This window comes from Clinocottus analis, unplaced genomic scaffold (genome assembly GCF_023055335.1).
Source record: "Clinocottus analis isolate CAN_PGR_092001 unplaced genomic scaffold, fCliAna1.0.p SCAF_3, whole genome shotgun sequence".
NCBI lineage: Eukaryota > Metazoa > Chordata > Actinopteri > Perciformes > Cottidae > Clinocottus > Clinocottus analis.
This window is the reverse complement of record NW_027176042.1, coordinates 5704107-5825339: the sequence shown is the minus strand read 5'-3', so window position 1 is coordinate 5825339 and position 121233 is coordinate 5704107. Positions and strand designations below refer to the sequence as shown.

Sequence of the window (121233 nt, the reverse complement as noted above, 5' to 3'; positions counted from 1 at the left end):
AAAGAAAACCTTTTTGTGATCCTCACCTCCACCCGTCCTTCTGATTTGCGTTAGGATCATATCATACCCAGTCTCAGCAATAATCTTGGAAGGTCCTTTTTGTTCATTTCTAGTCACAATAAGTGGTTGTGGAGTTTCAACAAAAGAAAGATTTTGCAGGTTTTTAAATGGTCATTTCTCCCTTTACAAGTGTTCACTGCACACACACACTTGTTGTCCTTTGTGCTACGTACACTCTCTGCTGTACCTCTCTGCAACTCAGTCGCTGCTACGCCGGTAGACAGACTTCTAGCCAGATACATTCATTCATTTACACTTGCTTTTTTGATAAAGAATGAAGTGTGTTTTGCTATGAAGATCATTGGTGTCGAGACAAGGGTTAGCCAGGTTGTATTCTCTCACACAAAACAGCAGGTATTGATAACAAGCAGGAGGTTAAAGAATATGATGAGATATTGAGTTATAGTTCTTCTGTAAATATTTAATAAATTGAAATCTGTGTTAAGGCTTTCAAATGCTGTATTTATAGGAAAACATCTAATGTTATGAGGATCATGTCTGTATTTGATAGTGATACACTACATAACATCATCTCAATGACTTCCTATGACAAATGAGGAAAAAGACCAGGACGATGGTTAAATATGTTCATATTACAAGCTGCAGACATGAAGAGACATTAAAAGGAAATGAAACCTACCATTATTGTTCCTCCAGTCTGTGTCCGCAAAGGCCTCAATACTTTCCGCTGCACCAGGAAATTAGGCAGACACATCAGAGGTGGGATTTCTGTGATCGTTGCCACCACCAGAGACCACTGGAAAAGAAAAAGAATTTGACACAGGATATACATAGACATTTTTTATCTGTGCTAGGACTCGATTGTCAGGAAAACAAAGCCACACATGGACCTCGGTTGACTGAAAAGCCCAGACAGCCCAAGAGAGGGTTTCAATGTGTGCCCGCCAGGGTTTGGATATAAAAGGTGTACCCGAGCTGACTAAAGAAAGACTCAACAATGCTGCCGGTGGGCTTAGTCTTGAGCCTCGACTTGCACATGGAAACAGGCCAGCACAGAAGAATGCTAATTCACCCCACAGTACAGAACAGGTACCTCTCTGAGCCCACCAAGATATATTCACGCCTCCTGCAGCAGACACTCCTTTATGAGATATTTACAACCACATCACAGCATTTCTTTATCACTGACTGTGTGGCCAATGGCGTCCCAAACCCACTGAAAAATGAAGCATCCTGATCCAGAAATTAAAAATCTGCAGTGTGTAAGAACTGGCAGTGAGGTTGCAGAACTGAAACTTCTACTGTGTGCCAAGCAGGCACTACAGTGACTGATCCAAACAGTGACGACAGTGACTGATCCAAAAAAACAGGCTCGAATTTAGAGCCAGTGTTTGGTTTGTCCATTCTGGGCTACTGTAGAAACACTTTTATTTTCCGTTGATTACACAGTTAAGAAAACACACTCGTTAGTATGTATGCTGTTCCTTTAAAAGTGCAAAAGTTCTTGTTGACCCAGAGAGTTACCCGTCTGAATATGCTTGACATGATTGATTTGAATGGAGGGCTAACTCCCTTTTGAGATAATCCGTTGCATTTTTGATGAGAACTCTCTGCTCTGTTATGCATTGCAACATAAAAAGGGGGAAAAAAAGTCAAATAGAGGAAACATTCAGCGGAGAAAATCCCAGACAACAAACTCTTTAAATCACGTCGATGCCATAACATACAGTAACATTTTATTTTAACAACAAATCAATTTGAAAATCGAGATGGATTTAAACCTTTAATCTGTTGAGGTAGCGTTTGGTATGCACCACCAGCAGATCTTCTTCAGTCGCCTCACGGGCTTCCACGATGTTCCCGTCAGTGACGAACTGCTCCTCTGAGACAAAGGCATTGTTTGATCAGGAGTCAAGTAGGTAGAGTCTGAGCTGTTACAACTTTTGCGCAAAACAATTTTCAAAACTTAATGTTGCAAATTGAGAGAGGAAGACTGTGGGAGGAAGCCAGGAGACCCGGAAGAAACCCAAACACGGGAAGAACATGCAAACATAAATCAGAAATAGCCCTCTGAACAGCCATATTGGATTTAATGCGACTCTAGCTCAATTTTCTTCACAATTCTATGCTGTGAAGCCATTCCCATCACGCGGCTCTTACACGCCACAAAAAGCTCTCCTTAGAAATGTCCCTCTCTTGTTGTCCTCCGCTCACACATTTAAATTTATAAATGAATGAACGTGACTAGTTTGCACTAGGATCTGGTGTTTACGACATTTATAAAATGTGTCTAGACAAATTCAAAAATCTGATTTCATCTGATTCAGATGTATTAAATTAATACCTGCAGTGTGAATAGAGATACATCTTTTTGTACTTTATTATTATTATATTATTATTATGCATTATTACTTTTATTTATTGAAGCAGTTTAGTTAGCATACTCACTGACATTATAATAAATGTACCTATTTATCTGTATGATGTATTTTTTCCCTCTTCTTCCTCCTCTTACAATATGCTCACAGTTTTTCATCTATGAATGTAGGACACACTTACATGTACAATACTCCCACTAACAGAAATCAGATCCACAATAAAACCATAACATCGGTTTTACATGGCTTGTGTTGATGTGTGTATATATTTGGTCTGTAAGTTTTTTCATTCTAATCTGTAACTCACAATAACTATTGGATTTCCATTACACCAGAGGGCACTGAAATGTATATTGTGAACTGTAACTGCAGTATCCTGCAAATAGCCACATTTAAGGAATCCTTATCAAAAAGCATTACAAAAAATGTTTTTTAAAAACACGAATAGGTCAATAAAGCCAAACACATCAGATGTTTTAATCATTGAGCAACAACCATATATGAAAGCAGAACAAGCACTGATTAAACATTAGTTCTATAATTATGGCTGGATGGTCAATATAATTACATATCTACTATTGGCTTAATAACAGAATTCACAGATTGACATTGTGTGATTCAAGTCTTTACGTCTAAATGAATGATAACAATAATAACACTAAACTGTCACACAATCTCACCGCAAACAGAACTTGAGAGCAGTTCATTTTAGTCTTCTGTCATTAACTGTCAATAAATCTACAGAACAAACCATTTGGATCAATGTATACATGAATGACAAGTTTGTATAATGGTGTTTAATGTAAGTCAGTAAAACCGCCTCTCTCTCTGGTTACCTTTCAAGAAGCGAATGACTTTCCCCCACTTCCCCGCATCAAATGGATGGAGCTTTTCAAGACCCATGAAGGTGATGTTGTAGTCTGGGTGGTACACAATGGGCAGGCGTGTCCGAGGGATGCTGGCGTGCAGTTCAGTGCGGTGGGCACTGCAAATATAACATCAGAAAAGAAATACATGATGAAAAAAACCTGCTGCCTGACTCACATGAAGTGATTTCCCCTGTGGCTTAATAAGCATTCGTGAAACTGTCACACTGTTTGTTTGTGGTGCTCACCTCCCTTTCCCATCATCTTCTTTGTGGGCCATGTTTTTCAGGCATTGCAACTGTCATCTGGAGAGGAAGTAAAAAAAATATAAAAATCATGCACATGCAACTACTGTAAATATTCACCGCAATTCTCAGGACACTCCTACATGTTTAGAAATAAGATTTTTTTTTTAATGATTTAATCAAGCAACTTTTTGCATTCCAGCAACATCACTGCACAAGCAAGAATTGGAGACAGTAAACTATCATGAATCAAGAGTCCAATATCTCGCGCATGCGCAGCTGGCTTGTGTACGTTTTCACAGACGCAATCTCACAAGGAAGCGTGTGAACTGACACACACGCGCGCGCGCGAACACACACACACACACACACACACACACACACACACACACACACACACACACACACACACACACACACAAACAACCTCCGAACGTGTGTTATGATTTGGCCATCGGGACATTTCAGCGTCAAAGACAGAATCGTCACCACGGCTAACGTTTGAGACGGTCTGCAACTGCTTTAGAGGACAGAAACGAGCCACTAGCGATGTGTCTCACCTGTCAGCGAGAGCGGAATATTGCTGGTCACCGAGCAGCTGCAAGAGATTAATATAGTGAGCAGAGACGGTCAGTTATTGTCCTACCCGACTGGCTAAATGACGGGTGGTTTGTCGCTAGCAGGCTAACGGAAAGAACACGTTTTTTTTCTTTTTTTGTTGGTGTTTCTCTCACAGTATCCGCGAGCGTTCCGCGCTGCTCCGCTGCTGCGTAGGAGACGTACGTAGAATGCGCGCGAGCTTCGTCCCCCTTTACGCCGCTACCGCACGCGCACATTTAAAGCAGAAGGAACATGGACTCCGGTATGATAAAAGGTTACCTCCTACCCGTCCACTCCGAACCACTTTTCCTCGAATGTAAAACCATGAATGTCAAGGAAACATGTGAAGGAGAATTCATGATTAGTTAGAAAAAGACAACTGGCGCTTTTAATCCAACTACACTTTAACTGAACTACGTAAGTGACTGACGTAGGTATGCCATAGCGAAACTACAACGAAAGACTACAAAAAGCGCAACTGAAACATGACCTCATGAAGTGTATTAGTCTGTTGCATGCAGGCTGTATAAAGAGCTTTTTCTGTGAGAGGTTGCTTCACTCATTTACTCATGCAATATCTATGAAACCGTTCAATATTAATAGTTCCTTTGTGCATTAATGTAGATTGAACTGTTTAGTTATATTTAGCTTGTGAAAAGTTGTTTTACAGATGTTTATTGTTATTGAGATGTTATGTTGTTTGTTCATTTACATTGATTTTAGTTGTTTTCATATTTGAAGTAAATAAAAACATATATAATGAAACAATATTAAAACTGTTCAGGAGAACGATATTGTTTTTTTCATGGACGGCCAAATGGTGCATCACTTTAAATGTTGCCGCCACGAGGAATTGTGTAAAGGATGGTCTGGTGTTTCCTATGCTGAAGGAGCTAAGAAAGGAAGCACGGAAGCCCCTTTCTGTGGCATTTAGATAATTCAAACAGCTCTTATCATAATGGCTGCCATTTAGATGATGTACTTCCGGTTCATTTCACCCTGTTAGGAACCTTCCGAAGCCACAGCATATATCCTTCAGGGTGAAAACACACACCATAATTTGAATAAAACCAAGAACAACAAACCGTGAAAGAATACATAAATGGACATAACATTTAGTACAGGGCTATATATCTTTGGTGAAAAAAAATATCAACCACCAGTTGCTTTCTGGACTTTTGTGAAGAAAAGCCATTGATCAGGTCGTCAAATTCCGACTCCCGGACAAGATCCAAATCAATAACCATGAGTGGCAGCATGTTGACGCGTCTCTGTGACATCCTTAAAGTTCAATTTGGACCTAATCTGCTAATATATAAAACATACAACATTTCAGAATAACCTTAAATAATAATACTTTACTACAAATGTATAGTACACACTTTATGAATAACTTTAGATTCCATTTCAAATCACAAAGACTTGCTAATTATGAAAACCTTACTTAAATTAGATCCAGTGATGAAAGCATCCAGCGCCTAATAAGTAAAAGTAATGATAATAAGTATATTTTAATTAGTAAGTACAGAAGATTTAACAGCTAAATGTACTCTGATAATCAAGGTATACTTCATGAACATAGCAGGCATCACTGTAGCATAGTTCAGCTCCTGATTAAAACAAAAGCAAAAAAAAACTGTCACAACAAGCAGCTGTGCGGATAAATAATGGAGGCCACTGCAGCTCTCACTTTTCAGTCAGTGTCACTAGTTGATTATGCAGGTGGGCTAAAATGGAATTACATTAGCTCAACAGAAAAAAATAATAGTCTTCAACACATGCCTAAAACAAGTCAGTTTAGCCGCCAACGCTCTCCCATAAACATCAAGATAAATGATTCAAAACTAATTATACCAATGAGCACATCAGTAATACTGTGTATTAATTAGTGCATATTTAAGAAACGTCATACTGGTCTTCACACATAACACAATGGTGGCATTATTATGAACTTTGGAGGTTAGTCCGGGGCGAATGTGTAACATCATGGGATTGTTATTCTATTCCTAGAATGTGTTCATCCACAGACTGACAGAACCCATCATGACAACATCACATCATACAGACTTGCAGTAAGCTTCATAAGAACTGCAAATTAATTGAATGAATACAAAACATATAGGTTGTACACTGCAATACTCATCTGATGGAGATAACCAAATTCAGCTGTAGTTTAAAACAATAGACAACTGATGCAGCTGTGCCACTCGTCATATCCAATTGCCTTCATTTCACGACGTCTGATAGCATCTATTGTAGGCAGGGTTAGGGTTAGGGTTAAGCACCCACAAATCATCAAGAGAGAAGGAGACAGGGCATCACTGGGAAACAGGAGACACAAGGAGCCTTTCCTCTTTGCGCATTATTGATTCCTTTCCTTTGTCTCCTCTTATCCTGTCTTAGCCCCTCTTACCTGAGATGCAGGTGGAGGAGGAGACAACAGGCATTTAATGAAATGAGACATCATTGCCTCGGAGCCGTCATTTTACATCTACCTCTGTTAAATATGACGTGCGGCACAGCTGCACCAGCTGTTATGCTGCTGTATTTGATCATATCTGTCAGATGAGCTTGACAGTAAATACTTTCAATAAATACACAAAGTGGCATGATGTGTACAAGAATGTTCAGATGTCATATTTATTTGTGTGGAGCTTTACATATATTAAAAACTATGAATAACTATTAAAATAAAGAGTGACACATATTGTATATTTAATTGATTTGATATATATCAAATCAATATTGTCCCTCTTTATGACAACATTAAAAACATCAAATTAGTGAGGAATGCTGTTATAAAAGAGCCAATGCTAACACCGAAAGTCGGGAAGTTTAATCATCTTAAATATCTGCAGCTAGTGAATACAAAAGGAACTGGTACATTTTAAAGTCCTGCCAGGGTTTAAGATTATGAGTATTCCATTTATATAAATATAACTGTCCTTGGAAAAATCAATGGACAAAAAGGCTTCAGGATTTAATGGAATCTTCCAGCTCAAAGATCCTAGCGACATCAGTAAAACGACCATTACCAAGAAACATGTGACACTGTGGGCTCAGAGTAAATGGTCCAAACCTGTCGAAGGGAAGGCGATCTTATCTGGATGAAAATTTGATCAGACCGATGCATTTGAATTTGCATCAGGTGTTGAAACAAACTTATCAATTACAGACACACTTAGCATAAACCGAGGTCTGGATTTGTTTCCGATCCAAGGCTGTATGGATAATGTATTCGCTGGCAGAATATTTCAAAGCGTGTCTGTTTATGCCATTTGTCATCAGGAAATTCACAATACAAGGGTCAGATCTTGTTACTGTTTTCCAAAAGCACATGAGCTAACCTTGCCAGTCGCAAGGAAATCTGATCTGTAATAAAAACACACTAATGGTATTGACTCCACCTAATTGGTGAAGTGCGGGTCACTCAGGCATATAACAAAGTGTTCCTCTACAAAGATACTTTCAGCCGTATCAAGCCAGAAATCAAAGGGTTTTTAGAATGAATTCTATATGGGAAGTGCCTCTTTTTTTCTGGTTATCAGCCAGACTTTGACTAAACGTTGGTAGACCGTAGAGCTTTTGGTCTTTGGTCAAGCTGGACGTAAGAGAGACGTTGGAGGAGATTCAAAGTGACTCATGCTCATTCAGTCACTTAAAGCTAGAATTAAAGCAGTCTCTCTCTCATTCGTTCCCCCTGCAATGGTGTTGTGTGGGGAATAACTAAACTGCAAGCAGAGCTGATTTTGTACTGTTTTGACAGTTGGAACCAGTGTCTCAGGAGACAGAGACTATAGCACACAGTTGTACTGACAACTAATGCAAACTGTAGTCATGGGTGACCGTCACTCAGTGGTGAGCAGGGTTGTCCTTCAATCAGATGACCAGAGACTCCATCCCCGGCTCTGCTAGCCCAAGTCAATTTATCAATGGGAAAGACCCTTAGCCCCAAATTGCTCCTGTAGCTGTGCCAACGGTGTATAAATATGTGTGTGAATGTTAGATATTCCTCAAGGGCAGATTGAACCTTAACCCCACCCATCAGTGTATGAATGGGTGTGGATGGGTGAATGATAACAGTAGTGTGAAAGTGCTTTGAGTGGTCGTAAGACTAGAAAAGCACTCTTCAAGTAGAGGTCCAAATATGGATTTTGGAACCTGACAGTTTTGCCCAAATGTGTGTGCATTATCCATACTCTTTTAAAATATTCACCCTTAATGTTCTAGAGCTTCTTGTTTAGATGCACTCTTTTTAGATATTCACCCTTAATGTTCTAGAGCTGGTGGAGCTGAGTGGAGACAATTGTTTTTACTGTAGATTCATATTGTCACTGGAGCCATTTTTAGCTCACCTAAAACCAATTGGTTTCCAGTGCTAGACGTCCACCATGTCTAACAAAACGTGAAGTCTGGGGGTTGTGAAAGGTTTTTCATTCAAGACTGGTTACAGACCTGTGATTTGCTGCCCAAAGTCTTCGTTCGTCAAAAGAGTTTCACATTCACAGCCGTCTGTGCTCCGTAGAGCTAAGCTGCAGATTCTGGAGATGATTCTGTGTGGGTTTGTCACTACAAGTAACTAATTTTACATTACACATGGTCGACAATGTTAATGTAAGTATTAGACTGCATCTCAGTATACAAACTTGATTTGGACCCTGAATGGATGGATTTTGGGTATTGAGTGGAAAATATGATGGATGGATGGATGGATGGATGGATGGATGGATGGATGGATATGTACTTTATTAATCCCCAAGGGAATTTTTTTTGTCAGAGTAGCGTCCCACACTTACAGACATCAACATCATTACATATGATGTTGATGTCTTACTTACAACACATATTACATATGTGTTATAAGTTTGACATTGCTGTCAGTAGCAGCTGTGACAGTGGCAGCTGTGAGTAGTTTTATGTTTTCACAGCTCTGCAAAAGGAAGTCTGACAGCAAAATATAGACAAATCTAGTTTTCCATAACAACCCCCTGTCCTCCATGCTAATAAGCGTTGTGATTCTGATAACTATGAACGTCGAGCCCAGTGACAGCGAGATATTCATATGCTTGCAGACAGAACTCCTGGGGTGACCAATGGGGATTTATTTCTTTATTGTTTTCCTTCAATTCAGCGAATGTCTCACAGTGAAATTGTTTACAACCTAATGTATGATAGATTATGCAATTTCTTCCCAGCAATGCAGCTAGAATATTAAGTTGTTTTACTCACCTTGTTAGATTCATGTTGCAAGAAGGCTGCCTACACACGGTTGGGGATCAGTTTATTTGTTTCTCCCAGTGGGTTTGAATACAATCAGAGGGACTTAGCAGCATCCTTAAAAGACATTAGGTGGATCATTTATTTCTATTAAAGCACAGGGAGTCCATCTGTCTTTCAGCGGGTAGTTTAGTATGCTTCATGGAACCAAACTCACCTCCAGGAGAGTCCTACAGCCCGCGTGAGAAATCTCTGATCTAGGTGGATTGAATGCACGGATGCATAATGACACTAATGGCATCATCGGTACTCCGTCCTTATGATGGGTCTAATTTTTTGGTTCACATCCGCTTACAATATAGACGCCACACAGGAGTAGGAGTGCACTTACTATAATGGCTGAAACAGTAAATTCAGCATATTGTCAATGCACGACTGATTCAATGAGTACAAGAGAGTCACGATGCACTCACCACTGTCATATTCCTAGTTTCTTCTTTTTAATAGAAATTCTGTTTTCGTTCGCTCTTTCCATTGTCTTTTCCACCAAAGTTACTGTTGGCAAAGTACTGTCAGGGAACCCTGACTCTTCTTGTACATTGTTCTACATTGATAGTGTAGTGGCCATTTGTCCTGTGAATAAAAGAAAATAAACATATAATCAAAGAAAATACATCAAAATCAAAAAGCCACTGATGCACCGTAGGTTTGGAAATGACGCAGCTAAAAGAATGCAGGGTCCAGGCGGGTGTCCAATTTTACTGATATTTATTGAAACTTAACAAAAACAAGTAAATCAACAAAAGAACAAAGAGCTGAGTTTGGCTTAATGAGACAATGACATGTTGGTCTTATGCGTTAAACACCTGTAGTAATCTCTATCGTTCCCATCAGTACATTATAATAATTTAAACTCAAACAAACATGTATTACACATACTTGTAGACTGAATGTGCTCAAAGTTGCTAGTGACAAGAAGTAACAGTTAATTCTTAAAAACAACCTCATGGTCTGAAAAGTGAAGCCATTGCAAAGTTCTCTAAGTTGCGTTTCTTCTAATAGCCATCAGGGTCGACTTCTTACGAGAATGTCCGTCTTCCGGAACGTCCGGGTTCTGTTTCGAATTGTTTGTGTTCTGGAATTTGACATTTGACATTCCAGAACCCAGAAAACCCTTTTCAATAGCCACAGGCTAGATACTTTTAAAACCTGAAAACAGAGCCATGAGGAGGTGCAAAATTACAATATGCTGACAGGATATTATGAAATGTTTGCCCAATGACGCCAAAAAAAAAACCTGCCCACCAGCTTTAAGGGATCATTTAAGATGAATTACAATTCATCACAAGAGAATGAATGGAAATACCAGATTTTATTGTAATCCTTGAAATAGTTGCCATCTGCAGACACATGCCAACACAACAATCTAGTTGTCAGGCTTTACTCGTTGTAAAGTCCTTGGTTTGGTAATAGTATCATCCAAACAGCCGACTGAAAGATTGAAAAGAGAAAGCCCCTCGTGGAATTATGTTCCAGTTCAGAGGATCATAAGTTTTCCTTAGGGCTTATATGATCGTACTGTAAAAGTCAAGAGTTATATCCCAACATTCCTTGATCCCCTTTTGTGATTATTGGCGCTGGTGCAAAGTAAATGGCTTGCTTTCCAAGGCTACAAATTAAGGAGAGACAACACATAGCAAAAAGATTCCTTTAAGTGTCTGGAATTTAACCCATTTCCAAAATACCCATGTAAATGATTACTGTTTCCTAGTCCCACCCTTTATTTTTTTCAAACTGTAATTTGGACTTCAGGAAGACATTCAGTATATAGGCTACTTCGAGGAGGAGGCTTCCACAGCAGAGGCCTCTGGAGGTGCCGGACCACACAGAGCTCCAGACTGAGCTTTCATCCTTCAATCCACCAACAGCCGCAGAGACGTGGCTCTCTGCCTGGGTGCAAACCAAACGATAATCAATCAAGCTGTTGACTTAACGTTCCAAAACACAATGCAGTCCTCTGCTGTCTCGAGAAATGAATAATTCTGGGTCTTTGCTGCGCCAATGTTATCAGTGAATCTGTTTTGTCTGAGAGTTTGTCAAGGTGTTCCTCCAAAACAGTGGTGAGAAGTCTTCTAACCATCAGTATACTACCAGAATTCATGTAATGTGAGGATTTATTTAAATGTGTTAAAAGCCATGAAAGACTGTTGAGTCCAGTTTTCTTTGGCCGGAGCACTTAGAGTTTTTCGGGAAATGTTACTCTTAGAAATGCGCCAACCTTTTTCGGAAATTTGGAGAGTTACTGTCTTACGGAGATGTCAAAGAGAAGCTCATTGTCAACTCCATGTATGTGAGTTAAATAAATAACCTCCTTTATTTGTTTGGCCCATTAGCGTTTTCGCAGCACAATGACTAGCAGGGGGAGCCAGCTAGCTTGTATCAGGTCAAAACAAAAAAACTGCTTTCAAAAACTGTCAGAGGCAGTTTAGGGTTTGTGTAAGAGCACAAATAATCAGAACATATGTTAACCAAGTCCTGCTTCAGCATCCATACTGTAGTCAGAAAGCACAGGGGAAACTCCACGGCCAAAACTGAGGGTCAGTTCAGGGCTAACCCCCTTCACTTAACCTAGCGGTTGAGGAACAGGACACAGGAACTTTAATAGTTTCTTAAGAAGCTGTTTATGCATGGACTAACTGAAACATCCACTGCACTTTTACTACTACTTAACAACTTTACTGTCAATTTCTTCTCTTCTCCAGTCACCAACATCTGCCAGCCCCGAGCGCATCCATTGCCACTGTCTATTTTCTTTCTCTGCTAGTTGTTGCAGTTCAGACAATATGTGGTCAGAAAACCTTCATCTACCAATCTTGTTGGTTGAGCCGCTGTCATCAAAACATAATCTCACTGGACAGATCATACATTTATCAAGTTATTCATCTAAAATAGCCTGCAAAAGACAACTACTAACGAGTAAAGAGGGGGTTTAAAAAGTCCATGGCATTTTCCTGTATGGTTTTCTGTTGCTGCACTATGGCGCTGTGCATCCTATTAGTTTTAGGACCATTTGGAATTGAGCGTTCAATGTTGACAATGTTTAACCATTTGAGATAAATTATTAATCCTAACCATTCAAGGTCAATGCCTAACCTTCACCATCTTGTGAAATTTTCACAATTGTGAGGTAACACAAAAAGAAAAATGAAGACTTTGTTTTCTGTAACTTTTCTTGTCGCTAAGTCCTGTTGAGTCTTGTTTTTTTTTGTGTATATATATATATATATTAAATTTGATGAAAAGAAGAAAGAATGTAGCAAAGGGATGAATGGAATTGTTTATGTTCAGGAGACAAGTCTTCTCTGGGGAATCGGTTGCTCCTGCTGCGCAGACGCCAAAGGAGTCATGTTCTAGTCCTCGTTTGATCAGCCTCGGAGGGGAGTCAGCCGTTTTCAAATCAGCTTCAGACAAATCTGTCAGGGAAACCACCACAAGCGAGCGGAGAAACCGCTGTCCAGTTCCAAACTGCCACAGTCAATAAGGAACAAATTAAAAAAAACAATAGTTCTTTCAAAAGAAGGCAAAAAGTCTTCTGAATGGCCTCCAAATATGTTACTGTTGGACTGCATACATCATCAGCTTGGATGACAGTGCTGTGTTGTCACAATGTCCTTTAGCTAAAGGTACTTTGTATGTAAAGATGTAGCTGATAAATGGCAACTATCACTTTTGCCCATTGAAATAGAAATTATTGTTTCAATGAATCACTTTATAGTGTGCAGCGAAAGGGAGTTTATTTCATATTCGTTCACTGTAATCTTCCAGAGTGGATTTTCATTGTGATGTATGGACATGCTTGACACACTTAATGGTATATCTGCAACTGCCCTTGATTGATAAATAATCCAAAGCTACTTTTACTACAAGGCAGACGCTGTGTGTCCCACTTGCATCATTGTCTGCATTCAGAATAACTGTGCATCTGCTCTCACACTTCTAGGACTTTAGTTTGATTGAGTCATATATTGGCATGAAAGAAAAAGAATGTGATGTTACGACACTCATCTCACAACACAAATCTCAGGAGTTTGGGCAAAAAAGAAACACCTTAGTGATAAAAACCCTGTGATGAATTCAAGCAACACAACGTCAAGATTTTTACATGTTGTTTCAGGATTTAATGTAGTTATATGTTCACAGTTACAATACATATAAATACATATATTGATTATTTTAATCCGTCAAGAATTCAAATCAAACCTCATGCATTAAACCAACTCAAAATGTTACTGTGCTTATTAGAGTGGTTGGCTTGTATTCCAAGTCGGATCGTCTAAAAGTCCATCTGGAGTCATTGAGAAGAGCTCACACAGGATGTTTAATTGAGCAATGCAGGGATGAAGTATTTTTTTTTAAAGGCCATTCCTGGAAGTTAGCAGTGCCCTTGTACCCTTGTCAAAAAGGCAATGAGAATTTAGATTATCGCAGCAAATATCAATTTAAATCTTCACATATTTACACAGAATTAAAAAATTAAAGTTAGGCTTTGTTAACAGTGCAGTAATGCCGACCCATTTCTCTTTTTTCCGTCTCACCCCTTGCAACACTTTTTTGAAACAAAAAGTACAATATTTGTAACTGATGTCCAGACTAACATATTTCAAAATGTTCTGATCCGCTACAATCGAGGTAACATCATTTCTTTAGACACAAAAACAACTCGGGTTGTGGAGAGATTTAAAAGAACTGCTTGGCTAAGGTCCGGGAACGATTGTGTTCACGGTTAAAATAAATCAACATCAGGACAACCTGGTGCCCCGGCAGGTTTAGGCTGACCATGCACCACGACATCCCCGGGTCCAGTTGGCATGTTATACCCATTTGTTTTTAACCTAATTTTCACTCATGGCTCCATTGTCTACTGTCAAATAAATTTGGAATGCTCCAAGAAAGCTCAGAGTACGACCTATTTCCTTCTTTTCCCCCAAAGTAAAAGAGTATTTATTCACAGTGTTTAGAGGTCTTACACTTGGGCCTTAGCTGAAAGCAACTGACTCTTTTTGTCTTTGTGTGTAGATGAATGCCAGTCTGACCAATTACCTTTATGAGTACTCATGAGTAAAATGCAACGTTAAGGTCTGTTTATGTGTGTCACAAAGATATACGGGAAGATTCATTAAAATGATCTTATCAGTGCACCAAGAAAGTAACCAAACCATTGCCTGTCCACAAGTGAATTAAATAGGACAATGTCATTTAAGATCATTAATCCACAACAGAAAAATAGCATGATCATGTTGTTGAAATTAATAAATTAAAGTAATCAATTATTTGAATCATATGTTGCTGAACCATTTCATATGTTATTATACTACACTACATGAAAACAATATAACTGGGAACATTGGTGAAAATTGCAGAAGAATATCTGATACTCAGGAATTCAATTGACTCGTGGTGCAGCCATACACTCGGTTTTCACATGGTCTTGTTCGTTCCTACTGGAATGTGTCAGTGTTGCTTACTTCCGTTATTAATGATGAACGAATACTGAGTGTGTCATTTTGATGTGAAGGAAATGAGTTCCATGTCGTTCCTGTCGTTTTGGGAATACACACATCTTCCTTTATCTACCTTCAATATGATATCGAGGACAGGATTAAACAACAGAAGCGATGTTCTCCTGACTCAGCTGCCACACTGTTCTTCCCGAGAAAACCATAAAGCAGCACATGTACCCTGCTGTGCCTGCCATCTTTGAAAAATCCCTTATATTGGCTGGAATAAAAGGGCAGCAGGGACTTTAACAAGGGTTACCAAAGTCAGTGCTGATGCCGTAATACATAAGAGGAAGAGATCAAGAAAATGAATGCTTCAAGCACTTTTGTCCCTCTTTGAGTGTTTGAACTTCCCTTTGTGCGTCACTTCTTCACTGACGCATTGCAGTTTTTTTTTCTCGAAAGAGGAGAGGTTAAAAATCTATAAAGTTTTAGTTGAATAAAGGGTTGCAGATGGCCTGTGTATTGTTGTAGAAGAAGCAGATGTCATCTAGGAGAAGAAAAGACATTTCTGTCAGGATGATAGGACGGGGAGAAGAGAAAAGACTTCCTGCATATCTCTGCTTTCAACTAAAAACTGTGGATGGTGGTTGATAGAGAGTACAGGACGTTGTGCGACGCTGATTAGCTGCTGTGACAGATGGAGTTAGCTTGTGTTTCCAGTAAAATAATGCAGCCTGCCCACAACTACAGCTTTCAGGGGCCCTGTATTACATACGATGCATCCTGAGAACAAGCAATAAGGTTCCCTTATGTCCACAACTGGTCCTGGGACAACTTCAGGGTTCATACGAACATCTCTCCTATTCCAGATTTTGGAAGTTCAGAAAATGTATTTCAGTCATCCAAAATAATTTATTCACAGCTTCTCGTTTTCGTAGTCCTGGATCAAATTAAATCCAGCCCATACAGTACCGCCTCGTACTGGATTCCTTCTACATGTGTCTTGACATTGTTAACCAGTGCAAGAAACGTTATCAATTGTGGAATCAGCCCTTCAGAGGAGGATATTTGCTGGCAGCCGAGCTGTTGCAGAGTGCTTGCTTAAGCTCTGCGCCATGCATCAATTAGGACTGCCTCAGTAAGAAACAGCCTTGTGGAATCACAAGGTACCTGCATCATAATCCTCAAGAGGATGAGATTCACCCTGATGGGATTACATATTCAAACTGGTCAGGGAGAAGAGCATCTGAGCTGCACTGCATCGCCTGCTTCCACTGTAACCCGAGACGTGCAGTAAGCATAGAAGATGGATGGATGGAATTGATCTGTAAGACATTGTTTGATTGTTGGAGTCTTAAAATGTGTGGCAACAGTTTTGAAATCACATTTACTATAAACAGTCCTTGAAGGCACTTGTTATAGGATGGCCTCAGGGATCGGTCAGGCAGAACTGTAGACTGTTTGTAAGCAGTGGACGCAGTCATCTTGACGTCACCCTTCGGTTTGTGGATTGCGGTTTTGAAGCCTTGTGTTCGGCATTTTGGCCGTACTCATCTTGTTTTGTGTGCTACCAGTGAACGGAAGTGATGTAGAGATGCTGCATATGGCTCTGATAGGCACATCCTAAAGCATACCCTGCTTTATGGTCTATTTGACTCCAAATGTTCCATAATTAACTGAACATTATTAAATAAGACTTGAAACTAGAGATTGAGGCCATAAACTCATCTTCACAATGTTTACAAGAGAGAAGTAGAGTCATTTTCTCATAGACTTCTATACAACCAGACTGCTTTTGGCAACTTGAGTATGTGCCCACTGATGGCGAGTTGAATGCAGGTTCAATTGACTTCCTCACTGGCTTGTCTTTTTTTAGGCAGAACCGATCTGGGTCCATTGGATTTCCTCTTAAGACTCCATTCGTCATCCATTCGAAAATGGATAGAAAGAACGGCATGATTATATTTCTTTTGGGGCTTGATGTAGTGCTGCCTGGAAAAAAGTGGTGTGATATGATCGCCACATGCCGACGTTAACAGCAGCAGCTTTAAGGAGATACAGTATGTTATAGGTTCTGCCTGTAAATCCTGCTGGATGCGGTCTGGCGGACAGAAATATACGCTTGGGGCCGGCTTATGTGAATCTGCTGCCCATATGGGAAGAGGTCCTTTGTCCCATTTCAAACAAAATCACTGCTGTTTTTCAGCTGGCCTTCAGGGCTGCATAAAACAATGGCGCCTTGTCGACATACAGCACGACTGCTGATTGGGTTGACATTTGCAGAGTTCAAAGGCTATTCTTTTGAATAACTGTTATATAGAAATAATTTGAGAGAAAAACACAGGCAATAGCAAACTGTTTTTTTTCCATAAATGAGCCCAAATGGCAGTTTTTTTCCCAGTACAAGGTAACGTGAGGGCTTTATTAGCTTTTTAAAAATAAATAAATATCACAACGCAATGCTTTGATGTGTATTCTGTGTATCATCTATAAAGCATAGATTTAAAGAACACATGTTTTGCTCATTTGCAGGTTCTTACTTATATTTATATTTTACTAGAATATGTTTACATGCTTTACCAAAACAAACTAAAATGATTATTTTTTCTCATAATGTTTTTCTGAATATGCCTGAAATGCTCTGTTTTACCACTGTTCTCTTCAAGACCCCCGTAGTCTTATGAAACTGCATAAGATATAGGTAGGACAGACAGATCTAAATGGCTTGGTCTTTCTGTTAATTAAAGTCAATAGAGTATTCTGACATGTCGAGCTGTTGCACGCATTGCAGAAGGTACCGCAGACAATACTGAAAAGCTGGCTTTGTGATGGCTTCCATCAGCACAAAGGGTGATGACAATAAGGCCGAGGCTGTTCACTTTACTGAAGGTCCATTCGTCAGCTCGCAGCGGGAATGCGTCTTCCTGTCACCAAAGGGGTTGGAATCGGCGCAGCTGCAGTCGCAGGGTTCAAAGGACGAGATAGCATTTGAGTTGGTGCGTGGGTCTTGATTTAAGAGTTTCACAGTCTGAAACTTTTGAGCTATAATGCCACAACAGAGTTTTTTGCTGCAGCATCGAGGGCTGTAGACGCAGGGAGCCAATTTGGAGCAATGCATAATTTGGATGCCTCCTCCGTATCGAGTAACCAAAAGCACCCTGCCGAGCGCCTGCTGGTACCCCATGCATATTTCATGAAATCAGAAGCTGATTAGCTGAATGGGTGCGAATAGTTGCATTCAACCAAACAATCACCATTATAAAGAAAAATCTTTTTTTGATTTAAAATCCACCAATGCATTCCAGACACAACATGCCTTGTTTTAGAACATAATGCACAGATAAATGTTGATAAAGATATGGAAGCTTCAAGAATTCAAACTAAATGTATTAGTTACCATTTTGCAATCAGTGATTTTATCATGCAGAAATGATATCTTAAATATCTTAAAGAGATGTATCTTAAATTTAGGATCATGTCAAATCTGCCCACCAAGTCTTGCCATCAGATAGAGATGAAACATGTGAAGCAAATACAGATGCAACACAGCATGGGTTTGGTCCATGTAGGGGCCAATTGAGTCTTGTAAAGTCTGGATTTCACCACATATTATTCTTATAAAAGAGTCCGCTGAGTGAGAATCAGTGGTGCAGGGCAGGGCTGCTCTGTCCCCTACAGCGCCTCGCTAATGGAGATTCCAGAGTATGACACCACCCACTTCCCCTCGCTCTCCGGATTTCACGTTTGTCCTGCAACTCACTGCTCTGCATCCTTTCCGATATCCCGTCAGACTGAGGCCCAATTGAAGGTCGCTCCTTTTCTGGTAGTGCAGTTGAAAAAAAAAAAAAGATTACTAATGCTGCATTGGTCCTTTGACCAGGTATTTGTATCTCCTGAAAATCATTACCAATAGACCAGTTGAGTTAGTGCTAAAGGTTTATTGCAACATGCTGCATGTATCATCGTCGATTATTGAGAGACCGGTATTTCTTAACCTTTTAGTCTTCCAGTCAGCGTTGGGGAAAAAAACAAAACCCAAGTATTCTTTTTATACTTTGAAAACAAATTGCCGTCTGAATATAGTTAACCTGGAAGTAATTTCATGCATTTATTCTACAAAATGTTTCAGCCAGCAACACACACTGACTGAATCAAGAACATTCCAGAAATTAAATATCTCCCCTGTGTTTCCCTGTAGTTTATCCCCCCCACACACACAATTAAATAGTGCTGTTCAAGGACAGACCACAGGTTGACACATCAGTGGAGTTGTGATACATATGTTAAAGTCAGGATGTGCAGATGTACCACTTTGTATGATAATCGTTTGCAGTTGCAGCCAAACAAGCTATTGGTGACCTGTGTCTGAACTGCTCAGCAGATGGAAGTGGTGCTGTATGTTGAATGTCAGGCGGTTCTCATCTGTTCACAGCTATACCTAAAACCAGTAAAGCACTATAATTCATATATAACCTATGTTTAAATTTGTATTCAAGCACTAACATCTGCATGGGGGGAGAGGTTAGGGGGGATGGGTGTTTCTAAAAACACAGGACTTTCACCCTGGAGACCGCTGTTCGATTTTCTGTGTGAAACCAAGAAGACTTCCACAGTTAAGTAACACTGTATTTGTTCTAACCCCAATGTATGCAGACTTATTTGTCACATATCTTCCATGTTTAAGTAACGTAATATCCGTTGTTATTTGAACCCCAACATTGACTTATCTGTTTTGTAACTTCCAGACTAAATGCAACTTTAGTAGTTATTTTACCCCCAGATGTCCTTATTTGTAACATGTCTGTCCCTTCCGTAGCTATTTTAAACCAAACGATGACTTATTTGTTAAGTAATTTCCCTACATTGTTGACACCATTTGTTTGTTAAATTAACGTTGACTTATGTGAACTTCCATACTTAATTTTACCACTTCAGTAGTTATTTGAATCTAAACCAGGATCTTTTTCCAAACCTAGCCAAGTAATTTGGTAACACAACAAGTATGTACGTACTTGTCCTGTCCTGAGTTTTGTGTGTTGTTTTGTTGGAAAAGTTATGCATTTGCAGTTGGAAAGAATTTTCATGGAAGGCCCACAAACTGGCCAAATAGATCCGATACCACAAGTTTTGTAGATTGTATCAGAAGCATTTCAGATACTGTTATTAGAACAAATCTATATGCAACATGTCCACATCTCTGGCACATAACCTCGAAAAGCTCTTCGCCCAAAGCTGTGTAACAGCTTGTGTACTTCCAGAACGTTCTACTTGGGAGATAACATTCAGCTGCTCAAATTACATTAGGTAATAATCTTCAAGTACATCTAGCACATACTGTATATAGCATGGTCTCACTTTCCTCAAACTTTAGCTGTGTTGGAGAAAACAACGATAGCAATCTAAATACCCAGCCAAACTGGAAACAATACTTATCTTAATATCATTACATTTTTGGGGGACTTAGATTTTCCTAATAATGTATCGGAGCCACCAACTCTCACGATTTCGCCGTGTGACACACACGCTTTTTCATATTTTCACACGCTCACACGCCACAAACCAATTTCTCACAGCGAAAAAAGTCAGAGGCGCGTTGGTTCCTTTTCAAACTCCCCGACGATAGATGGCGCTAAGGAGCGCATCTGTAAACCTATTCGCTGCATAGACATCCTGTTTACTCCAAACAGACACAGTTGCGGGACAGACTCGCTCGACTGTGGGACCGCCGGCAGAGAGGAGCAGAGAGACGGAGGTATCGGGGATCTCAAGTCTCACGCATTAAACGTGACTTTCACTCATTACGGTCCTCAGTCACGCCCTCCCGGCACATTCAGCGGCGCGTATTTCTCGTCGGCCCCCCTCTCTCTTCCCGTCGACAAAATCTCACGGTAAGGTTTTTTGAAAAGTTGGCAGCTCTGATGTATGTATTTCGATACCCCAAACTGAAACATAGCTTGCAGCCAATATCGAAGTGGAACCCATTTGTTTGAGGCCCCTGCCAACCCTCTCTTCAATAGACCATAGGAGGGACACCAGTGAGTCTTGAACCAGATGCTCCCAGGTGACCCCACACATGAAGCCGGACTCCCCAAGGCCTATTTCAAAGCCTCCTCTGCGTCTGGCAGCTCTCTCCGGAGATCACACTGGGATTCTACAATCCTCACCCATGCGTCGCCAAGTCCCACTCTGTGTTTTACAACCGGGCTGAGCCTGATCTTGTTATGTGGACGCAAAAAAACCCAAGTTTGTTCACTCCACCATGGCAACCCCTCTGTGATCTTGTTATCCGACACGGTGTCATCAGTGCGACTTCAGACACACACAAAAAACGCAGTTAACTCCAGGGAGCCGTCCTGTCACAGCCTAGTCTATTCTTGTTCTTGTATAGGGAAAAATAAGGCAGTTGGCCCCATAGTTGAATATAAAATGTCAGTCTAAAAGCAAGTTTGGACATGTCCTTCCACTGCTCCAGTGAATGTGAGTCCTCTCTATTGTTTTACCTCATCTCTCATCTCTAGTTGAAAGCCGGCCCACTCCCCTTGATAGTGGTCTTATCCGCGATCAGAGCCGATCTGTTTATCACAGCAGCGACCACCACTTCACCCGAGGCCCTGACAGCTCCTCATTAAGACCCTCATCCGAGCTGCTGGGCGGGGTCCAGACTGCAGATGGGGTCGACACGACAAGCGTCTAGCATGCGATATTTTATCGCAAAACAACCACTCTCACTAACACTCTTTAAACTCAGGCATCCTCCGGGGGTGCCAGATTAACAACGAGGGAGAGTCGGGAAGGTGAGTCGTAAAGATACTTACCCTCCTGACATTTGCTGTTGCGGGGTCATGCCCCCTCCAATATATTGTATACGATGGGATAGGATGAATTATTTCTTTACAGGGTGCGAATTCAGGAACGTGTTTCTTTACCCCCTCCAGGGATCCGGGCTCAACAGGTAATTAAAAACAGGCCTGTTTTTGAGGGAGATTTGTTCTTTTGTGGGTAGTTGAAAGCCTATGGCCCTGCATCATCCATGAGCTGCAACTGGCAGGAAACCGACAGCAGCATGAGTAATGGTGGGAGTGTGCGGGTCAAGGTTACGGCCTTCCTTTTAAGAGGTACATGCAAGTTCCTTGAAAATGCAGTGGTGAACAGCACCTGAAGTTTACTCTGGGGACCAACAACAAGACTCGAAAGGAAATACAAGAGAGTGCAGCAGCACTAACTCTGGCTGTGCAGTGTGACTGCTATAAGCTAAGCATGACAGGACAAATAGAGGAAAGTAATAACTTCAACCAGCTCATTTCTGGGCCGACAATTGATGTCTACTCGGCACTTTGGCCAAGTAGTTGGACAGTATGTAGAATTTAGTAAGGAAAACAAATCCAAAGATAGATCATTGATTGTCCAACACTCAGACATTATGCGAGCCTATTTCTTAAAGGAATGGTTCGATATTTTAGGGAAATAAGCTTATTTTCATTCCTGCCCTGAAGGTAGATGTTTATTGTTGTGTGCGAGCTAGATCCGGCAACCAGCTTAGCATAAAGACTGAGAGTTGGGAAAAACTTTTGTTAAAAGTAAACAAAATATGTGAACCAGAAACTCATAAGTTTACTGGACTGGAGGGTGGCCGCTATGCTTAGGTGACAACTCTGTGGCCGTGGCGTTGTCAGCTGTACGAGACCAGAACAGCACAACAAAGAAGGAAAACCAAACCATGACAAAAAGAAAAATTAAATTACAAACTAAACTGGGGCTTGTCGAACTGTTGTGCAATTAACTAAACATAAATAAGCTTACTTGACCATTAACTATTTCATGTGTACAATCTGTTATGTTATATAGGAATATCATTTCACACCTACATACAAATTGAGCTGCAAAGTCTGCTTCATAGACAATTCATTACTATCCTTGAGTTATCTTATGAACATTTTGCAGCCTTTGCTGGACTGTATTGCATTGTTTTGGCTATATTTCTTATTTTATTTTACTCTAACAGCTTTTTCCAGCCCATACATTTGACATTTCATAAGCCTACATGTCATTTGTAATAACTTGCCTCTCCACGGCCAAGTCTATACGATAGAAGCTGCAGTGCATGTGTGGGCCGGCCCAGCCAGCGGACAGCCTGCTCTTCATTACGGAGTCGTGATGGGATCTCCTCCGGACTCTCCAGAGGTGCGCGCGCGCCCGTGTGTGTGTGTGTGTGTGCGCGGTGGGAGGAGGAGAGGGGGGAGGGGGACCTCCCCCTCCGCCTGCCCCGGTCCCAGCGCTGCAGCGCTGCGATGGTCAAAAGATTCCCACTCGCGGTGCTCAGGAGGACCGGCAGCCGGCGGCTCTCTCCAGCGGTCCGCGCGCGACAAGGTAACGCAAACCGCTGTTTTACTCGTTGGAACGTTCGAGAATGCGTCGCCGAACTTCGTGCCGGGGCTCCTGCTCGCCCCGTAACGGGTTGACCCGCTGCACGAACTTTATGAGTCGCTCAGCACGCTACTTTCTTAAGTGTGATTAGGGAAGTGTACTTATTGTTGACTGCAACCCTGTACAAGTGTTTCAGTTGGGGGGTGTTTCTCTTATCAGGTGGGAAAATATGACAGGTTGACAAAAACACAGTATCTCTATTTAGTGTTTATGGTGGAAATATTAGTTATTAATTGCACGTGATACAACTTGATATACTTCTTTAAAGTGTTTCCGTTGTTACTGATTGCCTGTCACACTTTTAAAGTGAGTATCACTTAGTTAATTGTGTCTTTAATATATATCAATGTATACATGAATCTCCCAGTGTGTATTCCACAATGAGACATATAGCATTACATATAGCATTACAAAGGTGCACCAGCATCTGTCTGAGAACCATAGCAGTTGTTTTTCAGAAGTGAAGCTGTGAAAGGATCTTTCTTTCTGACCATGTTGGCAAAGCTGCATGACATCAGGAATTGTTCAGGGATATGTCTGTGTGTATGGGATTGAGGAGTCCCCCATCCTGCACTACTCTGGGAAACACCAGGTCTGCCTCGGCTACTTGGTTTGCTTTTACTCTTGCAGCCTTGCCAACTCCTGTTATGCCCGGGACAGTAACTGGCGCTTTTAGTGACGGGACGGCAGTGATTCTCACTTCCCAGCTTCAGTTTGCTGACAGAAGGCCCCAGTGGACGGGCTCGTGGGCTAGTCAGGAAGGCTGTGGCAGAAGCTTCCACTCCAAAAGTTTAGAACAAGAAATGGAAATTATTCAACTCTTCTCCTTTAGCTCTGCTTTGTATAAAGCTTTTTGTGGTTCAACATGGTTGGCTTTGACACTGCAAAACACAGAAACAGCCTTTTTTATAGCATGGAGGTCTTTCATTGTTGGTTGTGGCAACACTTAAAAGAAATACTTCACCCAAAACATGTTGATTCATATATAAATTACTCACCTTGTGTTTGAATTCTTGAAGAAAACTTAGTTTTTCTCATTTGTTTTTCATTCCTCTGGGGTGGATGGGGAATCAAAAAACGCCTTGATGAATTACAGTAAATCTGGGCTGTGTTATACAACAGCAAAACTATATTAAAACATCTGTTTGCTCATTTATCCAGTGGTATGTCCACTACTTTGCAAACACATGCATCCTTCCGATAACTGGATATTTCAATATAGTTTTTCTGTTGTTGCAGATTTAAACAACTTTTCTTTATCTTTGTTCTCTGCAGAGGCATGCAAGAAAAATTAAGTTTTCTTCAAGAATTCAATCTCACATGAGGAGAGTAACTAAAGTGAGGTGACGGTTTCCTTTAATGGCTGAACTTCATTGTTTTACAGTCCAGTTCGCTGCTTTACAGAACCTACTACACAAAATGACTGACAGCAAACAAAGCCATGCCTTAAAATACAAGTAAAAACTCCATAAATAGAACAATTTAGCTATACTTCCCGTGTCACAAGGTTCTCTGGTGTTGAGTTGTCCATGTGATTAATTCCCTCTGTGTTAAATAAACCTTGTCCAAATTAACTAAAGCCCTTTTGAATACTTCTGAGTGAAACGTGTGAACTGTTCTCAAGCTGTTAAGTTCATCCTGCGGTTCCTTCTTCACGTGCCCATGACTCGGATCACAGACGACAATGTGCTTGTTTAGAGCAGATTAACTGCCTTCTGACGGGCACTATTTGTGACAAATTAGTGTTGAATTCAGCACGACATAGATACTTCATGAATATGAGTGCTGGAGTAGAGCAGTTTGAGTTTGTCGTGGGGGTGTGTGTTTACTTGTGGAGATGGCCCACGGGCTGGCCAGCATCAATTGCCATGGTAAAGTATGCAGTGTGTCTTTGATGATGTATTTGATCTGCCTTCAAAAAACATTTGGCAAAAATAATAATGGGTGGTTTTTGTGTCATTAGAGGGGCTTTTAATTCCTTTGTTGATTTCAATTCACAAGATCAGGAATTCTTATATTAAGGATTAGGTTTGATTTCTGCATTTTACAGAAATGCACTAATGAACTGACTCTAGAATGGTCAAAGCTGTGTGGAACCCATCACTTTGAGTTTGCAGCTGCAACTCTCATTTAACACATCATTTGGAACAATATTCATTAGTCAAAGGAGACTATGCCCTTTGGTCTTTACTTTGCTCATTACTTTTAGGGAATGTCCTTTCTATAAAGTGTACATTCCAACAAACTCAACTGCTAGACCATAATGAAGTGTTCAGGAGTTACACTGTAGGGTTGATTGCAACCTTGATTGTTGTGGCAATCGTCCCTTTGAAGATAATCACGGACGCGGTACAATAACTTGGGCAGTTTCCAAGTTGATGGCCTGAATAATGATTTAGAACGCTGTACTGCAGCTGGTGTTAATGAGGAGTGCGTAGTCTTTATGTTAAGACAACTAGTAGGCCGTAATAATGGGACTCTCGTGAGCTGAACTACCAAGCCAGATGTTGATCTGCTTTCATTTTGTGAAATAAGTCTCTGTCTGTCTCTTCTTCTGCTGTTTCCCGCAGAGTAAAGATGGTTCACAGGGGTGGAATGCGCCAGAATCCTTGAAGATAATCTAAAGGCCTTGGGCGATACCTGATCTCTTTGGATTTTTGTGCGTACACCTGGTGCCATGTCTGGTTTAAAAGCTGAAGTAACACTGCTGAGGTGTGCATTCCTCTTTCTCTATGTCTGTGTCTGCCTGTGCCAGCGCGACTGCACCGGCGCGGACTGTCCCCAGCTGGACAACTGCATCGAAGAAGTGTTGGAGAGTGGCGGCTGTTGCACCTCGTGCCTGCAAAAGGGCTGCACGTGCGAGGGTTACCAGTACTACGATTGCATCAATGCAGGATTCAAGAACGGCAAGGTGGCCGAGGGGGAGTCGTATTTTGTTGACTACGGCAGCACCGAGTGCTCCTGCCCCTTAGGAGGGGGCCGAATCATCTGCCACTTCATCAGCTGCCCCGATATGCCGACGAACTGCATCGAGATTTCTGAGCCGGTGGACGGTTGCATGCAGTGCGAGCGTGTCGGGTGCGTCCATGACGAGCAAAAGTACGACTCCGGGCACTCCTTTAACATTGACCCCTGCCAGGTCTGCCACTGCCCTGACAAGGGAGGAAAGCTAATGTGCTACCCGGTGCCAGACTGTGACCCGCACCAGGCCCATAAACCAATGTTAGCTGCACCAACAGGGCAGGACACAGCCAGCAGGCGCAACAGTTACCCCTCCAGGTTTGAACAATTGGATCAATTCACCCCACCACATCACTTTCCTCCCAGTGGGAATCTTCCTCTCTTTAAACTGTCGCCTTTGGATAAGGATAAGTCAGAAGATTATGATTACGGTCAGACAGACTTCCCAGAGACCTACCCTCAATCTCTAGGTTTCCCTACCCAATCGTCCCCCACCATTAAGGCAATCTCTTTGTCCCGAGGCTCTGACAGACCTAACCGAACCTCCGCCATCCAGAACTTCAACAGACGAAGCAAGCTGGAGCTAAGAGAACGACACGGCGTTCATGTCCATCCTGCAGATGGAGAGGAAGTGACCGAAAGCCCCCTAAAAGAAGAGCAGAGTACCATCAGGCCACATATGTACAAGGACACCACAACATCTTGGCAGCCCTTGCAGGGTCCAACAAGTGTGCATAGTTCCTCGTTCAGGGATCTGACAACACATAAAGATTTGGAGAATCCATTGCACGCACTCAAGAGTCTAGATAGTGCCATATTTCCACTGAATCGAGGATCTGGGAGTGAAAAACACCCAGAGTATTCGCATATGAGTCCAGAGAGCGCAGTTCCTCATCAAGGAAGCTATGAGATGAAGATACACGACCAAAATGCATCAGATAGTGTGACATTCAGTGGTGAGAGTCAGATCAATGTTATTCATCCAGTTAGAGGTACAGACAGTCAAACCAATCATCAGAGACAATCAGATACAGTGAATTTTCCGCTGTACTTGCCAAAAATCCCAGAGAGCCCAATCCATCCCGAGGCAAGTTCAAACGATCAAAGAGATTTACAGGGGATGGTCACAGCGGACAATGAGAAAGGGATGGAGGAAGAAGTGATTGAAGAGGAGGAAGGTATTGTAACATTTCATGGAGTCACTGAGCTCGAAGGGAAGGATGTTTTCTACAAGACAAAGTCGGCACAACAGGAGAGCCGCCATGCGGAGTCAGAGAGCAGCAGTCCAACTAGCAGCGACCAAAAGACCACACCCGAGCCCAGCACCAGTTCCCCTAGGAGGCCTGAGTACCCGACAAACCCCACAGTCTATTACATTACCACTTCCCAGCCCCAAGCGAGTGTCAAGCTGAATGAGAGTGAGCCCAGCAGAAAGCCAGTTCAGAGACTGTTTAACCTCCACAGTGAAGACCAGGTGGAGGTGACGGAGACAAAGGAGAGGAATGACCGACCTGTTTTGCTTGTCAAACCTGATGAAGGTAAGTTTTTTTAAGACTTTTTTTTTATATCCGAATGTAGTCTGTATCAGTTACCTACATCACCTGACTACAGATTTAATTATTCATTGTCAATTTATGATTGGCATATCACAAGTCATTTTCTAAATATACCTCTACATTACAGTCACTGCTTCTGTACAAAAAAATAGGAATAACAATATTATTCATAAAAATTTGGAGCAGGGGTGTCGTGAGTGCTTAACCCCAACATTTGTTTTTATATGACTGTTATGTTGATTTAAATTGCAGTATTGAAATGCCAAATTAGGTCTGAGGTCATTTTGAAAAAGTGTACCTATTTCACTCGGTCTGAAAAGTTGAATCTTTACACTGTAGAATTTTCCACTCGTTACATATCTTTGTCACAATAAAAATGGGTTAGTATGATTATGATTGGTAGTGAGGATATGTTTTGCTTGGGATACCTCATTATGTCCTCTTGGCAGAGAGGAGCTGGGCTCTGTTAAGATGTAGGAAGATAGGTAGGGTAGTTTTGCTGTAAATGACATTAACAAATATTTGGTGTGCTCATCGCTATGGATGGGTTCTTATAGATACAAAGACATGTCAGCAGTAACTTAGAGATATTGTATTACTGGTTTGTTAATTATTCTGTGCGAATTTGGATGTTGGCTCCGTTTAGTTCTCCCTATACTTACTAGGACAGGTGGTAGGTTCCAGTTAGGTAAGGCTGAGGTTAAAAACTTTTTTTTAAATTCTATAATTGACAGCATACACAAAACATGTCGTTACTTTTCTTTAATGGATAATTCAAGTTCAAATGTTTTACTCTCCCAGAAAAAAATAGGTGCAACATATCGTTTTTACCAACTCACCTAATATCATTTACATTTTAACATCCACACTGATTTTGTAAGATCCCCATCCATCCAACTCCTTGTAACAGTCAATCTGAACCACCCAACCTCCAAAAGTATACATTAATCAACCACCAAACTCGAACCACATACAAAACTTTTGTGGATTATAGCAGCACGGTCATGGCCGATTGTTGCATCTCTATTTGTTTTTTCTTTTTGCATTTCAATTGCAACATAAGTAACGGTTAATGCTATAATATTGGGGTTAAATATAAATAAAATGATTAAAACAGCACTTGTCGAATGCTGTAGCACTTCATAAATCCTAATTGTATCGCTAAGACTCTGAGAATTTATTTCTGCACCCTTTTTTGAATCCTACATAAATCACTTAAAATGTGGTCCTCCTAATGTTTGTCTATGCAGAATTGTGCTCACAGAACAATGTCCCCTTTCTCTGTCCGGGTTTTAAATTCCATGCCGGGCTATATGTCACAGACGCATAGGAAATGGTCCTCAGGTATCTGACCCGGAACATAAATATCGAGGCCAGGGTCTGTCTGGAGCAGGGAGTCAAACGTCTCCTCCCGCGGCGAACATCCTCTCACAGCAGTCTTATACCAGTCACCACCATCCCTCACTCAGCACACAGGGCCTCGCCGCTGCTTTATTGCACGTCGCCTCAACCCTCCCCCGAGGAGAAAGACACAGGACGGGACCCGAAGGATCTGGATTCTGTTATAAATCCTCTCTGGCCTCCGGCCTTTTAGATGGTGTTATTTCAGAAGCGAGTTGTAGATTTAAACATTTTAATTTGAGACATTTAGAAACTACTGTCTGCTCGCATACAGACGTCTGAGGTGTCCATCAAACACTGAGGGCGGTACCCTGACGTCTGCTTCTTGGACTCTGTTGGAAAAATGAAACTCCAGTTTCCATAGGTGCCGCTTTTTTGTCAGTCATACGGTATAGGAGCCATCTCCGCTCATGCCAAATACTCAGTTCTTCTAGTTACTTCAAAGACGGTCTAAAAGTGAAACACATATGTTCCTGCACATTTAATTCATAACAAATGTAAAATATTGACTCGCGTATGTGTTAAACTGACGCTACAGTGGAGCATAAAGGACATTTATTCAGTTGAAAACGACATGGACTGCTATTTAAACGTTTGGTCATTGCACTTCTATGGGACAGCTGAGTTATTTGATCTGTTTCTGATGCATATGAAGTGGCTTTTAAAAGGAGTAGAGTGCAACACAAGGCCCGAGCAGATCCAGATGTTGGTGCCCTGGAAGATGTAGACGAGCACAATACGGGCACAATAACAGTAATACAGGTACAGTGTGAAGGGATGCAATACAACAATCTTAAATGAATTATTGAAGTGTACACATCTGTTCCAGTTTGTTCCATCGTTTTATTTTTTTATAGGTTGTCTGTCCGGTCCAGTCGCGTGAACCCGGTATCCCAGAACAACTGTATTGCAGGACAGTTCTATATTGCACTCAATTATGTTGCTTTGCACAGTGTAAACCTCTCCATTTAAATTACATCATGTACACGCAACACATTTAATCAAAGCCCTCTTTAAATAGAGCACGTAGATGATATAATGATCCAGTTCTTCATCCATTAGCGGGCTGGTCTTAATCGATTAATCTTTTGATGAAATAATGTAATTACATAATCACTGTGTGTCATGTTAGATTTATTCTCAGCCCATTTGCACATTAATTCATAGTGATAAGGGTGCCAGTGGTCTGGCTGGAGGCTCAAGACCTAGAGCCTCATTACAAAAACTTCCAAAGTCTGAAATTCTCTTCTTTTCCGTTTAGGATGACATATTTTATGTATTACAGAAACATGTTTCCGAACGGCATACAGAAAGAAATCCTATCTTATCCTCGGATAGGATTTGACTATTACAGAACCATCCTAAATTAGTAAGTTTCCAAGTTAGGGATCCAAAGTTAGGATGGCATTTTAACAATAACTGCCAAATGGCATCAGGATTGTTGTTGGGCATGAATGACGATGATGACAAGGAAGATGGGGAACAACATTAACGCTGTAACACACTGATTAAAAGGCTGCTCAAACCATATGATGACACTTTACATTTTCAGGTCCATGTAATAATTAATTGGTGAATATTGACTGCCGAGACGATTGTGACCACAAGAAAAATCCTCCGATGAGATCTGAAGTCTCTTTTTCAATTCTCAATGGATATAGACATTGTAATTCCACCATTTGGCCTCTAAGTCAAATGGCTTCAAAGGCCACAATATAAAAGTTTCCTACAACACTAAACATAGACGCAGGTCCAGCAGGTAAAGTGCCAATTAAATAATGAAATGTATTAATATAGATAAGAGTTAGGCCCATTTGTGCCCAAATATTATATAGTTAGAGTAAAAATGTCGTCTGACTGTGCTGATCCAAGACCAGAGAACATTTCCACCTTTATAAATTTCAGTTATGTGCACAAATGTGTTAAGATACAATAGGATGTCTCAGATTTAAGATAAGCCTCAAAATGGAAGAAAATCTATCTTTAAAGTTAGGTAGGACAAGCAGTTCGGATATTATTCTGTAACGATGCCCCTGATCCTGAAGTTTCTTCCCTAATAAAACTGCAGCATTTGCAGGAGGATAAGAGCTGAGGAGGAGTTATCTGTTGCAGTGGCAGGTTGGCTGCTTTTGCTCCAGATAGCGATGAGTGCCGACAGGTGGCTCCACACTATCTTAGGGTGGAGATAGAAGGGAGGGCCAGAGAGGGCCTCACTCCGGTCTGGTCGTAATGAAGTTTATCAGTTCTGATGACACATTATATATATATATATATATATATATATATATATATATATATATATATATATTTATATATATATATTTATATATATATATATATTTATATATATATATATATTTATATTTATATATATTTATATATATATATATATTTATATATATATATATATTTATATTTATATATATATATATATATATATATTTATATATATATATATATTTATATATATATATATTTATATATATATATTTATATATATATATATATATATATATATATATATATATATATAGTTTATAATTTATTTATTTTTTTTCTGAACAGGTACTGTTCAGATTTAAGGGCCCCTGTGAGGGGCAAGCCACTACTTATTTGATCTATGTTCAGTCTGTTGCTTACCTTAGTCTGTTGCTTTAGCCCTACTCTATAAGGAGTAAGCCAATTATAGGACACCAGTTGATCTAGTCCTTAAACATCTATTTCTATGAAATGCATTGATGTTGATGGATAATGCAATTCATACAATGCATGCACGTAAAAATACCATGAATAGTGAAACATAAGAAAATTATATTCTACTCCCCGCATCCTTTTAGAAAGGTTTTGAAGAATGGGTTGCTGCTGGGAGACATTTATAGCTGGGGACTATTTTACAAATACACAGTACAGCTTGGAAAGTGTGTAAAAAAGGACCATAGTAATTGAAAGGTCACTGATATCAATAAAAACCCAGTCAACAGCCCTCCGATTTATCATGGCCACCTGCTACAGAACTGTAAAACATTAGTTATTGCACCTCGAAGAGTAGAATACACAACTGAAGAAATAACCGACTGTAATTCCTCAGCAGAAAACATGTGTACCCCTCGCTGCATCCAGTGTTCCCGTCGTGTATGATCCAGATTCAAGGCCCCAGACGGTCTCTCTTGAGAAAATAACTGCAATCAAAATGCCAGTCACACTCCCGGGCCCCGACAGATAGGGTGGTCACGGGATATGCCTCACACAATCTGCACGGCTCGTGGCTGTCCGCGCTGCTGCGCCCTCAAAGAGACGGAAAGAAAAAACAGCTCTCACATCATCATTCCCACAGAATCTCTCTCAGCTCTTTGAACGGAGCTAATCTAGCAGAGTCTCGGTAGAGGCGAAGCGAGGCGCCGCGCACGCGAGACAAAGGTTTCCATCTGCTCACCTATAATCACACTGGGACATACTATAGCAAACACTTTGATCAGCAATCTGGAATGTGTCCAAACAGCAGAGTATGTCCACAAAGCTTAAAAGACATATGTCTAAGTCTCGATTAGTGGCGGGGATGTTTTAACGCTTCTAAAGAATTACCGTACAAACAGTTCAAACTCTGAGCTACGACTTACATATGCTGCTGGCTGAAGTGACCGAGTCTGGATTTCCTGTCTGAGTGAATATTTATCTGACTCGCGTTTCCATTTGCTTAGAATAAGCCATTCATAACTACATACAGCTGTCATGTTTGTACAGTGGCCCAGAATGGACAAACACTGGCTCTGCTATTCTCTAAATCAGTGGTTTTCAAATTGGGGTACGTGTATCCCTGGGATTGTGTGAAGGCACTCCAGGGGGTACGTGAGATTTTCTTTTTTTAAATATTTAAAATTTGCATCCATTCAAAAATCCTTATATTTCATAGGGGGGATATCACAAAGTTGAGAACTACTGCTCTAAATAATCTCCGCTACTCTAGCCGCGTTTTAATGTTGGCCACCGTAGTTGGTACCCACTCTTTGTACCCGGTAGACGTTTCAGTTGGTTGCAGTCTGCATCATCACCGCTAGCTGTGGAGAGCATGGATCCACTTCAATGTGTTTACTCGTTCTTCATGTCATTAGCAAAGCAGTAACACCTATTTGCAAGAAATTAGGTCAGAACGTACGGTTAGTGCTCTTTAAGATCTCTTGAAGGCAGTGTTGTCACTTTAGTGTTCGACCCGGATTTGGTGATTTGTAAAGACCTCTTTCTTTTTTGGAAAAGCACCCAACTACAAATGTAGTACCATATTGACTGTAACATTTCAACTTTAAAATGCAACGACTAGATATATGTTAAGTATGTTCTTGTGTAAGTTGTGTCCCAAATGTTTCCAACAATTAAAAAATAAATAAAAAAATGTAGAAAAATGTATTTACTAATTTAAATTAACGTGACCGTGCATGTCGTTTGGTCACCTTTCAATGGCACCATAGAACTCTTTGTACATTCGTCAGCATTGTAGTTGTCTGTCATACACTGACCACTTATCAAGTATTTTTAGTCAAGGACGTCTGGATCTTAATTTATCAGAGAAGCAAGTTGAGTAAATGTTAGCGGCAGCTCGGCTCGCAGATCATCCGGGACGTCCAGTGTCCAACGAACAGCATCAAATAAACGTATGACAAAGATCAACTCGAGGCAATTATACAACGACCCGACCCGTACAGCATTGACCCAGGTCAGGCTGTATGTGCCAGACATTGTATGTGTTGTATTGTGGGTTGTTCATCAGAGTTCCTTCATCGCCTGCTTCAACACAACAGCTGTGCGTCAACTCGGCGCGCAAACAAATTGGACACTGCGAAAACGAAGAGTTAATCAGCGTGATCAATCTTATAGAGACACTGTTTTTTGGCTCAGCTCCATGTCATCAAGACAAACTCATCCCGTATATAACTCTCCTGTCTCAGCATGGCCCGGCCACCTGGATCTGTGCTGCTCCAATCCAGTTTCCTAATGATATATATTTTCTAATTATCACATGAAGGTCACCCTTTAAAATCTTTCAAAGGACTATTTTTACATTACAAAAATAAACAGAGGAGTTTAGAGTCACTAAAGCTGTTTGCGGTTTGTCCTTGGCTCTGCTGCTTGCGATTAAAGCCAAAGCTGCTTTTATCACCCAAACGCTTCCTCCAACACCAGTGGTGATTAGGGGCATTCACATTTGATTATTTATAATGGCTTCCTCAAAATGGCAAATTAATTAGTTGAGAGAAGGTTGAGAGAAAGAATGGTAATTTTGGTACATGGACAGTATTTTAATAGTTTATTCAAAGGCAATTAAAGCATTTTTCTTCTTCACTGGAAGATCAATTCTCTAATTTCTTTCATTAGTCATGTAAAAACATGGTGATTCAACCAATGTTTTCTATTCTGAACACTCGCTATGCGTGAGGTCTTCTTGGAATGAGCTTCTATCGCACAGAAGGCGAGGTTGTTAATGTTTACAAGTTGTTTGGAATAATTGGGGAGTTAGCATAGTAGTGTTAGCCGCTATGGCTAGAAGTACAAAGTCAAAGATGTAGTGGTGTTAAATTTATTGACCTTGTAGGTAAATATATATATATATATATATATATATATATATATATATATATATATATATATATAGTTAGTGTGTGTGTGTGAGGGTCAGTATTCCTTATTCAAAGACAGTTTACAATCAAAGAACTACATTTTAACCAGAACTTTATACTCATCGAGATGGGAAAAAAAGGAACCCAATAACAAAACAAAGAATAAGACAATGCATAGTTGAATGAAGTATATTGAAACTTTCTGTGTGGGAACCAACATAGTAAACTGACTTGGCATTTAGTGTAAAACAGTGGTGTCTGCCTGTCGCAGTGATACATACCAGGAATAATCACTTACTGCAATGAATAAACTCGGCCGAAAACACACTGTGGCAGGCCCATCCAAAAACAAACACACCATGAGTTTCTTCCAGATGGTCCCGTAATCGTCTCTCTTCATGTGAAATGATTCCAATGCTGCATTTTGGTTTTGCACTTTTAGATCATTCAGCCGCTCTTTCTGCACTCTCAAGCGAGGCAATCTTCTTTTTTCCCGCCTAATTGGCTCTATGTATCTTCAGATGACTTTAATGGTTTTCACTTGCATGATTATGTGCTTTTTGAGGTTTAGGGTGCTCCACAAAATCATGGGTATATGAAATAAATTAAATCAAATGGAATTCAAACACGTAATCATAGAGAGCTGAAATCCTGACATCACTTCTGAAGTAGTAACTTGTATCAGTCTTTTAGAACAGTTCCAGGGTTTTTGTACCATGTATTACAGGTCTACCAGTATCTCCAAAATCAATTCAAATAGAGGACTTTCTGTTCTATACGCAGCTTTCTGCTAGTTTAGTACATGAACAAGACAGTAAGACAATCTTTGCTGAACTGGCGAATGACAAATGAGAAACCAGAGCTGAATCAGCCTCCCATGTCATTCAGATCTATTGTTCGGGAGCAGCATTGTGTTTCGGTAGGTTACAGCATCACTAGACAAAGAGTGGTGAAAGGCCTGGAAATGTTATTCAACTGAAGTTGGGTGTGTTGCTGGAAAACAGAAGTTGTTAAACCATTCTGCGACAGTCTCGCCTCACTGCAGGGGTTTTCAAAGATACTGCTGAGGTGAAAGGGACAGGTTTGTAATTTGAAGTCAGGAAGTTACTGTAGTGTGGCTGCTTACCGACAGGGTGAGCTCCAGCTACGACAGGCAACTCATGGATATAAAGCCACTTTCAAACTTTTAAGCACTCGATTGCCACAGTTAGTGTCTTAAATCATCCTTCTCAAAGTCATAACTCTTTCACATCTGAATAGACAGGGAGTTGGCCAAGTGGTTAGAGGGCATACCACTCCAGGCATGGAAGTAAATGCCTTGAGTAGCAAGTTCTGAATTTTTATTTAATTAAATTCAAATAACTTAATTGTGGATTTTCTGTTCCATTACCAGCTCTGAATAATGTACTTGTATTTAGAAAAAAACTGGTGATCTTTAGCTTTAGACAGTCTTGGGCTTGTTTTATATAACAAATTTTATTTGTTATTCTGGTTAAGCTTTTCAGCAGCTATGAGTTGATCAATGGGTGATCGACCACATCCATCAGCCGTTAGTGACAACACACTGAAATCACACCTGAGGACATTTGTAGTGTCTGTAGGTGTAGAGGAAATACAAAAGTACCAAAACACATCAGTACAAAAGCAACACTCAAACTGCCAGAAGGGTAGACAATAGTCCAAACCAGAGTCAAAATGCTGAATAGTTGTCACTGCAGGCTAAACAGAGCATAAACAGAAGCAGCTGTTTTTCTACAAAATCTTAAATAATTAAAACCAAATTGTTGTTACTCCAACAAACGCCTGTTTTACACATTAATATATGCTATTATCACTGTTCAATTAAATGGGGAATAATGTTGCCAAAGCATCAAAATACAAAAGTACACAATAGTAATTTAAAAATTATCCATCCATCAAGATAACCAGAAGTAAGATTACCAAATGACTGAATGTGGAAGAACCCGAGTTCAGGCAAAGAACAAGGTCAAAAGGCTGCTAAAAACTTAAATTTAAATCATTATTTTGCTTCTCTATCTTTTGCCACTTCTAAGTCACAGTATGCTGTTGTCCTTCAAGAGGACTCCATATCAGCTGCAGCATGGCCTACCCTTGGTAGATTGACCATTGCTAGATCAAGCTATGGAGGTCAAGAGTGAAGAGAAACACCTTTAAATGAAGTCAGCCAGACTCAGCAGTGGGCACAAATCATCAGGCTCTCTATCAGTGTTGCCGACAGTATCGACTTGACCGAGGCAGGGTGTCAGTCACTCGCAGGCAAACGTACCAAAGGGACACAATCCCAGTTTTTTACGATGTCAATGGACGCTTCTTCTGATTATCGGCTCAAAGATGGAAGACCCTCAGGTGTCCTACCTCCGCGCCAGCGCCAATCCCCCAATTTAACTTCTGGAAGTGCCCTGAGGTCTTTTTAGCTTTTTTCTTATTTGAAGTCTGTGTGTGAAAGCAACAGTACATGTGATGGATGGAAGAGTTGTGTTATTGCCTTAGGGAGTCAGCACAAACCCCTCGAGCGACAAACCTTCTTGCCTCTAGCTGTCTCTGGTTCATCTCGACCCACCGTATGACTCCAAAACAATGCTGCATCTCCTGCGGCTAAGCATATCGACTGCACAGATGACTGCGGATATATATGTGGTCCGCCAAAAGTGTCACATCGCAGGATGCAGGTGGTCAGTGCACGAGCCAAAAGGTTGGACCAATGTTATCATAGAGGCCCAGAAAAGAAAAGAAAAAAACACTGATCCTGACTTGGATTTATCCCAATTTGTGCCACCGTATCAAAATGTTTAAACAAAATCAAAGACACTCAAAATAACACGTATTTCCTTTACTTCCATTGCCTCTGGCACTTTTCCTTGGCTCGCCTCGGCTCTTCGTGGAATAAAGCTCAGCCCTGGTTGGAAAATCACAGATAGTTTTTTAATGGCTATTGTTATTCCCAGAGTGTCCTTTAGGATGTCAACATTAAGAACAACTAGCACAGATATCGTGAATAATGGATGATATTGATTCCCATCTCCTGTTATATTTCTTGCATATAACTCAGCTTGATGTCTTTCATTTTTACATATCTTAAGTGGATCTCCGAAAGCTCTCGTCACGCTATCTCTCGCTTTGTTCTCGGCCAGTGACAGGGCCATTTCGCTCCCGGGGCTCGTCGGCGGGAGGCGAACCGGCTGCGTAAAGCGGGTGACGATGTCGAGCGGGGTCCATCATCTGTCACCGGGAGCGTTCGCCTTATCTCTGAACGCGGAAGAAATGGCTGGTTCGCGAGTGCCGGCCGCCTATTTTATGCTACGACCTCGGTCACGACGCCAGCCGTGAAGTGGAAAATCAAGCAGCTATGATAATGCAAAAACTGCATTTGGTTTTATTTTGTTTGTTGGGCAGCTCTTGGATCTGTTGTCGAGTATCTTCTTGAGGAGGAGTGGAGCTATTCAGGGGAACGTAAAAAAAATTCAAAGCAGCCAGCTCTGTTGTGATGCCATAGTTTTGTGATGAGGAGCATTAGGAGCAAAGATATGTGAATTCACCATGACCTGTTAATGATGGATTAAGTGTTGGTGGCATGTAATCTGGTGGCACAGAAGGCCAAAGGAAAGTAAATCAATTATTATTGATAGTCAAACATATGTTTGAGAGCAAAGCTGTTGACACTAATAAAATAAGATTTTTATTGCAAGTCAGATTCATTTGTTTTTTTAAAATGTATTCTTCTAAAAATAAAAGCTTTTGTTTGCTGTTTTTTTTTTATTATTGCAGTGTCGATTATAATAAGGCTGCAGAAATCTCAGGCTCACATTTAACAGCATTTCTACCTGATCGTTTATGGTTTCCTTGTAAACTTTACAGTAGTAGAACTTTGGGTAGTTGCCTTTATTGCATTGCGTAATTTGCAATGCCCGATGCTAATTTGTACCTATTACCTGTTTGAGAATATGATATTTGGATTAGAGTCTTGCTAAAATATATGGCCGATGACAGCTGACATGTTTAGTCTTTTTACCTATTGGAAAACATACAATTGGGTTTATTTCAACATTGAGACCAAACCTCTCCACTGTGAGGCTGCTCTCACTGGCAGACGTGAGGGGTTAATTTGAAAGAGTCTCACTTTTTTGCTGCCTGGAGGGCAGCTCTTTCCAATTCTTCTGTCAAGGCCATGCCTGGTCCACAGCTCAGATCGAATCCAGACTTCTGCTGCTGGATTCCTACCAGGATGATCCAGCTTGATGTTGGCAGCATTGAGCATAACGAACTGGCGGAGCGAGGATGTCCCAGAATATCAAGGAAACTACAAATTTGCTCTCTTTGGTGCAAATAAATTAAGAGTTTAGGAGCCAATCCAAAATGCTTATGAACAACATTAGCTGAAGATAAATCAGGTGCAGACCTTATAAACCGCATTAACGAATTTCAATAAAGTTTGGTCGACAAATCTTTCACTTTGACTTGGTTTTTGCCACCCTGCTGTCTGAAATTTGGAAAGATACAGCGGCCAACCTTTCCCACAAGGCAGCTGGAGCCTGGCCCAGTGCTCTGCTGCTGTTGACGGCTGTCTACGGCGGATAGATTGCCTGGCATGAACAGGGGCTGATTGGTAGTGGGAGGCCGGATGGACATGCTGGGCCATCGCTGGGCAATCGCGGGGGATTAGCATTTCTAGGCAAATAGCAAGACTTGTCGAGAGCAACAGGTAGCTCTGTTGTTTCAGGGAAAATCGCAAAGGGTGAGTGGAGCACTCTGTAGTTCTGGCTTTGCCCTTGATGAACGTAGAGCGTGAGACAAAGAGAAGCCAGCGCTGTACTGTACTCTACAGGCCTTTCATTTTTTTAGTGGAATACAAAATTCCAGGGAACGGCCGTGGGCTCAGGGTAAGGACAGTGCTTTCAAGTGCACAGTCCATTATGTTGCCATCTGCTTTACAGATGAAACCCCTGGGGCCTGAGTGAGGAATAAAGGCAGAGACGATGTCACTCGCATACCGCCGCGCTCGCGTGAAAACCTTGTATGGATTCGGATGGACTGACCTGGAAAAAGTGTGGCTAAAAACAAGGCTGTCGTTCATTAGGTTACATTGTAGAGACTGGAATTGACAAAACAATGCACTGGATATTTGGACATTAGGTAGACTTCATTTGAAAATAAACCTGTCTGGCCGGCCTGACTTAAAAAGTCTGCCAAATTAAAATAGTGGCAATGGGTGTGATCTCTGGCTGGACCTGTTTTCTACGCACAGGCAACCTCAAATTAAAAGTTATACAGGGAAATACATGTTGTGTGTGAACATACAGCTGCATGTATTTAGTCATGTGGCGTTTGGGATGAAGATGAAAACATTGAAATTGTCTTCATGCTCTGTTGTCCATGCCCAACTGTTAGCATCTCAGACTAAAGCAAAGCATTGGCTATCATGCCATCCCCCTCTTATTTGCGATGCATGACATGAATGGACTCAAGTGAAGCTACAAACAGAGAGACAGACAGAAAATGATTAAAGCCTTGAAAGAGATTTCAAACACTTCTATTCTTCAAGTACTTCTCTATAATATGACATGACTAAATAAGCAACATTCCAAAGGAAAAATTAATATCTTAACAGCTCAAGAATGGGAGAACTTTGATTCAGATGTTGCTAAATCTGATTCATCCATGAATATGTTCGTTTCCTTTTTTCTAACTGAGCCCTGCCCACCTCCAACCAGTTATTGGCCAATATTTAAATGACTGACCAGTAGGGGGCGACTCCTGCGGTTGTTTAGAAGTCTGTGAGAAAATGACTCTACTTCTCTTGATTTATTCCCTCAGTAAACATTACAAACATGAGTTTATGGTCTCAATCTTTAGTTTCAAGTCTTCTTCAATGCAGCATGATGTTCATTTAGTAAATTTTGTTCCATTTGGAGCCAATGAACGGAAAAAATGCTAGTTTCTTACAATTTGACGAGTCTTTTATCGCAGAGCTTTGACAGAGCAAAGATTGAAACAGAACATAATTTTTAACTCTGCTGTAATGAACTGAAATGGCATTTGGTTGTGACGATGATTGTTTAACACTGCATGTCGAGCTGAACAACTGAAGAGGAGCTTCAGAACTCATCCCACCGTGATAATACCGGGCGGAAAAAGGTCAACTACTTTGCTCTTCATCCAGTACTAGAAGTTGGAGACATGAGTTCTGATATTCCACTGATTTTTGAGGGTTCCTGCCAAGCGGCTGCGTTGTAAGCAGAGTTTAATTTTGGCAGCCAGCATCCTTGCATTGTTCTAAACCATTACTCTCCCCTGCCTGTTTGTATTGTTACGGTTTTCCCTGAATGCCTTAAATGCCTCGTTAGTCCATTCATACAGGCTGCACAAATACACACATGGAAACAGGGAGCACCCAGAGGCGAGAGAGATAAAATCATGTTCTACATCTGGGAAAAGCTGAACAGGAATGAAGGATTGTGTGACGGAGACGCCTTTTTTTTTTGTCTTGGTCCGGCTGGTATGTTAGCCAGGGTTGTAACAACATGCACTCCAACCTCATCCAGCAACTGTTACGTTTCTCTATGTTGTTCCCACAAATCGTTGTGTTTCTTTGGACTGTGCCCTACAATCAAACAATTGATATAGATTTAGCTTTAAATCTTCACCAATCCATATTTTTTACATTAGTCTGGTTTTACATACCTGATATCTAGCCGTAGCAGGCGGTTATCAGTGAAAAAGCTCTAAAGCTGTAGGAGTTATATGCACAGCTCTGATGCTGTACACATAACTCCTTTTCTCAGGACTTTATGAAAACAAAAAAAGAGGGAATATTACCCAGTTGGAGAGAAACATTACTCTAAATAAATTATGCTGATATAACTCCTAGGCGGCATGATGCTGAAATAAAACTGTTAACTGTGTTAACTGTTTGCTAACGCATTCACTTTATCAACTTTAATGTTGTGTCTTCAGCTTGTTCTGCTTCCCACCACAGAACTCATCTAAAAACCCTCTTTTTTTCATAAAGTTAATTCATTTAGCCATGAAATAGCCCTATGAAGGCTAAATAACAACTATTTTACAATCAAACGACACATTTATTAACCAGTGCACTCACATAAGAACGTAGCAATATTTGTGCCGCATACAAACAGCTGTTTGTAGCCTGTAGACACAGCTGTTTGTGGCTTGCATCACTCCTACCTGGCCCAATTATACACAAACCTGTTGCTATAAACAGTTAATTTTACATTACATTATTAAAATAAGAAATATTGATTTGGACAGCTTTAAAACCTATCCAACCACATATTTAATATTAGGCAAACACATAGTATATATATATATATATATATATATATACACACACACTGTATTTAAGTGAAGAATGCACATAAGAATTACAATAAATGCTTTGGGATAATTCAATACATACTGTTAATTCATTTTGCAAAGGGCACACAATGTCAATGCAGTTTTCACAGACTGTCATTTCATTCAGAGAGGAACCTCCATTATATCAGCAATGGGCAGCTCTAATTGTCTCATATGTCTATATCAGCGTGAAGAATCATCAATTACCAAGTCATCAGTTCATAAGCATCCTTATTATTAGACATTAGTGGCTGCTAACGTCTCGCTGTGTCGGGTGCTGCAGTCTGTCGCTGTTGTGTGTTCTCAGGCGGCGCAGACGTGTCTGACATGCGTCTCAGCGTGGCGTTAGACAGGTCCGTGTTTGTCCAGACAGAGTAATGACGAAGCGAGCAGTGTGAGGCCGGGCTAATCAGTCCACACAACCCCATGGGAGCTCCTTAAGTGGACGGATGTCTCCCAGTGATGGTCCGTCTGCTACATAACAGGGGCCAGGCGGCACAGCCACCATGTCAATTCTTTTAAACAACAGCTACAAAAAAAAGTATACTATGCTATAAATACAGGTGCCGGTTTCCATTGTTTCTCAGGTAATTAGTTGGCTGCCACTGGGTGTTAAGCCGACCCCTTACGGCTGAACCTCATGTTCGGCCCTTTGGGCGAGCTCTCCCGGAATTTTTGCTTCGCATAACGATGGGGTATCACACGGTTTCCAGCTTTCCCTTTTAGTGTGAAATAATGAACTTGCGCTGGTTGTTACTTCAAAACGCAGTTTCCTTTTTTTCTTCTCTGGAGGGAAAAAAGAGAAGAAGGACCGGGATGATTCGTTTACTCCTTGACAAGACGCAGAAGATCTATGAAGAGCAAACCGGTAGCTGTGTGAGCAATCGTTCCCTGTCGTCTTCATTCATCTGTCCTCAGAGCGGGCCGTCAAAATGAAAGGACACATACCTTGATGTGTTTCTCAGCAAAGAGAGACGGAGCCCACAGATTGCAGGGAGACTCATCAGCCTCACTCATTACTGTGTCTGACAGAAAAGTCACACTTTTACAAAGTGAAACACCAATGTTTTTGGTAGTTAAAATAAGATGCTGCCTTTGCTTTCTGGTCTCATGTAGACTTGAATTTATTTCCCAACGACAGTGCTTTTGAATTATGCATGGACAAGACAGCCTTTGCTTTAAACGATTGTTTGCTGAGCTCTAAAAAGGAGCCGGGACTGAGATAAAACCCAATGTAGTGAAATGAAAGAACTTTCAAAGTGAAGCTCAAAGCCGAGCTATTTAAGGCATTCCCAGCTCTAAGGTACTTTTTAACATTTGTATTTTGTATCTAAATGTACAGTGCAGCACGGGATTAGCAAAGTTGAGAAGTATTATACTTGAAGGTGAATACAATGGATATTACACACAGGAAAGGGCTTAATCTGATCATAGTGCTTTATTCGGCCCCCTGCGGGCCAATCCTCTGATGTAGCTGTTTTTAATTACTAGAAATAAGCTTCATGCTTAACAGGAATTCTCACAATGAAGTGCGATGAACTCGGCTATGTGTGTGTCTGTGTAGACATAAATCAGGTTCGTGTCTTTAAAGTTACAAAAGTTCATTTCATGGCAGTGTGCATCAGAAGACTGTAAACTGTTCTGTACAGTAACAAAGCCATCGGCGGTTTATTTAAATGAAAAACAAAAGCTCTTTGTTGGTGTATCTTTTTTCTTTGAAAGGGCACGGATAGAAGTTGTGCGTGAAGGTGCGTGCCGGTGTGTGCGGGTGCGTGCGGTCGAGTGCTCGTGTTATTGTGTGGATAGAAGCAGCGGAGGGAAGGATAAGGTCGCTGTCAGCGGCCCGTTGACGCAGGCATGGTTTGTTGCAAATACAGCTAATTAGGAGCAAGACATTTAAGGGCTTATTTTTGGGGGAGGGGGAGGGGTTAAGCGTCAACAGAAATGTGTGGTTCAGAAATATGAAATGCATTCATTTAATTGAGGGGATTTAATGGATTGCTAGTTGAACATATGTGTTATGCTCGTTTCGCTCAGTTGACGACATTGAAACGACGCCATTTCTCCGGATTAAGTAGGTGGCAAAGTGGAGATGGTTTTGAAGTGCCGTTTCTGGCATTTTATTTGGGGTTTTTATTTACTAAATGACATAAATGGCCAGTTAACAACGACAACTCATTGAATTTACAGAGCAATTCATAATGCTTTGCAACGTAAGCCTTACAAAGCCAAGACACTGCAGAAAGAAACAAGACTTCATTATTTCATACACAATTTTAAGCTGTGTTTGCTTCCATGACATGTCTTCTTTCAGACTTCACTTTTCATCAAGCATCACCAGCAGCTCAAAGTAAAAAAAAAATGAAAAAAGTTCTCAGTGAGTCACACACCCTATATATCTAATAAATGGACTGGCACCAAACAACAGTCACTCCTGGCTCAGGATGAACTGTAACAACTGTAGTAATCCATATATAATAGTAATAGTAATTATAATTTGACAAATTCTGCGTCACTTTTGGTTGAGTGCTAATCTTTGCATTCAAAACTAAAATGGCGATCATGGCAAGTATTAAACTGGCTTAACCACAGACAGTTTATAAGAAGTGTGCGTAGTCATCGTGACATCACTCGTTGGTTTGTGGACTTCCAGTTGAAAGCCTTGTTTGGCGACTTCATTGTCGCCATCTTGATTACGGCCATCGCCATGTTGTCAGAGAGAATGTAAGTTTGCAGACACTTTACTCGGCAGAAACCGAGGTTGACGCCTGGGCCTATATAATTCACATGTTAAATTGATTAACGTGAGCATGTTAGCCAATGTTAGCATGAAGCAGTATGACCTCACAGAGCTGCGCTTGACTTTATCTTCTAACGCGGTCCTCTTTTTTTATACTCATGATCAAACGCAAAGAGTTGGGTGTGCATAAGCAGTCCCTGCTTTGAAATGCTTGCGGTGCCTCTCACCAGACGTTGTCTCTGCCGAAAACAAACTGGACTTTCCCTCCTTGCTACTTGTGGCAGCCTCTAAATGCTGACTCTAAACCAATCTGTCTCACTGCTTGTTCACAACCTGACGTGTGGACTGCCCTTCTACTTATGAAAACTATTTATTGAACAAACTGTAACTTTCTTCAGACCAGAGCGAGGTTTCCAATCATAAAATAGGGCTACTGTGTTCTGCTAACAGGACTGCTCCTCTTTATCCAACTGTAGAAAGCTTAATGGCGCCTCTGAGGCCCGTGCAGTCTACCATATGTTTCTGTGCGACTGCTCGCCATATTCACTTTCGTCCTCGGGGCTCCTGTCCGTTCCATTCAGTCTCGCTGTGTAGACACCGGGGGGATTTACTGCTCAACTGCTTTTTATTCCATCAGTCTTCTGTGTGCGCTGCTGATATAGTATGCATATCCGTTTGCAGGTCCAGGGGCCTCTGCTGAAGAACTGCTGCAGAGCTGCTGCGCTGCTGGCCAGAAGTGGGCCACAGACAACCTCCACTGCAACAACATGCGACTGATGAACAATGACAGGCACTCCACATGCAGGTAAGTTACTGTGTTAGCTTCACGTTTTTTTGAAGCTGCATCTGTAATTTCATTTGTTGGATGAGCCATCAGTGAATGGATCCCATCCACAAGTCCAGCTTCTTTATTTACAGCTTTAAAAGTTAAACTTTTTTCAAAAGGGATTCCACACCAATACATATTTCATACACAGCACATTATAATAGTTGTAGTCTTTTCCAGGTGCGTTTTTTCCGGTATTTCTTATGTTTTCAGGTGGTTCATTCCATTCTAATAAGTGCAAATATCTTCAAATTTGGCACCACCCAGCTGCATTCAAGAATGAACTGATTTGAATGTGATGGTCAAAGATCAAAAGGTCACTGTGACCTCACAAAACATATTTTTGGCCATAGCTCAAGAATGTAAATGCTAATTGTGACAATGGGATGCAATGATGAATCAATGACATCAAGGACAGACATGGATGTTAAATGTAACTTGGCTGGCAGCAGTGCCGCCAAATCACCCTGTTGTGTGTATAATTTTGTCTCAACACCACTCATGGAGTATAGTTTATGACTAGGTCTCTGTGTGTGTGTGTGTGTGTGTGTGTGTCAAGTGTTGCGTGGAAGCAGTGCTGCCTCAGCTCTGTGAAGGAGAGCCAGTGTGAATTGGGTATGACTTCAGCCAGAGGAGGGGACACCTGTGAAGTGGAGGAGGACCAGTGCATCAATGACTCCTACCAGGTACATTACCGTCACACCACAATACCCTCTCAACGGATAATGACAAGAGAGGAAACATGAGGAAGATTGTTGAGGCGTGACTGATTTATGATTTCTAGATGCTCAGGTTTTCCATCAAATAAACGATGAATTGATTAGAAGATAAATATTTGCTATTTTGGAAGTCATGTATGGTATGACTGAATATTTCAAACAGCTCAGGACGACACAACTGGACCATGCAAACAGTTATAGGTATATAGTAGTCGCCGATCGATTACCGAATTCCTTGCAACAGCCACAATGAATCGGTTAACACTAAGTTTAAACTTCTTTCAACATCCCCGAGAATGCACAATTTTTTTTTGTTGCCTGATTGAGATTTCCATTACAGAGTGTGTCAGCAGACAGGCCTTTGTAAAAAGGTCAGACAGTTTATTTGTCTTTATTGGCTAACAGGTTGGATATATTGATAAAGAACTGCCAAAACCTCCTGTTCCTCGATGCGTCCTTCAGCCAGCCCTGTAAATACTTCCATATGAAAAATGGGAGTTGTGCCTTTGCTCTGAGTCAGCTCCAACAGCATTCCCCGTGCCTTCGAGAGGAAACCCAGCGCTTTGGCTCTCGAGCCAGCTGTTCTTATGTCGAGACAGCCGAGCCAAACCGCTGTGCCAGGTCATTGTTTTTGAGGAAAGTATAATAAAAAAGGTGAAAGTCTGGTTTTCTTTGCATGACACATGGTTTAGCTTGAGGCAACGGCTGAAGCCCTTTCGCAGTGCGTCCACAGGGATGAACCAGCACGCCGGCCTGTTTGTCCCCTTTTGTCTGCCCTTGCTGCTGGTTACGAAAGCAGGGCTAATGGCGGAGGGCCCATAAAGAGAGCTGCTAATTAGACATGTGAACGGCATCCCGGTGGCGCGACCCCTAATGGACTCTGCTGGCTGTGTCCGGACGGGCAGGTGTGCTGCAGCTGCTGTGCCCTCGGCTTGCGGGTTCGCAGTGAAGGACAGGGTTGCGATGCCCACCAGTACCTGGGCTACCCGTGCGGGCACGTCTTCCTCACCTGCTGCGAGGAGGGGACGGAGGAGGGTCCGAGCCAGATCCCACTGAGGAGGAAGCAGAAGCCCAGGCCGACGTCGAGGCCGAGAAAAGGTACCTGTTACCCGCCGCACCGCAGTGTTTCGCCGATATAGAAAGAACATTTATTGTGCACATCGGTGTGTATGTTACAAACAGCTGCTCGTAGTTAGAGGTGCCCTCGTAGAAGAGGCGAGTGAGGAAGAAACTATTACACCTGCTTTAGAATAGTCACAGTAATTAGATATCAGGTCTGTTACAGGAAATATTTGGAATGCGTTCATCAAATTTATTACAGAATATACTTCCATGATGATAAAATACTTATGAATGAATGAATCTCCACCTCTAGTTCTAAAAAGTGAGGCCAATGCAGAAGTGCCTTAAACGTGCATTATAACTAAAGACCAGCAGGGGACGACTCCTGCTGCAAAAAGAAGCCTGGTTGTATAAAAGTCTATGAGAAGATTACTCGACGTCTCTCTTGATGTGTTTCCTCAGTAAACATTGTAAACATAAGTTTACGTCTCAATCTCTAGTGTCAAGTCTTCTTCAACACAACATGATGATCATTTTGCAAATGATGGTCCATTTAGAGTCAAACAGAGCATAAAGCAGGGGGTGCTTTAAGGCGGGGCTATCTTGTGGTTGTCAGGTTGTTACAACAGGCTTGTTTGGTCCAGGAGTTTTCCTGTAAGGCCCAAACCGTGGACTTTCAGTTCATGCAAGTTAATTGTAAGAAAGCTATAAGTTACTTATTCAATGTCCGGTTGTACTTAGCTCCACCCACTCCTGTGTCACTTCTGCTTGTTCTTGTATTGCTGTCATTGTATTAATCAACATGTTTGCAACAAGTCAAACTGAAACCATACTTCCATGTATTGCGCTGCCATTGCCAATGATTGATTTGGCACAGTCCTGGCTCATCTCAAGCAAGATTATATTATGTATAATTGGCAATGATGCCGTACGTTGATGGATGTCAGTCCAACGCTGACTTTATTGGCTACTGCAAATCAGAGAACAAAAAAGTAAAATCCCCTTAAATTGAAACCATGAAAAGGAAAAGATGTAATAATCTGTTTTCCCCTGTTTGCTTTTCCAAGCTTTTTAACAAAAAAAAATGTTTTACCACTACTGGCAACCTGTTTAATATTGTGCAGCTGTAAATAACTTTTCCATTTCCTTCATGCATGTCACAGTGGGACCATAGCTATTTTGACTACAGCTAATTTAGACTTTGAGACCTTTAGTTTTAGAATGCGACAGAAACCCAAAATCCTGTTCAGAATTAGTGTCTGGATTGGGAAAAACACAGCAGTCTTCAGACTAGACATTCTATTGTACTGCCGTTGGGCTAAACTGCCTGCTTAATTTCCAAGATCCCAAAGGCCATGTTGATTTGGACCTTGATCATGCTTATTTTGTTGATAACTTATTTACGACACAATTCTCACTCCGAACTCATCAAATACCTTCCCCTTAGTCAATGGCTCTGCTCTTTAAACTATGACAATCCCCTCTATTGTAAGTTTTGGACGTGTCCGGAAATGCTCGTCAGTTTCAGCTTGACCAACATAGGTGTACTTTGTTTTTAGGTTTACTTCTGCAACAAAGGTAATTAGTCTACTCATGCATGAAGTAAGTAAGATACCACACAAAAACTATGGTGAACTAAATCATGACTTGGTTTAACATGGTACATAAACAACAGTCTCCTGGTTAAAGTTCTGTGTTTATTTGACCGTTCCAACGTTTGGACTTTTCTCTTTATGTCAATTAATGACGCAGTTGAATTCACATTGGAATTAGCTATGGTGAGTCTCATACAGATGCTAGACGGTGACTCGGTACATCGGTATCAGTCACTGAGCGCTACTGACCGAGTGGTGTTGTATGACAAGTTGGGAGAGAGAACTAGTTGCAGTTATTACTTGACAAAACATACACGCAAAAGCATGTTGCCCAATTCTGCCTCAACAGATCTGCAAAGGGTATTTAGTGTAACTACCTTCTTGAATATGAAGTAGCTGTTGGGTTGAGCCATCGCTATTTCATCCTCATTGAAGTTAGCTTCAGATGTAGACTGTGGGCCAAGTTTGATGTCTCCGAAAAAGCTGGGAGTCGCGTTACCATTCAGAGAAATGGGAAAAGATGTTTCCAAGCTGCGATGAATCAGGACCAGATGGCAGCACATGCTGTTGTCTACCTACTTGAGCCAGCAAAGTTTTCCTCTTTTGCCGGTGCAACTAGCACGTAAACGCTAGTGACATTTACATCAATGAGTTTTCACGCAGAATAAACACGCCTCAGTGCAAACGTATCCCAACACCCATTAGTATTCGGCTCTATCTCCAAAACTGTGGTTGGCTAGGAAGCGCCTCTGCTTCTGTTCAGTGCTCTGGCTTCTGAATATGTGAGCTGTGGGAACTATTGGAAGGAGTTTGCATGTTTTTCATCAATGACTTCCAAGGTGTGATGGGTGAAATGAGACTTTAGAAAGATTACAGGATGACAACCCATCTGTTACTGCCTTTGTCTAGCTGCACTCGTACTGTGCAATTAGATTATCTTAGAAAAGTCCCAGAGCTGAGAGCTTTGTTCAGTTGTTTAGTTTACATATTGGTACCAGACACGCAGCATGCGGTTCATTATTCGTCAGCCTTCATGGCCGTTCTTTTAACAAGAATAGTTGTGTGATGGTGAGGTAAGGTCAGTCTCCTCTCCTCATCGCCTCAGCCTGTGATTTCATTCACGACATCAATGGAATTCCTCGTCATCCCGCCCTTTAATGGGCCCCGCTCTAACCAGCAACTGCAGCTAATTTCCTTCAGCTTTAAAAGGGAAATTTGAATGATGTCATTCTGAAGTGGGAATCAAATAACCCGCTGAAAGCTGTGAGAGGTTTAAGAGCAGCAGAAACTGTTCACGCTCTCAGCCAGTGTGTGTGTGCGTGTGTGTGTGTGTGTGTGTGTGTGTGTGTGTGTGTGTGTGTGTGTGTGTGTGTGTGTATAGCTCACTCACACACACTCTCAGAATGCCTTTACTTTGCGAGTGTTTTAGGGATGAAAATATGGATGAGATGCACTGTAATTATTTCCGTGGGGGATATGTTTTCAGACTTATGACTCACTGCCTTTTAATTAAAACAGGAAATGTTTAATCGCCTTGCTCCTCCGGATTTAAACCCCAGGTAATGACTGTGAGAAATGTTGACTGAAAACCCAAATATGGGTCCATCATTGCTGCAGTATGCGTTTAACCCTCAGCCCCGCTGTATAAGGGTGGCTATGATGAATCTACATTCGTTCACAGCACTATTTGTTCTTGGCGCAGTAGAGTTGAGACACTCAGCTCACCTTTCCACTATAAACTGGTGGTTTAGGCATTAAAGCTGAAAGCATCAGTCAGGAGGAGGTGTTGTTTTGTCTCTTTACGTCAGTTTCACAAAGCTAATGTTACATGTTGCCATCTAAACCAAAGGCTGTGTAGAGGAAGTGGACGGAGTTGTTGTGATGTCACCTATTGGTTTGTGGACTGACATTTTGACGAGTTGAGTTCAGCATTTCGCCTTCGCCATCTTGGGTTTTGACCATCGCCATGCATTTTCTCAAGTGATCATATTTAGACAGTGGAGGAATGACGTAAAGATGCTCAAGCAGCGACCGGTCCAAAACAGTAAAAAGCATACCTTTATTATTTGACTCCAAACTAACCATCATTTACTAAATGAACTTCATGTTGTTTTGAAGAAGACTTGAAACTAGAGATTGAGATAATCAATCATAATAATCATAATGAATCAAGAGAGAAGTAGAGTCAATTTCTCATCCACTTCAATACAATCTAAATTATTTTTTGCAATCAGCGCAGTCGCCCTCTGATGGCCAGTCCAGAGAATGCTAGTTTAAGGCTCTTCTGCATTTGCTTCACTTTTTTAGAACCACACATTGCAGCCCGTCTAAACACACAGTAAACGTTTCCAGTCCTGAACAGGTCTTTTTTTTTTCCAACTGGTGGTTTCTTGTAATGTTAGGAATGTAGGAATTGAAACATTCTAAAGGAGGAGTAGGTGTTCAGTTTCATGAGGTCAAGTGCGGGATAAACTGTTTACTCCTCTTGCTCCTTCTAGTCTTGGACAAAAAGTTACCCAAAGAGGCCTTCTCCATCAGCGTCACGGACGAAGCCGCCAACGCAGTGCAGGAGCAGGAGGACGTAGACGAGTGTCGGCTCCACCCGGGCCAGCTGTGCCAGCACACATGCACCAACAGCCGGGGCTCCTACCGCTGTGGCTGCAACCGGGGCTACGTCCTGCAGCAGGACGGACACTCCTGCGCACCAGGTGCCGTAACTCACCTGGGAAGCTCGACATGTGACGCGAACAGCGAGCAGTGCTCCTCTTTTCACGGTTTTTCTTATTGGGATTCTGCACGAAATGACAGAGTCCAAATGGCTGCATATTTGAAATCTTCCGGTAATGAATCATTTAAGGGTACCCCAGGGATTTAGTGAGGGAAATTCCCTAGAGACAATTATATAAATTGGTTTAAATGGAAGCAGCAGTGATATTCTCAACCAAAAATACTGGATTCTACATTTCCCTTAATGAAACTCTATAGCATTTTCAGTAACTGCTCCTAGTCTGTTAAACGCCCATGTGTTTCAAAACTCCCAGGCAATGTAACCCAGAACCCTGATGACCAGGGTTATTTCATCAGAATGGCCAAATCTCCTCTGGAGTTGCTCAAATAAAAGCCTACAAACGCTTTCGGCCGCCACATTGGTCACGTGACTATAGCTTGAGGTTGCAGGGGTCCCTCAATTGTCCCCTTCAAGTCAGAAGGTGGGGATATAAAGTACCTCACATTTGTGACATTTTGGTGTTTGTGGCATGCATTTGTTTTGTAATATCTTGCGTGCATTAATTCCTCTACATTGTCAATCCACAAAAGGTGGGGAAAAAGTCAATTTATCCCCATTGACGTCTGGAAATATATATTTTTTTATAAATCAACTTCTGAACGAACACTTCAATAGATCTTATTTAAATGATTAGGTCCTAAAATTGATTAGCGGTGAAATTCACTAATAGCTTCATCCAGAGTTATTCTCTTTCCCAAGGACGCCGTGCAGAAGATCCTGGTTAGTTTCATCCTTGGAAATTGAACTAAATGCTTCATCTGCCACTGTGCAACTTTCATAAGAATGAACGGGGCTCCGCCTCCAACACTGTATCCGGTTCTCTTTATTTATTACATATTTCTAGTAAACAGTGTTGGTCTGGTGAAGTTGTGTTTGTACTGTATTATACTGACCTTTTAACATGCTGTTCGTGTTGCCTCCTGTTTGACCTCGAGGTCCTTAAACACGTGTGTGTATCGTAGTAAAACCTGACTGGAAACCACAGACAACGATGAGGGAATGAAGAATAAAAACTGATGTATTTTCCTTCCAATTAAAAGCTTGAAAACAGGAATCTGAACTTTAAAGGTATGTGTATCTACGGTCGTTATTACCGTGCTCACGCCGTGGTTAAACCAACAGCAGATCTCTCCACCATACTTTGATCAAAAGCCGCTTAAACAGGCTCATCAAAATTCCCCAAGACCTCAAATGCAAGATCATTCATTCACAGACTTTTTCCATGCTCTATAAAAAAGTTTAATGGCAAAGATTTATAGCCTGGCCCAAATTATGTCCTGGCATCAGGAAATAGATATCCTGCCTAATTTGACCCTTTTTTAAATTGGTTGTGTGTATCATGAACCTGCAAGTACGCAATTCAATTATTTTAAAAGGCCCGGATTGATTTCCTTTAACCCTTCCGTGTTCTGCCCGGCCTCTGTTTCCATGTGCAGTGAGTCCCGACGAGGACAATGGAGTCCAACCGTACCCTCCAGCTGTGGTCCCAACACAAGCCGCCACACCTGCTGCGGCCACGCCCGCCCGCCTCGACCCATGTGCAGGTAACGGCAACGTCACACATTCAGACATTTCAGCGAAGGCCACTATAAGGCAACGAAGAGAAGACGATTGAGTCCCAGTAGCGAGACGATGGCGTCCTGGATTCTCTGTTGCTATTGCGTGCAGCATTTTATGTTTTCAGGTTAAAAAAAACAACACCTGATGTTCTTGGATGAATCAGCAAATCATCTTCGTTTGCCTTTGATGATATGAATTTGGCTTTAATCGGTGAAACGTTATTTCTGTCTGGAACCTCTCTCTATGCGTCGTTGACTGCAACAGCCTCATCGTGCTCCTCAAATCAATTGATGATGATACAAAAAAAAGATGTGAAATATTTCCTGATTATATCTAACTTAATTTGTTGCCCACCTGCTACAACTTACACACCTTTACTGCAGTATACATGTACTATACTACTTGGCTTTAGTTACCAGTCCAGATGTTATAGTCAACGTAGAAACGTAAAGGCATTATTTATTTATATAAAACTAAAAACTTTGTACACAGCAGTACAAAGTTGGCTGAGTCCTTTAACTCCTCGTAAAGGAGAAGTTCAATCAATATCTGTGGACATGAGCTACTCTCTCCCTGAAACTGATGACCGAAGTCTCACATTTGTAATAATCCCCTATCAATCACTCTTAAAAGACACCTTTATAAGTCAGTATTTGATTATTATACTTCCCAATTTTTATTTTTTGCTTTGATCACTTGGCCTATTTGTGGCAGTTGTTTGAACTTTAAAAGGAAAGTTTATTAAAATGAAAAAAGAAGTCCCATCTTTGCATGTCACAGGACTAAACGGAGCCATGCGGGTGTAGTAGCAGTACAAGCCGACGTGCAGAATCACATGTTCATAAACGGCAGCTGATTTTTATTCGGTCTGGCTTCGGAGAGTGTTTCATATGAGGCGGTGAAGCGCTCAGGCAGTCGCTGGTGTCTCCAGCCTCTAACCTCATGTCCAGAGCCAAGTGAGCAGGACGCATCTGCTCAACGAATCAGCCCTTTTTATTAAATCAACGGGACGGGCTGACGTGTGTCTCAAGTGCTGCCCCTCCCTCCCTTTTCCACCCCGAGGCCAGTAGCTCCCTCATGAACAGAAGTAAAAAACGGGCCCAGTTTCCTCGCTACATGCACCACTTTCATGCATCACTGGTAAAATACTCAGTCACAGTTGATCTGACACGTCCATGCCACTGCTGCTTCGCTCGCCGAATCTTGATCGCGTCGGGAGGAGATCAAATCCTCGAGTGTCTGCTCCGGACACCAGCGAAAAGACCCGCTCCTCCTTCAAAGTGTCTCTGGTTGTTAGTTTCAGAAGATGCCGATCCATGTATCGAGCGGCCTTCTCACTGCTAAGCAAGGAACGTGTCGGGAGAAATCGTTGGGAAACAGTTCCTTGCCACCGCCTTTGAGGACTATCAGGCTGTCAAATAGTGAGAATTGATTCCGTTTGTGAGATTCCTTCAGGGAGAGACGAGGGCGTAAAAATGGGGTCCGTGGGAACCTCGAGGGAGCGAGACATCAGCGCAACAAAAGACGGGAGTGAAACAGCTCGACATGAGTTGAGAGTCATGCAGCTTGCATTTTTTGTGTCTTGCAGAAAACGGGCCCTGCAGACAGAAATGCACGGCAGAGGCAGGCCAGGCCCGCTGCTCCTGCTTCCCAGGGTTCTCGCTGAGGCTGGACGGGCGCACCTGTGAAGGTAAGGGGTTGCCACCGTGTCTCGTCTTGAGGGGTGAAGCAAACAAACCCAACACCTCTCACTGATGTGTCAATAAACGACATGTGTGGCCATGACAGCAGGACAGAATTGAACAGTTTGTCCAGACACATTTTAATAGGACAAAGTCATTGATGGAGGAGGAGAATGAAGGTACTGTGTACTATGATAGTTTGCATGAATACTATTTTTTTAGACCGTGTGCTGCTTAAATACTGGAAGCCTGCTATAGAAACTTAGATTTCCCCGCACTTGAGACAGCGAATGTATACAGTGGAAGTACAGCCTTTGCTGAGTTTATTTAATCTGTCAGGCAGTCAGCAGATGGGGCCGTACCTCTGGATGTATGAGCACCACATGCGAGTTCGCGCTGCCCCCTCCGATTTCACTCCATTCAGCGATCGGAATGAGGGTCGAAAGTGTTCCCACATGGTGAAGATGTGGGTGGGCAACTTTTTGGTTTAGGCTGGAATGGAACAAAGCAAATAGTACCGCGAGGTGTGAGACACAGTAAACCGTGGAAGTAAACTATGTGGTACTTCTTTAAGTGTGGAAACACTGTGAGGCATTAACACCTAGGATATTTGCGGTAGAGTAATCGTACATCTGTTTAGCGAATGCAAGCACTTCAATCAGAAATGCGGACGAGATTAATCCAATATCAAGAGTGAGTGATATTTGAATTCACATTTAAAGGGTGCATGTTTTCTCTCTGTCTCTATGGTGTTTCCAGCTGCAGTTGCTCCCACAGAGGTCCTTGCTGTGTGTCAACCTCAATGGGATGTGCGAGTCACGTTGCGAAGGGATGTTCTTAAATTTCCCTGGCAAACACACCGACAAACCAAATTCAGAATATCACCGTGGTTTCCAGCTGCAACACATGTGGTTGCCACCTTCTCGCCTTCTATCAAATTCACTTCTAAACGGTTGCAGCAGTCAATATAAGCATGTTAACTATGGATAAGCCCATGTGCCAACCTCTGATTCTGAAAAGTGAAGCCAATGTTGAAGTACCTGAAACCTGCATTCCCTCTACTGTCCATCAGAGGGCGACTCCTCTGAAAACGACTACTACTTCTACGTCTCACTTGATTCATTCCTTCAGAAACATCGTAAACGTGAGTTTATGGTCTCGATCTTTAGTTTCAAGTCTTCTTCGATACAGCATGATGTTCATTTTAAAAATGATGTTCCATGTAGAGTCAAATAAACCATGAAGCAGGGTTTGCTTTAGGGTGGGGCTACCAGGTAATTGACAGGTCACCAGAGGTTTCTACAACAGGGTCACTTCTCAGCAGTTCATATATGGTTAATTTCCTCTACTGGCAGCTTAAAACTAAGAAGGCATAATCTAAAATGGCCCTTAGATTTGGTACGACCTAAGGCTTAACCGTAGTCTACAAACCAATGAGGGGTTTTCACAACGACTTTGTCCACTTCTTATGTACAGTCCATGGATAAGACTGCACTCCTCATCAAGGCCTGCATGTGCTCGCCTCTCCTTTGTTACATGACTATCAATCCTCTTTAGATTTACATGGTTGGGATTGCTGGAGGGTGATATCACTCCGCTCCACCAAACCTTGTGTAGGATATCAACACTGATCCACCACATAGCTTACTGATTGACGGACCCGCCAAACCCAAACAAAGAGAAGCCCTGTGGTGTGATCTAGTGGGACTGTGTCCTCTTAGCAGTCGCTAAATGAAAAATCATTCACATTGATAACATCTCCCTGATCTTATCACCTTGGAGATGTTTCAACAATGTGTCCCTTTAAAAGTTGTGTTAGTATCAAGCTAAGTGCTCTATGTAGAAGCACGGAAACTATTTCCAGCAACACGACTACATGATTGTGTTTTCATAACCTCAAAATATTTTGGGATAGTTTGGTGGCCACAAGCAACACATTAGAACAGGTATATTTTTTAGCACAGCATCACTGAGTTGATTATGTTGACAAGTTTTTATCCATCACAAGGGTGTTGCTTAAGCCTGAAAAGGTTTTGCTCAAATGTAGGCTTAATATTGTTTAAAAACTGACTAAACCAGTACCCTTAAAGTAATAACGATATATAAAGTAAAGTATAAAATACTTCACTTTATACCTTTTCTTGTAACTTTTTGGTGGCATCTTGGCACGCTTAACTGCCGCCAACTTCACAGAACTCACCTTCACCGAACCACAAACAATACAGCCGCTGTGGTAGCGGTCTAATTGTACGTAATTATAACGATGCACCAATTTGACTTTTTCACTCTTTCAGCTTGGAAACATAAATGTAACCAAAAAATATATACATTTACAGAATAGTTTTTTTATTAATGAACACCTCATTTCCCTAGTGTCATAGATACCCGATCCAGCTATTTGAGTCAGTATTGGACCAATATCAGTATCGATACAGCTCTCATTTATTCAAAGGGCGCTTATATTGATAAGCTGGACCAAAAGCATACAAATAGTTTTGGGTGCAAAACGAATCGCAGGTATAGTGTGACTAAAAAAGTTTGACCCTACTTGGCACTGGATTATTTCGGTCAATACCGTAAAGGTATCATGTACTGACACCCGGCCCTCCTCACACATACGTCTGTGTTTATCTTCTCTCTTTGTGTGAGAATTGGGGAAAAGCAATGCTCACAGCTCGTGCTCCTCACACTCCCACCAGTCTGCATTTGTGTAACCCTAACCCTCCTGTCTCAAACCAAGTCCGCAAACAAGCCAAGGCTGACTTCATCCACCTCAGTTTGAACTCCTAAAAAACAAGTATGTAAGAACAACAGGGTGTGTGTTTGCCTCTGTGCCTCCTAATAGTCTTGCCTCACCGACATCTCCCTGTGCACAGCCTCCTCCGGTCTCGCCCTTGATGGAATCCTTCTAAAACTGCCATCCCCACGCTCCGTTCAACTTAGCATTTGCGTTTCTCTGAAGAAAATAGTCTTTCTCTCCACCTTGTATTGGATCACTATACTCCTCGCGTAACGTGACTGTCCTTTGGGACCCGCTAGGGAAGGTAGGGACCATGAGGCAATAGGCACTTTTTTCCTCTTATTTCCTCCTCTTTTTAAATGACGCACTGGAAATAAAAGCTGGCCACAGGAGTGGAAGGAGACTGCGACTTTCCGCACCACTGGCAATAAGCAAACATTCAAAACGGTCTCGTCCAATCCCGAGGCGAGCGAGGCCCGGAGGACCAGGCGCTTAGTGTGATTCGCCCCCGAAATACCCTCCCGACCAACGGGGGACAACAGATGTCTGCCGGTTGGGAACATTCGCGAAGGCAGGGCCCCGAAAATAAAGAGCGTGTTGCCACAGCGCTGCCTGGAAAGCAAGAGTCCTGTTGAGTCCACAGAGAGTTCACAATGTCAAAAGAGGAAGTGGTTCATTTCATGAAGATGAAACCGTTTGCTGCAGCTCATGCAAGCTTCATGTAATCCAGTAAACCATGTTCTGTGGTGTAAGAGATGATGCTTGTGTAGTTTTTCTCAGGGTGAATAACCTTAAGAGAAAAGAGTTGCTGCTGGAACCCACAGATCAGTGTTTTTCCTCCTCCTGCACCTCCGTGGGAAAGGTGTTGCCAGGCGCACGTGATGATTCGCGTCCCCCGTGTGAAGAGCTTTGAAAGTCGACAAAGGCGTTCGGCGAGGGTCTGCCAACATATCACAGGAAACATGGGAGCAAACGTCCCCTCTCTTGTTCCTGCCTTTTGTCTTGGTGCCCCGGCTTTCGTCGTGCAGATTTGTACCGATTTTCGCCACGTTCCCTGCGGAATGCAACATTTCCAGGGTTTGATTTTCACATTTGGATGACTGCCACACTCACCCGCAGCAAGCATAAACACACACACACACACAATGAATCCCAGCCCAATGCTATCAGTGCACCCAGCTAATCGGCCGTGTACTGCGAAGGGAAGGTGGCGGTTTGTGAGCCGAAGCCGTGAGACACGCCTCCGCCTCGACTCGAGCCCGCCAATGTCATAAATCAACAGCGCCTGTTTGTTGGCTGCTTTACTGTTTGACTGATAAAGATCCACAAGTTTCACCATTGTGTGTTTTATTTCACACAAACAAGCAAAATGTGACACTTTGACTTGGGATTTACAAAGCAGTCGCTGTCCAAAGTTGATACAACGGGACGCCAAATAGCACTCCAGGACTGATTCTGTGAGCGTTGTGTGTATCAATTGGACTGAGAACAAATATTGGCTCGGAAATTGTCTTTTTTTTTTTGCCAACGCATACACGTCAGCTTTTTGAAAACATGTCCAGTGCTCTGCTGTGTGTATTAACTTTTTGTTCACCTCCTGTCTGTGGATACACTTCCAAGAAGCCAATTGTGTCTTTGCCCATGTGCCAGTCAAATCATTTCATTTTAAACACATCTGCGCAAAGTGGTAATTGTTATTGCAATTATCATTGAGCCATACTATACAATCAGGTCTTGACATTGACTTTGCTGACATGAATTAGGCAGTGGACGGTCATGCAGTGACACTTACCAGCCACTTTGGAGGGTGGAACATTCTGCATTTATACAAATGTAAAAAGTAGTGTTGTCTTCTCAAAAGGCGTCAGAAATAATTCACCCATTAAAGCGTGACATTCCCGGTCCTACCTCTCCCATGGGCACCTGCACACACTGTTTACTCGTTCTCTTGGTCTATTGTCTTTTGAGCCAGTGAGAGACAATTTTGAAGAAAAAACAACAGGAGTTACAATGTGGCAATACTTAATAATGTAAACGGAGGAGATACAACCTGGTTCAAATGACCTACTTCCACAACAACGCACTGGTGGCTACGAGTAACTTTTTTTTAAAAAACACTCGCCTTGTTGGCATGTCTAGCCCTGTACACGACCCACAAAAAATATATATGTTTTTATCTAAAGCTCATATTAGCTTTCTGGTTCATAGCTTGCTGAATGAGCTACCAAACATTGAATTGCTAATGATCGTTGGCAGACAAGGTCAACAGCATATTAGCAAGGCGGCTGTTACAATTCTACTGCTTAAAAATCATAAATGTATCATATTTATCACATGTGTGTATAATGTCAGTTTAGATCTATATTTCACCTTCTGTTATTCTATTCTGGTCTCCAAATATTGCGCTCTTTAGCCACTAAACGCTCCGCTCAGTTCGCCATCTGGTTGCTAACTTTATCTGCCTGTGGTTTGGGAAGGTAGCCGTTGCTACTATGGTTCCATTAGTACTATATACAGCTGCCTGCTCCATCTGGATCAGAGATTGATGAGAGCACTGAAATATTCAAATTGTTCTAACAACAACAAAAAAAGAAACGAGCTGAAAGGAGACACAATGCTGCGTTTATGCTTTCAGCTCGATGTTAAAGCAAGTGTTTCAGTCTGACACTCTCATGGCAGCTTCCCAGCAAGGGATTTCCATGCAGACAAACATGTAGTTTCCTGGTATGCCTTATACTGCTAGATATAAGAATGACTTCCTTTGTTAGTGCATTTCGCTGACGTCCGTCTGCTGCTGACTCGTTGAGCCCCATCATGGTCACAGTCAGGGCCAGCTGGTGCAGGTGTGGGGGGGATTATGTACAGGCCTCTGAGAGTCGTCCTCTCAATCATACCTCCTCGTGTCACACACTGTCACCTCCGATGTCATCACTCTTCTCCCTCAGACGTGGACGAGTGTGCGACCCGCACCCACGGTTGTCGGCACGGCGAGCGCTGCGTGAACACGGTGGGCTCATTTGTATGCGAGCGGCGGGTCACCTGTCCGGCGGGCTACCAGCTGAAGAACGGTGTTTGCGAGGGTGAGTTCATTGTTGCTGATGCATTTAATTCAGCCAATTTACCCAGCAGTCACTTTCAGAGCCACTAAAGTGGTCGGTGGAAACGCTGATGATGTTTAATATGCAGCACAGCGTTGTTTACCTTCCCTTTCAAAAGAGTGCAGAAAAAAGACCGCAGGGACAGTAAAGCAGAAGAACCACAACCCCATCATCAGGCAATATCGGCAATTTGGAACAATTCTGCAAAAACATTTTTGTGACAGCAGGGTGTTTTATAAATGTTTATTTTATAGGAATAGTCCAACATGCACAGTTATAATAAGATTAATACCACATATGAAGCTGGAACCAGCGGCTAACTTAGCTCTGCACTTCCTCAATGCAACAACGTGTAAAGCCCACTATTTAAGAAGTTACATCTCATTGGTTCAAGCCAAAAAGAAAAGAAGGTTTCATTACGGTTACATCTGACCTCTGTTGTTTTATGAGCCCTTTAGTGCTGGACTGTGTCCTGGCTGGAGTCTCTGCCTGTTACCTGGCAACCATTGCAGGGATGATGCCATATCATTAGTGAACTTAAGAGATGCCGCTCGACAGGTTGGCGTTATGAGAGAATTTGGTGAAGTAAATTTTGACAATTAACAAATCAAATGAAACGTCAGAAATGCGAGCCGTGCATGAAAAAGAAGAAAAAAAAGTGCAAGAATCTTCACTCATATTTACATCTGCAATTCAGGAGTAGAAAATATAGGAGATGGGATGCTGGCACTATCAGCAACCTGCGAGTAATCAGTGCTTGAAAGACAATTTAGGTAAACAGGCTGCAGGGTAGCTGTTTTGAGTCTTTGTGCTAAGCTAACTGGCTGTTTTTATTTGCGTCATAATTACAGTAAAGACATGAGAATAGTGTTGATCTGCTAATCCAACGTTTTCCTGCCGTCTCGCTCTTCATTCCAATAAAAATAAGCATCAAAGCGCATAATAACCGCACCGCCCCCACGTTTAGCTTCAATAGTTTGGTTGAGCTTTGCGTATTCTTGCCCTGCTGGAAGTGTGTAGTTTTTTAATAAGTAATGAAACAAATAAAACTGACTCATATGTCGTGACAGCCCTCTTGTCATGAGGTTCTAAACATTACTTTTTAGTGTGTTTTCACTTCATAACTTGGCATTTAGTTTGCCCGAGTGCTCGTGTTTAAGTTGGAGCGCGTTACTCGGTGTTGCCTCAGCAATTTAAACAAGTAGCGGGTGCACTGGTCCAACACTCTTGACTCATACCGATACTACGGCTCTTTCTAATTGTATCTCTAAAAACCAAGTGATCATTTGTCCCTAAAGAGACCTCTGGGCGTGCGTACATCCCTAAATAGACTGCAGTGTAGTAGTGAAACATGAATAGGTGCAATTGGACTGTCCTTCCTTTATTTATGGTAGACCGTTGTTTTCAAAGAGGCTCCTTAGCAGGACCAGGATACAATTAGATGCCTAATTTTGACACACAACCTATCCCTGTTTAGAGGGATACATTAGAGACATTAGAAACCACAAACATCCTCAGAGTGGTGTGTAGAAACAGAGTTATGTGGATTATTTAGAATCATTTTCAGAACCATACTGTGACAATTGCATGTCCGTGCACTCGACTTAAACTCGGCTCAGTCAGCAGGACTTCATTGAGATTTATGCAACAGTTTTTTGGCCCGCTGTTCGGTGTGTGACAAGATAATCACCCATAAAGGAAGCGCATTGAAACTCCCTGACTCATGTCATCAGTTCTTGGCACCAGGCAGGACTAATCAATGTTGCTAGATAATGAAGGTAATATTTAGTCGGCCATCCAACGAGAGGGGAGTGGGACATCTAATTAGCTGCACCAAAGCAGCGTTGAAAAGATGTCCTTCTCTGGTGATGACTGGTGGAAAAATAGCGAATGAACACGACGTGTCACAGGACGAGTCTCAGAGGATCCCAACGTGACGGAAACTCAGGCTCGCGGCGCAGAGGAACAAACCTCTCATTTAAACTCCGTTCATCGCTCATGACAATCAATAACTGTCTTTTAAGAAGTTTTGCCCAACTTCTGCTAATTGCAGAGTTTTAATACAGTATTTTTGTTCTATTAGGAGCAGGCTTTTTTTCCTTTAGGTTTCTGGGATGCTGCACATGTTTGGACTGTGCAAGACTGTGTAAGCCCACAGTGCCACCTGCTGTACCGTTGAGAGCTGCCAGCACATTTAAACTCTCAACATTTAAATGAAGTGTGGTCAGTTTGAGCTCATCTGCTGCTTCTTTCAGACGCTGATGAATGTGCTCTGCGGACCCATAACTGCGGTTCGGGCTTTGCGTGCAAGAACACCGCTGGATCCTTCGTGTGCAGTCAGACACATAAGTGCATCAGCGGCTTCACACAGGACTCCTATGGCAACTGTGTCGGTAAGAGACACGCTAGTGGGGAGCCTCAACCCTCTACTGTGTTGACGTGTGGCAGCAATTATGTCAAATATTACTGAAAGGCAAAATATGAAATCCATGTTCTACTGTTTATTGTGAGAGTCTTCTAGTTTGATGAGACAAATAATTGATCACTTAACTTGTCCGGCCTGAGCGTTGTCTCAAGTTATCATCGTGGTACTTTAACCCTTCCACTGTTAGTTGTAAGAAATAAAACACCTAAAAGGGTTGTATTCAGCCTGCAGTTGGACTTAGCTCCACCCTCTCGTGTCACATATGGTTCCAAAGACCATATGAAAAAATGGCAAAAGTTCAAAAACCAAGATGGCGATGATAAAAAACAATTTAAAAAAAACACTTACTGTATGTAGTCCACAAACCAACGGTTGATGTCACGCTGAATATGTCCACTTCTTAAATACAGTCTGTGGTACGATTCAAAGGAATCCCGCTTTCTTTTAAACAACTTGCTAATTTGTTTTACAAAGTGTGGGAAACTTTATCAATGTAGAATTGGGGAATATCACAAGGTCGTTATAATGTTCACCCCTGGGTGCTCCTGTTATGAAAAGTGTCTCATACACCCCGCAGAGCAAAGTAATAATCAACCCTCATGACTCACAGCAGATAATTGCACATAAATTACAGATCTATCACTGATGCTCGGAGGCTTCCTTTAGCTTTCTCAAATATAAACAGTTTATTGGGATTTTTCCGGCTTACTCCGGTTTTCACAGTTTTGTAAATTTGGTGGCTTGTCCACCTTCCATTCAAGCACTGCTTGGCATTAGTATGACTTTGTTGGTCCCTTTGAGGTATTTTATCAAGTCCCGTTTAACGGACATGACAAATTCCAATTCAGCTTGGTTGTCTTTTCGATACTTCAGTTAAAATACTATTCCATGTCTATTTTGTCGCCCCTCCCCACACACTTCCACCTGACTACATGCATTACATCTGCAATCCATTATCTGCTCTATCAACACTGCTCTCTGATTATTGGACTACTATACATTAAGAAGACATGATTAACATCAATAATTGTTCCGTTCAAATCCCTGGGAGGAAGTAGACATCACCAGGCCTGTCACTCAGGGATAAACCTCTGAGCAATCACTCCCGTGTGTCGATTTTTTTTTCAGCCGTCTTAAATCGAAATTCTCTGTGTGTGTTTCTGCAGATATAAATGAGTGCAGCAGCCTGAGTGAGCCATGCAGCTCAGGCTTTAACTGTATCAACACTGTGGGGTCCTACACGTGCCAGCAGAAGATCAAAATGTGCAGCCACGGCTACCACGTCAGCCCCGATGGAGCCACGTGTGTCGGTAAAATGTATCCCTGAAACACAACAGTGTGGATTGAGGAGGCTGTCAAGGTTGTCTATGGAAACATGAGAACGAAAGCATTGATGCTGCAAGACACAAGCACTTAAGTACGTTGTTGTCAGAATGCCATAATAGGGAAGAATGAGCCTGCCCATCAGCCACCAGTCGGGTATATTGAGGCCACAAGCCGTACGACATTAAACACATTGAAAACGACAATATAAAATAATTGGTATTATGACTAAATACCGACAAAATATGTAATGTTTTTCATGAAACCGGGAAATATTCACATCGTAAAGGAATACAAAAACAAATCACATCATTATTATGTTTTTTTTTTGTTTATTGTAGGCATAAACTAAATATGATGCTTACTTTATTTGTCCATTTTCCACAAGTGCAGGGGCAAAAGGCAAAGTGCTGAACAAAGGCAAACACTTACCGTATATGCTTACCCTTACCGTACATCTCATAAACATGATATCTCAGGAAATTTCTTCATATTTGGCACAATATCATCCAATTAGATCCAAGGCTGAATTGATTCAATTTTGGAAGTCAAGGGTGAAGTTCACTTTGACCTCACGTCAGTCCCATTCTTATGAACGCGATATCTCTGGTCACCTTGGCTAAACTGGTCAGAATTGGGTTGTCAAATGTCACCTTGACCTGGAACAACTTTTCTAGCCATAATTCAAGAATGTACAGTATATGCTATTTGTGACAATTTCACACAAATGTTTAATAGGATAACATTATGAAAGGATGACATTTTTGGATTGATATGGATGTTAACAGACAAGGGAAACATAATTAGTTATATTTCTGAGTTAGTATGAATGCCAATACAGCAGTATTTCTGCTAACATAACAATTGATATCTTCACAGGCACCTCACCGATATCAGTAGTACTCTGTAGACGGGTAGCAATGAGACTTTGAATGAAGATAACGCAGCCTCACTGCTAGCATGGCAGCAGACTCTTAGTCTTGTTGATTGATCAACCAATTGTTTAGTCGATGCAATGTTAAAAATCTATATCACAATTTCCCCAGAGCCCTTGTTAAAATCCCAAAAAATGCTTGTTTTGCCCAACCAACAGCTTCAAACCCAAATTATTACACGAAGGCTGATAACTGTTCGGTTCGATAAATGACACCATCAATTAACCAGAGATCCAAACTGTTTGGCTTTAAGTTAGACTCCAGTCAGGTGCAGAGGGAGTCATTGCTGACGCTCTGTACCTCCCCCCTCTACCTGTTCAGATATTGATGAGTGTCAGATGGGGACACACCGCTGCGGACCGGACCAGATCTGTCACAACCTCCCTGGCACCTACCGCTGTGACTGTCAGACGGGCTACAAGTATGACGGCCTCCTCAAAATCTGCATAGGTAGGTTTTGCTGCGTCAGGTCTGTGAGACGATGACGAGCAGATTGTTGCGTTTTGGTCGGCCAACATTTCTCTGGATTATTTAGACCTCATTGTACAGAGTGACGTGAAAACAACCAGGAACAAGAAAAGGAGCAGTCAGGCAGGTGCAGGAACAAGGATATGCAGAGGAATAAGACAAAAGGGAACAGACAGGCTGGTACAAGAATAAGTACAGACATGCAGGTGCAGGAACAGGAACAGGGAAAAGAACCAGAACACAATTAGAAAAAGCAGTAACAGGCAGGAAGGTACAATAACTAGAACTGGAAGAGAAAAAATTGTGTCTGATCTCTATTTACTGTTAAGTACAGCCAACTACCGTTGATTAGATGTGCAGGTTGTACTGAATGAGTAAATGGGGGGTTTGGACCAAGAAAGGTGGGAACACACTGAGGATTGGGGACTGACAGGGTTTGGAAAGATCAGTGAAAATATTCACGTATAGCTTTTCATGTAAGCTAATTAATGTGTATTATACAAAATGGGGAGCTTGCTCTCAACATGGCGACGGCTGATAACACCAACAGCACAAACTATAGCAAGTTCTGCTGGCGTGATGTCATTTCAAGACCAGTCATAGGCAATGGATTTGAGGTTTACATTTCTTTTTATTCATCTATTATTTTTAATCAGGTTTGCTGCAGTATTGAGCCAAATACTTGGCCCTTTAAATGAATTAAAACACTTTTTTTTAGTTTCACTTTGGCTTGGATCCCACCCCCCCAGTGACCCACCCAGGATACAATAAATGCAACAAAAAGACCTAATTTGTTCTCAAGTCATAAATTGTTCTACAACAAGATATACTGCCAACAAATTACGTTTTAATGTTCACCAACCCCAGAGGCCCTAAAAATGCCAGCACTTTGTCAAACCTCTTCATCGATCGCCCAAGCCCTACCAGTCCAAAGAGGGCCTTTGGTGTGATACAGCAAAAAAAACACAAAAAAAACAAAGGCGCATGCTGGCCTTCGATTTCAATTTGTCATGTTTATGACACTATTCTACAACAAATATTAGCATTCACCATAAGTATGACTTGAAGGGACTCAAGAGTGACTTGGAAGAACCCCAATTTTTGAAAATATGACTTTTCATATTGATAGCATGAAGCCACACAGGATTATCAGAATCCAGCAATAATGCCAAATGCAAAACCAACCTTTGCCAAGATACCTTTTCTGTGTACTATCATGAAGTAATATATCACTAACTATGAAATTATATTTGTTCACAAGGGTTTTCTGTATGTTATAGTTTTTTCATTATTGAAATAGACTTTGGGGTTTAGGAGATATTCAGTATTTTGTTGAATACAAACCAGTCACAATTTTCCTCATTAAATTGGCTGTTCCTAAAGAGGTTTTAAAGGCAGCTTTACCAGCTTTAAAACAAACCGTCTGCATACGTTGAAGAGGATGAACACTGGAATCACTAGACTGGGGAAGACTAAACTGTGACAAAATAATGATGTACAAGCTGTTCTTTACAATGCTGCAGGTCCTAATTGTGTGTCTATCTGACATTTTCTCTGTCGAGATTATAACCCTGACTTAATCCCCATCTGTTTTTCCCAGCATTTGTGTGAGGAGTGTGTGGAGGGGAAACAATTGGTTTGGAGTTGTGTTCCAAAATGAACGCAATGACAAAGATAATGAATTAAAAACATGAGATGTTTTGTGCCGTAAACGGCACAGATTGGGAAAGTAGTGGACGACAACAAAAAAGCAATATCCCAAGAAGGAAACTTCACTGTTAGCTGTGAGTGCATTATTTAAGCAATAAGGTACAAGAGGCAGTACTGTACAATCAATAATGTACTGTTCAGGGGTGTTGTTAGGCCCGATGCGAAGCGGTCGGTCTCATAGTGGGCTTTACGTCTGATTAACTGCAAAGTCTACGAACTAATGATCCCATATGACTGAAAGACAGTAACACCGAAACCTATATAAAACTAAGCGGGCGGGTACAGGCTTTCCTGAAATCGAGCTTTCAAGAAAAATGAGAGCTTCTCTTGGGATTCTAAAGTATTTCGTTGAGAGGAAAAACATTAGGACGAAAACATTGAAACCTTTTTCCCAGAATTACAAAGACAAGTATGTCTTCAATTCAGAAACACAAGAGTCGATTATATTTTAAGAAAACCAGCGAGGGTACACTATAATAATAAAAAATATCCAACTGAAAAACTCCCAGTTTTGCTAACGGTTTTCCGATGAAAGTAGCCATCACTCAGTCCAAAGGTTGCTGCATTAGTTCTCACAGCTGTCAAGCTAGCAGCCTGTGTAAGAGACCTGTGATGAGCAATATGTGCACAGACACTTCTTTTTTGTCATTTGATTCTTTGACAGTCATTGATATATTTTGAAATACATTTTTTTTAAATTACCAACCAGACTCCATTTAGAAAAACAAGGGAATACATTATGCTTCTGTAATTTCCCTCTGCTGTGAGAGCTAGCAATACTAGCATGATGGAGTTTTGTGTGAAAAAAAGTCACCATCCGCATCTACGGGGCGTCTGTCTGAAGGAGAGCCGGCGTGGAGTTCTTATTGGCCCCGAGGTATCTGTCTGCTGCCTAACAGCTGGTATACTCCTGCACTGACAGATGTAAATGAGTGCTGGCGCTACCCCGGCAGGGTGTGCGCCCAAACCTGTGAAAACACCCGAGGCTCCTACCACTGCTCATGCACAGCCGGCTTCTCCCTTGCATCTGATGGCAAGAACTGTGAAGGTAAGCCATGTGTCTTTCGCTGCAACATATGGAGAATTTAAATGCCAACTTGTTTACGTGCACTGTCTTTTTTCCCTTGAAAAAGTTGAGGCGTGGAGGCAGAAGCCACCGGAGAGAACGCCCAATGCAGCCTTTGTGCCTACTTTTTCAAATTGATTGAGAACTGTTTATGGGTCCTTTGTAAGTCGGGGTTCAATTTAGTCTCCATCTCAGGGTTGCAGATATGCCTGACATAATAGTTTCCTTGGTTCAGGGACCATCAGTTAAATGTGTAGCTAAATGGGAGCGCGATTCACATTGATTTGAGGTCGTCATGGCCATTATTCAGGGATCTCAATCAAATTGGGATGGTTTCCGTTCCAGATACTTGAAGTTTGTCTTTCTTTGGTGAGCGGTAAACACCTTCTTCTGTGCCGTAGAGCTCCATTGTCGACCTAAAGCTGTTAAAAACACATGAATGAGCCACACTTACTTTGGCTCATACCATATGTACAACGTGCTGTACTTGTATAGCGTAAAACGTCCTGCTACCTGTACCAGGTGTAATATTCCGCATCTGAAATAGGCCCCAACAAATGCACAATCCTCTCTTGTCTGAGTAACATTTGCTGAAAACTACAGCGACCTGGAGTTTGGGGAAATTACTTGGGACTTTAAAACAAATTAACTTTTTCATTAACAATGAATCAGTTTCAGGATTTTTTGATATTATGAAAAACAAAGAATGAGATCAGCCACATCCTTTAAGAATATGCAACACAGAACAAATTCTAATCTTGTCTTTTCTTCCCTGTGTTTAGATATAAACGAGTGTGAGCAAAACCCCTGTGGCCAGGAATGTGCCAATATCTATGGCTCATACCAATGCTACTGTCGCCAAGGCTACCACCTGAAAGAGGACGGACACACTTGTGAAGGTAAAGACCGGTCGAGGTGGCGGATAAATCTTGTGTATACAACAACTCAGCGATCAAATGTTCAGTGATAATTGATGAAGAGGTATTAAATATACCAAAGACTGAGCAAAGACGTCGTAGTCACCAGGACGCCACCCCCTTGTTGGTTAACTACGAGTTTTAGCAGTGTGACATTTTGGCCGTTGCCTTCTTTGTTTCTTGGAAGCATATTTGGACGAGAGCGTGGAGCCGAAGAAGAGGAAGACATAGCAGGGCCAGATATTGTTAGCTGTTAACGCTAGTATTAGCTTGGCTAGCAAGGTGTAATTTACCTTGACTGTGATATTAATTGGGATGCTAATTTTGGCTGCTGAAAAATAGGCCTTAAACAGAATGTGGATCCTAAAAAAATTAAATTTACAACCGAATTCTAAACAACACCATAGTCAAACCACTCAAAATGTTTTCCCAGACAAGCTACCGTTAGAAAAACTGTAAACATGTTTAAATCTGCTGCAGAGCTGGGCATTTAAACACGTGGGGTTGATAGAGCATGACACACTTTTTCAGCCTCAAGTGGATATTTGAGGAACTGCAGCTTTTGACACTCCAGCGTTGGCTTAATTAAGCTACGTTGACAACACTTATTCGGCTCTGGTCGTGGTAGCAACCTGTCAAACCCACCCTAAAACATACTACTCGTTATTTGAGTCTAAATCAGTGGTTCCCAAACTGTGGGGGCTCGAGTCTCTGTCATGACCGGGTGTGGAAACAAAACACTAGAAAACTACAGCTCGAAGGCAATACAACATGCGGTTACACAAAGAAGAAGAAAAAAACTCACAACGAACAAGGGAAAGACACAGATTAAATCGACAGGGGAAGACAGGAAACGAGGCACAGGTGAAAACAATGAGAACGTCACAATTACACAGCAGGTAGGCCCACGAGGAGGGAGGAGCCTGGAACGAGAACACACATATCGTTACAGTTAACGGGTTGCTCTTGCGCATTTCTGCCGCTTGATGATTTTTGGCGTTTTGCCGAAAGCCAATCTTCGCCAGATCTCTGTAAGGTCGGCTTTTTTGCTGTTGCGTCCCTCAAAAAACAGAATACAGAATGAATTGAGAGCAGCTGTATCAAATCTGCAACCCTGTTTTTAAAAAAAGAGTCATTTTCTCATAGACTTCCAAACAATCCAGCTGACCAGCAGGGGGCGAACCAGAGGATTCGCCCCCTGCTGGTCAGGACAGAGAATGCAGGTTTAAAGATGCTTCTGCATTGACTTCACTTGACAGCACCAGAGGTTGCCGCCGGCTTTCCACACATAGCTCCGATCTGACTGAGATGTGTGTCTCTGAGATGTGTGTCTCTGTCTTCTTTTGTTTAACAGACATCGACGAGTGCTCCCAGAGCATCGGGAACCTTTGTACCTTCCAGTGTGTTAACGTTGCTGGCAGCTACCAGTGCGCCTGTCCTCCTCGTGGATACGTCCTGTCCGCCAATGGACGCACCTGCAGAGGTGAGGCCTCAGTAAACTGTCCTGCTCCGGCGGAAAGAGCACAGCGAGCGAGGGAGGCGCGCACAAGCCAGGGATTCATTTAATTAGGAAGGATTTTTTTTAACAGAAGTTGAATTAGTTTAACAAATGTAATAAAATATGAATGACAGGCAGGTGGATTTGTATCACTCATAAATCAGAAACTCACAAACGCAAAAATATAAAAAGTTAAAGATTACTTTTTTCCCACTAATATGACTGTGATATGTTTTTTGCATTCCGGCTGTTTGTTACACTTTATTGTAATTTATTAATGAACACCTGGAAGACAAAACATATTGAAAGTCAAAATAGGGGTAAAAAAGTAATTTACTTTTTTGTGTGACTTTTTTTCTGATTTCTGATTGATACAAATTCACCTGTCTGTCTTTCATATCTTGTCATGGAACAGTTCAGCATGTTGGGATTACATTAATTACCTCATTTGAGAGGAATTCCTAAAAGCTATACATCATAACAGCTATCTGTTGAAGACCATGTTTCACTTATTTATTGTAATTGTTATTGAAAGTTCTAAGACCTGGAGTTGGGGTTGTTTTGTCATCCTGCGCCAGTTACATTCAAAATGATGTGATTGACTTTCAATTAAAAAAGGATTCTCTTCAAAATGAAACTGCTGAACTGAGGCAGTGAGCTTATCCCTTTTTATTTACCGTCTTTTTCAGATATTGACGAATGCACAACTGGCACCCACAACTGTTCATTCGGACAGAACTGCTACAACCTCCAAGGAGGCTTCAGGTGCCTCTCCTTTGACTGCCCCCACAACTACAAGAAGCTGTCGGACACGTGAGTCACGTTTTTTTTTTTCCCTCAGCATCTGTAGAATCTTGAAATGTCCTGTTGGTACACCTGCCAGTCAGCTATCTCCTTTTATGAAATCCAAATCAACCTGTAAATGTGCGCGGCTGGTTCAGCGTCACACTCCGCCCTCGACACGCCCACATTCAACCGTAAACACTCATCAATGCAAGGCACCTCATGAATGTTGATGCATAGAGACGAGCTGCTGATCAGTGGGTCCATCCCAAGTCTCTAAATTGTCGTTTATTCGCTCCTCGATTGAACCGGAAGTTGTTCTGATTGGACGCTGCAGCTGATCGCTTGAGTTTCATAGCAGAGTGAAGACAATCAAAGATTCAACTCAAGTGATATAGTAATGTTTTCTGATTCACCGTCTGGTTTAAAAATGTTTATTGTAGGTCTGGACAACAAAATGACCACAAACAAGTGTCTTTGAAGATTTGATCAGTTGTTTTCCTCAATAACTTTGATGTATGTCATTAAAATCAGAGAGCTGGAGAAGATGTAATGAAGAGAAACCATAATCATATTGTGGGTTATTTTTAATGACGTCACAATCAGAATTTCAAAACATACCGACGTAAATATTTAATAAATAAGACGCATTCTGCCGGTAGAAATCAATCCTGAACGTATAAGCAGGACATCGAACACAGTATAAATACCATACACACATAGAAATACTCAGTGCAGTTTGTTCAACAGAGTATCTATCGTACAACATACACATCACAAGAGTCACCGTAGTATTTTTTATCTTTACAAGAATCCGACTGATTGTTTCAAATACGATCGGTTGAATCATTGAAAGAAAAAGGTAATTTGATAGTTGAACACAATTTATTTATCACTTTACTTCTCATGGCATTATGATACAGACTAATGACGATACTGAGTGATCATACGAGAGCTGTCAGTGGCTTTATTTACACATGTCGCTAATCTACACAATCCATATGTGCAAGTGATGAAGATAAAGGTGAGGTGACTGCAGAAGTTGTGTGACAGTCACCATGGTTACCCCTCCGCTCCAGTGAGCTCTGATACTCGCATCGGAGAGCAGTCTGTCTGTGTACAGTGTTCTGTATCTGTCCCTGTGGAATAAACCACGAATAGATCAATACAGTCGTGTCCATTGCAACGATTTTACTTACAGACACTTTATGAAAAGTAAGATGGCAGCTGGTGTTAGAAGCTCACTGTTAGATGATATCTGTTCTGCAGTTCTTTAATGCGAGTTGACGTAATCTTACAAACTACTCCAGAGTCGGTAGTTCGGTCTCTCTGTGCTGAGGAGAGCAGACAGCGCTGAATAAATATGAGGCAAAATTTGATTTGAGGTTTTAGTTGGCTCGTCTCTTTTATAACTGAAATGTGCTTACAGTTCCGGCTCAAATATCTTTGTTTTTTGCAATAAAAACACACAACATACTTCATGTCCCAAGCCTCCAAACACCGTCGTGCTTACCCACCGTTTCTCCCTCTCCCTCTTCAGCCACTGCGAGCGGACCAGCTGTCCCAGTAGCTCCTCAGACTGTCAGAAGTCCCCCATCCGCATCACGTACTACCAGCTCAGCTTCCAGACCAACATCATCATCCCCGCCCAGATCTTCCGAATCGGACCGTCCCCGGCTTACTCCAGCGACCACATCGTCATCGGCGTCGTCAAAGGCAACGAGGAGGGCTACTTCGGCACCCGAAAGCTGAACAGCTTCACGGGCGCCGTCTACCTGCAGAAACAAGTCCGCGAGCCCAAAGACTTCCTGATAGATGTGGAGATGAAGCTGCTGAGGCAGGGGACAATCACCTCGTTCCTCACCAGGATCTACGTCTTCATCACATCCAGCACGATGTAACACCGGAGAGACACAGGGGACAGGGACTGGAAACTTCATACGGTGCGAGCTTCCTACATGTGCCGACTCTTTTTGTAACGCCTCACGACAATCCAGCATATTCAAAAGTCTTGTCAATTGTTGCCAAAGACCTTACTGTTTGCTCGTCTTCGTTGTTTCTTCAGATGTTCAATCATGTTTATCCTGAGAACCCGTGTATTTGTATTCACCAAAGTGTTTTTTCGGTTGACTTGCTAGTGTAGTTGTGCGTTAATGCTCCACCAGGTTGGGGTCCATGCAAGCTGTTGGTTCTACTGGACGGGGTCAAGGTGCTGCACAGGTCTGTGAGCGCTGCTCTACTCTGAGAGAGTTTAAGAGTTGCTCCTCAACCCCTCTATGTTCATGTTAATTATAGTTATTCACGAAAGTCTGAAGAAAGTAATGAACTAGAAGTTAAGGCTCTTGTCAGCTGTGGCGGCCCAATAACTCACTTTTGAGACCAGTCAAAAACAAATCTTGATTATTATTTAATTGACAATGAAGCGTAAAACAAATAATAAATGATGTTTGTACATTATGTGTTCCCTCTCTATTGAGTTGGTAAGGAAAAAGCTGAATGCTTTTTTGTTCCATAATTTCACCACTTATCAGTTGATAAAATTAATTAAAACTTCAATATAATACAATACTTCAACTTTTACAATTGCTAATTCACTAACTATTTTTCATCTCCTTACTTTTCCTATTTCTTTATTCTTGGCAGAAATATTTCTGATTTATCTATTTTTAGATTTTCCTAACGCAACATTTCCATTTTTCCTCACGCTTATATGAAAATCAAATGCCTTGCCAAAGATTGATTGTTAAATGCAGGGGTACAGTAAAAAAAAAAAAAGGAATACATTCAGATTTGATTTGTTTCACCAACTGATTGGCGTTTCTGTTTTCCCACCATGGAAAATAATAAACAAACCGTATCGTTTAATGTAGTCAGTTATACGTTTTGGGCCTCCGTAGCCACCACCCAAATAGTGTCTGTTCAGCATTTGGTGTACATTATTTTTTGAAGATGTAATCTGGATGAGATGGAAGTGTAATTCAATGCAATCCACATTAGAAAACACCTAAAAGCAGTCACGTATGGTAAACTCCAGCACTGAGAATATTAATGTAGTGTAACTGTTGATAATTGTATTGTTAAGTGTCATATTCTTTCCTTTATTACTGGATGTATCTCTCTGTGTTATTGTGTTATCATTATCTCAGGGTTAATATCATGCAGTCATGTATACACTAGAAACAGATCTGTGCAGCCTGCAGGAACTATTTGACATTTGTATCTCCAAACCAATCAATAAATGATCATCAAATTGTTGTCATTTGCTCAATAACAGCACATCAAATTCCAGAGAGTCAGCCTCGTATCTTTTTATGATGTTTTAAACCTGCTCGTTGCTGTTCATTTCCATCGTGAGCCGCGAGCCAACATCCCCATCTGTTGGTGAAAGTGTCAGCAGATGGAGGCAAGTTCATTTCTCCAGCGCCTCTCAACAACGAGGCAATTCAAAGATCATATCTTCACTGTTTCTGTCACCGATTCCATTGCTCCACGAGGCGGAACATTTAGTGCTACACCCAACTCCCGACATTCCCACCCGGAAAGTGTGTGTTCTTTGCTAACACCCAACAGATAGCCTTCCAAATGGAAAGTATAGGGAGGGCGAGCACAGGTTTTAGTAGTTATAATATAATCACAGATGTTTTTGGGCTGAAGCTATTGGCTGAGATACGACCGGACGAAACCACATAAAGTGTCCTGTTACCACCATGAGCCTCCTGAGCTGCTAACGCTCCTCGGCGAGGCGTAGATACTTCCTCTGGAGGAATGATCAGCATTCTTCCACAAGATACCACATTTTAGAATTAAGTGTTTCAGGCTTCAGCCCTTCTGGCGTCCCTTTGCAGATCATCTCTGCAAAAATATATAACCTTATTTTCGCTGAGCATCAGTTTTGGGTACTTTGTTTTCTCTGCTTTGTATTGGTTCGTTCCAGACAGTCTCTTGTGTTGCCGTATTTTCCCCTTGCACACATGTCTTGTGTTAGTCTCGTTTGCTTTGCCGTTGTGTTTCCCATCACACCCTCGTTGTCTCCAGTTAGCCATTCATGGTGTTTTCCCCTCTCGTGCTAGTCCCTCTCTAAGCTGTGTCTAGTTCGAACCAAAAGTTTGAGATTATTTCTCTGTTACAATGCTTCTTGGCAAACAGCAGAATAAACTGTTTGTCATTTTGGCAGAGAAGATTTGGCAAATTTTTGATGGGCCCATCCACATACTCGCCTCTGCTGTTCATCCCAGAAATGCTTGTTCCTTACAAATGGGGCACCGTTTGAAAGGGAAATAAACTTATATATATATATATATATATATATATATATATATATATATATATATATATATATATATATATATATTGTCCCTCATATTTGTTCCTTCTCAGTTCGTGGTCTATGTGTCCGATTTTGTTGTTGTGTTGCTTCTTGTGTTTCCAGTCTGGTAACACAGTGATTATATTTCTTGGGTTTCTGTTGCTTCTGCATGTGGGTCCACCTGCCTGAATAACCATGACAACAAGCAGTCCTGGCAGTTTCGGCTTCGCTGTGGTTTACTGTGCAGCGCTTGCAAAGCAATGATTGTATATGTTGAATGAAGTGTCGATTGTGTAATTGTGTTGGAGCTCTCAAGCAGACCAAACGGCCCCACTCAACAAAGTTCAGAAAAGCAGCGAGGACAAGCAAAAGTGAAGCCTTGCTGTGCTTCACTTACGCCCGGGTTAGTGGTGATGATATTGTTTATTTTGCACTGCTTGGAATATTTAAAGGCAACTTGGAAGGCTTTGCTCCAATGTTGCCTTTCGCTTTACAGCCCTGCTTACAGATGAATTGTATTAAGGTTAAATGATCCTCGTGGGCTTTTAAGACTGATCAGTGTGACTTCTCTCCAGGTTTCCCTTTAGTTCCTCTGCCACTAATGAGCAGCGCTGGACATCCGTGTCCTCGCAGCGCGGTTTGCTCCACAGAAGGGCCTTGTTAGCTGTGAAACCTGTGGCAGCTGTGGAGGCTGGACTGGTAACGGAACATGACTCAGTCTGAGTCAGATGGCTTTGATGAGCTCGGTGCTTCCCGGGGCCGTCTCTGCAGCTTCTCCCTGCTCCAGTGGACAGAAACGGCACACACACACACACACACACACACACACTCCACTCAGCCCACAGGAGGAGTCTTATCAATGTTCTCTAGAGACGCCTTATTAACTTCAGTGGGATGTGGCCTGACTCGGCATTGGCAGTCACGGACATGCGAGATTAAAACGTCTCCACGATCTGTCTTTACTGCCACCTTGTAATTTATTGGAGCAGGTTTCCATCACATTCTTGTTTTGGCTTAAGCTTTGCTAATTTAACAGTGCAATACATCAAGCTCCGACTCCAGGCTGTAAATTCAGATGTGTGATGGATCAGCAGTTACAGAGCATCAGAGTACATATTGGGAAAGCCCTGAATGGGGCCACTGGAGGACATCTGCTTTCTTCACTGCTGCCGTGTTACTGCGCTGTTCTTTGCTCACTTCTATTTTCATTGAAACCTCTCAGCAGGGAGCAGTGATGGGGAATAGCAATGCTACCAGTTTACATTTTTAGTCGATTTAGTCCAGTGGTTCTCAAACGGGGGTGCGTGTACCTCTGGAGGGTACATGGTACGTGGGATTTGTAAAAAATATATAAAATGATCATTCATTAAACATCCTTTAGGAATAGTAATAAGTATTCAATACAATATAAGTGTAAGTTCAGAAATTGAATGCTATATATTCTATTTTAATCAGACACTGGTGGCACGGTGATGTGTTGTACATCTTTTTTTTTTTCAACCAAAAATGCTTTGCGCTGGTTAGGGGGTACTGGACTAAAAAAAGGTGGAGAAGCACCGGTCTAATCCACTAAATCCACGAGATCGACTGATCTGTAAAACTGAGTTTCTTTCCAAAGAATCCCACAACATACAGAGTGAGAAAAGAAATCACTCATGCAGAAAGCGCCAATGCTCCGTTGTGATACAGTTGGTCAAAGCTGCTTGATTGAAGGCGCAAAAAACATCACAATCAGCACAATCAGCAGTCCCCACCATCATCAATGTGGAATCTAAGGAGTATTGAAGCTGCTCAGGAAGCTCATGGTGATGGAACAACACTTTCTGTTGGTTTGTCTATTAATTTACGGAGCACAACCCACCACTTCCAACCTAAATATATCTATGATTATTCTTATCTGTAACCCTTTGTGTCGGTCGCACTGTACTGTTTATTCGATGACCTGTGAGAGATCCACCCTCCCTACTTTCCATTTGAAAGGCTATCTTTTGGGAAGTAGCGAAGCACACACACACACACACACACGCTTTCCGGGTGGAGATGTTTGGAGGGTGTAACACGCACTAAATGTAGCAATAGAATAGGTGATAAAAACTGTTAAGATAAGGACCGCTCAGTCTTATTGTTAAGGAAAAACAATGTTTGAGTAATATACCTGGGTATCCATAGATTGCATATTCATGTATTCTCAATGCCTTTCAGTCTGATGTAAAGCTCATGTAATTGCTTTACTGTTGAAAGGTGCTCAGGAAATAATTTGCCTTGTTCTGGTGTCCCTCTCACCAATAGATGGGGATGTTGGCTCGCTGTTCACACACAGTGGAAACAATAGCGCAGCGCCAGTGAACAGCATTGCTGGGACCCTCACACTCTAGTTTGCTCTGTGCTATTTTTGAGCAAATGACAAATTCAAACCTAAAAACTTTTTCTTAGCATGAATACGCACAGACTTCCACTCAGGAAAAGCCTTTGGCCTGGACTTTGTGATATAGGCACAAGGCAAAGGAGTTAATGAAAAGAAAGTTGTGATTTTCTTCATCTGATCGGTGTTTAGCACTTTTAGCGGTTTTACGTTTACATTTGGAGGTTAAGGAGGAAAGAGGGTTGAGCTGCGCGCTAAACACCGACCCAGACTTGCGACCTGTGCAGCACCTCGCCAACATCTGTAAGAACCTACATCTTGACTGGATCCTAACATAGTGGGCATTATCTACGAATAAATTACAGTAGCATGAGTCAGACTGAGAAATACTTCCTGTAATATTGTGAAAACAAAAGACGTCTCAAGATAAATGCTTATTGTAGAAAGTCTAAAACAAACACAATACTTTCACAAAGGATGTGTAAATGTTTATTTACAACCAAACCATGATGATTCTCTCAATCTAAGTATTGCGAGTTTGTTTTTGGTTAGATTTACAAAAAACACTTTCAAAATGTATTTTCCCCTTGAAACGTTATTGAGAATGCAGTTTGCCTTATAGCTCTATTGTGGTGTCCCAAAAAGAAATAAAATGGTCACTGTGCTTTACATGTTTGGATATAGTTTGTGAAGGGAACCACTAAACCAGCAGTGACACTGACCTGCACTGTGTGGCCTCTTTCCTCTCTGCTGAAGTCCAAACACATCCGGCTATTGAGATGGCATCCCACACATGTCAGGGCGTGATCTCTGCTTATCTGTGTCAACTTCAAAGGGTTATCAAGACAACGACATACATGGGATGAGGTCCCACCATGTTACTAAAACAACAACCAGACGTAAGTCACATCATTGTGCTCAAGCCTGAATGTGGTCTAAAAGCGGCCTTTTAGAATTGAAAAGTACAAATGAACACCATACACTTGCTTGGTGCTGGATCCCTCTCACTGTTACTGAGGCAATTAAACTGAGCCTTTGATAACTGAATCAGTTTTGCCTTTGCTTCTCCTGCTATGACAAGTGGAAATAGGTGAAATTGAAGTGAAATGAAAGAGGTCTAATCCCCCTTTTCCACCATTGAATGTGGAATTCTTACTTGTACTGGAGTTTTTTAGGTCCTTGAATTGCTACTCTTTTCACTATAAAGCACTGCACTTGCGGTACTAAACATCCCCTTTATCCATGTTTAATGTGTCCAACAGCATATCTACATTGGGTTTTCTTTGGTTTTAGTCAGAAAACCCCAAAAAATTTAATATGATCAAATCTATTAGCTTAGGGTGTAAGTTTTTGTACATTAAAAAGAATGGTTATGTTGATATACAGCATATTTTTGGAATATGTCTTAAACTTATTCAGTCAGTCAGTGTTCAATACCAATCTCGCAAACCGTTAGCTATCAGTCTGACAACAGATAAGCCTCCGGGGACCAAGGAGCTATATTTCAGGGGTTTCAGTGTCGCCAGCGGATATGCGGGCCAAGACTTCCTTTCTTATGAGTTTCTCATTGTTTACAGTCAGATTAGCCTTGAGATGCAAAAATGAAGTTGGAGTTGAGAGACAACATGTACCACCAGATAGTAGAATAGAAGTAGCCAGTTTACAAGATCATTTTAAACAAATAAAAAGCAAAATCAAAGTCGGGTGATATCTGGAGATGGGATACTGCCAACGTGTCACAACTTTTTTGCTCCAGGTTTACCTGCTTTTAACCAAAGTCGGATCAAGCATGATTGGTCAACACTCCCTGGTCTGGCCACAGACTCCAGAATACTCCCGGTACCAAAATTGTGTCCCATTTTGCTTACATAGCTTAGTTCTACATTAATACCAAGCAACAACATTTCATTTGGTTTTTATTACAAACTTATCAAGACAGCCTTCAAAAGAACGTAAATCAGTACAACTCCAATAAAAGCACATCAGAGCCAAGACAATGGAATGAAAGTGATCAGTGACCCAGACATTGAGCACTCAGGCGGACCGGATTTGATCTTAAATAGAGATATGAAGAAAGTGGAGCCCGGCCCTTACTAGTACATTAAGTACGAGGCTCGTAGCTTTAGTGCTGTGTTGAGAAGATTTTTGGCGAGTTTTACTCCAAAAAGCTTCAGGCTGCGAGAACCAAAGGCATTCAAAATACATGCTTCAGTTCTTCAGGCTGTCTGCTAACCAATACCTGCTGGAGTTGGTCCTCCATAATGGATGGCCCTCCATAGGTAGCATGTTAGTTACAGCAGGTTATGTGTTGAATGAAGCATGTTGTTATCATGCTCTTTCACAGTCTGGTGCCGCCATCTCTCGGTGCAGAGCTAATTGACAACGTGCTAACTGTGTTCCCCATGTGCTGGCTCTGTAAGACTGAATCTTCTTAAACTACTACAGCTCAAGCACCACTGCTATCGGCTGATATATAACTGAGGATGTACATTCACGGGGGCATCAAACATGACATCAACATCAAATATCGATGTGATATCATGAAGGAACAGATTGGAGAAAGTTATGTGTTATTACTTCCATATAACAGTATGGAGCCAATTGGTAGCACTTTAATATCCAGTTGTATTTATCCGTTGGTAGCTTTTGGAAAAATGATTGTAATTCCTGACAGTATTTTGTATCAGCTTTTTCATTGACACCATATGATATGACATACGCAGTACACTAAGTGATATATATATATATATATATATATATATATATATATATATATTCAGACCAAAGACTCCTTTATGGCGACAACTTTCCTTCAGATGAAATCCATTGAGAGATTCTGGGCATAACTATATATCCATTTAATCAATTAGCATGAGATGTAACACCAAGACCTTGTGGGTAGTTTTGTTTTGTCACTGTCTGTCTGTTTCTGTTGTGTTTTCTGTCACTCATCTTGATTGTGTCTCGTTTCAGACTCCTCCCTCCCCGTGTGCCGCCCTCCTGTGTGATCGTAAGCCTCGGCTTCATTCTTTCCACCTGTGCCTCGTTCCCATGTGTATTTAGTTTGTGTCAACGTCTTCTTCTTTGCTGGTTTGTCTCTTGATATCTATGAACTCACTATTAATTTCCCCAGTGTGCCTTGCCTTTGTTTTGACCTGTGTTTGTCCATCAGTGAGTTTTTTTGCCTGCTGATCCAGATATCTCTGCCTTCCTTGACTGATTCCCTGTGTACTGAACCCTGCCTGAAGTGAAGACCTTGTTTTGAACCCAACTACCTCACCTTGAGTCTGCTTTTGAGATCGGCTCCCTGTAGTTCCCAGTTCCTTAACAGAGATATTTAGAAACTTTATTTTAGAGACCTTTCTCTACTAAAATTGATCGCAGAGACAACGAGATCGCTCTGTTTCACCTCACAGTTACCAACTAAACAGGATACTCTGCATGTCGAAATAAACTGCGCAACGGAGATGTTGTATATCCGTGCCAGATGATTTACTTTTGAACAAGAAGAGTCATTGACTTTGTTAGCAACATGAATACTGTTAGCGGCATAGTTACTTTCAAAAACAAGAGCACTAGAAACTCTGATCTCAGTGCTAAGGTAAGGGCAGAGGTAAACACACGTCCAGAAGTATTAATAAGAATGCTGGTTTTGATCTACCTTCAGAGAAATAACAGTTGCCGGGTTTGCGAGTGTGAGCTATTAAACATCTTAGTGAAGACTCTCTGGTAGTGACACAACGTAAGAACAGAAGCAATGTAGCAAAAAGCATCCATAACTGTTGACAATGTGCGATCAATAAGGAGTGTGACGTCTTGGTTCAGACTATATAGCCTCTAAGTTGTCGTTTTATTACCCTCAAAAATATAGGCGTAACTCAAGCACTGTCCTCTTCCTTTGTGCTGTAAATAGAGCCTCGATGTTCCCAAGAGATTGTATCTGTTACTAAAAGCTATGCTTATAGGGAACCAATCTAAACCCTGATGGTATCATATTATATGACCATCACATTAGTGCACTTTACAAAAAACGTGTCTTTTGTCACTTTAATGATGCACTGTCCCATTCTGAAACAAGCTCAAGCAAATGGACTGCAGTTTCTTTTTTTTCCATTTTAATGACAAACATGCGACAAAAAAATAAGAAATCCTGAAATATTCTGCTGGAATCTGATAAATTGATCCCACATACACTCTTTCCTTGTGGTAGCCTCAGTGAGCTACAGGTTGACAACAGAGGGCAGCAGACTGTACCAAGCAACAGCCACGCACGCTATGTTGATGAAAGAATGTTCACTTGCACAACACGCTTGCGTAACCTGTCTGAGCGTCAGCACATCAAATGCATGCCTACATTTTCCATTCCAGCACATGTGAGCACAGATACATTTCCATCCCTCTCTCGCGGGGCTTCTTCCTAACCAGCGCACCACTGACTCCATGTCACTGCTCTGTGTTCGATTCCCATTCCCACCACAATAATAGGTCCGTCTGAGCTATTGGTGGGTGGTTGTCGTGCAGGCCCTGCGTGAAATCACGAGTCAGCTTTTCCATGGATGGGAGTGATGGGTTTCTTCCAAAGCACAGACACAAAAGTCTATGCTGTACCAGTCCGTGTGTACCAAACAAAAACTAAGTGAGCAATCAAATAGTTTCTGTATGCGTGAGATCCTCGTTTTGTTGACCGCCCGGAGGACGTTGCTAATGTCTGCACACTCACCATTAGTCATACTTACCTGAGTCTTTGCAGGTTTAATGTGTTTTTCCTTGATGTGAAATGCAGTGTCTCTTTTTGATTAATTTGTCTTTGTCATAACTGCAATCATGACTAAATGCTATTTCAGGCAGTAGAATATTTTTCTTGGATGGACGCCATTATGGAAAATGTCTCATAATTGCTCTGACTGCTCGTCTTTATTATAGCAAAGGTGGAAAGGTACACAGTTTGGAAAAATGATAAGAATTGCATTTCTGTTTGAAAAGCAAACATCACATTGCTGCATGTGGAATGTTCTTAGTTGTTGGAAAATCTGATGAAAATCTGATTCATGCAGTTGAATGGGACATGGATTTGTTTTTTGGCAAAAACACAATAAGGTTTAATAAGCTTTTTTTTAGCCATGTTTCAGCATGGAACCCCAAAGTTATCGTATATTCTTAATGTGATGACCCGTCCACTCTGCGCCTAAGACGGCTTCCTGGTGGAAGAAGCTGGGACAGTCCGCCTCCAAGAGGGCGTCAAAGGCAGCACCGTTGGGAGGGTCTCTCTCTCTCTCTCTCTCTCTCTCTCTCTCTCTCTCTCTCTCTCTCTCTCTCTTTTACTCGGCAGGGCCTGCTCCACTAGCGTCATGCTGTGTTGGTTCATGCAATAGTTTAGGCCTAAAATAAACAGATGTTTGTGTTGGAGATCAATGTCTGGCCTCCCTTTTTGTTGCCAGCCTTGAGCCAGGTAGTAACATTAAACAAACAACAAATCTTGCAGGGTAAAGTTATAATGAGCAAACCTGTCTTCTACAAAATGGTGTGCCAATACAGCTAAACCGCATCCTCACTTACATTTCGAGGGAAACTTATTTTATTATGGATTATCAGAAAAATCTTGCAAGCGCTGACTGAATTACAACACGAGATGACGGACACATAGTTACCCATTTTAGCAGAAAGTCTGAGCTCTGAAAAAGCTCCTTTGATTTCAGACAGCGTGGAGAAGAGGGCAGCGTTGACGTTACATGGTTGTGTCTCAGAGAAACGCAGCTTCACACAGCATGCTCTTGTTCAGTGTGTTGAGACGATGCGTGAGATCAGCTACAGGCCAGGTCTGCCAACCACAGTGGGTCACTCAATTCATGAAGTGGTCGTCCTTCTCTTTTGAAACCGGTCAATTTCTTACCTTGGGGAATAAAACCGCTGACCTCAGAGTGAGAGAGGAGGTCCCGTCTTCAGCATCAACATAAGACAGAAAAGTTATCATCAACTCCCCGCAAAACAGTGAACAGCCGAGCGGTATCTGTGATGCCTGTGCTCCCATCACAAAGCACTTGCTTCATGTGACGTCGGATGCTTTAGGTTTGCTGACAAGTCTTTGTATTTCTGGAATTCGGGCATCTTTTCCAGGCACATTATTGCTGTGACTTTAGTTAGGCCCTGTGTTATGAAATCTCATGTGAGAAGGTTTCCTGTGTCGCGTTTTGAGTTGAGCGACCTCGTAGCTGCGAGTGTGGCGTTTTCTCATGTTTTGTTTGGACAGCAAAAATACGATCGTAGTTGTTCTCGCGGGCTCGCTGCCATTTGCTTAACTTTCCCGCCATTATATTTTTAGAATTAGCTGTTGGCCAATAAATGCCTTTACATCCTCCATAACTTACACAGATGCCAAGATTCCTTGTTGGGTAAACTTTTTTTTTTAAATGGTTAAATTCTTGTCAATTCTGTCATTGTTTTGGCAGTTTTAACATCAACTTTATCATTTGGTGCATTAGCATGAATTCCAGACAGCAAGGTCGGACAGAGTCTGTTCACACAGATCGTTTCTCAATTTCTGCCATGATTCCAGAGCGATAACACTTGAAAAGTCCTGCACTCCTACACATTATAGTCATTTTGCTAACAAAATGTTCTAAAATGCTTCAAAATTCATATTTTCTGAAGGCATTGTGCTCCATGAACTTTCCATGCTGAAACAAGTCCAACATGTGAAACCCTGTCTGTGAACTGATTTGCTATCGTGTGAAAATCAAAGGATCTGAGTGCCAGTATGTACATGGATATATGACTAGAGGAAGAGGGAGACTTTCCCTGACATACCAAGCCCTGACTCTCCCTACGGCACTGACAGTAAAAACAGGGCAAAAGACTTGAAAGCTCACTTCATCATTCCTTAACATTCTTGTTTCCGGCCTTCAGGGAACCTGACTGACACTCAAAGCTTATCACTGTTTGGTTCTTTTTTTCCCTCTACATGTGCAAAATTGTTGAAAGGGACTGTCTGTCATAACACTTTCCATATAGATGCATAACGTGTTCTAAAACAAAAACAAATGCAATCCAGAAAAATAGGTAAAATATACAAAACAATATACATCTTAATCCTAATTAGAATTACAATGTTTCATTCAGGGCTTCATTTGATTCTTAAGGCGTATGAACAGTGGCTTAATTTAGCTGCACGAGAAAGCTCGTTATCTTTCTTTAATACTGCTACTAATCAATAGTTTTATACCTGAGCAATTACATTATTATATAAATGACTATGTGCAGGTCTACCTGCTAATGCCATTACAAATTCACCTACACAACTCCGCTCCTGTTTGCTGTGCTGGCTGCTCGATGGTGGCATGAGCTCCCCATTAACATCAGGACCGCAGAAAGTCTCCACATCTTCCGCCGCAAACTAAAAACCGTCTTTTTCGACTATACCTTAAATAAAGAAAGTAGCACTTTAGTAGCACTTAAATGGCTCTTACTGATAGCACTTTGTAGTTTAACTTTATTGAAGGAATTGTACTTTCTTGATTCTTGTTGTTCTGATGTTTGTACTCATGGTTGAATGCACTTCATTGTAAGTCGCTTTAGATAAAAGCGTCAGCTAAATAAAATGAAACAAGGAAAAGGACAATTAAGAGACTTGGGATGTATCCACTGAGACAGACGAGCGTTCACACTCACTTTCACACCTACGAGCAATTTAAGAGTCTCCACTTCACCTAAACTGCATGTCTGTGGATGTGTGAGGAAGCAGGAGAACCAAGAGGGAACCCACGCTGCCACGGGAAAAACATGCAAGCTCCACCCGGGACTGCCGGAATTGGGGATCGAACCCGGGCCCCTCTTGCTGTGAGATGACACTAGTGAATTATAATATCAACTTCATCTCAAAATGTTACGACTTTTTCCAGTCACGTTATAATTTTTTTTCTTTTCCTCAACTGAGCAACTGAATATCGTTTTTGTTTGTTTTAAAGCAAAAAAAAAAAAGTCTAACGCAGTGCTTGGACACTATCATTTGATCGATTGATTGCTGTCAGGATGTAAAGAGAATTTCAGCAAATATTACCAAAAGAGGTCTAGAAAATGTATACTACTAACCCCAGCTTTAATGTTGTGTCTGTCGGGGCCAATGTGCTGTAGCAAGAGGAAAGGTGCATTCCACTGGTAGAGTTTAGTGGCTCGACGGGAGATATTCAAACCCCCATGCTGCCTCACACAGCCCCGTGCTGCTGCCCTTGGTTAAGTGAGAAAAATCACCTTTCTGCAACTCTGAAATGTTTTGCTTCCCGGGCTCAACGAAGAGTAACTGCCTCGTACGATCTGCTGCAGAAGGAAGTGAGCGCCCCCGTTTCCGTCTGCAGTGGTTCCTGATGAGGACACTTTAAAGCGCTACGCCGTTGTAGGAGTCAAAGATATCAACATTGAAAGAGAAATGCCTTTTTAAACAGATCTTATTGGAATTGTGTCGTACTGTACACGCGTTGTGGTGATGTAATGTGACAGACTGGAGCCGGACCCACAAGAACCAAACCTGCACTGTGCTCATATAGGTCAATGCGTTGCATCAAACGGAAAAGGTCTGGCTCAGAAGAGAAGACGGCCCTCTTTCTTTCATGTGAGGTAATGAAGTTCAGAGCCGAGTGCCGGCGTTTGAAGTTGTCCAGCAGTGTGTCCTGTCGAGGCCGGGTGGGTTCACGTCTCAGTCGGCTCGGGTGCTGCAGGTCAGCAACACGGAGGGTCGGTCTGACAGCACGGGCCTTTGTACTTTCACAAGGGATGCTCACACAGGTAGGCAGCGCCGCTTTGATCCTCGGGTCAGCTGAATCAGCCCCCGGGTCACATCCAGAGCTGTGATTATAAAGCTTGAAGCTGCAGTAGAACAAAAGAGGCGCTACATCTGCTAAGAAGTTGTCTTATTTTAAATTCACCTTCATACAACAGTTTGTCTGACATCATACAGAAAAAAAAAGTTTCTAGTTTTTCTTCTGAGTCCAGCAACATGTGGAAGTATTTTCAAAATAAACTTCTGTCTTTACAGGAAACAACTTTAGTTCAGACAACAAAACTACTTAGTTAGGTTTAGGCAAAATATTTTGGTTTAGGTTACTTGACAAGTACCTTAACATTAAGTTTTCACTCGTGACATGAACAATAGTCTCCTGGGGGGGGAATGTTTTTTTTTGTTCGACCCATCCACCCTGTGGTTTTTACGTCTCATATACTTTAAACTGATTTTGTTATCACCACGTATACATTTTGGTATTTAGCTGCGAACGCTGAATGATAACTGCAAAAAGGGTCGATAGACTCGCTACAAATTCCAGAGTGACACATACAGACAATACATTGCCTCGTACAGTATGTAAGGATACCATAGTTTATTAAGTGTATTACTCTTTAATAATCTTAATCTTCATTCACTCTGCATTGATTTATTTTTACTGGCCACAAGGGGCCAGAAATATTACATAACAAGCTGTAAAACACACCTCGGACATATTATTGCCAAATAAAGATTTTGGGCTTTTATACGAACCAGAAGTTAGTATAAGTACAACCAAAACAATGAGCTTTCAAAGGCTGAAATGTTGGCTTTTAAATATCCAAAGTTTGTCACTGTGTGACAATTACAATAAGTAATTTGTTCTATTGGAAATAGCAGGTTTCCCTTTATTTATCTGTCATGAGGAAACAAATCTACAGTGGTCGATTTGATGATAAAAGGTGGAAAATAGTTCCTCCCTTGACCTTCAGAGCCAGCCACATTTTTTTTACATGGCAGCAAGAAACTACAGGTAGCTTTTTAATTACTCACTGCATGCCATGATGAGTGCAGTGCAGCTATTATCAGCTCTGTCTCAGACCCCCGAGGCTCTGTGGTAATTCCTTCTGCTCTCCTTCCAAAAGCTCTTAGTTTACAGGACGTGCACAAGAGGAGTTTGCCGTGACGATAACTTTCTTTATCTGTACCTCTTTGTCAGTCCTTAAAGGTTTGTGTGATTATCACCGCTGGCGTTTACTTTAGACAGATGCAAAACTTTACAATGAAAATCAAATTACACAATGTTGATGAGGTAAAATCAAACCCCCAAATTAGACCCTTTAGATGGCAGAATGCAACAAAGTTCAACACTGAATGATTGATCTGAAATGCTGTGCAGATGTTAGCGAACACAAATACAACATGCGTCTGACGAACAGATCATTCATCACAGCAGTTGGAGAAACTGGGTTGTGACACGAGACAATTTTCTTTCCTACTGAAGAACCTATTGAGTCTGTGTCCTTATTGTGTGTAAACATCAAGCACTGTCCATCAATGACAGAGCTGCGGTATGCAAATATATGGTGCATGCCTGACAGAGTTGAGTGACAGCCCATTAACATACTGCTTTGTGAAGTGGCGGCTTTCTATCGGTCATGCCACAGTGCTTTATGTGCAGACAAGGCCTGATGAAGAAAGGCTCTGTTTATTCAGTTGATCTTTTTGGCAGATTAATAAAGTTTCAGTGGTTTCTGGCATTGAGACACCTCAAAGAGGCTGGCATTTCTGATAAATTACATTTTATAAACTATTGCAAAAGTATTCCAGAAATACTGATAACATGTGTTGGTTATCTGTTGAGAGGTAGTTTAGTTTCAAGTCTTCCTCATTACAGCATGACGTTCATGTAGTAAATTAGGGTTCTTTTTTTCAGTTAAATATACCATAAAGCAGGGTATGCTTTAGGGCGTGGCTACCTTGTCATGGACAGAATGCTAACACAGCATTCTCCAGACTTGGAGTTGTCTGTGTTTTTGTCTCACAAGTTTAACCTTTTCACAGCGTTTCCAGTTCATACAAGCCGCTTCAAAATGACTTGATCAGCATTCAATTGGACTTAGCTCCGCCCCCTCGTGTTTTTCAACTGTGTCTATGTTTGAGTCCACCTGATAGACAGAAGTCTAATATTCAGTCTGGTTGTTTTTGGTCTCCGCCTACTTGTTAGAACAATAGATGGCTCTTCAGCTGCCAAATGCTTCACTATGTTCACCAGCGAGTAGCTGACTGTATATCTGTCCGCTGTTTTGTCACTTATCAGGAAAGTGTACAGTGGATTTATCAGTGGTCGACTGCTGAAACCAACTGTGTGTCAAGGCTGGAAAAAAGGTTATGTGAGCGAGACTGAACCAGAAGAGGACTCTAGGCCAGAAACTAAAACAAAGACCTGAAAGAGGCTCATTAAAATGTTTGATCTCAGGTTTGAGAAACGTATTTAAAAAGTTGAGTCATCTGAAACCATTCCTGCACTAGAGAATACATTGCCATCAAACTTAAGACTCAGAGGTGTAAGATATTCTGGTATGTGTTGCCAATTTACCATACACTGAAAAAGAAAACATGGAATGCACACGTTACATCCAGATACTTTACCTTTGGCTTTTGTTGTGCACTCATTCGTATCAGCCGATTACATCTTATCTCTCTCACTTGTCTGGAAGAGAGCTGTGTAACAGGCATGAATGTGTGTGAGTGTGCATTAGTGTGTGTGCGCATGTGTGTGCCAGCTCTCACCTTTTCTCCATCTATAATATTTGGAAAGAGACACTGTAATTTGCAAGAAACCTGCTGTATTTGAGTTCATAGCCAAACCTGTGTGCAACCCATATAAAGTAACTTCCATAGTGCTTTTTTGCCAACTTTATTCAAGAGCGTGGTCTTTCAGTCTGAGACGTTGATTTCGACGTTCCGATTTTAATGTAATGCTTGCCCTCGCACACGAACAGCCCCTGCTTGCGCTGAGATTTTCTTTAACCAATTAAGACTGCCGAATGATAATAAATCACTCAGTTGGAAAGAATCACCGACCTGATCGATTACCATTTTATTGGCTTTAAGTGTTTGCACTAGTGTTCCAACAAAGGCCATAAGCATCCACCTTTCATCTCTTTTCTTGACAACTTTCAGACACAATGAACTGTTAGTGACAAATCTTTTTACCACCTGTAATTTATTCCTGCCTCCCAAAAAAGTTTCCCTTACTAGAGAAAGTTGCCTTGAGATACAAAAGATCGTGAAAGGAACTCTGCTGTGTGAGGAACAGTTTTTGAGCGGCAGACCAAAGAGAAACTTTGCTTGAAGTTGATTCTTATATTCAGCTTGGCACGGTGCTGAAGCAGAAGGGAATTCCCGGCGCTCATGGTTGCGTTGATGTGAAGCACTCACTGCTGTAGATTGCTATCTTGAGGTTCAGGAAAGATGATTTATGTCAGCCCGCGCTCGTGCTTGTGCATGTTGGTGTCAGTATGAAATAGGATCTCGTTAGGATTTGGAACTATTTATCATGGAAAAGAAATTTGGAACTGTTATTATGTGTTGTAAATAAACTTGATTTGATTTTAAAGTGTATAACTTAAAATGTCTGGTGGGTTGCATCAATAAAGTCCCCCGCTTGTTAGTTGACTGTACCTCGAAAACGTTTGCTCTCTTAATGGCAACGGAAGAAAGGCGTTTCTATCTAATTTGAGAAGTTTTAATCCTGTCCTATGATAATGGTAAACTTGTCAGGCTCGGGTCGACATTGTCTCCATAGGTTTGATTCGTCAAAGTTCGTCAGCAGCAACTGTACCAGAAACTGTATGTAATAAATAGATGTAGTCATCCTGACGTAGTGCCGCTGTACGGTCTGCTAGTGGCAGCAACCTGTCAATCACAGTAAGCCCGCCCTAAAACATACTCTGCTTTATGTTCTATTTGACTAAATTGGATCAGAATTTACTAAATGAACATTATGTTGTATTGAAGAAGACTTGAAACTTGAGATTGAGACTCATGTTTACAATGAGGGAATACATCACTCTGACATAAGTCAGAAATAGAGTAATTTTCTTCTATACAACCAGACTGCCTTTTGCAACCAGAGGAGTCGCATTCTGCTGATCAGGCAAGAATGCAAGTTTTAAGCCACGCGTTGGTTTCACCCAGCAGAACCGGACATTGCCGCCTATCCAGGCCCAGATGCTTTTTAAGTTCAATGCTAATGTTAGAATAGCAATAAATCTACCATTCAGAATTCATGGTGAATACATAATAAATGGAGGTGCTCAGACCACATGCTCAGGGCTATAATATTACACTATCATGTTGTCAAATTATCAGCATATTACCATGCTGGCTGAATTTCATTACTAATGGGGGGGTGTTTCCGTAATGATATTCTCCTAGTTAGCATAATATGCTGCATTTACAAAGTGCTAGCAAAAACAAATAAAAAATACAAAAATTCCAAGTTGTTTTCACACATTTCTGTAGTTGGTTTCCACATGCTAACCATTAAATAACCTAAATTAGATAATAAGTTCTACAAACAAGCTGAAAAGTAATGTTACTGTTGCTCAGTTTACCATCTTTAGTATGTTGTGTTAGCATTTGTCTCAAAATGTAGCTCAGAGTCATGTCAGATGTTTTGAGCAGCTGCTCCACTTCGATCATATTTGTGAGAATCTAGAACCTTGAAACTAATTAAGATTTCATTTTACCATTCTGTCACTTGACTTGAGACAAAGCATGAAGCAGCTGTAATCACCCGCATTATGTTGGAAACCGCTAATTTTATGGGTGTATGCGATCATCATTTGCGTTTATGAGTCTGCAGAGCTTGCAGCCATTATGAAACATCACAGGGAAAGTTCTTCAGCACCAGCAGCACTTCAGGGAATTCCCAGTTTTCCCATTTGCAACACCTCAGCCTGCTGGTCATGCCGTGTTCGTCTGATCCTGCACATTCTCAGCAGGTGAGGCTACAACGGCACTTTTAAGCTCCAGTCCTCCGGCAATGTAAAGATAATCACTGTGGGGGAATACACAGAGAGAAGACAAGTCAGGAGTGACAATTGCCTCAGGAGACAGCACTGTCAGATTTCAAGAAATGCATGTACTGTATATATCATCACCAAAATACTAGAGCAAGAGCAGTCTCGTGTTTCAGGCCTATATGACCAGTGCTCTGTCTTTTTTTGGCGGGGGGAAAAGTTATGATTTTTTTGGTGTGTCTCATTTTGGGTCCAAACAACCTTACTGCACTTCGAAGATCACTAAAATAACGCAGAATAATTATTCTCAAATTGAATTGATCCAAGACATGGTCTCTGTTCTATCTATTGGGTCTGATGTCAACAATTGGTCATGCCTTCTTCTGGGAATGTAGGTGTTTTAGCAACATTGGAGGGCGATACATAATACAATTAGAAGATGGACACATAAGGGGTATTTTATGGGTTTACAGATAAATCATTTAGACCAGTGGTTCTCAACCGTTTTTCAGTGATGTACCCTTTCAGCCCAGTACCCCCTAACCAGCGCAAATCATTTTTGGTAAAAAGAAGAAGAAAAAAAAAGGAATACTACAGAGCGCTGTGCCATCAGTGCCAAATTATTAAACTGTTAACAATAAATACGGCAACTGAATTGAACTGAATGCTTTTGCATTTACATTTGAGTGAGAAACTTGTGTTTCACTGAGGATCTTTGTCAGTCCTGGTGGCAGGGAGGCCCCTGCTGTGATCAAGCTCTTCTCCAGGCACAGCCTGTTTCTTTGCTTTGTTTTAATCACACACATTGCATCTGGAGGCCACGGTGAGATGACACTTCCTGGAGCTGTGACAGGTAGCTTCCTTCCGTTTGCTTCAGACAAGAGAAATGGGTTTCTCACCTAATCCAGCTTTGCAGATTTATCCTTCATGTCAGGAAAGTAGTTGGTCAAATTTCCCACTATGACCGACTTGACTGTAGCTCTGTCCACATCCTCACTAGAGAGAAAATCCTCCACCTGAGGAAAGCAGGGGAAATCTCCCTCTGCAGAAGACTTTCTCCACAGCTCTGCTTTCTTCAGGAAGCCCTCACCTCATCATACATGTTTACAACGCTGGTCTCTTTGCCCTGCAGAGACACATTCAGTTTGTTCAGTTTGCTGAATGTATCTGACATAGTCTGTCCTGGAACAAGGTGGCATGGGGGAGATGTGTGCGCGATCAGAAAGGGATGGCGCACTGCGAACGGTCAAAAAATGCAGTGTAAACCCATGGACACTACTCTCCCTAAACGGGCGCCATCTTGGCTGCGTAGCGGAAGAGGAGGATCCCTTTCCGCCAGCTTACCATCTCAAATTCAGCTAGAAGGCGGAGGCTCCTGCAGCGATTGTGGAGGTGTCACAGTTTCCACACGGGGTGGAGAAAGTGGTAAATAAGGGACAAAAAGAGGGGAAGAAGTGCGTTCATTCTGTCGGTTTTAGGTTTGCGGGTATGGCAAGCAGATTTGCGTACGTCACTCCCGCCAAGTGGTTGATGTAAGTGTTCCATTTGATACAGCGCATATCAGCGATGGAGTGCACTACAGATGTTAGTGCACTGTATTGCAGTGTACTTCGGAAAGTGTTCGGTAATAGACACACTCAGTGAGTCCACTTCACGTCCCGGTTTTCTTCCCTTCTCTCAGTCCTCTCGCGCTGCCCGTCATTGAGGCCGCTGCGTCCGCGCAGACGCTGCTGCATTTCCAGCTCATTACGTTTTCACAGCGCATTAAAACACAGTCGTCTGAAAACTGACGGCATTTTGCCGGCTCTGGTTTGGCCTTCTTTGGCACTTGTCCCTCCGTGTTTTTCAGTAGTGTTGCTGCTACGCTTTAACCACGGCTTCATTGTTTGAGTTTTAAGGCGGTTGTGATAAACAAACAGGTAATGACAGGAAGAGTCTGCCGGGTTGGGTCAAACCATCCTGATATGGGGGAGGCTCTGGGTTTTTAGATAATTAAATTAAATAACTTACTTAATATAAAACTCAGTTTATGAACTTACACTTCTGTTTTATTAAATATTTATTTCATATCTATTTTAAAGGATTTTTGAATGGATGTTAATTTTAAATAGATATATAAAAAAATCTCACGCACCCCCTGGAGTACCTTCACGTATCCCTAAACGTACGCGTACCCCCATTTGAGAACCACTGATTTAGACAATATACAATCATAATAGATTGTCATACACCGAAACACACTTACCGTAAAAGTCGAGTCACAAGCCGTTAAAACCTTCGGTGAGGGGCTACGCTCGCTCCCCGACAACCACTGCATGTCGCGGGGCCAGCCCCGGCTGGACGCTAGACGTGGGCAGCGGCTAACAGGAAGCTAGCAGCAAGGTAGCAGCGGCTTGTGACCCGACTTTTACAGTAAGAGTTTAAAAATGTTGCCTAAAAAAACAACACACCATAGCCAGGCCAGGGCAGCCTGCAGAGAGCTGCCATGCAATGTCTCTGGAAAGCTGTGACGCCATTTCGAGCTCAGCGAGCTGCAGTTTGTTTTGATTCTGCGGTGAAGTGCGGCCAAACTAAAGCCAATCAGTTACCCTGTGACATGTTTATCTGTTACAACTAACTATTTCTGCCTGAAACTCAGGAGCAAGCACAAGTTAATTTACTCACCAAGGTTCTGGATCGAAATTGGTATGTAATACACGTTAACGTGAGCCTAGACACGCAGGGCCCCATGACGTCGCAAAGGAAGCAAGGTGACGTAGAATAAAGACTGACAAAGTGTGAGAAGGGAGGTCAAACAAACAGGACTTTCACCCAGAGGTCATTGTTTATTGTATAAAACCAAAAGTCCACACTGACTTGTTTTACCTTTTTTTGTGACAAAAGATACATACTTAGTAGTGATTTTATGCAATAAACATTTATTTTACCTAAGACATGTGCTGGCGCACCCATGGCATAGAGCGAACAAAAAAAAAGAGAAATATGTTTTCGCAGCTGATTTTTAACAACTGTTCATAACATCCATGTGTGCTTGCTAGCAGACTTACTTGCACATTGTTGCCATGTCACTGCCAACAACTGTAGCTTAGCGGAGTTGCGTGAACAAACAGCAGGACGTAAGTTGTTCCGCCCGCAACTTTTAAAAGAACGGTTTACTAAAGCTTACAAAAAAACCATAAACTTCTTCCAGATAATATGAGTGGCAAAGCTTTGAAAGATGTCTGTCTTGCGATTTCTGACCCCATTGTTAAAAAATAAAAGAATACAAGTTCTCTCGCTGTTCCACATGGATGGTGTGTGTGTGTGTGTGTGTGTGTGTGTGTGTGTGTGTGTGTGTGTGTGTGTGTGTGTGTGCTGTGTGAAAGCTCCAGCTTACAGCTGGGGTCAGGGGAGAGACGACACCTGACCAGCCAACAAAGCACAGCCCCGCTTCCGTTCCATCAGTTGTCTTTCGACACGCGACTCAGTGTTTCCCGTTAATTCCCCCTTTCAAGAACGGCCAGACGGTTTCTCCCCGTCTGAAGTGGCAGATATTTTACCAAGCTCTCTGTTTGATAAACAAAAAAGGGTTCAAGGGTGCGTTTCATCCGCTCAACATATACACATCAGAGGTGATAATGAATTTAGCGGTTTAGCCTGCGCACAGACAGTTCACACCCTTCACGTCAGGAAGAAAGCGGCTTTACGGAAAGGAAAGAGCTGAAATATTTCAGTTTTAAGCATCACACATTTACTAGTTAACCAGGATTTGACTTTTCAAGAGTTGGACTGAAAGGTTTTTTTCCATGCAGTATATTAATACCTCCTGAATAAACTGTGCCTCCGCGTAAAGAGGAGCTGTTTCAACTGATCCCTGGACCAGTAACTGAGCTGAGGACTGTAACGCTAGTCGGGGTGTGGCAGACTTAGAAGAGGAAATGTTGACCAACTGCCTCACACACTCGCAGGCAGTATTTACAGTGTAAGCTGGAAGGCAGGCAGAGGAGCGTGTTCTTATTTATCTTGGCTCTGGGCTTATCTGTGGAGATCGGAGCCGATATGAAAAACATATTTTGTGGGTGGCCTCGACTGCGTTCGTGGTCTGGCTGAGAGGCTTAGACGGAATCAATGACTGAACTTACACGAAGGATCAAATGGAGCTTTATTGTAATAGATGTTGGCAAATTATACAAAACAGGTATCAAATTATTTTTTCTTGAAGTGAAAACGAGACACCAAAAAATTGAGGAAGAAGGGATATTGGTCTATAATTATCCATGTAATGCTCATCTCCATTTTTAAATATTGGTATTACCTTTGCAGTTTTCATTTTATTAGAAAAAATCCCTTTTCTTAAAACTGATTATATATATATATATATATATATATATATATATATATATATATATATATATATATATGTAATCAGTTTTCAGTTTATATATATATATATATATATATATATATATATATATATATATATATATATATATATATATATATATATATATATATATAAACATAGGTCAGAGGTCCTGCGATACAATAAATTACTTGTTTAATGATTATCATATCAATCGAAAATATATCAGAAGATCTTTTGTTTTTAAAGTTTCAATTATATCAGTTTTATTTACCGCACAAAGGAGCATGGAATTTAAGGTTATCAAACAGATCTTTTTTGTTATCAGGCACAACTATTTTTGTTAGTCCAACACCCACAAAATAATCATTGAAATCATCAACAATACTTTTTAAATGGTCCACTTTGGCGTCAGAGCTGATAAAAAAATAACATGGAAATTCCAATTTGTAGTCTTTATTTTGAACAATCTGATTGATTACTTTCCAAGTCCTTTGAATATTGTTTATCCTCTCGTATCTTAATATAGTATTCCTTCTTCTTTGACCTCCTGATGGAAGTCAGATTATTCTTATACAACTTACATTTTCCTTCACTTTCATTGGTTCTCAGTTCTTGTAAAATATGCGCTTTGGAGACTTTTAGTATTCCATGGCATTCCTATATATTTATTCCTTAAACTGACATCTACATTTGCTATTTTGGCCTACTGTCTAGCATGTTAGCCGTTAGCTTCAGTGTTCCACCAAGCTTCTGCACTTCCTCTGATGAAGCAACCACAATGTTCTGTTTAAAGAAGCAGTAAAAGCTATAGGTAGAAATTGAGTAACAGTCTTTTCCCCTTAAGTCAATGAAATGTAAAAATCAGGAAGTGGAAAATTGAATATCCGAGACGATCATTCAGTCATTTTTTTCTGTTCTCCTCATGTAATCTAATTAATGGAAGAATGCAAATCCATGCAGCGTAACCAACTGGTAATGAACTTGTGCTCTTGTAATTTAAAGTATTAAAAGGCTCTCGTTAAAGGCCACTGCGCATGCGTCATGGATGCAAACATATTACGTCCCATCAAGCCAAATTGAATTTAAGGGATTGAAGAGGGCCGAGAGCTTTTTCTCAGCCGGGTGCACTTTAACCTGAACTTTCATCGCCTGACGTAGGTGGGCCCGGCTACAACAAAGGATAATGGTTCTGATGACGGATCCCAGTGCTGTCTCCCTGTGTGGCATGCAGTCTGCTTCTGTGCTGCTGCTGTGACACACACACACACACACACACACACACACACACACACACACACACACACACATGTACACACGCAGGCTGCGACATTACTTCTGCCTCAATCAAAGCTACTTGTCGGCCTCAGCTCCCTTTCAAAGGTGATTTATTTACGCTGTGAAAAGACTTCTACCAGACTCTACAGGATGCAAGTGAATCACACTTGCTGGGTTTTTTTACGCAAGTCCTTACGCCCACGAGACCAAAAAAACAGCAAGCAATGCCGAGCAGGGTTACTCACTGTCCCAGAATGCATGTTTTTGAAGCGTTTAATTAATGAAACAGACATGTCAATCTGATTTGTCATGGTTTTCAAGTCAATACCAGGAGCTCATCTGGACTTAGGGAAATAAGTGTTTGGGTATATGTTCCAACACATGCGAGACATGCCAGAATAATATCTGTTCATGTCGATGATATTCATTTCCTGGTTACTGTAGGTGTCACCAATTCATTCTGGCTCTTTCACTACATTAAGATATTGACTCTTTGGGTGAAATGCATTTTTGATGTCCAAAAAATCATGTTACTTTGCATTTACCTACCCTTTCTATGGTTTACACACATTTCTGAGTATAAATGAAATGATTTATCTAACTGGAGCTGTTTACATGTGTCTGCGGTTGACAATACTGTGAATCAAGAATACTTTATAGTCATTGAAAAGCTATTTTAGGATACATCTTATTTATTTGTTTAGATAATATAATATTTTAATTTTTTTGCCATTTGCAGTTGTACCTATGCCAACGTAGTTGCTAAAATCTGGGAACGTGACCACGTCGCTGCAGGCGGTTTTAAACAAGCCAGCAGGTTAGGCAGATTATCTGAAACACTTTATATGAGAGTAAATGAGTGCATCCACAATATCGGGAGTAATGCCTCGCTGGACGTGACGTTGTGCCAGCACTACGAGTACGGTTGAACCAGGACAGTATTCTGTAAACTGATGAAGAGTTTTGGTAAAGGCCTGGTCATACCAACACATAAAACAGCATAGAAAAGGATGATTTGTACAGACGGAAATGTAGGGAAGTAGCCAGTTTCCAAGCTAATGTTTACCTGTATTAAACCAAAGCCTACTCGAACGTGATTGGTCAATACTGTTCCGAGTACACACAGTAGCCTCCAATACCCGAACCCCCCGCTTGTCCACAGAATCTACATGTTAATGTACAATCAATTTATACTGTTGAGATTACAAAGTGAATCTGCAATTGTCAGTAGGACAAGTGCCTGGAGATCCCACCGCTAGCATTTTAGCATTTAGCTCGTCAGCTACAACAGTCCACTGACTCTCTGGTGTGAACAGGGCGAGTAACCCTTCATGTTTGTTTTCTCTTTCAAGTAAATCTGAGCATGCATCTCTATCTTCCGCTTAGCTGGGCATTCGGCTTTGCTTTCTAGTGAGTTGTTGTCGCCCTGAGTAACAAATCAGCTTAGGAATGTGTGTTGTCTTTTTGAAAATGGATTTAGGGCCAATACATTTTCCCAAGCCGAATAATGGACAGAGTTGAGCTGAGCCTTGAGAGAAGCAATGTTTTTGGAGTGTTGAGTTCTCTTTGAGTATTTGTTATTACAAAGGACATTTTCCCTCTTCAGCGTGGAATCCTCAGTGGGTCTCAGCCTGTGCTGAGCCCCTGACTCCTTATGAATTAGAGCAGGACGCCCCCTGTGATTTACTCCTGACACCTACAGCGCAGCCGACAGAAGCCTCTCGATGCTACTGTAGACTAAATGTAGCCTGACCCGGCGCCGAGCGGTAGGGTTTCTGCCCACCGCCGGTCAACCGCGCCCACAAAGGCCAGACGCCCTCTGCTTTCAGATTGGAAATAGCCTCCCATCCGCAGCTAATGATCGTCCTTTCAGTGGGTGACAAATTTGAGGAGGACAAAACGCGTGTCGGGTCGTCATAAAGTATTCTGCCACGGAGCGGTGCAGAGCGCTGCCCGTGGCGGTGGGGGAATGTGAATCCGCTCTGTTGTGCGGCAGACAGGCGGACAAAGAGCGGGCCAGGGGCCGTCAGCGACTTGCGGGACACACTAAGCATCTGGTGACAGATCCGTCGGGATGCGTGACCACTTTACACTGGACTGCCTGTGTGTGGGAGCCCCACGTAGATACATGGAGTGTTTTTACTGCCGACTTAGTGCACACCTCAGGAATTCCGGCGAGGTCCTGTCCTCGCTAGTAAAACCTGCTTGTGTGCTCTACTCTGAAACAGCCATGTGTTTAATTGTCTGTGGTCGGGGCCTGCAAAGGCACAAGTGCCTTTCCTTTTTCTCCACCTGTCAAATGAACGTGCCGCTAGGTGTTCTTCCCCGGGCTGAATAAATCAAGACAAAAAAGCAGCGCCTGCTTTTCACCCAAGTGGTGGGCTTGTTTATGAGAATCTGGGTGCTTTTGCAAACAGAGTTTGATGGTTCTTTCACATTTCTAACGTTGCAACAGCAGGATGAGAGTGTTGCTCTTCGCGGTAAGTAAGGAGAGCCTTTCCTTCTGAGAAGAGACGGTGTTGTAAAGGAAAAAGTTTGCTCATCATTAAGGATTATTCCAAAAACATAATGGCGTCTTGGTCTCCTTTTCGTTCTCATGCCACCCTGTCTGGCAAAATATATTGAATCCTGTCACTGTGTGTGGCACGTTGGGTAACTGTGTCACAATTGTAACCCTACACTTTGGGGTCTCAGCCGGTCCTGAGCAATTTAAACCTGCACAATTGTGTCGCAATGGAGCTATGTGAAAGACTCCTTATGTGAGTGCCAAGAGTGTTAGGTAGAACTGTGTGTGCACTGATAAGTGGGCACTTCCATTTGGCTTGTGGTGTTCTTTGTAAATTGTCAGTCAGATCCTGTCTACGTAGTCTCAAATATACTTCATAAGACTTTATATATATGACTCATACAGTTCCACAACGTTATCTGGTAAGCAATGGTAAACACCATTTAACATTAATATTGAAGCTGTTTATAGTAGAAAAATCCTTTCCATAACAATTCTAAAAGTTGAACATGTATTTACTAAAAGGACTTAGATTAGCGGTACTACTCCAATATACGCTTTTAAGTTGATGCTATGTTAAGCAAACATGTGGCTCTTCCTTTAAGCCGTGTTGACATGCAATGCACTGAATGTGTTGCTATAAATGAATATGATCTATAGTCTGAGATATATTGGCGCTGTGCTAAAGGAGTCTTTAAAATGTATAAATATATCCTGCTTTCAACTCTCCTCCGTCTGAATACCCAGATTTGGAGAACAGCAGAGAGCACACATGGAAATATTCATTGACACAAATATAGAAGTAACTTTTAAAATACATGGTTAGTATATCTGTAAATCAATATCTTATTTCCATAGTTTATGATAACATGTGCACCTTGTTTTTATCAAAATGTTTATACTTTCACTTGTATAGTTAAATGTTCTTTGTTGTTGCCGCTGTTGTTGTTATGATGCACCTTCCACCAGGACAAATTCCTTGTTTGTACAAACTTACTCGGCAATTAAACGGTTCTGATTCTGATTCTGACCAATGTGATGAACCAGAACTATCCTTTATTGCAGAGTGCATTAAACTGGCCCATCAACCCATTTGTGTCATTATTAGACATTCGGAGCCACGGACGTCTTCTCAAGAAAGAAAGTCCTCTGAGAGCAGGAGGGAGAGGTGATGGACGGGACAAACAAACACAGGACTTTGACCAAGGCCACCGGCATTCATGTGAAAGCTACAGTTGAGTTATCTTGACTGACAACGTTACGTCACGTGACGTAGTAACGCTTGGTTACTGAGTCGCGTGGCGTCATGTCTGTGGTGGCTTTAAGCCAAACAAACAATGATCTTTTCTCTGACCTCACCATTATGCACCGGTCTCCACAACTTCGGTGCAAACCAGGATGAGTTAACTGATGGTCTACTGGCACAAAAAGCTTTCACATATCTCCACACTATAAAAAAAAAGGCAAAATAAGTCCAGAAGAAGTTCATTTTATAGACTTTGACTCAGCTGCCAAAGTCTGACAAATCCCTGGACACCTCCACCTGTTTGCTAAACAGCTGCTCTACATGAACCCCTCTTCTGTAGTCCTGCAACATCTCAGAACATCCTGTTATTGCTCTGCTCAGAGTTTTCTTGGTTTACAAGGTTCAGTGTAGACATATTCTAGACACAAATTATCCCCAGATCAAATGTCCAGGCGTGTACAGGCCTCATTGTAAACTCTGCAAATGAAGGTGTTTAGATGTTTGTCTGAAGTTGAGGAGACACTCCACTCCTGAATCCCGGGACTCAGAGTTGGCAGACACTGAGTCTAATCTTGTCTGGTTTTTATACAGCTGGAACTTGATGTATTGTTCCTTTTTGGCTATGCATATCTGAAAGTGTATGCCAAGCAGAAAACCTTAACATGCAAAATACGCCAGGGCTCTTACTGTATATCTATTTGTGGACCACGGATAGATGTACAGTCATGTTTGATTGTTGCGGTGGACACCTTGAGGGCTGTAATATACGTTGTACTGTTTGGAGTTTGAAAATAAACAGGGATTTTGATGAAGACAGCGAGACAGCCTATTTCATAGTATTACGACTGCAACTTAAAGAAACCTGCATCCTTTAAAGTTTGGGTGCATTTTACACAGAGAAGAACAGTAAAGTACAAAATGGAAATAGTTGTTTTTTTTTATCACAGCAGTACTATGATGCATGAACCAATTGGTTTACTTTACTTTGTTGCCATGAATATTTGAAGATTTCCAAGATTTTATCTAAAACCAAATATGTCATATTAATGGTTTCAAATCATTTCTACACCCATCTTGTAATACCACATCTCGATAGTGATTGGTTCATAAAATATTTATTTGAAAAAACGCTGAGATGAGTGATTTGCTGTCATGTAAATCAGCAGAAGACGGCAAAAAAGACAATTGGCAAATAATTCAGCAGGCTGAATTCGTCGTTCAAAGTAAAACCATGTACATTTTTAAGTAGGGAAATGTTCTGACAATCTGCTACATGATCCTTTCCTAGATATGAGCTGCAGCAGAGGGGGAACAAATCCTCCCTTTCTCTGAGACACTCCATGTAAAAACACATTAGGGCTATGTGCGGTGGAAGTAACGCAGCCTCGGGGCATGAACCTGGAATCCACCAGTTTGTTTAACGGATGAGAGCGCGCTGCCGGTGCTGCCGGCTGCAACAGGAGGTGGTGCAGAGTTCAGCTGCAGGTAAGACTTACCTGACAGACTGACCTGGAGCCATCTGAATGCTGGGAAACCCGAATGGGAAGGAGGGGGAGCTGACAAACGATCACCGAAGGGGGGACGCATAAAGGGGACATTGTTCAAAAGACAGGCCCCCTCTGAATAACTATGATCATCATAACTCATATTCAACATGTGTGTTTACAAATGAACTGGTGAATATGTAGAACATAGAAGTAATATCACTTATGTCTGAAAGATCCCGAAAATCTCAAATCTGAATTGTCCAACACAGATATTGTTGGAACATGCCAAGGGTTTTCAAATTCCTCAACGCACCTATAAACTCTCAGGCACACATATAAAACTCGCCGCAGCAGTATTCAGGCCTGCTGTTGTGTGTAATCTCCCAAACCGAAGAACTGTGTGTTTTTCAGATGAAGAAACTGTTCACTTTGGGACCCCTGAGGCTGTTGACATGAAGATATCAGCTTGATCTGCGCGGGCTGGTGCTTATCCATCTTCCAGAAGATTGGGATCTCACTTCAAAAGAGAAGCCCAGTGCTTCCTATCATTACTGGTGAGTTATAAACCCCCAATTGAGTCCAAATTATGTCTATTAATAACCGGCATAGGAGAGGTTGAGAACTTAATGACTTAATATGGAGGTAGGATGAGTGGGGGCAGGGGGTTGGACGTCTATGAAGACGTGATAATTTGAGGAGACAGCCTGCATGCGCTCACCGTGACAGTGAGCATCACGGACCAGGTGTTGAACTTCCTGAATGCAGATATTCAGCGTGCTTGCGAAAGCGCTGGAGCCCTCCCTCAGTTCCCTCAAGAATACCTTCTCCAGGTTAGCCCCGTCCAGCCAGGACTGGAACTGCACAGGCCTGCTTAAACGCTGCAATAAACAGTCGTATGTAAAGATTCTCCTTAAAATCTAAATGCCCCTATTTAGTGTGTCCTATATTTGGATAAAATCCAGATAGAACTTTATCCGCTTTCGTTTACACGGGGACACATACATTTGTCCACTCGTGCTGGCCAGAAATTATGCAACAATGTTTTTTGCAGTTATATTTGTAGAGTCTAGCCTGGTACATCCAGGAAATATACAAATGCAAAGTCTGACAATAACAAAAGCATGTAGAACTGAAAGAATATACAAATGTAAAGTAACTACGAGGAAATTTTAACTGCCTATGAAACAGTTTCAATGTGATACCGATACCTTCCTTATTGTCCACATCATCATGTTTGGTGACACCGGGGTCAGTTATTATTATTCTATATCAAGAAAGACTCCTTTTGGTGGGCGGAAGGATCGGTGAATGGGTCTAATGACACAGAACCTTCAACCACGAAATTTGTGTTTCAACATCGTGTCTCACAAGGTGTTGTTGTGGTTTTTTCTCTAAACCTGTTCGGGGCGGTTTTGCTAAACCTAATGACAAGGTTTTGTTGCCGAGACCTAACTTTCATTTGTAACGTCGTCCTGAAAAACAAACACCTTTTTCTGAATGAGGGGTTTTTATAAAAAAAAACTCTGGTGCTTGGAAAACACTACTACTTTGGTCCACATGGACCCCAAAAATATGAAAATAAAAGGTCTGTAGATACAGGAAGCTCAGGAGGGATTTCCAAATGGTACGTGAGGAAAAGGTTTTAAAAAGGGGCTATGAGTTTATCTGCATTCACAAGTTTTTGAACTAAGACATGCACATTAGAAAAAATTATTATATAATACGAGGTACTGATGTATTTAATTACATTGTGATATCATCTATTATATTCACATAGAAAACACTGCTGTTTAAGGCAACCAACAAATAGATGAGGGAATTTAACTCACTTTATTAGGTGTGATAATATTAGTCTTCCCATTAAATATACATCAGAAATACTCACATTCTTATGAGGTGCTTTGAGGTATGGGTGCTTCTGGGGGGATTAACGTGAAACTTCTTTAGACGGATGGCTTTCACTGTTCATGTAGATGTGGGAACTTCTCACTCAACAAACTCTGGACAACTGAATCCTGACATGACTGAGATCAAGAGCTAACACTTTTATTGCAGGAAGATCAGGGAACAAGAATGAACTGGAAGGCAAATGATGGGAGTCCAGATTTGCTCACATCTTTATTGTTCCACAACAGGAAACACAAAAACATAACACAATAAGATAAATATAACATAAGGAAACAATACCACCATAAGCAATGTAAGGAACAAAGAGGCAGTTTATGTCAATGGCCTGAGAGTGTAGAAGTGTTTGTTTTTCTGATGTCTATAATTAAATATATTGACAAAGGAACTTAATTGACTTCTCTTTGGCATTGTTTCCGTGGTGCGGACATATTACTGAACATTTGCCGGCACCGCCTGCCAAAATCAGACTTTTGAGTAACTGCAGTTTTTCGGCAATTTGGCATTGGCTTCATTCCTCACTCCCGCGGGTTGCCGCTTGTTCCATTTACATAAAATCTACTTTTTGGCAAAAGCACAAGCCACAACCAGCCACAAATTGCCACTAGCATTATTTGCTCTCACTGCCAACGTAATCTGAAACGTAAAACAAACAGTACTGTTGATCTCACAGCACAGACACACCTGCACCTGCTTTGGTGCTAACTTGTGGTGAACCTCTGCTTGATGAGATGCCAGGCGGGGTATTCCACGCCGGTTAATTATTTTCTCAATAGCAATTCTGTTTTCATGTCTGCTTGCCGTTGAGAGCACCTCGACCTGCCTAAATGTCGATATGATGATTGAGATCAGCCCTTCATCCCCTGAGCTGTCTGTGTGGACGCACAGCTGCTCCCACCAGGCTCTATCCTGCTGCCTTTGTTGTCGCTTATCTCTCAGCCGCTGTGCTATCAGAGGCTTCAGGAAAGTGACAGTTCTTTCATCGCCCCCCTTGGGAGGAAACAGTAGGAGGGCCTGAGCTCCACGTCTATCTTAGGTGGATGTAGCACCTCCTCCCTTTGACTGATGGGGACAGCTCGGTAATTTCGCTGCTCTGCGAGTCATCAGAGTATTTGAAGACATTATTAGCTTCATTGCTTTAAGATGAAGGGGAAGCTTCAATTGAGACTAATATTTAACACAAAATTGTATGTTTTTAACTTAAACTTTAGAATTGTTTTAGCCTGGACCCTGTTTTCAAATGTTTTGGGTTGATGTGATTAATGGGCACAGCAAGTTTTGAAACTGGTTCCATCTTGAGGAAGACATGCAAAACGGCTGTACGTCCGCTAAAAGCGTTTCTTTGTTCCGATGACAGGTTAAGATTGTAATGACAAAGTAGGGGAGGAATCCGACAGAGAAATAAAACCTTATTTTTACATTTAATCTTTTTGTTATTTGGTGTCACACTCTGAGAAGTCTCTTCTCCTTCCACATCCACATTGCCTGAATCAGTGGTTCTCAGATGGGATTATGTGAACCTCTGGGGGTACGTGAAGGCACTCCAGATTGTACGTGTAATTATTCTATATTAAATCAGACGCTGATCACAATGTGTATTACATTTCTATCACAATCATTGCACTGGTTAGGAGGTAAAAAAAATATTTTAAAGGGGGTACACCACTGAAAAAAGGTTGAGAACCACTGGCCTAAATCATTTTAATATTCATACATGGCATTACAATCTCTTTGCTAACACTGTAGCTGTTGTACTCCGACATGCCGGCGCCCTCCTCTCCATTCCTCACTCACGTTTCCACCGTCTTCTGGCAGCAAGGCACATATATAACAGTAAGCAAAAGGTAAATACTTTTCTCTGTAGGGCTCTTTAAATAATGTTGTCAGACTCATAATCTGAGGCTGTCAGTTTAAAAAACAAGCACTTATAATAGACGACAGCCTGTTTAGTGGCTGCCGTCTACAGTGTTCTCCCTCAGTACTGGATTAGTCTATTAGATTAGACTAGTTTCAAAACGTGTTATTCTTGTTAGTCACTCAGAAACAAAGAACGGAGGAAAACAAGGTCCATGTTGAAAAAATGCTGAAGTTGCCATTAATAATTATTTTCGAAAAGGTGTGGAGCCAAGTCTCATTGGTGGAGATAAGAAGATTGGTAGAACTCTATTCAGAGTGCTCACCTGCAAGGTTCCTTCTCTCAGCACATTCAATATAAAGACAGTCATTTAGCTCAAAGTGCCGCTATATGCAAGTGATGAAAGAAGAGATAAAACATTAGCCCTCTAATTCAGATGATTCGAGTCATTAAGGCACCCAGGTGCAGATGTGAACTGTGACCTGGATGTCTCTTAAAAGAGTCCTCTGCCCACCTCACTCTCATCTCTGTTCCCTAGCCATTGTAACAAGTATAAGATGTGTATCCAGGTACATGTTTGCACTAGATCAGGGATACTAGACTTGCTTTGCCACGGGGCCATTGTTGCAAAATGACTACAGGCCAGTTAATAAACACATAACGCGGCTTTACGGGGGTCCAACCCCTGACACTCTATGTATATTACTTATTTCAAGCACTCTGGGACCTTATATACTTTCACAGCATCAAAAAGTTGTTTTCGCAAACAGGTTGAGGTGTCCAAGGATTTGTCAGACTTTGGCAGCAGTCGAAGTATATAAATGAACTTTCTTCTAGACTTCTTTCGCCTTTTTTTTTATAGTGTGGAGGTATGTGGCAGCTATATGTGCCAGTACACCATCAGCTCGCACCGTAATTGTGGAGATGGTTGCATAATGTCTCCTGTGGCTCTGGGGATTGTGTTGAGTCTGCAAGCAACTCCTGATGCTCTCATAGTTATTTCATGAACAATTAACGCAGTTCAGAATCAAAAAGTCCCATTGTGAATACATTTATTCTCACTGTGAATTAGAAGAAGGTCAGTGGGCCACTGGGCACCCATCTCTCACATGGGTTGTCAGAAAGAGACGGGTCTCTCCATGACCAGGAGAACTTCCTGGTCCAGATCCTACCATTCTAACACACAGCCACAGATCAGCGGAGTAGTTCAAGATAACATACTGTATATCGCATATATATATATATATATATATATATATATATATATATATATATATATATATATATATATATATATATATATATATATTGCAAATTTGAACTAAATCCAAGCAACAGGTGAACAATTACTTGAGTATACTATGACATTTTATAAGACATACTATAATACTATCTTTTAAAAAGTTTTTATGGCATACTGACTGTTTTACATATTTTTATGACATACCCTAATGTAATTTTTTTTTATTTTTAATGGCATGATATACTATGTCACAAACACCATCATAATAAATTCCCATAGCTGGCTGAAACCTATTGTTTCATTACAACAATAGGGCCTGTGACTGTGTGAATGAATACATTGCTGATATGTGAATAAAGTCCTTAGATGGACTGAACCTGCAGATGGCGCCCCAGTTCCTGAGCCCTCTGAAAACCAACCCAAGTAGTATCTGCTCAAATTGTATAGAGACATAGAGACATGATTAAGCCATATTCAATCAGTCATCTGAAAGGACTGTTTGATCATATTTTGGCACACGGCCAATAAATACACCCTGAAATTCTTGTTGTCCTGGAGCACAGCCTAAAAATCATTACCTCTCGTACCAATGTAGTCATCACATTGTGGTAATAAAAAAAAAGGAGCGAACAATCATCAACATGTGGCGATGTGAACTTGTGTCCCGTAGCATGTAAATGGAACTGTGTTTGCTTGTTTTCAAATGGGAGCATCCTGTGTCTTGCAGCGGATTAAGCCAAAGTCAACAGAGAGTTGAGCTTTAAACAAACTGTGCTTTAGGGACAGTCAACTGGTCGTAATCTGGGGCCAACAACCACAGAGAACGGGTCTATTGGAAAATAAACACTTCAATGCTGCATGGCATGAAAATAGAATACACACGTGTGTGTGTGTGTGTGTGTGTGTGTGTGTGTGTGTGTGTGTGTGTGTGTCATACACGTTTAAGTACATCTAATCAGTGTTTTAAACACAAATCATTAAGAAAATAAAATTATTGTAAAAAAGTATTGTTTTTTTAGTGCAAGGTAAAAATTCATTTGTGAGGTTTCTTTCAGCAACATCATCTTCTTTGAAAATCATAAATTCATTCATTTACACACACATCGCTGCAGTTTGTTTTGAGAAATGTGGTGTGTCCTCTTGTACAACCACAGAATGGAACACTGATACATATTTTCTGTTCATTACACAAAATGCCTCCTTATTTGTTCTCTACTGACGCCCAAACCTATGAGAAGCCGCAACATCCTTTCATCCGGACATATTTGATACGTCGTTCAAAGAACCCGTACCCGCAACCAGTTTTTGGATTAAAAAATAAAATAAAAAATGAAGGATCATTTGATTTTGTCCTGACCAGTCCATCGGTACTTACTCTGGGTTCAGTGTCTCGTACAAAGACACATTGATAAGTGGACAGGAGGCGCATAATATTACTGAAGGGAATTTGTTGGCGAATGCAGGGTTCAACGTGGACAAGGTCGCCCGTATATCACAGACAGACAACCAATCACACCTACGGGCAATATAGCGTCTTCAACTGAGCTGCATGCATGACTGAACTGTGGGAGGAAGCTGGAGAGAACCCACGCTGCCAAAGGCAGAACAAGCAAACGCCACACAGGATGGAGAACCCCACTTGCTGTGAGGTGACAATGCTAACCACTACACCACCCAACAAGATGGACCAGACATTCAGCTACAAACCACAGAGCTAACTTTATGCTAGCAAGATTTCTAATTCTTAACATTGTCAACGGTTGACAAATGGTCATTATAACTTGAAAGTACGTTTAACAACAAGACTAGCTAGCCATCCAGTCTTGTCATTGTCTACATCAATAAGTTTACAAAATCATAATTAGCATATAATGCTAGCATAACACACTATGCAAGTAAGATTCAAATTCAATAATATTATGTGCGTTTAACAAGCAGTATATTAGGCATTGAGGGACTACACTCATTGTTGTCCATAAGATATGGCAGCCAGCCAGTGCATTCATTTAGAACAGTAAGTAACTGGAAGTACTTGGTAGGTGACCATTATCAGGGATTAATGGACCCTGCAGCCGCTCAGATTGGAGTCTTCAACCAGACCAATTCACCCAGATCTGGCGTCTTCAGCCAAATAAATGGACCTGTACTTGTATAGCACTTTTCTAGTCTTCCGACCACTCAAAGCGCTTTTACACTACGAGACATCATTCACCCATTCACACCCTGATGGGAGGAGCCACCATGCAAGGTGCCATTAGTATAGTCAACCATTCATACTCCGTGGGCAATTTAGGGTGAAGTGTCTTGCTCAACTACACATCGACATGGGCCAGCGGAGCCAGGGATCGAACCACCGATCCTCTGATTAAAAGACGACCCCGCTCACCACTGAGCCACAGTCGCCCCTGACTGTGAAATATTGTTCTCTACTCTGCCAAAAGTTTAGTTTTAAATGTTGGAACCTAGAGGTTTGTTAAACATCAGGTAATGTATTTTGACTGTGGAGAATACAATGGTAGCCTCACACTTTGGTTTCAGATTCATTGCGGAGCAACAAATCCACAATTATTCTGGCGATATCTTTGCTTCAAAAATTCAACCCCACTCTATTTCAATCAACTCTCTGCAGAGCTGGGGTGGGTTCGCACCCGGCATTTGGAGGAGGTTGCGCTGAATGACTAACCCTGTCTGTAAGCGGGTCACCATGGCTGGCTAGCTGCCATTTGGGAACACTGAAAGTGTGAAAGGGATAGCAAATTCTCTCAGTTGGCTTCCAAAGCTGAGCTTAGTGAGGCCTCTTTTCTTCCACGGTGTGACTAGCCACCGAGGCAGGATCCCCGAGAAGCCTTGTCACTTTGACCTAATCCGTTTTCTGCCCAGCTGTAGAGGGTGGGGGGGAGTCACCTCTTAGTTTTATCACATTTGAATGCAAACAAGGCCGGAAGGGTGCTCCCATTGCAGGGCCGAGGCCTCCCTCTGAAAGGGAGCCCCTGTAGTCAGGGAGAAAAATGTGACAGGCAGCTCTATCATTGCTCGCCAGACAATTTTAAAAATATTGCCTTTTTTCAAGGCGCACTGTCCTTCTTTTGGGGGCCTAACCCAACACAGAGCTGTTTAGCATCACCACAGCCATGAGTTTGCTCCTCATTGTCAGTGGTTAACATTGAGTTGGATATAAGAGAATTAACTTCAACAATTCAGCAGTCAACAGGCGCATACACATATTTAAATCCTTTATCTATAAATCACTGACCTGGTTTCTTTGCGAGAGAAAAAAAACGTTTTGTTAAATAACCTGTTAAGATGCATAAATAAAATTGCTTGCTATGCTGTCACTTTGGACATCTTTGTGTTGTCATGGGGTTGAACTTGATGCACGTGATTGTTCCACTGATATCAATGTGTAAGCCTCGCAACAGCTTTGTCTCATTTAATTATAAAGGAAAGCATGAGTTTTGTTATTTGGAGAGCGACCGTGCGTCTATGGCTCTGCCAAAGACGTGACAATGATGAGGTCATTAGTTAACTGGGATGTGCTCCGGGTCCAGATGTGGGAGGCTCAGTCGCAGATTGTGATGCAATCAGGTGGCAACCTCTGGTTCGGCCGAGTGAAGCCAATGCAGAAGTGTCTTAAAACTTGCATTCATTCTTCTTCTCTCTTCTTCATGTCACTCCTATGTTCTTTGGGTGCGACAAAAAACACAATTGTGATGTCAAAATCACCAAACCCAAAGAAAAACTGCAGTTCACAAACCAGTGGGTGACAATTCAATTCAATGATAGCGTTGACTTCTTATATACGGTCAATGGATGCAATGTGAAAATATATCTATGTAAATCATGTGTTTTCCCTGTGATTGTTCTTCTCGGCGAGGCTTTTTTTTGACTGTACTGTTCATGTTATAACATATTTAAATATATATCCAAGCTTCAGCTTTTCCTGCCTCAAACAGTGGTGGTTTTAGGGGTCTTTAGCTGTTACACATTCTCATGTATGAGAAAATGTTTTTATCATAATGAAAATAATCCAAAAATCACTCAACATATCAACAAATGCGGATGCCTCCAAACCACACACTGCGTTCGTGCCGTCCTCCAGCTACTGCACCACAGCTGTGACAGTCTGAGCCGGGTAAAAATGATGAATGGGTTTAATAAGTGTGTAGCTCACGGTTAGACCACAGGCAGATGAGACAAAACAAACCTGTGTGTTTCTGTGTGTTTTAAGGAGCATGTAGAAAACATGCATGTACAGACTGGCTTCGTGGCCCTCTGGCACCCTGTCTTATGGACTACTGATGGATACTCAAGTCTGTGCACACGCTGGAGTTTTCCCAACAAGCTGATTTAGTTAAGAGGCTGTTGTCGGGAATTTAACTGGCATTTGACATTGTGGCCACAGTAACTTTTCCACAAGGAAAACCTTTGACGCACGTGCCGGCAACCGCGGCAACTTCTGTCATTAGCATAAACAAGCAAAAGCCACTAGCACAAAAACTTAAACTATAACAACGGGAAACTCTGCAGAATAAGTAAGTCTGACTGACAAAATCTTTTGGTCTTTGTAAATTGACTCCAATGAGATGGGTGGTTTTAAAATGAGCTCAAATTGGATATTTTTCCGTATAATTTCCCCTGTTTGACACATGAGGGACTTTGACTGGGGACAAGCCTTTGTTGTCCCAGCACCTGTAACCAGAGAATCATTGGACCTCAGGAACTGCAATTTACGGCGGTTGTGATCGCACAAGTATCATCTGACAGTGCCTTTGCCACATTTCATTTCAAAGAAGTACTGTAGCTGTGTCAATGGCTTCTGGTAATAATAGTATAGCTTTCCCCTCTGGGAGACGACGTGAATGCAATCTTGCCACACCATCACTCTGCTTTTTAAGCCTTGCACACACTGCTGACATATCGCACAAATGCTTCTTTTATTACCTGGCAGTGATTGTTTGCTGAATAGGGGAATGGCCTCCAGGAACTCGCTAAGCATTCCAGAGGAACGCTACATTATTCCAGGGGGGTGGAGGAACGGCCATTGTGTCTCCGCTGGCTCTGACCGATCGTGTGGCCTAGAATTTAAGGACAATGAAAATAGGTGGTTTTGATCGGATTTTCTCCTTTAAAGCTGGAGTACGAGACGTTTACATATAAATGAAAGTCGGTTGCATTAAAGCGTTCACCAAACAAGTTAAAATAAGGCTGATTAACAAAAGTTCTCTATTTCCCAGTATAACAGACCGGTGGCGTCTTATGTCTGGGATGACTAGCTGTAGTGGAGCTTGCTGCATCGCCCCCAGTCCTCCTATGCTAATTATTTGACTTTCACCTTCCTCTAAATGCTTTTTTATCGGAAGCATCCTGCTATTTTGAAGCCTTGAGTTTGGCCATTTCGTTGTCGCCATCTTGGATTACGACTGCCACCATCTTGCAATACGGCTGTTGCCATGTTAGTGTTTTTGTAAACAATGAACAAACATTACCGTGTTGGGAAGAGTGACATAAAGATGCCGTATACTGGTCTGGTAACAGCAGCGGCCTGTCAATCACAGTAAGCCCACCCAAAAGCAACCACTGCTTTATGGTCTTCTAAAATAGACCATAATTTCCGTAATGACCAAAATGTTACAAATTACTTTCATGAACTCACACTGTGAAAGGTTTAAAGATCTAGGAGGAAAACACAGATAACCCTTACACTGGATAATGCTCTGGTGACCTGTCAATCACAGTAAGCCCGCCCTCAAACATGCTCTGCTTTTATGGGCTATTTCACTCTAAATGGACCATAATTTACTAAAGGAACATCATCCTGTATTGAAGAAGACTTTAAACGAGAGATTGAGACCATAAACTAATTTTCACAATGTTTTCTGAGAAGTTGAGTAATTGTCTCATAGACTTCTATACAACCAGACTTCTTTCAACTAATGCAAGTTTCAAGACACTTCCTCATTGACTTCATACTGCAGAACTGAAGGTTGCCGCCACTAAGTTCCAGCACTATTATGCTGTATTATAATTATAAATATTACTTTTGATTTTCAGTGCAGTCAGTATTAAAAGAAAAGAGGTATCTGAGCATGTGTACACACACAGCGTGTTCTCGCTTTCAAGTTGTCAAATACTGCAGCTCGGTCAGTGGCCCGATGTGCAGAACGATGACTCTAATGTGGTTGTAGTTAGGGCGGGAATAAACGGGAAACATCAGGTGATGTAGCATAAAGTGTGTGCCAGGAGGAGGTTAGGACTTTCACACAGGAGATCTAAAAGACCTGTGCTTGTGTCTTTTTGTGATGTAATTAAGTTATGTTACATGAATGGTTTGTAACTTACTTAACAAAACACAGTACTTTCACCCAGGAGGCAAGGAAGTTAAATTATGCACCGTTCCTCTAACCCCAACCCTCAGATTTTTTTTCTCAACCTAACCAAGAAGGTCTGTTTGAACGCTAACCACGTTGTTTTCTGTGTTGTTGATTTTAAAAAGACAGTTCATGTATGTAACGAGACCCGTTCACGTTCCCCTATGCATGCTACCTGCCCAGCATCAAACTGAAGATGTACAAAGTTAGCAACTAGCTAGCAAAGCTAGTGGACCTTCAACGTTGCAGCTAAAAAATAGGATATTTTTCTCACAGTTGGTGGAGACAAAAATGAGATTGAGGACTATGTCATGTTATTAATATTCGGCTTCCATTTGTCAGGTGCCCACAAACACAACTCTAAAATCCCAAAATAAATTCTACTGTTGATTTGTGTTTGCTAGATGTGTCTACCAAATAAATGAGAGGATTACATCGTGACTTGCCAATCTTCCTCTTGGTTAAAACTACAGAGCCCGCCAGTTAATTGCTGGAAGCTAGGAACACAGAGGGCTGAAAAAACAATGCTTCATTTGAAAGATAAATCGATGGTGACGGTCATATGATCAACAATTTTGATGCACTCACATTCAAATTTAATGTATGGTAATGTATTTATTGCCTTATTTTACAACATGTCTGCAATTACTTTGATGCAAATGTGAAATGTTATTAAATCCGATAAATGAGCAAAAACATGAATTTTTAGCAAAAACATGAATTATTCTGTTAAAAAAACAACGTTTACATAATCCATAATCTATCTAAAATTTGATTTATGATTACAACCAATGCAAGTACTGTACATTTATTCATGTCTTTACTCCGTACTAGCTCCATATCAATCAGCCTGGCCGGCATCAGTTATTTAATTACCATCCTCCGTCCTGACATCACTGGTCCAGCCAGCTGTGTTTTTCTGGGCGGAGGATGACACCGACGCACACCTCTGACCTCATGCTGAACTACCTTCTCAGCCAATCAGGCGGCAGCGGGGGGAGCAAGCCGGAGGGGGGGTTAGCTGCAGTTAGCTATCACTGGAACACACTCGGGGGATACATACAGATGGAACATCTTTCCAGATCAATTGGAGAGAAAATAAAAAGAGGAGCGCTGAGAGGAGCTCCGTGGAAAATGTGTGCTCGTGGCGCGTTTGGGTGACGCAGCCTGCCAGCACTTGCGGCATACAAAAGACGCAGAGAAAGCCTCACCTGTTCAATCTGGGCGCCGCTGTCTGAACCTGTCCCTTGTTTCTCCCAAAAGTATGAATAAAAAGATTGTATCAGTGGCAGGCTGCCCGAGCCCGGGCAAAAGCTCCTCCTGCTTACGGTCAGTCGGAAAGCCTCAGCATAAATATCAACTTTCCCTTCTCAAGGAGGCCTCAAGCTGTCTAAACAATGACAGAGGGGGGACAGCAACAAGCAACATGGAGCAGCCATGGGAAAGCAGAATGCACATCTCAGGGAGCAGAGGGAAGAAATAGCCTTTATTTTTCTTCTTCTGAGAAATATGAGCTTAGATCCCATATGTGTTTATTTGACTTTTTACATTCACCAGGTGCTGCAGCGCTTTGCTCCATTGTTAACAAAACCCACATTGAGATTACGATATTGATAGAGGGTCAGGTTAGATGGAAATAAATTGTGCATTTCAAGGTTTGAAATACAATTAGTATATTTATATAAATTAGAAAAGAACTGCACAGGCTGCAAGAGGGTCTCGGGTTCGATTCCCGGGGCTGGCCGGCCCTTTGAACGTTCTCCCCGTGGCAGCGTGGGTTCTCTTCTGGTTCTCCAGCTTACCTGGCGTGGCCTCATAGTGAGCTTGGATTGGCTCCCGATGCCTACTCGCTCCATATATGCGCTTGTAAACTATAGTTTGGTCCAGGTTAGTCCAAATTCAAACATTTCGGAAATAGGCTTAAAGGCGTTCTGCTAGAGAGCACGATGAGACTATCCATACCGCTTGTGTTTCTGTCCGCTCCCGACTGCAAAAAAAGATATTGGAAAAAAACAAAAATTCACTCGTTTTCATTATGCTAAGCTAAGCTAATGCGCTGCTGGCAATAGCCTTTACATTCACAAAGCTACTGCTACAAGTCGATTAACCGTTTATTGTAAGCAACTTTTGTATACACTCCTCTAGCACCACACCCTTACTTTGAAGGTCACTAATTTTCAGCAGCGTAAATTTCAGAATTGTCCAACATGGACATAATACTTTACTTTACGTCAGTAAATAGTGAGCATGCCTTGGCTTCCTGCTGTTCTCAAAAGATTTATCTATTTGCTCTTTAAACAATAACAAGCAATTGACTTATTGCAACAGTATTAGTCACAGGTTTCGTGGACAAAGGCCCATACAACAAACTACAAGGGAATCTCTTTCAAGCAGAAAAATAAAAAAAGGGTGCCAAGTATAATTGCATTATAGATCTTCAGAAGGTGATCTCTGTTTCCCTTTCTACCTCTGCCAGACTTTGTCTGAACATCAGAGGCTGCGACGAGATGAAAGGTCACCAAACCGCCAGGTACAGTGATGTTGTGGCTATTGTTTTCTCTGCCGTATCATTACCCTGACAGCTGACATGCAATGTGGCTTTTAATATGTCACACAGAGACCCACGAAGGATCTGCATCGCAGGCATGGAGCAGCAAGGGCCGCTTCGGCTTCCAGAGCATGACGTTTGGCACAGATGTAGGCTGAGGTCTTTTTTTCCCTTCAGAATCCATGTCTTGTCACTTGTTAAAACTCGTTTTGGAGTGGAGAGCACACCAATCCAACCCTTAGCTAATGTTGCCAGCGTGAATGACTAAGCCTTGCAGTCATCATTATTGTACTAATCTCCTAGTTTCCACTGTTTATAAATCTGTGCCATTGTAGTGACCTCACTGTGAACCTCACAACTTAAAAAGCAACAGACTTGTTTTGTGCAGTGTGGAATTTTTTAATGATTTTTTTTTTTTATAATAATAAAGTTTCCTTTTACATTCATCTTTTAAAACGCCCTTTCCACTGTGATTAAGAGCTCCAGCACAGAGGCTGTTGATGCATGCCGTTTTGGTGCAAACTCCAGACTCGTTCACGTTTACAATATGACTGCGTCTTATCTAAGTAATTCCTCATGAAACTCATAAAGATATGCGCTTGATGAATGCGAGCAGAATAGTTTCCTAACTGAAGCAATGCATGCATGAAAAACAGGCAGGTGATTGGACGTAAAGATAAGATGTGTGCGAGGTCCTGCGCAGGTAGTGTAAAGCACACCCAGACCTCAGAGGAAAAACAAAGCTCCTCGGGTTTCCTGTCTGCAGGAGGAGACGTTAAAGTGGTGATTGAGACCTCGCAGGTTTTTTTAAGGGTTTGATCTGTCGTATGTAACCGAGTCTGGTCTGGTGTCTGTCTTGGAAATGGAGCATTTGATTCTGGGTGAACCACCACTGCTTCCTCAACCACCAGACTGGATCTCTGTCTCGATCAACAATAGTTCTAAGGGGGAGCATATGGATACTTGTTTGCTTGTTTGTCTCTTTCGTTGAGTAATTTTTTCCCATCCTTAATCTCAATGTAGCTTTAAGCAAATGAAAATGGATGTAAAACACTGCATTTAACAATGTAAATGTTTCAGGACAATTTGAAAGTGTTTATCAAATGTCAGATCCAGTCCCTTTTACTTTGAATCTTCTCATTTTTAAGTTTAAAGGTCTCAATTTTCTTTGCCATTGCAAATGGTGAATATCAATATCATTAATAAACGTTTTACAAATAGAGAAATGTAAAACACTGCACCACAGACTACGCCTAAGGCCTTTCACACGCATCAAGATTACATCCAACAGTAAAGCAAGCGATCTCAGTGTGTGTGTGTGTGTGTGTGTGTGTGTGTGTGTCTGGGTGTCATCTGAGTGAGTCAAGAATCGACCCTCAGATCAACTTCGCACTTGGCAGTTGGATTGCTCTGGCAATAGGAGAACGAGTGCTAATTGGACATCTGACACATTCAATATCAAAAAACCTTGAATAAATAAGTCAACAAACTCTGAGCAGAGGCGGGGCTTCAGAGTCCAGCATGTCGTTGCCGGCTTCTTCCCTTTGCCTCGAGTTAATGCACTATGAGCGGCACTCGACAACACTTCAGGGGATCCAACGCAAACAGCCGTTTGGACTGTTATGGTTTTGATTGACCACGCCACCCTCCAAACCACACACAAGCAAGCGGCCCGTTCTGAACGGGCACTTGTTAACTGAAAGGTAGAATTAGCAAATATCACTGATTATTGCTTGAAGTTCCCATAAATGCTTCATCAGTCATCATTCAAAGCATCCACAGAGGGCACAAACGTAGTGGATGTACTGATATGGCATCAGTCTGTCATCAGGCTGTTCATTACTCAAACCTATTTTAGCATGACTGTCACAACTGTTTCCAGGTTCCTTCAGCTGCCCCCTCTGCTGCGGGGATGATCCACCGCATTCCTCAGCCTTAATCAACTGTGAATGGTGAGAGGTGATGAAACCATCAAGAATGAGCGAATCCTACACAGGAATTTAAAGCGTCACTTAAAGCATATACCCGCTCCCTCTGTAACGAGTGATCTGTGCTGTTCATTGCAGTGAAACAGGATAAAACAGGATGCAGGACTTGTATTCGCCGTTGATTCCACTTTCCCCGCCCACGCTCTGCTTCGGCCTTCAGACATCACGGTCTCCCCTCACACAATGGCTCAATATGTTTAAAGAAAGTTTTTTTTTGGGGGGGGGGGGGGGAGATTTATAGCTTGCTGGCCGTGAAGCAGGAAGTCGTTTGTGTAGTTGACGCTCACTTATTTGGTTTTCATGTCAACATGGCCACAGGGACATACCTCCCATGCCGTCAGTACGGCGGTTCAAGCGGTGCACAGCACGTGTCATTATTACATTCTTCACACACTTTTACAGTCAAAGGAGCAGAGGGTGTAGTGTCTGATGTAAACCTTTGCCAGGGACAAGTCATAATTTAGTTCCTCTGCACTGTAAACTCTAATAACAGCGTGACACTCTTCTATACGTTCCACAAATTGGTCTGAGGTGTACATGCTAACACAAGCAGGTAGAATCACCGCTAAGCCTTTTCATACGTGGAGTGTAATTTCAGATACACGCCACACATGTGGTAGAAAGGCCTGCAGGAGGAAAAAAAAAAGGGTAATTAAGTGCATTTTGATGTTATTTCCTTTGGCTTCTCTGGGATTAAACTGCCTGTCAATCACTGCAGGAAACAAAGGAGGCCTGGGACCTCCTGCATGGCGTTAGGTCTCAGCACAACTACATGACGCCTCAGCGCCGATGGCAGGAGAGCTCTACCTGCTCCACACACTGATCTCTGTTAGGTTGAGGGGAAGCAGGTAGTTGGCATGATTGCAACACTAGAAATACCTGTAATCCGAAATATAGAGTTATGTGTAGTTTTTACAAAATGTCTTTTTGTCATGTATGTCATGAGAGAAATGCATGTATGACATCTTCAATCAGCCAAAATCAGCAGTGAAATAGGAACAAGTGGAAATTAGATGTCATTCAGGACACTAGATCGGTTGCATTTTTTTCAAATGCCACTAGAACCGCAGTAGACACTTGGTTTGACGTTATAAGTACACACTACGTTTGGGCAACAAAACCTAGTTAGTTAAGTTCAGGAAACACCACCAACGGTTCTCAAACATCACCAACGCAACTTCAAAAGAACTCAACAACACTTTGGTACACAAACACAGGTAGTACTGTGTTTGCTTGACCCACTACATTATCACACTCCCAGATCTATTTCTCTGAGCGCCTAACGATGACCCTGATGGGTTTACATTTGTAAGCCACTAAAGGGCCTGGGAAAGATAATTGACATTTTTAATGTTACCCACACTGTAACATGTTTAAAAATGAAAGAGGAAAACGCAGACAACCCCCTCACCGGACAATGCTCTAGAAGCAACCTGTCAGTCACTTTGTAGCCCCACTCTAAAGCATACTCTGCTTTATGGTCTGTTTGACTCTAAATTATCATCATTTACTACATGAACATAATGCTGTATTGAAGAAAACTTGAAACTAGAGCTTGAGACCATAAACTTATGTTTACTCAAGGAATAAATCAAGAGAGAAGTAGAGTCATTTCCTTTAAACTTCAACCAGAGGAGTCGCGCCCTGATGGCCATTAGAGAGAATGCAAGTTCAAGGCACTTGCACATTGACGCCCGATAAAGACGACAGCTACATAACAGTTATTTTACACAACCAAAACCATGATCTTAACCCTCATCCTAACCCAGTAGTTTTGTTGTGTAAGTATACCTAAAAGCTACGTAAAACTACGTTGGAAGTACATTTTGCCGTGTCCAAAACTGATACTAAAGGGAAACCTAGAGCGTCATCGTTTGAGGGCCACTGACCAAGCGGCCATATTTGACAAGTTGGGAGTAAGAACGTGTGGCT

The 121233-nt window shown here is 41.7% G+C and overlaps 2 protein-coding genes across 2 annotated transcripts in view; one reads left to right on the top strand and one right to left on the bottom strand.

Moving 5' to 3' along the window:
* hdac11 (histone deacetylase 11) overlaps positions 1-4268 on the bottom strand; it is a 17237-nt gene extending 12969 nt beyond the window's left edge. The window contains exons 1-5 of the mRNA XM_068595233.1: positions 4071-4268; positions 3514-3570; positions 3236-3384; positions 1803-1903; positions 701-817 (exon numbers count right to left, since the gene is read on the bottom strand). Of these exons, the coding sequence (XP_068451334.1) occupies positions 701-817; positions 1803-1903; positions 3236-3384; positions 3514-3545 (399 nt within the window). The 5' untranslated portion in view covers positions 3546-3570; positions 4071-4268. The remainder of the gene's footprint in view (positions 1-700; positions 818-1802; positions 1904-3235; positions 3385-3513; positions 3571-4070) is intronic.
* Positions 4269-23090: 18822 nt separating this feature from the next.
* Positions 23091-74849, top strand: fbln2 (fibulin 2). Its single transcript, XM_068595141.1, has 17 exons — positions 23091-23195; positions 25823-27751; positions 45575-45698; positions 46279-46405; positions 47344-47536; positions 51594-51803; positions 53320-53427; positions 55032-55133; positions 60811-60945; positions 63219-63356; positions 64555-64698; positions 65968-66096; positions 68747-68872; positions 69673-69789; positions 71162-71290; positions 71995-72118; positions 73629-74849. The coding sequence occupies exons 2-17, from the start codon at positions 25930-25932 to the stop codon at positions 73987-73989; spliced, it is 4089 nt and encodes a 1362-aa protein (XP_068451242.1). The 5' UTR covers positions 23091-23195; positions 25823-25929; the 3' UTR covers positions 73990-74849.
* Positions 74850-121233: the final 46384 nt, after the last annotated feature.

Coding starts and splice junctions, on each gene's coding strand:
- fbln2 (XM_068595141.1), top strand. CDS start 25,930: ATGTCTGGTTTAAAAGCTGAAGTAACACTGCTGAGGTGTGCATTCCTC. Junction 27,752..45,574: donor GCTTGTCAAACCTGATGAAG/GTAAGTTTTTTT, acceptor ATCCGTTTGCAG/GTCCAGGGGCCTCTGCTGAA. Junction 63,357..64,554: donor CTCCTATGGCAACTGTGTCG/GTAAGAGACACG, acceptor GTGTTTCTGCAG/ATATAAATGAGTGCAGCAGC.